The 142315-nt window shown below is 47.3% G+C and overlaps 2 protein-coding genes across 2 annotated transcripts; both read left to right on the forward strand.

Annotated features, from left to right (window-relative positions):
* Nucleotides 1-10318: 10318 nt before the first annotated feature.
* On the forward strand, nucleotides 10319-77635 carry PTGFRN (prostaglandin F2 receptor inhibitor; the record flags this gene model as incomplete). The annotated part of the gene is made up of 9 exons (XM_081999599.1): nucleotides 10319-10379; nucleotides 40417-40782; nucleotides 41629-42048; nucleotides 45498-45881; nucleotides 50276-50701; nucleotides 57726-58145; nucleotides 68926-69033; nucleotides 75901-76206; nucleotides 77469-77635. The coding sequence occupies 9 exons, from the start codon at nucleotides 10319-10321 to the stop codon at nucleotides 77633-77635; spliced, it is 2658 nt and encodes an 885-aa protein (XP_081855725.1).
* Nucleotides 77636-92581: 14946 nt separating this feature from the next.
* On the forward strand, nucleotides 92582-108759 carry CD101 (CD101 molecule; the record flags this gene model as incomplete). The annotated part of the gene is made up of 9 exons (XM_082014066.1): nucleotides 92582-92633; nucleotides 93881-94261; nucleotides 95306-95726; nucleotides 98492-98868; nucleotides 99652-100035; nucleotides 100951-101355; nucleotides 104263-104670; nucleotides 105529-105924; nucleotides 108563-108759. 9 exons carry the CDS (start codon nucleotides 92582-92584, stop codon nucleotides 108757-108759), a joined length of 3021 nt encoding a protein of 1006 aa, XP_081870192.1.
* Nucleotides 108760-142315: the final 33556 nt, after the last annotated feature.

Below are 142315 nucleotides of genomic sequence, written 5' to 3' on the forward strand. Positions count from 1 at the left end.
CTGTTGCTGCCATGGATTTCTCAGTCTCCAGATATATGAAATTTGCTAGGAGTCCCCATCTGAGACAGCACCAGAAAACTAGCTCTGCATGAAAGCAACTTCACGGGGAGTGCCCCTCAGCTGCTAAACATGGCTGGCTTTCAAATGTTCTTGAGAATGAACATTGTTGCTTTTAATCTAGAAATGGATGCATGGTTTTATAGAGGCTTAGTGCCTGAATGGCTTGCAGTCTTGTTCGATCAGCTGTTGGGTTGTAAGCAGAGGCAAGATGGAATCACAGAAGAGATATCCATTTGCAAACCTTGTAAAACAGTGTTTTCTAGGGGGGAAAAAATGTAAATTCCAAGTAAGTGAGAATGAAAAACAAACAGATGTGAGAATGGGGAAAGGAGATTTAACATTTAGAAGTGGACCCCTCCATCCAGGCATTGCGTCTGTCGTGCTGTTGCTGGCCCATTGCTCTAGGTAGTAGGAGCAAGGCTTCTAGCTGCCAGTCAACCATTTTCTTTTTGATAATTATTCACATTGCTGTAGAAATGGAAATTATCTCTATTTTCTCACTTCCCAGTTGAAAACTGTAATTGCAGCTGCTCCCTCCTCCTTGTTTGGAAGTTTAACATGCAGAGAGTCATCAGCCAGGCTTGCCTTAAATCAAATCTTCCCATGCAGCCTGGGTTATAATCTAGCGAGCACAGCAGCTGCCTAGGCTCAGCAAAGAGAAAAGCAACACATTTCTCCAGCCACTGGCTAGGGAATTCCTGCTAAAAGAAAGGGGCTATGCCTTGTCTGATACCTTTATAAAAGCGTAAAGGAGTCAGTTTCCTGAGGGCTTTCACAGATACAGCTAATCATCTTAAATTGAAACAGGGTTTCCAAAACCAGCATGTAAATCCCCATAACACACCTTCGATTTCTGTCTCCAAGGCTACCCAGCTGCCCTGATCCTCTGTGACAAGCTCTGGAAATGCCATGATACGTCCTTTCATACTAGTTCTTCCTTGCTCTTCAAGCCCCCTCGCTTTTGGGTCGTCTTGCTCGCAGGAGACACCGCTCTACAGGATTGCTGCCATGGTGGTAGGTGAAGAGCTGGTCTGAAAGCCTGTGGGAAGTCTGCATGGCGGGGAATGCACAGACTCCCATCCCTCCCACCAACAGAGAAATGCTGATTTCCTCAGGGATACAGGAAAATAGCCAGAGCCCCCATGCAGACCTGCCCTGCCCAGCTTTGCTCACTCGTCTGTGCAAAGGCTGGGTTGGAGGTCCCTTTATAGCAATGCTAATAGTATTTATTCATGCTGTTTTTACTAAACCTTCTTATTCTGCTGTAAGACATGCATTTCGTGAATAATAGCAACTACTCCCCGGTCACAAAAGTGTATTTTCGGGGACACAATATATGTAGCCTTACTGGACATTTTCCAGTGACGTTATATGGGGACACTGTTTTCTCACAGTGAGCCAAAATCTGCCCTCTTCTGAAGTCTCTTGGGTCTAAATTAGTAAGACTTTTATATATCATCATTTGAATCTGAATGTGTTTCCTTGCTTGTAGTCTCTGTGGTCACAGAGTAGGCAAGGAGACTTTGTGCTGTAGTTTACCTTGTGGTGGTTTTTTTCTGCTGTCCTGGTGAACCGCATGATCAGCAGGCACATTCCCTGTGTTACCAATACAGGAGCACCTTCTAAAAGTGAACATCCTCAAAGATGCAAGATTTGCACAGCCACAGCTGTATGGAGCCGTGTTCTAGAAGACTGCAGGAGCCCCCAGCTGATGGTTCATCTGAAGGTCTGGGGTGAGATACAGCTTCTCTGAGAAGTTAGCATCCGAGTTGCTTCCTTGACCATTATCCAAGACTCACAGAAGTGCTGGATGAGCCGATGAGCCTTTTGTACTGCAGGTACCCCCAAAATGCTGCAGGGTCAAGAGCAAAGTACCAAACTAGAATCAATGAGGTTTTATGTAGACACTCAAGAATAACAAACCAACCAGTGGATTTGTAGACAGACTGTAACAGCTTGTTATCTGATGTCCCCTGGGCACAAACACCGAGACATCTGCAGTTTTTGACCCTTTTTTTTTTTTTTTTTTTTGCTGGTTCAATAGCTAGTCAGCTGGTCATCCAATGTGAAAACAAAACAGAGGGAAGAAAACAGCACATTGCAATAGGCAGGAGATTCTGGACTATTAGGATGCCAGAAGGACTGGAAATAATATAAGTACACATGTTGCTTTGCTCTCCTTTATTATTTGTGCATCAAGCCCTCAGAGTTTGTTTCTGGAACTCTGTTAAAAGCAGAGGTTTCACTTTGCCAGTTGTCATTGGACTTCTATGTTGGTTTTATTTTGCATGTATTTTGCAACTCTCTGTTTGGAACTGCAAGTTAGTAATGAACCTGGAAAACACACATTGAGACTTCACTGACTTTCCCTGATTCTTGTCTGAGAACACAAAGCTCTCTTCATACCATCTCCTCCAGTCCCATCAAGGGGAGGGAAGAGCCCCAGAAGACTGACTTCTGGATCGTCCTTTGGACCAAGATCTCTGCTCCTTGGGATGCAGGGACTGCACTAGCTCATATCATGCCTCTTTCCTGTTTCTAGGCTCTCGTTAATAAAGAGTGTGCCCAGATTGTCAGACGGGGTCATGATCACCAGCCCCAGCCTAATCTCTTAATTAACTCCTGTTAATGTAAATGCACTTAAAAAGACTCTTTTAGCCGCAGTGTTCAAGCAATTAGAAGTCCTCTCTTGAAGAGACAGTGTGTTTCTTCTTTCGTGGTTCAGTATAGTGACAACACTGTCTTGCTGTATGAGAAGGATTTGCCACATCCTATGATGCTCACTTCTCATCCCTGGATTATAGATTATTTTAAAGCAACTCAGGATAATAGGTGACAGTTCAGTGTATCTTACGTGTAGCATTTCAGTCTTGCATAGGCACAGACCTCCTGGCTTCTTGCTTCTGTAATTTCCGTGTCTCAGAATAGCCTAAAGTCAAGGTTGGGTTAGGCACCTTGGGTAGTAGAAGGTAACAATATGTGAGGTTCTGTGACCTGCCAGAGAAAGGCACTGTTAACTGCTTCTCATTTAATCTGATTTATCCTCATTGCATGGATGTCCTATTCATTGCAATCAAGGTCAGGAAAGGATTTGAGCCTGTTTCTGATGTGGGAAGACAGCAGTCCCACAGGTAAAAAACAAAAAGAAGTGCTAAGCTCAGATTGACCTTAGTGAAAAAAAGCAAGCTCCCAAAATGGAGTGTAACTGGACTGTATGAAGAGAGTGAATTTGGAGCAGGGCGAGAATTGTACCTGCTCATGTTAAAAGCAGAGACTCTCCTCTCCCTCATGACTTCAGTTTTGCCTAGGAGAATCCATATAAAAACAAACAAATGCCAAGAGAAATGTTTCTATTGTTTTCCTTCTCTGTTTCTAATGAAAACTGTTCCTTTAAAACAGAGCAATATCCTCCGCTATGATTTTTGCAGTCACAACGCAGAAAGAGAGAAAACCTGAAAGCAAAATTGACTCCTTTTGATTTTTCCTAGTTCAAGAGAGGAGACATGCCAGTGGGAAAGAGAACAAAAATCATGCCAAGTAAATCTGGATTTTAAACTGCCTCTGATGATCCACAGCAATCATACAAATGTTTATTTCCAGTTTTATAGTTTATTCGTGTTTAAGCTAACAGCAGATCTTTAATTTGATATTCCGTCTTCCTTACATAAAAATATGTATCTTTCAGATCAGTTCTTTAATTATTCATTTCTGTAGGAGTTCAGCCAGCAAGTTGGTGGGGGATAATTTTGTCATATACTGCCTTAGTATGTACTTTCTGTTCGCTAATTCTTTGGTTACTGATGCTTGATTTGGTACTAGAGGTCAAATTCTGATTGCACTGAAGTTGACAAGAAAATGTCCAATAGTTTGAATAGGGTGTCGATTTATCCTCACCATTCATGCCATAGTGGGAGTTGCCATAACATCTAATGCCAAATCTTTAATACTTATCTAGTGCTCTGAAGTGCAGCCCCCCCGTATTGGATAGCAAGCATTCACAATTCCAACCAAAAAGCAAGGGAGGGACTGCAGCCCTGCTGTTGGAAGTGCAGAAGAGGCATGAAGTAGGAGTATGTCTCATTTATTGCATAACAGGTTGGATAACTTTTTTGCATGTGGTTTGCTCATGTGGTGTCGGTGACATGGATGCACAACCCACAGCCATGGACAGGTCTCTGCAACCTACCTGTTTCCTAGTTATTATGGCTCCAGCCTGTAGACCGTCATGCAGGCAAGCATCTAGAGCTATGCTGCTAAATCTATACATATGCACGGAAATATCACGATACATGGGGTTTTCTCCTCACGTGTTTAGTGCTCAAAAATTTGATCAAATTCAACAAGAGCTCAGCATGTAATATAAAGCAGCTGTTTATGAGCGCGTAAGTCGTTACGAACCAAACTTCAGGCAGCCAGATTTGAAAAATGTAGTCATTCTTTAAATGATGTGCTCTATTGAAAGGAGTCTAGTCTAAAAATGCCAATGAAGTCTGAAAGTTTATGATGTAAAGAAACCTGTAGCATGCAGCGTGTGCTTCCTACTTTTCCTGGATTTCATTATGCCTTCCTGCCTCACAGAACAGCTGTAACATTAAACCCATTGAAATTTGTAAAGTGCTTAGAGATTCACTGAAGGGAGGCAGTAGAGGAGTAAAAGGTACTCAATTTTCATTTCTCTTGTATCAGGCAAGATAGTTTCCGGAGTGTCTTCATAATAAATAAGAATAAATAACTGCAAATGTAGAATATGTTCTGTGCTCATTAATAGGTATCTTTTGGGCTGTGATTGAGGAAAAACTCTTTCAAGGAGAAGGTGAGTGTAGATTTGGAGATCTGAATTGCTATTTCAGTACCTTTCTTAGGGCTATGGCTTGAAGCGTCAGGGTGCACTTTACTAGTGCATGAACACTATCCAGGTCTACTGGCATTTGAATAATAGTGGCAAATAGTTTGTTTGACCATTCTCTCCTGTCAAATTTCAACTAGATTTTCAAATAAATAATTCACCAATATTTTTTCCTCGTGATTTGGTTAGCTCAATAGCCAGCTGAACAATATTCATCAAATAAATTACTCACTTTTTCCCCATCAATCTGCAAATAATTTATTCACAAATACTTTTTACATGAGGCAGCCAGCTCTAGCCAGGACAAATCAAGGTAATTTCCCACTCTTTTGATCAAATGCCAGTAGGACTTTATCTTGGACAGCTCAATAGAGACAGGTTTTAATGCATAATACATAATGGGTAAGCTGAGTTTTTCACAGTTCTTTGTGAGTTCTCTGCTATTGCCCATATTTCTGTTCAACTACTGAGAGAAGAATGACAGGGGGGCATATATTTTCCACCCAGGTGTGCTCAGAAGCATTTCACAAAACTGACCGTACAGCTTCGAGGGCACAGGGCTCATGTCAGCCACAACCGTGACGGGGTAGCCCCTTGGCTGGAACATGCAAGCTGTTTAATAGAGCAAGGCGAAATTTAACAAGAGTCGAGGAGAGGAAATGAAGACGAGTATTGTGCCCGCTCCGAAACACAAAGGGAACCTAGAAGCAGAATGAAATCAGGCAATGTGGAATTTGGCCAGCGCGCTGCGGATAACATCCCTAGCTCTTAAGAAAAGGGTCTTTAATGAGCAGCCAAGACACAAGACAGCACATCCCCATGTAGATGTCTCCAGGACAACATCCACTCTGTGGTTCCCTTTCCCCAGGATTCTCATGCAAGCAGTTTGGAAGCAGCTGAGAGTCCCCTTCCTGCCTTTAGTGGCTGTCATATTGCTGACGGAGCAGTTGAGCATGGTCTTATCTGCCTGTCTGCCTATCCCTCCCTTTTGTTGTGGAGAGCTTATGGCTGCCACACACCAGCAGCAAGGGGCCTCACATAGCTAAGGCAATGGGACCGAAAGATTTCTCCCCTGCTTAGGGTTTGCAGCCTGCAAGCTGCACGGCACTGGAGCAGCACTTTTGCAGCCCCTGCCACTAAACAGGGTGTTGGGTTCTTGTCAGGGTGGGTCCTTCTGCTGTTGGTTGGTGACGTACAGGATTTTGAATCCTGTTTACGCTTGCACGCTCCATGCTGTATGTGGACCTGCTATGCAGTTGTCTCACCTTTGTCCTCTGCTGCTCAGGCAACAAGGTGGGCAGAACATGAGTTTTTTATCCATGTTTGTCAAGACAGAGACTTTGCAAAAGCTAACAAGTATATGTTGGGGGATTTGCGCAAGTTGGGAGTGGTTGGATGTGGGTTTCTTTAGGATCAGGGTGCGTTCATGGTCATGCACATATGTACATACATGTTGTTTAATATACCCCTTCAATCTCGATCCCTTTCTGAGATTCTCTTGGCTAATCTAGTTACCCCAAAATGAGATGCCTTTCAGCCTATGCATTATGCAGAAATCTAGGTACGAAGGAATGTAGGCAAACGTTTCTGCAGTGTCATCAATAAATGAATTATATGTGGTATCTACCCAACAACAGCATGCTGAACACTGAAAGTCAAATGGGAGAGAAACAAATGACTGACCACATATTTACTCTGCATCTCATAAATAAACATGGAGAAAGCACAAAAACAGAGGAAGATATTTGTCTTGACTTTATACTCGGAGAAAGCTTTTGACTCAGTCTGGCTCTCACAGCTGAACTATACAAAATGGAATTGGCAAGGGGAAAAAATGACATAATCACCTATATGTAACAATCCATTGAAAGTAGGACACACAAAAAAGAGAAGAAAACAGTCGTTGAAGGAAAAGGTAGACTAACACAGCGGTCAGCTTCAGGCCTGCTCTTTCTGTCACCTATGCTGGCGATTTATCAGCCTCAGAGAAACGGTTCTCAGATTGAATGAGGGATTTCAAACACCTGCTTAAATTGTCACAACATTACAAACAGTATTTTAACACACCCTGCTGCAAGGCCATGCAGTGAAGAAGGAAGAACATTGGTGATGAATGGCAGGATAAAGATGCTCTCTTGGAAAACAGATGCAGAAAGAGACTTGGGGATTCAACATGGGTAGTGGCCTCCACAAGATTTTTGTGCAGCATAGGCAGTTAATGGTCTAATTCCATTTTTAGGTAAGCGAGAAGGGGAAAACCAAACAACAACTGAGAATTTTTTTTCACACTGTGCACAACATGTGTGTATAAAGCAAAATGACACTGTATCCAGGGTGGGTGCCTGTGAGTCAAAAAGCACTCAGAAACATTGGAGAGTCCAAAAAATGCTGCAGTGGCTGAAACTGAATCTTACCATGTGAGGCTTCAAAGAAAACAATCTATTCAGTTTAGCAAAGGAGAGGTGACAGAAGCAGCACATATAGTTACTTATCCATGAAAATGGGATGGGTGTGCTATTTTGTAGACAAAGGCATAACAAGTTCTGATGTCTCGAAGTTGAAGTTAGACAAATCCAACCTTGAAAGAAGCAATTTCCTAGCAGCAAGGATAATTAAACATTGGAATAAATTAGCAGGTAGAGTAAGGCGCTTGCCATTACTTGGAGTCTTTAAGACAAGATGTGTTGTCTTTCAAACGCACTTCAATCCAGCTGCTGGGAAAAAAATCCATGGCTTGTGTATGGGGGTCAGATTAACAGGTTACAGTGGAAGTCTGACTATATGGGAGGGAAAGCGGTTCTTACCAAATATGAAGTAAAAGAGTGAGATGACACTTGTTGAGAATACCACAACCACAGCTCAGGATAGCAGGGGTTTACCTATTCTTTTCACCAGTGTAACTAACAGTGCGTCGCAGTGGTGAGGTAGATGCTGGTATCTGGCCGTTACAGTAAGGTCAACGGGGAGGTCCCAATTGGGCAGTCATAAGGAAAATCTTTCCAAGGACATAAGGAAAATCACCAAGTCACTACTGTAACTTTTCAGCACTGTAACTCAGTTCCCGGATCAGTGATCCACAACTAGCAACTGAGCACGGGAAATATGAAGCACAGAGCAAATGGGGACTGGGGCTCCTCCAAAATCAGTGGCCTTATGGATACAGTGAACTTTGCATCCAGGACTACGCCATGTGTATGTATTAGGATCGCTCCTGCAAGGCTTAAGAGGCACAAGGGGATATATTTTCAGGACTAGAGTTTGATGAGGCGCCAGCAGTTGAGTCAGCATGATGGAAGCTGACTAGTAAGAGTGAGAGATCTTCTAACCTGTTTTCTGAATTTGATGTAAGGGACATACCTTGGTATAGAGAAGCGATGTTTTCCAGTGAAGAAAAAACGTGTTTGAATGCCGGCCAAAGGAGCAGGTAGAGCAGAATGATCGGAAACAGGCAGCAAGAAGAAACAGGCATATGAGGATATTGTAAACATAGATGAAGGCAGTATTGTTTTGTTTGGGCAGCCCTTTCTCAGTCACGCTTGTGGATTCAGCCTCATTTGCGGTTTGGGAGCTTGGAGAACTTCAGCATGGACAGGACTCAGAGTCACCCAGGTGCCTCACGGCTGCAGCTCTGCAATGAGATCTGCTGTGTGCAGGAGCTCAGATAATTGTGGTTGGAGGGTGAAAGTTCTCCTCATCAATTTTAGGAGGGTCTTTCTTCATTCCTGTTAGGCAACACCTTCTCTCCTGTAAAGCATTACAGAATGAATTACAAAGCCCAAGCTAAAATCCAGTCTGATAATCATGCTCGGCTTACAGACACGGCACGCACTTCCTGCTAGTGGGAGCAAACAACCTCACCCAAGCCAAGGCATGCTCAAGACCAAGGTGCGCTTGGAGACGCTAGAATAAAGCCTAAACCAGCCATTTTGTGTGGGAGCAGCAGCCTGAAACCGTGCATAGGCCCCAGGAGATTCCCCACAGAGAGAAACACAGAACATGGATCTGGCTCCACCAAACAGCAGAAAATTGAGTAGCCTGAAGGGAGCCCGGGCAGCAAACCGCAGAACGCACATGCGGAGAGCACCAGTTCTGCAGTTAATGTGGCAAGGGGATTGAAAGAGCAGGTAACTGTCCAAGTTACTAGGGAGCAGGCCAGCGCCTCAGTTCTTTGGTTTTTTTACAAAAAGGAAATTAAATCCCCCAGCAAACAAAAATCCCAGGGAGCAGGCCAGGAGGAAAGGTGGCGAGCGGTGGCATGAATGCCGTGCGCCAGCAGCCCCGTACCCGGTTAAGCAAGAATGCGGGCAGGGGGAAAGAATCCCAGTCCCAAAAACGCAGCAGCACTGCTGCCCCTGGGGCGGCTGCCTGGCGCCGGTGGGGAGGAGCGGCCCACCCGGAGCAGCGAGCACCCGTGCTGCCCCACGGCTCCTGCCCTCCCTCTCTTGTCCCAGGCCGTGAGGCCGGCGGGACTGCGGCGGAGAGCGGGCAGGAGCCTGGGCAGGCCCACAGGCAGGCCCACTGCCGGCATATGTGTCCGGGGGGCGGTGAGGGGGCGGGGACACGAGTGGGCCCACTGGGCTGTTGTTTTTGCGGCTGTGCTGTGCGTGGACAGGGGACGTGAGCGGACCCTGTGTTTCGGGCTGTGTGACTGAGTGTGCGGGAGCCTCTCTGCTTGGGGCGGAGGGGCGAGCGCGGACCGGCTGGCAGCCCTTGGCTGGGGTTTGTGTGAGGGGACAGGGCTGTGGAGTATTTCTCTACATGGGTGCAGAGGCAGAGGCGGCCAGAGGGGACCCCACGCTGGGGGCGTGTCTGTGAGGAAAGGAGGCAGCAGCCGATCCGCACACTGGAAACATACGCGTATGCGAGGGGCGCGGGCACAAGCGGACCGCACCCCAGGCTGCAAGGGCCGGCCCCACAGACGGGGCAGGAGCGGCGCCGTGGCGGCCCCACGCTCCCGCAGGGCCCAACGGCCGCTCCCCAGGGACCGGCCGCTGCCGGCAGCGGGGCTGTCCCGGGCCACGTGTGCGCGGCGGCCCGGCAGGCCGGGGGCAGCACGGCCCTCCACACAGCCCCGCCCGCCTCTAGGCTGCCCGCCCCACGGCCAGCGGCGGCCGGGCCGGCTCTCCTCCCCTTTAAGCGGGTGGGGGCCGGGCCGGACCCCCGCGCCGCCCCCGCTACCTGCGGGCGGGAGCGCGCGGGGGCGGGCGCTGGGGAAAGTTTGTCTCTGTGGTTGGCTGCGCCGCGCGGCGCGGCCGGTCGGGGCGGGCGGGCGGCTCCGTGCGCTCGCAGGGCAGTGAGAAGCGAGCGGCCGGCAGAGGAGCGCGCTGCTGTCGGTGCCCGGGCGAAGGAGAGTGCGTGCGCCGGCTGTCCCCCCTCGCGTAGGGCGAGGCATCCGCGCAGCTCCTCGCCAGCATGGGGCACCGCGGGGAGAGGGTGTCCTGCCTGCCTCTCCTCCTCCTGCTGCTGCTGCTCGGTGAGCCCGCGGGGTGCGCGACCGGGAGGGCGGCCCGGAGGGGCCGGGCCAGGCTGTGTTCGGCCGCCTCGCCCGCAGGTAGCGAGGGAGGGCCGGGCCCTTGGGCGCGGGCCCCTCGGCCGGGAGGAACCGCCCGCCGTGCTGTGCCGTGCCCGCCTGAGGCGCGGCGGAACCCTGCTGGGGCGCTACCCTCCCAGGGGCGGCGGGGGCCGGGCAAGCGCCTTGCCCCGGCCGGCCGGGCGGTAGTCGCCGCCGCCTTCGCCCTCTCCCGGCCCCCCCAGCGGGCGTTAACGGCCGGCGCAGCCCTAACGGCTCCGCAGCTCCCCCCCGCCCCCCGCCACTCCGAGGGTCGGAGCGCGGATTGCTGCCGGGTATCTCCCCGAAACTTTAAGGGGCCTTCCTCCAGAGTAGAGATGGGGCGCGTGGGGTGCTGCTTGGCGTGGCCCCTCGGTGAGAGGGGCTTCCACAGGCGGCCGGGGTAACGTGACGGCGTAGCGGCAGTTGCTCCCGCACAGCGGGAGCTGTGGCTGCTGTAAGGTAAGGGCAGTGAAATTTCACCTCTCAGAGCGTGAAGTGGCTCGTTGCAGGGCGGAAGGGGGGCATCTTCTGCCTGTTCCACGAGGGAAACCGCAGGGGGGACCCCACATGCCGGTCGCAGAGACCCCGGCTCTCCGGGCACACGGGTGTTGCGAGGGTAGCAATTACGTCCCCTGCGCTCTTGGGGCTTGCTGTTTCTGCCGTTAAGTTCTCCTGCTAAGAGATAACGGATAATCGCGTAGTTGATCTTTTATGCCTTGTTCACGTAATTGTGTAGCTGTCGCTGGCTTAACATGTGGCATTGTTCCTTACTGGTGTCGGTGCCAGGCGGGCAGCGTGCAGAAGTAAAGGCTGTTTGCTCTTCAGAGCAAAAACTACACAAAAGGGTGGGTGGTGGGGTTTTTGTGTGTTTTTGGGTTTGTTTTTTCTTTTTTGTAAAGGAACTTTGTACATGTAGCATTGCTGCGAACAGTGTTACTGAAGTTTATCTAGAGAACAAGAAGATTGTTCAGGTAGGATAGTTATCCGTATTATTTAAGCGGTTCTGTGTCAGCTCTGTGCAGTCAGAAGCACTTCAGGTGCTGGTGAACAAGCGTGCCCCACAAATGCAGTTCTTGACTCGGACCACTTGGCTAATTACAGCCTTTTCCCGATTTGGGGTGGAAGGAGTGAGTAATTAAACAGTGCCCCAACCCTATGCTGCAACAGCTCTCCTTTAAACAAAACTCTTAATTTGCTGACTTAGTTTGTGTTTGTACTTTTGACATTGCTATGACTAATTCTTTTTTTAAAGTCTGCCAGAGTACTTTCCTCATTGTTTGGCCGTTGAATCTTTCATAGTCAGGTCTGCAGAGTAGATACAGTTTAAACTCAGCTTCCTAAACCCGGCTTCTTCCTAGTCTCTTCCTGAGGTGGCTTTCAGGCAGTGAGGCAATCGGGGCAGAGGGGTGTCTGTCTACAAGTCAAGATTCTATCACAGAAAGATGTCCACTCTGCTTTTTCTTACTTTCAGCTGAGGTTAGTCATCTCGTTTATCTTCACAATATAGGCATTCTGCCAGCTGGGGAAACAGTGAAGAACTGGAGAGAACACCTTCAGTGTTTTTGTTTAGAAACAGAGTGGGAATAAAATTTTTCAAGAGAGTGGTTTAGTAGGACAAGAGGAAAATCGGGACTCCCACATAAAGTACTCAAGGTCATGCAGCTATTAAGGATGATGTGCAGCAGAAAAGCTGCTTCCTTCTTAATTCCAGATGAAATAATTACAAGAACTTAAAATGTGCATGCACAGATACCAGGTCACTGTTCATGATAGGTTTGTCTGAATGTTCTGAGTAGCCTTTTTGGGGATTTTTCTGTTTGTGTTTTGTGGGTGTGGGGGGTTTTTTTGTTTGTTTTTTTTTGTTTTTTTTTTGTTTTTTTTTATTGGAATGGTGCTGTTAAAATTGAAAGTACTTTTATGTGCAGGGAAAAAAACCCCTGAACTTTTCAGTATTACTTGTGGCGTATGCTGTGGTGCAGCTATCTTCTGATACCGTTACTTGGTAGCTTCTATGAGATATTACAAATGTTAAAAGGTTGTGAAGGTGCTCATCCTGTCACTCTGGATGGGAAAAGTGTGCTTTTTGTGAACATGCGTTTTCTAGCAGCTCTTTAATTGAGAGACAGGTTGGGCTTTTTGGTTAACTAATGTGCTGCAGGTGTTCAGGAATTCTTGTATCAGTGAGGTGGGAGGGAAGGAGTTGAAACATGGAAGAGTTCTTCCCTTGCATGTACTTAGACTTGATTGTTTTGTTCAGATCTTTACGAAATAACCCGGTGAATAATACAAATGGCTGAAGTATTTGTAGGTAACACGTAATGTTTCCTCATCATTTCTCCTGAGTCTAGTACTGTTGTAATCACTTGTCAGTGTTAGTAAGCAGATTGTGGATCCTAAGATTAAGGCCTGATCTAGTCTCTCTCTTCCCTCCTCTGGTGTGGCTGGATTCTAAGGGAGGGCAGCATGAGGGCATTTTGCACTGCTTTTGCCTGTTTTCTGTGTGATTTCATTCTGCAGTCAATCTGCCTAATCAACTTGTGAAATGCTCTGGGAACCAAAACATCCCTCCTATGACAAAGGGTCCAAAAAACCAAAACAGGTATCTGGTGCTTCCCAGGGCTTAAACTGTAGTTTAAACAGTAAGACTTGCAGCTCCTGGATTCCCCCTGCCCTGGTTCTTGTTTGAGATTCAAGGTAAGAATGTCAGTCTATCTGAAAAAGATGTTTTTTTGTTTAAGTGCTATGGGGCTTGAGGAGAGCAGGCACTCAGTAGATCCTGGGGGAAAACTATTGATGATGAGTTTCCCAGAGATAGCCTTTTTCTTACTACCATTTAGACCTGTGTGATGCTTGCTGTCCACTACGATGAAAGTCAGTTCCAGCATGCTAGATCCCCAGGAGCCTTGTGTATGTATGAGTAGTTGTTTCCTACAGCTCATATCGGAAATTCTTTATTGTTTTTTTTTTGTTCTTTTTCCTCAGAAGCTACAACAGTTAGTCATTTGAATTGAGGTTTAATTCAAGCTCTGCAATAGAAAGCTTTTGGTAATTAGTATAAGTTATTGTGATCATGAACTTCAAGGAAAAGCATGCTTTAATCTTTCCCTGCATTTGCAGCTAAAGTGAAAGCACTAGAAAATGGGAGAGCCTCAAGGTTTAGGGCAGAGAGATGATGCAAGGATGATTGCCCATGGAGGGTTCAAGGTGTGTTAGAGTGGAATCTGCTTCCTGTTCCCTTGCTGCTGCCTGCTCACCTACCGGTGAGCCCAGGGCTGGTGCTGGTGACCTTTCCCTGCCTGCTGTTGGAAGAAGGCAGGCTCAGATCCTCACTAGTACTCGGAGAAGGAGCTGCCAACTAGGCCTGCCTATCTCTGTTGTAGTTTTCGAGGTGGTTAAAAAGGCTCCCAAAGGGAAAATATTGACAAGCCTGTCCTGATCTTAATGGCTGCAGACTGCTAAAGCAGTAGAAGCACGTAGGGAGCATTGGAACTGGGTTGGTGAGGCACTGAAGGGCAGGTGGTGTTGCTAAGGAGAAGGTGCTTTCCATGTGGCTTTGCCATGCTGATGTGTTTTCGTAGCATGTAGGCTGTGGGAAGATGTGGGAATCAGAGTGAGCAGTGAGTGTTTTTTCCTTTACGTCCTGTGTTCTTTTGGGTTGGCAAATGATAGCTTAGTCACCTTTTCTGGCTCTTGTGCATCTTTGTAGGTTCCTGTCCAGGGCTACTTTTTTAGGGAGTCCAGGTGCTTTTTCTGAAATCCTTCAACGTTGTTCTCCAGGTTTCTCGATTACTACATTTCCACATAGCAACAGCTTGCTCTCTTTAGGTAGCCTCTGTTGTATTTGGCTCTAATCCCTGAACTGAGGTATAAACCTGCCTGAACAAGATTTGAAGTAAGCAGTAGGGGTCATTTAAAAATGCAGCCACATGCTTGATTAGAGGGGAATGTACTTAAGAAATAATATATATCCACCCATCTAGCTGTATAAACAAACATTCAGGGACATTTGAGATTTTAGCTTTCACATCTAATAAATTTATGGGTTGATTTGGTATTGTGTGGTGGGTTTTTGTGTTTGGTTTTTTGTTTGTTTGTTTTCTCAGTCTCCATAATTCTTGTCAAACACTTACCTGCAAAACAGACCTGTATGTTTTCTTAGTAGGGAAATGGTTACATATCTCAGTAAGATACTTTTAGAAAGCGAACATTTCAGTTATTTGTTTTTAAATGCCTTTCACTGCTATATTTTTGTGTGTGAAGTTTTGTGTTTCAGAAAGAAGGGAAATAGACACGTTATCTGAAAATGTGAATTCTTTCTGGTTATGTATAGAAATCAATCGCTTGACGTTGAAAAGAACTTGAGGAAAACATTGCTAATATGAGGTGGGTCTAAGTAGGGGTTATGTCAGTGTATTCAAGGTCTCTAGTAGTTTTGAAATAAAGATATTAGTTGGAGTGTAAAGTAAGAATCTAGATCAGAATGCAAATAAAAGTATTTTTAATACTTTGCTTTTAACTTTCACTGGAGATGTTGCAGTTTTCTCCCTGCTAGATGTCCTGCTTTCTCAGAGCTGCAGTAATAAGTGATAAAGTCTGTTTTCTAGAGACCTGTAAGGTGGAATTGTCTAGGGATACCAATGTTTCAATTTCTGTCCAAGAATAATAAGCAGTTTCCTGCATGACCTTATTTCCTTACCTGAGCAAGTTACCCCAAAACTGGATTGAACAAGACCGGGAGAGGCTGTAACATAAGCAGTTTTTGTCTGGGTTGTTAATATCTCCTGCCCTAAAGAAGGAATGAGCTTGTTTCAATGAGATACTAAGTTCTCCAATTGTCTGGGTTTTTTTGTCAGTCGATTCTTTAGAAAACCTCAAATTGTAGCTTTCTTCCAAGCCTTGAATATCTGCTGAGAAATACTTTAAAAATAATGAGATAAACTTTTAGTACACCTTATGCATTAGGTTTTGCAAGGTGTAGAGGTATAAATTCAGTTTCAGACCAAACTGCTTTTGGGATCAGATGATCTGAATAATAGCTGCTCAGATGTCAAAACCCTTGAATAATGTCTTTCCAGATCATCAGCATATCTCAAATAAGATAAGCAAGACAGAAATTATGAAACTTAAAAATGTTTCTTAGTTTTTGGAGTTTCCTATCAGAAACTGGCTTTTTCATTTGCATGTAAGCTTTCATAATGGTACAGCATAACTTATTTCTTCTAACTGAAGTCTGAGATGGAAAAAAGGATGGCCTTTTTTTTTTTTTTACCTCTGGAGTTAGAAGAGGTTTCAAAGCTGAGTTTCCAGTAGAAACAGTTATCAACTTTAACTATGGAATTTTGACTATGTTTAAAAGCACGCTAGCTAGGAGGTAGAACCAGTGTTGCTAAATGCCTTTGAGTCTTGTATAGTTTTGAAGCCATATGGTAACGCTGGTAGATTTGAATTGATGTAATTGCCATGGGGATTGCTTGAAACCTGTGGTAGTGTCGCAGTCGATGTTCCTTTTCATTACACTAGATGAGGCAAGTTTCAGGGAAAGCCTTATATGACAGGGTCTGAAGAAGCAGCCTGGAGAACTGTTTGTATGCAGCAATGGCAAAATAGTGCTGCAGAAATATGAAGAATTGCTGAAGCAAGCTGAAGTATTTAACTAGCGATAATCTGTATGGCCAGATGGAATTTGCATGGATGCTTTAAGGGATCTGAACTGTTAGAGCTATGGGAAGAATAGGCAAGTGAGTAAGGTGCTGAGTCCTGGAGAGGATTTCCTTTAAAAGAGTATCTGAGGATGGTTTTTGGAATTAATTGACTTGTGAACTTCAGGAATGAGAACTAATTAAAGACTGGATCTCACAGGCAAGCTGTCACATCTGCTGATAGGCAGGGCTGCCAGCAATGCCTGTAGTATATCTGCTTGATACTTTTTGTTATGAGGTGTTATGAGGATCATCTCTTAAATTGTTTATTATTCTGCAAGACTTCAGGCATTCACACTGAAATTTCCTGGGCTGCGTCTCTACCACAGGTTGACTTTTTCTGTAGGAAGTACAGCCCCCCCCCCCAATATCCAGTATTTCCAACCATTACACTTGGGAAGGGAGCAGGGAGAAGCAGCTTTTTTTTTTTTCCTCGCATGTTCTGGCCAATTCCCCTTCCCTGCTCTTAAACCAATAATAATCTCAGCTGCTAAGCTCAGAAGTTCTAGCACCTCCATGCTTTAGAGCAAGAGCTGGAAAATTTGGCTGGAGAGTTAACTTTGCATCAAGAATGTGGCTTTTGCTGTTCTTATGAAAAATGTCCAAATTTGGCCACATTGTAAGACTTGGAAAAGTGTCCGTTTGTAAATGCTTGGTAGGGAATTAGTCTCAGGTCCCTAGAGAAAGCGCTCTGACATTGCTTTTAAGGTGTCAAAGAATTACAGCTGCAATTGGGGGTGGAGAAGTGGAAGCCTCCTTTTTATTCCAGTTTCAGACTTCTGTAAATGTGTTGTGAAGTCCCTTTTTTTTTTCTTTTGTCTCTCTCACCCTTCTGCCAAATTGGCCAACGCTGGAGCAATGTGCTGGTCTGTGTGGATCACTGATCATATCTGCTGTGAGAGCCTGCTACTTGGAGCACACGAAGTATATATATCATCTTTCTTATATGTGTCTTTAAAAAAAAAATCAATGTAAACTTTATGTGCGGTTTTTAAGTTCTGTTCTCTGGCTTCAATTCTTCTCTCAAGCTTTTTCCCAGGTGTACCTCACTGTCCTCTACTTCATGCTGACTGTAAAACAACTCCTGCTGTAAGTTGCTCTCTCAAAAAAAAAAGTAAAGAACTTAACACCACTCTTTCTGTTTAACAGGCTTGATTAGTCTGGACTTGCCTTTCTGCCCACTTTCTTAAAGATGTGGTTTAGCTATGCTGCTTAGTGCTTCATGACTGCAATTTGCATGCTTTCATGCTTTTTGAGTCACCCTTTTCTTGCCATATCAGTAGCCATTAAAAAGAGTTTGGTGGAATTATTACTGGGGGTCCTGTTGGTTAGCAAGAGTCCAGTTGTGACAAAAGTTAGTTCTGCTTAGGTTTGCCAGTCTTAAAAAGAATAATTGCCAATGTAAAGGACTTTGTTTCCATGCATGTTCCACTGTTAGCTCCAACTGCAGAGATTTAGCATCGTGTTTCAGTCAGTCTTTGATGCGGTGTGGCTGTGGGGAATCTTTGAGCAGGCTATAACAGCATTGTTCTCCTACACGCAGTAAAATGATTGTTGCAAGAGAGGCATCCACGGGGACCTCTGCCAGCTTCTTATTGATGTGTTCAGTTTCATCTATTGACACACTAGCCTTCATTATTACACAGTGAATCTTGTGGCAGTGGAATTTGCTATTAAATCTGCCCTGCAAAAGAGAATTGGCAGGAGCTGCTTTAAAAGCAGCATGACCCCTGCATTTGCAAAGAATGGCTTCTAATATGAAACAGATACTGAACTAATAGAGGATGCTTCCTAAATTTTCAGGGTACCAAACATAATAATTCTGTGAAAAATTCAGAATTAGCATAATTTGTGAATAATCATTTAAGTTTCAATACCCTTTTTTCCAGAAACGTGTCTAATCAGTACACGTATTCATTTGTGCTTGAATAGGCAAGTAATACTGAGGTGAAAATAGGCAATTATTTGTTAATGGAAACGGTTAGAATAAGCAGGGAGGTGTTAGTCTTTCTCTGTGCTCTGATCCTCTTCTGAGTACTAGAGGGTTTGAGAGGTGATGCATCTTCGTTTGCCTTTTGCCATTGCCACAAACTATTTTGTGCTTTCAGAGCACCACCCATAATATTTACCCAGATGTTACAACCTCCACCATCTCCCAAAAGAAGTATTATGTTCTTTAGAAGCCCAGTGACATACTGTGTATGGGAGGTGGTGTCAGTGAATGGAATGTGTCTATGTAAAGAGTCTTTATATTGTATGTAGAGTGTACTTGTTCTATTCAGTTCGTATGGAGATTTAAATTAATGCTGACTAATAAGTCTATTGCATCAACCTTGTTTCTCTTTGATCTCAGGGTTAGGTTTTAGACAAGGCATGCTGTACCTTTTGGCTTAGAGAGCTTAAGTGCTTGGAGCAGGCTTCATCAGTGAGGGAAAAAAAAAACCATGACAGCTTATCAGAGACAACATCACTCTGTGATTGTCTGGAGGTGGGAGATAGCAAGGTAAGCCCTGTCTTTCATGTCTGTCACAAAGCAGGGTTGAATGGACATTAAAGGTATTGACTAGGCCCTGGTTGCTGGTAACTGTATTGATGGCCACCTGTCAATAGTTGCAAAACTGATGACATCCCTAGGTTTGTCAGGTTTTTTTATCTAAAAACAAACAAAAAGGTTGAGAAAATAGCACACATAGCCAGGAGTCAATGGGCACAGAAGTGTGGCTGTTGCTAGAAATTAGAGGTGGGGGAAGGAAGGTGAAGAGAGAGTACTGGAGCAGGACACGCTTCCCAGAGAGAAAGGGAAGTGGGGGGGAATAGCTTTTTTAAAATGGAAGAATGAGTTAAAGGTGTGTCTGCATGAGATGGTGGACAGTTATCACCAAAAACTAGTCTTGGTAAAAAGTCTTGGCTGCAGGGTATGCTGTGGCATTTGAATTGATGCTGGTGTCTGCATTTTGAGTTTGAAAGGGAGGGGTGAGGGGGAGTCTGCAGTACTGTGAATAGAGTTGCTGGGTGGGGATGTCCTTCCAAAACGGCTGAAGAATAAATGAGAGTTCAGATGGTATCCTTGTTCCTGCTCATCACCAGAGGGTATAGGGAATGTGCACTGTTCCAGACTTTGTCTCATAAACCTTTAAGGACCTTTAAGGATCAATGGAGATGGGCCAAAGCTACTTTTGAAAGGAGCTGTTAACAGAGATTTAAAGTATTTCTCACTGACCCTCCTCTTGGTGTGAGCAGTCAGCTTTTGTTTTGCATGTATATAGAGAGATCTTTCTCCCTGTCTGAAGCTGCAGAGAGACAGTTATCTCTTCGGGCATCTGGGCAAAGGCTAGTAACCTACAGATGGATGCAGGGCAGATGCACTGGGCACTTCTGTACCCAGACTTGTAAGGTGGGTCCTCTCCTTGCTTTAACAATTCCTACCCAGGATAAGAAACTAGTCCCCTTACAGTGATCTCATGGAACATGCATATGCCATCAAAGTAACTTGCTGGCTTCTTTCTTCTGTATTTTCTTCTTTTGTCACACTTCTGGTATTGGTGCATTGGGGTGAGAACTCGCTTTGCATATGTGGATTTGGCCAAAGTCCAGCGTAAATACTGTTCTCACATGAGTGACAGTCTGGGGTCAGCGGTAATCCTCCAGTCTCAGGATTGCCTTGCTGCTGTAGGATCTTGCTTGCAGTCCAAAGTGGGACTTTCATCAAGTGACTGTCATAAGTACACAGGTGTTTCTTGGAATTAAAGCCTTGCAACTGAGGTTTGCACCTCAGAGGAGGCTGCTAACAGGAGCATCCTGTGACTGCCACTTGGGCTGAAACAATGTGTTCAGAGAAACTGATCAGTCACAGAGCCTTGAAGAAGAGCAGGCTGTGCATGGGTGTGGGAAGATGTTTGGAGGTTTTGGTAGGGAGGAAGCAAGGACCCAAGCTGCGGATTCTATGAGTGGCATAGCGATGAAGAGCACTTCATGCTGATGATTTTTTTCATCTTGGCCTGGTAGTGTAAGGTCTTTATTGACCTTGGGTGCACAGGACGGGGGGGAGTAAAAAGAAAAAAGTTACCTGGGGTACCTGGGTGTGAGGAGAGGGGACCATGGGCCCTCTTCTACATAGAAGATCTAGTAATGACACATGCTGGACCTCCTTAGGACCCTTTCCTTAGGACTTGTGTGCATTAAATGTATTTAAGGCCTGTTGAGAAGACTGATTGTAGGTTAGGTAACCTTTCTTTCCCCCTACCTCCTTGCTTAGATGTCAAACTGTCATGTTGACAGGGTTAATGTGATGAACAGCTTTGGGCTCAAAGCATTGTACCGATTGTTGGAGGACAAAGATACCTGATATAAGGGTCTGTGTTGTGAGTTGGTGGTGGAGGACAGCTGGTCTCAAGGAGTTTGGTAATGTGCTGCTAGAGCTTTCCGCTTTTGAGTGTGCGGGTATGAATTCAGCCTTGTGTCTACCTTTTGTTGGGCCTATGTAAAATGAATTACTGGTTTTGCTTCATTTGAGTAAACATATGTCTGCTGGCCTGAGCAAAATAGCAGGAGGTACTGAGTGGCAGTTCTAGTCAACAAGGTCGTTCCCTGAGCAAGGGTGGGTGAGCTTGGTACAAAACAGCCAGATGCACGTTGGCTGTGTCTGACACATGCACGTGGAGGCTGTTGAGCGGGCAGCCCTGTTTGCCCTGTTCTTGACTGTTTTGTTTGTACGGGTGAGGGAAGAAGTTTGGCCTTCAAAGTTATTTGAGTGCTTCACGTACTGTTTAACATCACCACATCCCTCTGCACCTCCCCATCAATTGTTTTTACATGCATTATAAATTCGAAAGGTTCATGAATTGACAATTGCTTTCAATACAAACAGCCATGGAGATTTTTAACTTGAGGTAACTAATGCTCTACCTTTAAGACCTTAGTGTAGTCCTGGATGTATGCCACCAGATTATGACAGGGAATATCCTGACGATTGTTCCTGTCTAAGCAAGACCCCTGAATTCCTCACAGGCAATTGCATGTACCTACTTTCTTATAATTTGATACAAAATTTGCTCCTGAGTGTTACATTTACCCTGTTTAAAACCGATCTCTAGTACTTCCTCAGAGGCCGTAGTGTGTATGGAGGGGTAAGTCGTGCTGGGTTTGAACACTTAGTCTCTAAAGATGTGCAAAATGGAGCAGTATGACTACCTGTGTTCCTGTTCTGCTGTGGCATTCTTTGGAGATGGCAGATTCATACATTGAGACATTGAGCGTAGCTTGGATGCTTGGTGGGAGCTTGCAGGGATCTGTGGCTCTGCTTCAGTAACCTCTGCTGCAGGAGCCTGAGACTGTCTCTGAGTTAGCTTGCCTGTACTGAGGTGGTTTTCCTTTTTCTTGATAAAGATGGCATGCATGCTTTGTATGGAAGTAGGTAAAGGGCAGTGGATGCCTGATGAAAAACCGGAATAGCACTTCTTTTGAGAGAATTCTGCTGATCTAGTGGTGTATATTGTTGGTGTTTTTAGGAAAGTGGAATCTCTCTCTTGCCCTCTTTCAGAACATCTATTTCTATACATGAAGTCACATTTGCCTCACTTTTTTGCATTTGAATCCACTCCTCCTACCTAAACAGTCTTCTCTGTAGCTTCAGAAGTATGAATACCAGCAAGGATTTTTGCCGGGTCATCCTGAGTGTTTTGTTCTGCAGGAAAGTCACTATGGGTAGAAGCACTGGAGTGCCTACTTCTGACAGGCGAGAACTCTAAGAAGCTGTAGAACTTGAGCTGAGTTTGAACTCGTTGATGTGGGATAATAGCAAATGTATAACTGTGCATGTTTAGAGGTTCCTCGCTGCATCTGTTTCAGAAGAAGGACCTGTATGCCATCTCTTCTGACTGTATCAGCTGGTCTAATGAAAGCTTTAAAGAATATTGCCTTAGACCACTGTGATTACATAAATACTGCTGCTAGATTTTACAGTTATTCTGTGACTTGAAGTTACAATTCTGATGATGATTTCTGCCACATGCATGCTAAATTATGCATTGCATGGAAGTGCCTGTCACAAGTCCAAAGTAATAATAAAACAGGAGTTTAAAACCAAGTAAGCTCTAAAAAATGAAATAGTTGGCAGAACATTCTTTGAATTTGTGGTGATAGTCATATAGAAATTCTAGTGTCCACTTCTGGATTCCCCCCTCCCCCCCAATTTAGCATCTTCTAACTCTCAGATTGTTGCACAAGATTTTTTTATGTTGAGATAGAAACTAATTGGAATGAGTTAGTGTTTTCTTTCCCTTCCTTTGACATTTCTGGCATTTAAGGAGGAAACAGGCACAAACATTTCGCAGAGTGAAATCCAGGCTTAGCAGGATCTTGTGAAGCTAGGCTGAGGAAATCTGGTTTTTTTTCTTCCTTTTCACAGACAGAGGTTAAGGAGCCTCATTTTAAACTTCTCCTGCAGGATGTTTCTTGTAACTCCAGTGCTGTCTCATGGTCTTAGTCTGTCTTCGTCTGCAATTCAGCATTCATCTGTTGCGCATTTCCACAAAAAAATATATAGGTGCTGAAACAGTCCACAATAGCAATGCTAAATTTCTTATTAGCTTCTAGTGTTGACATTCAAGGATGCAGCTTTTACCTCTGCTGTTCTTTCAGGCTCTCTGCAGATAATTTACAGCCTTGGCTTACAGTACATCTGGTTGGTTGGGTTTCACTCGAGGTTTGGGCTAAACAGTGTATAAATGTGTATCCTTCCTGTAGAAAATAGGGTTCTGATTATAATCTCAGTTGTGTTCTGCTGCTTAACAGATGACTCTTTCAGTGATAACCAGGTGACTGACCATGCTTGTGACTCTTCCCTGGCAGTCAGCTATGTACATACCCTTTCTTAAAATGCCTATCAGCTAGGAATGAGGAAGAGGTTTTGATGGTTTACAGCACTATGCCTGAGAGCGTTCTTTTTCCAGAGGTTTTTGTAATCTCAATAGCGTGATGTGAGCACAGCTTTATTAATTGTAAACTCCCATAATTATTAGAAGGGAAGAATATATCCACCAGCCAGACTAATGAAGATGCTTCTTTTCATCAGTAGAGATTTTTTTTTTCATTGGATCTTGGAGAATTCTGGAATATCTCACTGATTGTGCTGAGCAACTGTAGATGATGGACAGGTAGTGAATTTCTTGCATTGAACTGCTAATAGATGAAAGTACAGTAGCATGAACGGGGTAGGCAAAAAATACAAATACCTTAAATAAAACTGCTTGGGGAAGATTAGTTACTCAAGTGTCAAGCTGATTTTTTTTTTTTTTTTTAAAGCAGCAGTTCTCTTTGGCAAAGAGGATCTCCTTCTATGATAAAGGCAAAGAGTGCTGCTTTTCAATCTAGAGACTGGCTGGACTTCCGTACTTGAAGGCTTCCTAGCAATCCCTTGTCCAAGGCTTATTTATTCCTTGTGAAAAGGACAAAGATCTTGAAATAATCTGTGTTTTGACTGGGGAGAGGCAAAACCTTATCCAGTTGTGCGCTTTGTACCCTGCATTTTGAGTCTTGGTAGGCTTAGGCTATAAAACTACAAACAGTGGAGGCATTTGTAGGCTGCTCTTGCATTGCATTATGGCTGGTGCTCTTCTGCCTCAGTTCTTTGAAATGTCTTAATTTGAGGTTGTGGATTTTAACTGGTTTAAGCTCCTGGGAAATGCTCCTCGGATCATTAATCTCTAAAAACCTGTTCTTATTTCTGAAAAAGTAACTGGGGAGGCAGGGGGTGAAGTGAGAGGAAAGTTGTATAGTTAACTAGAGATCTGCAAATGCTGTATGTACCAGCTTCTATTTAGGTCTTCACTAGCAGCAGGAGTGCCTCCTAAGTACTTTGTTGCTTTCTTATAACAGTAATAATTCTGATCGTGCTCTAGTAATAAACAAACTCTGTTATAGGATAGTGCTGTTAACATGATTTATGACTGCCATACCAACCAGAGAGCTAAACCCAGCTGATTTTGTGGTGCAATAAAATAAAAGTCAAGTGAGCAGGGATTATAAATAGTACTGTGATGCTTTAAAGTACGAATTTACAAACAATTAAGAAATTACAAGAGAAATAAACATTTTTGTTGTATTTATGTGTGAAGAGGTTGTCAGTCTTTTTGTTATGGTTTTTAAATTGTTGTGTATTGCTGACATTGGACACAGCTAGATGCAGAGCTGTGAGGAAGATCCTTTATTTTTAAACCGTTCATTGAGAAGTCTGACTACATGTATACTGCATCTCTTTCTGAGTGTTAATGAAGGCATAACTCCTTTTCTTCTGCCCACTGGGGCTTAGATAGAACACTGACTTTTTCAAGCAATGCTATCTTTTCAGATGTTACCGTTAAGCATGAGCGCAAGGGGAATTTCCTGATACTGCACAGCATTCAGTGCCTTTCTTGCTTATCCTTTTTTTTGCTAATGTTTGTGAGATCAGGCTTTCAGTTCAGTTTTTTTGCGGCCTAAGTTCAAGGCCTAAGTGACAAATGCAAACCTCTTGGCTATAAGTTGGTGTGGTACAAATGTATTTCACATTTCTATTTTCTTCCTGTTTTTTTTATGTATGGATCTGTGTTTTGTGTTTGAGTTCTGAAGGGTATGTCAGTTCATACTGTCTTCGGTGCTAAAGCTGGGTGAATAGGTCTCCTTGGCTTGACGTGGCTTCCAGGCTACGTGCTGATAAAGGGGGCAGAGCTTGCTCTACACATTGGACAGCAGCGTTCCACGCTTTGGCTTTCTGGGCCTAATCAGAAGTACCTCTGGGGAATATTAGCTCTTCCTGTACATTGAGTACATTTCCGTTGTTACCTGAGGGCTGTTTGCTCTCGAGTGAAGGAGGCAGTTCAGGGAGATGCCTATTAGCTAGAAATCTCAAAGGTGCTTGAAAGGTACTACTAAGAACCTTCTTTCACTGTTTAAAAGTGTGTGGGCTGCTAATACGAGTGTCTGTGGCTCAGTCCTGTTAATTTTAACACCCTTGACTTTCGAAATTGGTGGTGTACTTTCCCCTTGTGTTCTTATGCTGCTCTATATCGTATGCTGTTAGACAGCTGCTGCATTTGCGCAGACATCATTTCGTTTCAGTCAATGCTAAAATTGTTCCTTTGTGTTAATACAGTGGCTGGGAGAGACTACTGAGACTTAGTCTGCAGTGCACAATTGCTTTTGCAATGGGTATTTGGAATTTGCAATGACTTCTTTAGTTCTTATGCTATGTACATGTACCAGTTCAGGATCCAGAAAATGGCTGGCATGCTCTCTGTTGGCGTGAAGTCTGGCTGTAGACTCTTTTGTTCGGTTGAACAATGTACTCTGGGACATAACCATTCTTCCCAATGTAGCAAATGTGAGGATGCCTACGGTGAATGCAATCCACTGTCTGTTTCAATGTAAGCTGATTATAAGTGTTAGTTACTAAATAATTTCAGGATATGCCAAGTTTCACCCAAATATTAACAGCTACTCATTTTGTATGTAGGTTGTCTTATTAGATAGTGTGACCTAGAACAGCTCTGCAAGGACACTGGAGCAGAAAAGAAATAAGTAAGCATTTTCCCTTTGGGCATCTTTCAAAAAACATTCTCTTCCTCCTGCTATTTTAATGTCATGTTGGTTCTCTACTCACTGTTCGTTCTTCTTTCAAGCTCAAAAAGGTTCCCTCTCTTCTGATTTTTAAGTTACTTGAAAATTCTGTGTTCTTTCGTGCCTTTTTTTGTCTGTCGTCTTACTCCTGGGCACAGACTAGTTACCTGCTTGGGTGCTAGTGAGGAGCAGCAGTGGTAAAAGGGTATTTCCTTCAAGCTCCTACTTCCTAAAGCTGGAGAGAGAAAAAGGCGGCTGACACCAAAGATCCTGTCAGCCTTGTGTCTTGCCTCTGACAGTGGCCAAGACCAAATGCCCAGGAAAGAGTGAGCATACCCTGTTACTGTCCTAGTGTCTTCTTATGACCATCTGTAGCTTGGAGACTTAAGAATTTGGAGGTGGTATCTTCATGTTTAACCTTGGAGTCTTCCTCCAAGATTTTGCTGACTCACAGGTGTTGCATTTGGCTACCTCTGAGGCTTCATTTCCTGGAATGTTGTGGGTGATGGTGCATATTAGCAGATCTCTGACAGTGTGTTAACTTTCCCTTTCGCTTTCATCACCTGTGGTGTTGACCTTCCTGTACGCAGCATGCCAATGGCAGCAACAAAGTAAATACTTCTGAGATACATTTATTAAAGGTGGAAATAACAGGAAACATTTTAAGATGTGTCTTTAGGCATTCTTATCTGAAAATTAGTACCTAACGGCTGAATGCCAAACTTTAGTAAGACTCCAAGCAGTAATATGTTGTGATGCAGTCTTTTATTATATGGCTACATGTGGATTTTCTCAAATGTCTAATGGCATAAAATTCTCCCTAAAAACCTAAATGTGTGTGAAATTCTGTAATGCTATATATTACAGTGTATACTGGGGAGGCTGTTCAGTATTAGTTGTAGAGGTAAGAGTAGATACTACTGCAAATGCTGTGAGTTAATCAGATAGCTAACAAGTGAAAACCTGCTGACATATAATCTAAAAGGAGAAAAGACTTTCAATTTGTGATAGGGAACATGAGAAGACTGCCGGACTTCTTCATCCAGGTACTGAATTGATGAACCTTGGTATTCCGCTGCTGGAGATGACAAAATACCTGCACTGAATGCAGGGCAAGGTTTTCAGAGGTGATGAAAGGCTTGAGGCTGCAAGCCTGAAATTTTAAGAAGATTTTTTTTTTTTAAATTGAACCTCTGCATTTCTTAAACTAGCTAACTTTGGTCACAAGAGTGGAGTGTTTCTTTTTTTCCTGCTTGCTCTAGAAGGCAGAAGTACAAAGGAGTTTGTTTCTCTCCAGGACTGGGGCAATTGGGAGCAGAGTTGTACCAGGTGTCTCTCTTGCAGCTCTCTGCAGGTTTCTGAATCCCTTGCATGTTGCCCACATGCACATACCTGCCCACCCATTCCAGAAAGTCTCTTTTGTCCAGAAAAATTAAACTTCTAGTACATTAAACAGCAGCCGCATACAATACCATTTCCTTTCATGTGTAAGAACAGCTTTTTAGAGGTAGAATTCAGGGGCAAAGACAGCTAATTATGCAGCTAATTTGCCTTCAAGCTCCCGGGGTTGGTGAATGCCAGTGAAGTTTGACTCTTGCATGCTTTTCTGAAAATTTTGGCTGTTGAATTTATTGAGCAACACTGCAAAATTTGGATGGATTTCATATCTTAGCCATACATTTGTTCATGGCTTAGCTCACATTTGTGTTTAGGGAAGAGTTCCCATTTCCACACTGAAGTTAAATGTGAACAGCCCTTTAAGTATCCTTTAGGAGCATGCAGGCTGCATCTTCATTACCATTTCAGTTGGGGCAAGGATGGAATTTCTGAGATGAATGTCCTCACTGTCCCACTTTCTACACATTGCTTTTTACTGGGAAACAATCCGAGTGTGCAATTAGGATTGCTTTGGATGTAACTGAACCAGAAGTGTCACTTTAGGAGCATTATCTGCTGCGCTTCAGGTGCCCTTGGGCCTTTGGCCTATGACACTGAGCCTGGTCCTATGCAAACCCCCAGACATGTGTAGTGTGATTCTTAGGGCCTCAGCACCAGCTGCCCTCTACAGCCTTTCCTCCTTTTGGACTGTGCCAGGTGCTAAGGTAGACAGTTGTGCTAGTCTTAAATTTCTATGTGATGCGGGATAAGCTTTTTTGATTTTTAAGTAGTAGTGAAGTAAATAAGCAGGCCTTCTTGAGTTCCATCTACTGATCTAATTAACCTTATTCTCAATTTTCAGGAGGCTTAATGCAACCAACCTGATTGAAATCAATGTTGTTTGTGAAGCGTTTTCCTGTGTTTCCAGAACTGTGTTGGTATTTGTCCTTTCAAATAACAGAGAGTGCTGTGGCATGCCTGTTTTAAAAACTAGCTGTTTTGCAGACCCACCTGGGGGTAATTTTATCTGACGGGCTGTGTGGGGGTTATGCAGAGCCTCTTAAAGGCCTTGACCGGAATCCCTCTGTGCCTTCTAGATGTTGTTTTATGTCCCTGACCTCTCATCTTTTTCTTATCTGGACCTCTTTCTTCCTCTTGCCCCCTCCAAACTTCTGACCCTCTCCTTTGCAAGAGGGAAACAGTACTGTAATGAAAAAGTCTCTTCCTGAAACGGGTAATTTCATTTGTCCACTTTTTTTAATGCCAGAGACCAGACTAGCTGCCTTTTCTGGGGCAAGAGAGTGTCTCATCGTCAGTGCCATACCAAATGATAAAAGCTCAGCAGCAAGAAGTGCTGTAAATACCTTGCAGTCATGTTCTCAATTACAGAATTAGTTATGTAAATCTTGTATTAAAGGAGGAAGAGCCCTGATGTCTCTTAAATCATACTATGTGCGTGCACACATGCGTACAGTTTCTTCTCGTCTAGAAGAAAAGTACCTGTGCTCCTAACATGCAGGCTCCATAGAATTAGCATACTAAGCAGTGTTGCTCTGCATGACCTGAAACTGGCTTTCGAGTGGTAATTGGATCTATGGGCTTTGAGTGAAAGGGTTGGAAAACATTGGTCTCTGTTTTTTCAGGTTGGATATGGTGGTGGTGTAGGTACCCAAATGAAGTCCTCGGCGGCGCTCCTGATCAATGGGGGCACCAGCTGATAGAGCACAAGCTAACTGGCTGCTTTGCATTTGCTTATGTGTTCTTTGAGGAGCTGTACATATCTTTGTTTTCATCTTTACATAAAGAAACATTGTGATACAGTGAAATGACCACTAAGCCTGAAAACAGGAATGCTATGATCTATTCCTAACCGCTCCTCTTCTACTGCATGAGTTTGGTCTAGTTGGTTAATCTGTCCAAGTACATCTTCTGCAGCAAAAGAGCTGGCAACAGCTGTGCTACTGCACTTACTTGCATGTGTTGGTGAGGCACAGGCACTCGTTCCCATGTTGTAACACCCATTCCATGTGCATCTGTTGTTGGCATTTATCATGGCTGCTTGCTTGGAGATCTATGGTGAAGATGGGACCTTTTAGATAATTAAATTACAGATTAAAAGGAATACTCTGTAAACATTGAGATCCATCCCTCCACTGGCTCCTATGGCTGCAAATCAATTGTCAAGCATGGAGCCAAGGTGGGCCAGTGCCATATGCTGCCTTGTTCAGCAGTTCCAGCCTTGCTGCCCAGCCACCTTCTTCTATAATGTCTCACAAGAGCAGATGCAAACAGAGTGAAGTTGCCCTTCAGGATCCCAACCAGAGAGTCTGAGAGCCTGACGTGTGTGGTGGGTTGTATGGTGTTGTGGCTGCTGACTTCTGTAATCAGGCTTTGCTCTGTTGCTGCTTTTGCTGAAGCCTACATGATGCCTTCACTCGTCCAGTAGAATGTTTGCTGGGAAACTAGTCTCTGTGTGCTGAAATTTGAAATGATCATCTAAAACTATTTTTGGGGATGTGGAGGTTAAGATTAATAGTATCTGGATTATGAAAGCATGTGGCTTTTTTAATCTCATCTTCCGATCCCCCTTAGACTTAACTTGGCTTTAGACAGGACTGTCTAGTATGGATGGGGTGTTGGGTTAAATTGCAGTGGACAAGTGCCACCAGGTAAATTTAAGCAAGTAAAAAAAAAAACAAACCCCAAAACCGCCAGCAGCCCCCCCAACCCCCTAAAGCCTCCCTGTAAACCCAAACACCAGAAAAACCCAATAACCCCAACCCCAAAAAACCCACCTAAAACCCAAGCAAAACAATCACCCAAAAAAACACCACCACACAACCCCCCCCAAATAGCTGTTGGTGGTTTGTTCTTTTTTTTGTTTGTTTTGCTTTGTCAATGAAAAAGTAAAAGACTTTATGTTGGATTCAGCACTTCTTATATTTGAAAGTATTTTGAGTGTTTTTTGGGTATTACGTAGCATTAAAGATAGCTTGGAAAACAAATTATTACTTCACACCAATAAAAATCAGTATCTTCTGCTCTGGGAGGAAAAGGGGATGATAATAATGGAAATTATTTTGGGGAGAGGGGAGGAAGGAGCATTCCAGGATTTTGTTTTTTAAATGTATAATTTGTGAAATTATAGAACTGTGAAACACGTGGATATTGCTATATGTGCATCTTGTTTTAAAAAGTTTTGACAAAAATACTTCTTCCTAGTTTTCCAGCTTTCTCACTCTGCTAGGTCCTGCTTAAAATCATGCTGGTTGAAAAATGTATTAGCTTTTATATTTTTATCTTGTCTGGGATTTGGATTTTTTGTCTTGTCTTGGATTTTCACACTCAGTGTATGATTTTAGTTAATGTAGAGGCAGATTTAGAAATGATCTATTCTAGTCTGATTGTTTTCTCCAGTTGAATCCAAAGAAAGTTCACTTTAATCCTAGTGATGCATTGCATTCCACATAGAGCAAAGAAAATACTTGGTCTCTGCCCAAAGGAAATTGCGATATAAAGCAAATGGATTTGGATTGCTCTGCTCAGTTCCAACTGCTTTGGGAAAGATTTAAGATAACAGATAAGTGCAAGTTAATGATGTTGCAGAACAGCACTGATTTATATTCTGTATATTCCAGTTTGAGGACTTTTTTTTAAATATTGGTAAATGCACTCCTCTTGAGCTTGAACTAGTATTACAGTTTTTAACCTGTGTCCTTCCTCCCCACTAAGGAAAATGGAAAGATACGTCATATACAGCATTTCTGCAGGTATTTGCAGCCCAACTTCCAACTGTGCTTCAGCTTTGAGTTGTGGGCTTTACTGCTTTGTCAACTGTTTTCCTTAGATGTAACATTTGAACCTCTTCTGGCAACACAAATTGCTTTTGAGGCAGAACAGCGAAAATCGCCTGTCTTGTGTGGCAGTCTAAATACCACTTGCGGAGTCCCTGGACTTTTTGGGTCAGATGTCATCAGGTAACCAAAATGGGCTGCTCTGGCAGAGCAGAGTAAAAATGGAGTTTTGTGAGACTATTTGGAGGAAAGTAAATGAAGGTCATTAGCAGGGACAGGTATTTCAGGTGAGACCTAGGAAGAAGCAGCATGTTGACTCTTGCATTTCGTTGTTTCTTTCTTTCCCCTTTTGTTCCCAGCTGCATTTTGGAGATTTACCAAAAGTAGTTCTTTAGACACAACTTTTTATCTTCAACTGTCAGTCAGTGGTAGGGAAAGGAAATAGAGATCATATGTGATGGAGTTGTTTGACATCCAGGGGAATCTAAAACATGATCTTTAGCATTATCTCTGCCTGTTAGACATTTGTTCTGTTTGGACCAATGGTGCTGCAGTTCTCTGCCTGCCAAGGGCTGCTCTGTTTGACAAACTCGCCTTCTGCTTTGCACATCTGGGAAAGGTTTACATGGCTTCTCCTTTCCCCTCTACCTTCCAGTAGCATACCTCTCCCCATGACTGGGAAGCAGTGGTGCACAGTGGCATCTGCTGTAAGATGTGTTTTAAGCTCTAATTAGTACTGCATATGCAACCCGGTTTCTGCCTTACAAGATTCTGCTCTAATTTACTGGTCTCTTCTTCTATTGTAGCAGGAATAATCCACAGAAGCACTTATGGCAAATTCCCGTGGCTCATTTTGGCAAAGAATTGAAATGGGTTGTGTGCTTGGGCAAAAGAGATGCCAGTCAGCTGATTTTCAAAAGGGTGCAGCTGTACAGGTGAATCATGCTTTATTCCTGATAGCCCAAGAGATACAAGAGAGGCAATTCTGCCTGTTGCAGTTACCTTAGCAGAGACGTGGCAGAAGAATGAGGCTTTCCTTCTTGCGAGACAGTTCAGTGAAGTTTTTCCAGAATAGATCTTTTTGGGCAGTGATCAGACAATCTGCTGACTATCTGCAGTGATACAGTGGATTTTATATGATGAAAAAACTTAATCAACAGTTCTCTTACTGTCCTTGTTGTCTTTGATAACAAGGCCTTCTGACTGCTGTTTCCAGATCTGAACTTGCCAATTACTATGTATGTATCCCAAGTAACATCATCCAGACATTTCTGTTGGGGAAAACAGGTTGGGTCTGACTCGCTAGATGTTCATCTGGCCCGTTGTGCTGGTGTGGTTTGTGTATTTAGAGTAAGAATGGTGGGGGGGGTTTGTTGATTTTTTTGTTTGTTTGTTTGGGGTTTTCTTTTTTTTTTTTTAAAGGCGTGGGCAAGAAATGTGGAAAATCTGTTTAGTTTTTCTGCTGAGTTCAGGTTGTTTTCTTCCTAGGCTCTAACTATAAACAGCAGTGGGAGAGAAGTTTCTCAGAGAGCTACTCACCACTGATGACAGGTAGAGCTTAGGTAACTAGCCATACAGGGCAGCAAACACCTAACAGCTATACAGGAGGACTCCTGGAAATGGAAAGATGCACCATAGCATAACTTAACTGCTTGAGTAATCTGGTGGCCTTCTATGATAGAGTGACTGCGTTGGTGGATAAGGAAAGAGCAACTGATGTAGTCTACCTTGACTTCTGTAAAGCCTTTGACACAGTCCCACACAACATCCTTGTCGCTGTATTGGAGAGAGATGGGTTTGATGGATGGACTATTTGATTGATAAAGAGTTGGTTGGATGGCTGCATCTAAAGAGTTGCAGTCAACAGCTCAGTGTTCAAATGGAGATGAGTAAAAGTGATGTCCTTCAAGGGTCTGTATTAAGACTGATCCTGTTCAGTACTTTCATTAATGACATAGACAGTGGAACTGAGTGCACCCTCACCAGGTTTGTGGGCAACACCAAGCTGAGTCTTGCAGTTGATTTACTAGAGGGATGGGATGCCATCCAGAGGAACCCTGACAGGCTTGAGGAATGGGCCCTTGTGAATCTTATGAAGTTCAACAAGGCCAAATGCAGGGTCCTCCACCTGGCTTGGGGTAATCCCCAATATCAGTACAGGCTGGAGGATGAAGGGATTGAGAGTAGCTCTGAAGAGGAGGACTTGGTTGTACTGGTGGATGAAAAACTGGACATGAGCCAGCAATGTGTGCTTACAGCCCAGAAGGCCAACCAGGCTGCATCCAAAGCAGTGTGGTCAGCAGGTCGAGGGAGGTAATTCTACCCCTCTGCTTGTGCTGGTGCGACCCCACCTGGAGTACTGCATCCAGCTCTGGAGCCCTCAGCAGAGGAGAGACATGGACCTGTTGGATCAGGTCCAGAGGAGGGCCACAAAAATGATCAGAGAAATGGAACACCTCTCCTGTGAGGACAGGCTGAGAGGGTTGGAGTTGTTGAGCTTGGAGAAGAGAAGGCTCCAGGGAAACCGTATTGTGGGCTTTCAATACTTAAAGGGGGCCTGTAGTGACAGGACAAGGATAACTTTTAAAGTGAAGGAGGGTAGGTTTAGGTTTGACATAAGGAAGAAACTCTTGATGATGAGGGTAGTGAGACACTGGAACAGGTTGCCCGGAGAATTTGTGGATGCCCCATCATTGGAAATTTTCAAAGCCAAATTGGCTGGAGCTTTGAGCAACCTGATCTAGTGGAAGATGTCCCTGCCTACAGCAGGGGGTTGGAACTAGATAATCTTTAAAAGTTGGTTCCAAACCAAACCATTCCATGGTTCTATGATAACTAAGGACTGTGTCCTAGTGAAAGCCTTGTGGTTTGTTTCCGTGCATTTGAGATCCCTTTTCTTGGGGATGGTGAGTGAGGGGGGTGAATGGGGAAGCCAGCAGGTCATTACTGTGCTGCAAAATATGTTGTTTTAATTCTTTTGTGTGAATCTTGATCCACATGGTATAGATGAAGTCCAGCTGGGAAGGTGCTTGCTTTTTCACACAGTGCTGGAGATGTGGCTTTTCTGAGATATCTCAGATGGCACAGAGATTAGAGCAATCCAGCAGCCTTGCAGTTTGATAGCATTTCTGAGGTTTCACTTAAGATGCAGTATGTGTTTCTTCATCCTGATAGAGATAATGGGTTTTAAGCAATTACACCCAGGCTAATTCCTTTTGATAAGAGCTCTACATTATCTAAAAAAAGAATCCTAGCTGCCTGGGAAAGAACAATGTAAATGTCTCTCTCTTGGACTCTTTCATTTGCTCTTCTCTGATATCTTCAGATGATGTGATGCAGATCTTTCAAGCCATAAAAGTCTATCAGTCTCTTTTAGGTAGGGAGTGTAGCAGTCAGGGAGGTGTGACAGTACTGTTGGCTTACAAGGTATGGAGGAGCCTTGCATGCTTCAGATGATTCTGGGCTACTGTGGTGGTTACAGCTTTGACATAAGGAATGACATTTGGTCTCTTTTTAAAGGAGCCCCTTGTTCCCTCCCTGTGCAGGCTGTCTGGTTGTGAGGTGCAGGTTGCTTCTGCTGATTAGGGCAATCTAAATTTTGTAATTTGGAAAGAGTAGCAAGAACCTACCACTTTATTTAGCATAGATCCCAACCCCTACTGTATGTTTGTCTGCATTGGAAAGAAGAGTATGACATTATTGTGTATTAAGCAGGAATGGTAAGAGGTCTCACTTACTTAGATATTTTTTTTCTTTTTATTTTTGAGACCAGTGAAGAAACTTCAGTGGTTAGCTGCATTTCTGGTATTTAATGAAATTCCTTTTATTCTGCTTAATCTCTCTGATTTTCCTCTCATACGTATACAGTGTAGGATAGAGTATTTAATTGCTTGTATTTAAAAAGGAGAGGAAATCCCAAAGCAACATGCTGTTTGTGTAAATGCGCCACTTCTAGGAAAAGCATGTTATATATTTAAAAAAAAAAGTTGTGTTAATAGTATTGAAAGGTTTTTAAACATTGTAGGCATGTTTGTTATAACTTGTTCTTTCTCTCCCAGATAGTTGCAGATGACATTCTTGATGTGTAGCTGCCTGATGATAATTGGAGCTGGGAGGAGAAGCAAGGGGAAAAGGGGAAGATTAGAGATAAGTAGTATAATCTCCCATGCTTTGGTGGTTCTTCCCTAGAGAAGAGCCTGTGAATGTGTGGCATGCTGTCTGTCCTTTCACCTGCCTGCTCGCTAGGGAAAATCGCTGAATGCCTCCCAGTAGGAGCCTGATCAGTCTTCTTTCAAAATGGAGGAAGAGGATTTGTGTGGACGTGTCTCTTTGGTAGGACAAAAAAAGATACAAAAATAAAATCCTTTTTTTCCCCTCTCTCCATTTTGTAAAATAGCTTCATGCATCACAAACACTGTAGTTAAGCAGTGCAGTACAGAAGTGGGAGATTTGGGATTTTGCTAGAAATAGGAGGCAGAGTGCACAGCTTTAATGGTGGGAATCCATTTCTTATTCTCCAGTGGGGCACAAGGAGGGTTGTCCTTGCTCAACCCTCTCATTTACACAGTGCTGCATCAAAGTGGTGCCCAGATTTACATGGAGGAGTTCAGGGAGGGAAAATTGCTACCACTGTTTGCAAAGTTGGTTGCAGTATTTTTTTCCTGTCATAAACTGCTGTGAATTTGAAAGGGCTGCTATATTTCCTTCATGGACATGGTGATGTTTAATTGGCAAACAAAACAACCTTTTGTTTGGAAAGCTCTTTTGAGATGAAAGGCATCAGCAAGGTTGTTGCTATCTCCCATGACTGCCTTGGTTGAGGAGCTGGACTGTATGTTCCAAGTCTTTCTCATGCAGAGGGCCGAGTGCTTAGTCTGAGCCAATTTACTCATTCTTCAGCTCTTACTTTTTTGCCTTTAATTGACTTGCTACTGTGTGTCACATTGCATTTCCTTTGGTTGGTGGATGTAGAGTGTTGACCACACTCTCTGGGCTGCTAAGAGAACGTGTTTTCTTATCAGATAGAGCTGTCTAGTGCAGGCTGGAGGAAGCACCTTGTGAAAGAGAGTGCTGAACCAGAAGTGTGTTCTTTGCAATGATAATACCATCTCAGCCTTGTGGGCGACTCCACAGATTACTTCTCATCTTGTTCTTTCATAAATGATACGGAGATGCAAAGCTGTGTGAAGATGAAGGTCTTAAAATACTTTCCTCATGTATAGCAATGTCCCTAATGCAAGAGGAAGTCCTCACCAGCCCTTTCCTGGAGGAGTTGTGTAGCTTGTTGAGAATTTAAACAGACCGCCATTCTGTAGATCCTGCACAATTTTGCTGCCTTGTTTTCTTGGTTATCCTAAAAATGACAGGTTGCTATTTAAAGTACTCGGATAGGTTGTGAAGTCAATCTATTCATTCATCTGCTTTCCTTGTTCTTCTCTTTGAAAGGATTTCATTTAATGACAGCAATGAGATGGTGCATTTAGGTGATGGGACAAATTAATTTTAGTACTTCATGGACCATTTCTAGGGAACAAACACTAGCTAAAAACTGCCTAGGCTATGTCTGGATTATATTCCCTCTGTATTATTAGTATGGCAGGCCCCAGTTTATTATTCTACCTTGAGCCACACTTTGCCTGTGTTCCTGGTGGAGTGTTCTGTTGGGAGAATCCTCTAATCAAGAGCTTGACGACAGCCATGAAGGCTCTGTGATTGCCCTCCTTCTTGTGTGTTGCTGGCCCAGCCCTGCAAAAGCACCAGTGTTGCCTAGTAGTACTGTCACCTAAGGAGCCCAAGGAACAAGTCCCATCCATTGTCTTCGTGTGTTGGCCTCCTTGCGTGGGGTTCCATTACCTTTTGTTTTGGAAAATAGTTCCTTGCAATTCTGTCTGGTAACTCTGTAAAAAAAAAAAAAAAAACAAAAAAAAACCAAAAAAAAACCCCAAAAAAAACCCCAAAGTTTTGTGTTTAGGCAATTAATCTTGTGCTCAGGCAAGTTTGGTGTCCAGCATTGCAGTTTACGATACAGAGCCAGTTATTGAGTTCCTACTAAATACACATCTTTGGCGGTCTTGGTGATACTGAAAAATACTGAATTGTCAAAGTTCTGTTTTCTGTCACTAGTGTATACCCTGTTCTGTCCTGCTCCATCTGTTTCTACAGTTAAATGGGATTCAAGTGAATTCATTAAGAACATGTCACCTTGTATTAACAGTGAAATGTATTAGGTGTCATGAAAAAGAAATGTTTCCAACAAATTTACAGAGTTTGAAGCTCTCGTGGTGAAAGCTGAACTTCAGTTGCTCTGGGAAGATGGAGGGGGTATACGCAAGTAACACAGGGCACTGCAAGAATAAAATATTTGTAGAAGCTACTCATTTATCTGCCAGAGTAAAATGGAGCTCTTGCCAAGATCAGTATCTGTAGCTCTGCCTTTTGCTACAGCTACATGAAACATTAATCCCTAATGCACAGCAAAGAACACACCATCTTGTTTAGTAGCTAGGAATACTCTTGCTGTTGACCACTGCAGGACAAAAGGCAGAACGCTGAACTCACAGCTTGCTATATACTGAGCCTCCTGGGTCACCTAGAAATGCAGCTCACCCTTGGAGTGTTCGCCCTATGCACGTTCCTCCTTACCTGTAGGCAGGGCACAGCAGATGCTCTGCAGTAAGTTCTCCTCTTATCTTGTGATGTTCTCTCTGTGTGCTCCTGCCTTACGAGAATCCTAACTTATCTTAGCAGTAATAAATGTTATTATTTGTAAAGGACAAAACAAACTGTTACAGGCTGTGCCTCTTCTCTCCTGCAGCCTCTTCCATTGCCCTCCTTCCAACTTTGTGTTAAATTGGAATTGCCTGTGGGTCTGTGCTGTGAGGAGGGGGATAGTCATTGCTGTACAGCAATGGGGTATGGACTCGGAACAGATCCGTTGAGGAGTCCCTGTGCCCCTATCTTTCCCTTTGGCCTGTCATCTTTTATGAAGGTGCTAATCACCCTCTACCTTCATTTAGTGTCAAAGAGTCTCTAGTGACCTTGGAAGAAGAGAAACTGAGCTGTCGGTGCTAATCTCAAACACAAATGTGCAGCTCTTGCCACATTAGTCATGCCTTTGTCACCTCTAGATTGGATTAGTGCAGTGCACGGCATGTGGGTCTACAGCTGAAGACACATGCAGAATAGTGTTGTCTGCCTGTTTTAGTGTCACAGGAGAGTATTTTCTGGAGAGATGTCAGCGTCTGAGTGCCCTCAGTCAGGATCCTGAGCTGACTTCTCACAGTGGTTTGCTGAAAGCTGGTTTGGCTGTCAGGCAGTGCTTTAAAGCTTACCTGCTGCTGTTACCACTTTTTCTGTAAGAAGATAAGTTGAAGGATTGAGGGGACTGCAACTTAAGACCTAGTGAGGAAATGTATCGGAGCCCTGCAGCTTGCTTTATTTTTATGTTGGTTATTTTTCTGTATAAAAGATTTTATTACATGGTGCTTGTGTCTAGAGAGATGTCCTTAAAGACATCTGGCTGTGGAACGATACATTAGCAGCGGAAGTTTTTCTCTCCAATTCACACGTGAATGGTGCAGAGAAGTCCAGCTTCCTTATTAGGACTAGTCAGTCACTTGATCAGGTACATAACAACTGTCTTCTGGGAGGGATATAAGGGGTAAGAGATTAACCCCAGTCTGCATTACAAATAAGTTTAATGAAGTACTAATGTTGAATACAGAAGGTCATGGCAGTGAGGAAATTGGACTGTTATGACTGAGCCTGTACGTGCGAGCAGCTTGCAAAGCAAAGGGCATGCTGGGAGTTATGAACCGGGGAGGTAAAGACACTTAGTCCTTGGTTCAGCTGTTTGCTGAACTGTAACTGGGGATGAAAATATGCTTTTTCTCTTGTACTTATGCTCAGTGTGTACAGCTGCTTGTGTAGGTTTTGAAATGGCCACAGAAATCTTGATTCTTTAACACATCCTTCTCCATGCTGCTCTGGAGGGGACAAGCTGCACTATAGAACAGGATCCCCAGTGGGTGGTTTCTTTCCACCAGAATAACTTCTTTACCCATACCTGAATACCTGTTGGCACGATGGTTCTGAGCAAGTGGGGTCTTAATCTACAGCAAGAAGACAGAGTGATAGGAGGGGAAGGCTCAGCAAGTATATTGGTGTTTATGTCACTAGGTGGTGGCTTTCCCATTGTAGCTGCTGAATTAGAGCAGTTGTGGGTTGCCGGACTTTGTGTGTCGGTGGGTTATTTATTTAAATTGGCTTTACCTCTGTGGTATCTCAAATCAACCTTTTAGTCCAACTGCTTTTAATGTTGTTACGGCCACCTATTTGGTTTTAGCAAGATCTGTCCTTCAGTGTTCTGGCTTCTCCTGTTCTACCTGTCTGCCAAAATATTTTGCTATGGATATAGAGCTGGTGGGATGCAGTAGACTGTTTATGTTTGGAGACTGAGTTTAGGTAGTACCCCTCTCTTTCTGAAAAGATTTCTCTGGTTGGATCTATGAATCAAAGCAGTTTGCTCTTTTGAGAAGCAAGAACCTGCCAAAATCCATGCACAGCTGCTGGGGTTATTCTTTGGGCTACACAGCCAAATCAACCAGAAAAGTCTCCTGCTGCGTCTTTGCCAGGTCCTCTGGCTAGTTTAAGTGGTTCCCACTTTTGCCTGGAGCGTAACATACTGCATTGCCAGCCTTTTGCAGAAAGCTGCCCTTGTCGTTCTGTCCTTCTAGCGAGAGAGTCCCAGAAAACACCATCTGAACACTGTGTGCCTGCTCTGCTCATGCTCCCATGTTCTGTGACTTCTACCAAAGAGGAAATGTATGCTAGAAACAGGTGTGGTTGCAGAAATCTGTTCAAGCAAACTTGAACTGTGTCTGTTGAAATCAGTTCTTCCTTTTAAATCAATTAGGAAGGCAAGGAAGCTCACCTGTGTCAGAAGCCACTTCAGGGCAGAAGTGACTATGTTCATTTTTGGAGAATGTCAGATTACCATTCTTATGGCCCTCAAGCTAGGGGAGAGTTAGTTTCCTACTTCGAACCCTCTACTGATGTCAGCAGAAGACTTACACAAATGCCTGATAAGATTATGCCCTTACTGTAGCAAGGAAAACCACTTATTAATGTTGGTTGGGTATCTTACATAGCACTTGGCTGGTAGTAGAGAATCTGCTACCCCTTGGATCTATGGCTAGTTCTCTCGTTTTTCTTTTTCCTCCTTGCAATTGTTTCTCCCTCAGTATTTTGTTACCTAATATATTACTAAATAGTCAATGAAACAAAGATCGCCCACACTAAAAATGGTGTGTTTAGGGGCTTCTGCTCTGGTGAGATTAAATGTTGATGGGAAATACTGCTTTTACTAGTTCTAGCTTTCTGCAGAGTGGGGTGCCCAACCTTACTCTATTTTTTTTTTTTTTTTTTTAGTCAATGCCTATCCTGGTAATTGCTTTGTTAACTGTGTGTTCTCTCTTTCTTTATTCTCCTGCCTAGCATTCTGCAGAGGGCGTGTTGTGAGGGTGCCCAAAGGTCCTCTTATTCGAGTCGTGGGCACGGAGGTAGCAATCCCTTGCAGTGTTAGTGACTACGATGGACCCAGTGAACAGAACTTTGATTGGGAGTTCTCACGGGAGACTGACTTCGTGCGGATAGTGAGTACCTGGGACTCTACATTCACCTCTGAGGAGTACCAAAAACGTGTGGGCCACGGGGATATCAAACTGAGACGGAGCAGCAACGATGCTGTGGAACTTGTGATTAGAAACATCCAGCCAACTGACCAAGGGAGATACAAATGCTCCACGCCCAGCACTGATGCCACCGTTCAGGGAAATTATGATGCAGAGGTCCAAGTGAAAGGTATTTCTGAAGAGTGAGGTGTGCTCTAAATTTGTTTTTGATACTGATTATATATATACCCTTAAGATTGTTGAATTTCTCTTGCTTATGAGCATTGTGATTACTTTTTTTTCTTCTCCCTGTTCCTGTTTAATTCTCCTAAACCCAAAATTGAAAATTTGGAAGTATGATAGCAAAAGCAAGTGAGGAGAAGTGAAGAGAGGCTGTTTACTATAAACACCACTTTCCTTTTTTTCTGTCCAGTAAAAATGTAAATAAAAATGGGAAAACTGAGCAGTGGGTTTTCTGAAGATGTCTGCAAATATTTAATATCCCTAAGCCTCTGGGTAGAGGGGCTAACTTCAGGTAAAAAACACATCCTGTCTTATCTCTTATTTACAGCGGCATTTAAGGATCTTTCTACATGAAGGAGTTAATCTTCCTTTTCCACTTTAGCAAGTTGATACTGCAGCCATGCCCTAGCTTTGCACTCTCATTTAGGGTTCTTCAGTAATAACTTGAGAGACTATTTTTTTCAAGTGTCTTAACTTTTACTTGTATGAAAATCAAGATGGTTCGGGATGAGAGTAGCCAGAATGATGATGTTTGGATGAGAAACTAAAGCAAGGGGAAGGATAAATGAATTTGAATGCTTGTCTTAGCTTGTTTGAAGTGGAGCCCTTCCTTTAATGGATTTTCAGCTGAATTTCCTTGTTCCTGGAATGTATTTATGTGTGGAAGAAGGAATGATTGGCCAGGTATTGCTCTGTTGTAGTTTTACTGCCTCATATCTGAACATGTCAGTGTAGGTGTTCTCTTCTTGCTTCTGTTCTATGATGCTTGTGTCTTTTGGTCTTTTTTTAATAGTGATTTCTGATGGCTTATCGGTGAGTGGTTCAAAAGCACGTTCCTCAATGTCTCTCAGGCTGTCTGAGGGCGACTCCTTCAAGTTGCGCTGCTCAGCAATTACCACCTCACCAGAGCACACTCACCTGCATGTGACTTGGCAGATCAAAAGTGGATCGACTTGGCGGGACATCCTGTCTTTGACTCATGAGGGCAAATTCCAGCCGGGTCCTGGCTATGAAGAGCGCTACCGTAATGGAGATATCCGCTTGGACATGGGCGCGAATGACACGTATCAGTTATCGGTATCCCAGGCCTCATCGGTGGATGGGGGTGCTTACAGGTGTCTCGTGAGCGAGTGGGTGAGAGGGGCAGATAGCTTGTGGCAGAAGATTCAAGAGAAGAGCGTGGAGATAGCAAGTGTGGCAATCCAACGGACTGGTGAGTATTACTCATGGGCTGGGGTCACATCTCATAGCTACAGCAGTGCTGTGTCCAGACCGCTACTTTGAGAGCAGAAATTGGGTAAGCTAAACTAAATGAGGATACATGCCAGGAGAACCTACAGTGCTGTTTCAATAGCTGGCCTGTTTACATCTGAGTTTATAGAAAATGCTTGGCATAATTTTTCTAGCTTTTATTTTGGGGGGAAGGGGAATGATGGCGTGGAAGCATTGACTGGAACCTCTTAGATGCCTAAACCTAGATTTTCTCATTTGTGGTTCACTTCAGATTGCTTCTGGTTTTTATATTTCTTAGACATTGTATTTAACCCCTGAGCACCCCAAACCTTCCCCCTTCTCTCTCATTAACACAGGGTTGTCCCATAGCACTAAACAGCTGCACTTTCCCTGTAAAAGTGGCTTGCCATTCAGTGACAGATGTGAAGCTTTTCTGTATGTTGTTTATTAAAATAGAGTAGAAAGATCAAGAGAAAGGAGAAAGGCAGTGATAATTTAACAGGACAGATTATCCAGTGATTTTTATCACTGACACTGGATCACTGGTCTGATTGCTCCACCATGTTGACAAGTGTCTAGGGCACTAATGGTCTGTTACACACATCATTGCGTGCTTGACTAAGGAGACAAAAATACATGTAGTGCTGTGCTGAGGATATGCAGATATCCCTGCCCAGATAGGAGTTCAGGAGTACATGCACTGAACACTTAATTGCATTAGCATCACCTCTGCTTTCCCTCCTCCAACTAGCAGTGGTAATGCATCTTGTCATTCAATAGGTGGAAAAACAGGCAATGATGGTCTCTCAGAAATGTGAGATTATGATATTTTAGAAGTGTTCAGACAGTAAGAGTATCTTTTAATTTTTGTAATCTTTTAATTACTATAGGGAGAACCCAGAACTGCTGGGGTGTGTTTTTGGGTAGCTCATTTGGGTGTAGTGTTAGGATCCTGGGGGTACTTAGCCTGTGAAATTTGACAGGATCAATCTTCTCCCTCTTTTTTCAGGGTGTCTGCTACACAGTGAAACTTGCAGGTGCTCTCTGCTGAGGCAGGGCTTGCTTAATTAAGAGCTGTAATTCTCTATTTTGTCTCATTTTTGGAGGGTTTGGTTTAAATAGGTGGGATTTAATCAGTGGCTGAAAACAGGGTGAGGATGGCCAGGAGCAGTAGTAGTGCAGTTTTTTATATATGGTTTGGATGTGCAGTTTTGTTATTTTGGTGTGGTTGTGTGTGTGTGTGGTGTTTTTTTTGTTGTTGTTGTTTAGGGTGGTTTTTTTGCCTTAATTTTTAGCTTAGTCATTGGCAGCATCAGTACTTTGTCAGGGGCATGAAGGCTTTTTTTTAAAGTTATGCTGAATGGGATAGGTTATTCTCCAGCAAAACATTGTGGAAATTTTTACACGTACAACCTGTAGTAGGACCTGAAGAGCATCTTGTGCTGACATCTGAAACCTCTGCACTTGCATGCTAAAATGACCTTGAGTTGTAAATGGTATGCCTGGTTGCTGCACTTCCTTCATTCTCACCTGCTGGAAACTATGGGGTTGAATTTGTAGAAACAAAATTAAAAAAAAAAAAATTAATGTATCTAATGAAAAAAGTCATGCACAGGTTACTTGTGTAACTTTTTTCTGTTGTTGCTCCTCTTGCCTATCACTTTCATCTCCTAAAATCATAACATCTTTGGGTCCGACTTTGTTCTTGTATGTCCTTTTTTTTAATGGTGCCTTGCACAACAGGCATATAATCCTAAGTGAGGCCTTCAGACATGTCTTTAACCAAAAAAGGAGCATTAAGGTATACATATGGGTAAACTCTTTGGGTCCCTCTGTATGCATGTACTGCCAGATTTTGAATGCCTGTCACTATTTCATGAAGACAGAAGTGTTCCTTAGAGAAATGCTGCTCTTAACCTTGCAGATGAGCCTTATTTTGTGCTCTGGCATTAGTCTGTTAAATTAACTAGGTTTTCCTACTGACTCCAATCCCATGATAGGACAGTGAGGGAAGTCCTGATGAGATGCCCATCAGACAGTGGACTTTGCTTTACCATGCAGGTGGGGTGTGCTACCTTCTGTTTGGTTTGACTGCTCTGTGCTATCAGGTGGTGAGCGGCGAGATGAGTATTGCTTGGTTTTACTGTCAATAGTTGTGGCTGCTTAGTTTGGCTCTGGCCTTTATAGGTTGTCTCTTGTTCCTGTTGATAATCCTAGAAGCCTTTTACAGATGGGTACCTATTATGTAGTAGAACATGGTTCTACATAGAAGTCGCTAATCTGCACCAGAGGCGCAGCTGCCTGTTTGGGGCAGGAATCTGTATTCTTGCTTGTGGTCTTGGCTGTACATCTGAGAAGAGGCACTGCTGTAGCAGCCCTATCTACTGGCCTCATCTGAGACTTTAAGAGCAGCTGCATTACAGAATGTGGGAACAATGCTGCACTGAGATCCAAATCTAATGTTTAGGCAATGTAGAATGAGGGAATGAGCAAGTGAAGACATGTGGTGTCCAGGTAACTTGGTGATTGATTTGTACTGAGGTTTACAAACAACACACCCAGCACCCATGGTTCACCTCTCACCAGTAACTGAGGCCAGCTTTTCTACTGCCTGTCTTGACTCTTTTGTCCCATGGCTTTCTTTTAGCAAAGCTATGGCCAGCCTGGTAACCTACAGAATGGAGAAGGTCCAGTTTGAATGCTGGGTGTGACCATATGTGCTGTGTATATTAAAAATATTCACTGGCCAGTGGAGGAGCTTGAATGTGTTTTAAGTGGCTATTGGCATTGCTTTAAAGTTCCTTGTGTGTGTTGGTCACAGCAATAAGTGGAGGAGTTGGCAGTATAAGTAGTTATTGCTACCTTCTGTTTGCTTCCATTTCATGTTTCTGCAACACACCTCAGGTCAGTCAGGACTCCAATATGTGGTCGTGGCTGCTTCTTATCTAAATCTGTTCTGTTAGAGGAGCTCAAAACCATTTCAGGCAGAAACCAAGTTGAGTTCTAATGTAGTTCCTAGTGATTTCAGTGGACACTTTCTCTTCTGACACATAGTCCCAAAATACCTTGACCCTCCTGTGAGAATGGAAAATCCTGTACACATTTTCCTGCTGTGCAAAGGTGTTGTGAATTGGTTTGTGATTGGAACAGAACCATCATGGACCAGTTGCTGTTGAGTTATAAAAACCCGGTTCTCCCTCCCTTCTTCCCCCTGCCCACATCATGCATCCCTTGCTTGACTGATAACATGTACTTCCTTTGTAATAGATCATGAAGCTCAATATCCAAGAGGCATTTGAAGGTAGAGCTGCTGAGCTACTTCAGAAGCTTCTGTAATAGAATGTGAAGTCCTGGCTAACTTACAGTGGGGTCTTTTTAAAAAAAAAAAAAAGTATTTTTTGTTTGAATTTTTGTCTCTTCATTTCTAAGTTCTAGATGTGGTCATCTCAACAAGCAATGTGTCTGTGACCGAAAGAGACTCCCTGGATCTTACATGCAACATCACAACAGACAGGAGTGGTATTTTCCAAGCGGAGGTGATGTGGTATTTTTCTGCATCACCTGATGATACCTTGTCAGATGCTCAGATTTTGCTGAGCATGGACCGGGATTCTGTTGTCAGTGATTCAACTCTCATCAGCCTGAGCCATGTAGATAGGAACTCCTATCGCCTGTTGGTACGTGATGTGGAAGTGGAAGACTCTGGCTACTATTTCTGCCAAGCAGCTATCTGGGTACCACTGCACAATGGGAGCTGGCATAAGGTGGTGGAGAGGACATCTGCACCAGTCAGTGTGGTGGTGACAGCATTAGGTGAGTGATTCTGCTTTCAGACTGTGGGTAACGTACCGCTCATTCCTTGGACGTGTCAGAAAAGGGAGAGGACCTTGCAGAATCTCCTCTGTGCAAGTTTCGCTCTTGTTTGCATCTATCATTTATATGTAAGGTATCTCTCTCTCACATCTAAAAATACTGATCTGTCCTATGGGGTTTTGGGTTCTCTTCCAACATGTCCCACCCAGACATTCCACTTTCTGGTGTCATTGAACAGTCTGCAACTGGGAAATAGAACATAAATGCTTGCCTTGACAACAGGGCCAGCTTCAGCCCCTGGAAAACATGTTGTCCCTTTCCACCTCCATCATACTGTTAGCAGGGCTCTGATCCAGAAGTAGGCATTCTGTCTGAGCTCTGAACACAGTGATCAGATGCTTCTCCTGATTTTTATGAGTCATATGCCATAAAAATTATTTCTAATGGAAACTTAATAATGAATTCTAATATCTTTAAAAGTTTTTGAGTTTTTGTTTTGTTGTTTTAATCACTAGAGAGACACCACATCCTACTGATGTATTTAGAATGGAACATGACTTTATAATGCTTTAGTCTCTTCCCTCAACACACAAGTCTATTTTATGAGACCATGTCACATAGCTGTTCAGTAGTGTGACTGCGTAAGAGAGACCTGGCTTGTGACTGACTTAACGCTAGCAATGTTGATTAACATAGTGGCCACTAGAACAGATTTTCCTGCAGTATTTAACACCCCACTCAGTGTAATGCATTTTTCATCATTCAGTGCTAGAGATGAGTATATTTTTAGCCTTTTGGACAAGCAAAAGATTATTCATGCACTTGAAGTTACAGCTTCCATAAGTTACATCAGTATTTCTGCAGCAAGTTCTTTTAATTCACCAGTGTGTGTGTGTAAATCTACTTAAATAGAAGCTTGATGATCTCTTTATTATCTCCTTCTGTTATCCCCCAGTTGTTCTTAGTGGTTTTCCCTTCTTACAGCTCTAATACTGTCAATGTCCACAGTTTTTTGCAAGGGGCTAGTTAGATGCAGCTGTGTTTAACAGTTGCTCATTTAAGACTTGTTGGCTGAAGGAGGAACAGAAGCTGTAGGTAAGAGATTCAGCAGGCTTATCTGATCTACCTGGCCTACAGGAACAGGCTGACAGTATCTTTCCCTACACCCCTTTCCCAAGACAAATCCGTTTTGGAGGTCCACTGTCTCATATGTATGCTGCACATTGTAAAGCTTTTGCTTTGCATTATCCCAGCTGAACTGTTAAGTTTTGGAGATCTCTCTTTATGCCAGTATCCTTAAAAATAAAGTTACTTGGGAGAAATACTAAAAATGAAAGTCTAGCAAAACTTCTAAAAAGCCTGTCTTTTTAGGGGTAGCTCTAGATATGTCAGTCTACCCATCCTGTCTCCTGGTATAATCTTGGGGAGAGAATAGCTTGAATTTAGGAGCAGTGAAATTCAGATGGTGTTGCAGGGTACTGTAGGTATAAGGTATCTGCACCTGCTAAAATTCACAAAGTGTTGGCTGTGTTGGAAGCATTAATGAACCCAGATGTGAGCTGGGGGAGAACTGGTAGAGCTGTAGTACTGGATGTTTGTTCCCAGTTTTGACTGGATGCAATTACGTGGGCTTAAAACCTCTCAATGCACCCATTCTGAACCTCTTGTCATCAGAAACTGGTGGTGCTGTCCACTTACAAAGGCAGAGCTCCTCCAACATAAAAGTACCAAATGAGGCCAGTCTACAGAGAGCCTGCTCTGAAGCGTCGTTTTCAGAAATAAACGGTTGTGTCACAAGGTTAAATCCCAGTGACGATGACTTTAAATTTTGCATTTTAGGATTGTACAGACTAGTGGAGCCGTAGCTGTTTCCAGGTATACTTGTAACGTGTGCTGAAGTGTGCAAGTGATGACTGTCTTAATTTCCTGTCCTCATTCAACCATCAAATTGTACATTCAACTTGTGAGTGTTCCCTCCTTCCTCCACTTGTGTGCACGCGCATGCATGCACACATGTTCATGTGTGCCCAGGTGCACTGCATGCTCCTGTACTCTCTTGTAGTACCCGTACGTACAGGACTATTCTTTACTCTTTCCATTCCCATTTGGCATTATTTGGGAACAGGAGAGAATAAAATCTGCTCTTCAGCAGATGCTTCGTTGCTAGGTCAAGGGAAAGTAGAATAAATTTTCAACATTTGAGATTTTCAACTGCATCCAGAATTTACCAACTATTCCTCCTTAATGGAAGCTAAGAGCTGCTGGAGTATTAAGTCATTGAACTGTCAGTGAGGCTGTTCTTTGACAGCTGACAGAGGAATGAGGTTTATCTCAGCCAGCCTTTTATTCTTTCTAAATCCTCTGTTTGAGTGTCTGTAAGGGTGAAGCAGCTACCTGGATTGGTGCTGTCAAAGCCAAAACTCTCTTTTAAGTGGTCCTTCCCCTGCCCACAAATAAAACAAACCTGAAGTGATTTTTGAAGAACTCGAGTTTCTTGCAGCTTTTTCCTTCTTGTGTTCCTGTCTAGAGAACAGTTTCTACTTTCATAGTCTCTGTTGCTGTGAAAATATTAATTGGTCTTGAATGCTGCCTTTTTTGTGGAGGGAAGGGGAGGCGAGGGGGAATGATAAGAAAATTGCAGAGCATGAGCAATCTATCATGAGGCCCTGGAGAAGACTAGACTTTTGTGAATGAGACAGGAAGAGTAGTGTAGCTGTAGGATCTATGGGGACTTACACCAAAAGTGGGTTTTAGCCACCATTAATAATCTATGCCTTGGTTGCAACAGAGGAATTCTCTGCCATTTTCTTTTTATTTTGCCTTACTTACACTGAAAACGTGCAGAAACCTGTACTTATATTCACGTAAGTACTTAAGTATGTAAGGTACTATGGACTTATGTAAACAGTACTTTTACACCTGTGTGTTACCTAACACTGCAGAAACTCACCATCAGTATCACTATATACTCTAGTGTCTGGTGTGTATCAATGCCCTTGTCCTTGCTAGGTGCAAGGACACTGCATGCATAACGCTTAATGGTAAGAGATTTTTTTTCCACAAGCTGACATAGCAGCAGCCAGCTTGTGTGATGCAATTGTTTTTATCCTTTGCATCTGAAGTCCAAAAGTGCATGTGCACACACAGTTTGCTCAGCAGTTCTATTAAGATGCTTTATTATCTTGGCTCATTCGTGAGCTAAGCCTAAGTTTTAGCCTTGGGTTGCCTTCTCTGTCCCAATTATAGCTTTGGTTAATTGTTTCTAGGAGGGCAAAATGCCAAATAAAACATAAAACAAGAAATAAATATAGAGTGCTGAATACACTGACGATGTAAAAGCCATGTGATGAGTATTGGCCAAACAGTTGGAAAGCTAGTCTTTTTTCTGAATTATAGTAGACAGCAAGGCAGAGAAATAGTCTTAACACTAGTAAATAAATACGTATTTCCTTTGTGGTGTGAGGTTCTTGCTGTAATCTTCCTTTACTATCTCTGTAGTCTGAGAGAAAATAGTCACGCGGCTGCCTTATCGCTTTTAGGCTTTGGACAGCCCGCTATTTCAGATTTCAGTACAACAGCACCATTCTTAACCCATGAATTTCAGGCACTCCTTTTCAAGCTTGATGTATTCCAGCCTCATAGCTGTGCTTCCCTGTTCAGACTGTGAAGCTCTTCTGATCTATGCATCTTCAACTCTAAGTATTTATTATGCTGCCTGATGAAATGTACTGTGCACTGCTGTTGGTGCTGCTGTGGCCAGTGCTGATGGTGGTACCCATGCCTCCTGGATTTGGTGTCTGGGTGGGTTAGGTGTTTGGTTTTTGGGTTGTTTTTTACTGTTTTAAACCATATTGTAGGGACACAGTGGGATGGTTAAGCGTGGGGAAAAAAAGGCATTTCAGGATGGGAGACAGCCTTTTATTCTTGAGAGAAATTGGGGAAATGGGATGTCTCTGGTCAGTCCAAAGCTAGAGAATAACCAGGCTCCTGTTGCTGCAGTCTGCCCCTGGCATGTGAACAGGTGCAAAAGGTGACTGGCTGGGCTGAAACTGAACCCACATGGTGGGTTCTTGGGGCCAGGCCTGAAGAAGGGAACAATTTTGCTCAACAAGATTGCTTAGTCCTGATTTTTTCTGAAATGGTCTGACTAGACATATGAAATGAAAGCTCTTGTTTGGAAATGCAGGCCTAGGGGTACTTGTGTCAGACTGGTGCAAGTCAGAGAGCTGGAATCCAAGTTCCCAGTCCCCAGGTCTTCTAAGAAAAATGCATATTCTGGCATTTGGCCACAGGCTGGGTGTTACAAGTTAGCAGTATCTTTTAATAAGCTCTGGCACTTTCTCCCTGCTGCTTGTAGCTTCTAACCTCTTTCTTCTGGGTTTCCTCTCCTTCAGAGCCAGACTATGAGGTGTTTCTGAATGCCTCCAGAACACCCAAGTTTTCAGATGACCCCACAGAGCTCAATTGCAGGATCACAAATGCACAAGACACCAAAGCAAACATCCGCTTCACAGTTTCCTGGTACTACAGGCAGCGCCTGCGCAGTGATGATGTTGTGACAGAGGAACTCCTGGCCACGATGGATGCAGACTGGACTCTGCTGCTTGGGGACAGGAGCAGAGAGCGGACTCAGAACGGGGAAATCATCTTCTTTAAAAAGGCTGTTGACACCTTCAGTTTTCGAATCCAGTGGACTTCAGAAAGTGACAGAGGGGATTATTTCTGTGTCATCTCTGCATGGAGTAGGCACCGCAACAACAGCTGGGTAAAGAGCAAAGATGTGACTTCTGCATCTGTCAGCATTTTCTGGGCTACACAAGGTAGGAACCTTGCACCTATTCACTGAAAGATCTGGATAGCTGGGGTAGTTTTCTCTTGAGTAGGCCGGTCAGCCAGAAGGCTTGCTAATGGGCTTTGGAAGTGGGGTTCTGTGTTATGAAGAGGAAAAAACACTATTACCTTGTGTAAAGGCTTCTTATTTGTGGAGGGAAGTAATTACGTAACAGAACTCACCAGTTTTATGCAACAGTTTGGAGTGGAAGTGCAAAGCAAAGATATGTTAGTCAAGCTCTTCTGAGACTTCCAGGAGCCGGGCTGTCATTGTTGCAGGGGTGGCATCCAGCAGTGATGCTGGGGTCATTGCCCCCTCTCTTAACTTGGAGTATTTCAGTCTCTCTAGGATGCATCTTGCTGCTAGCAGCAAGGCTGTCTTGAGGTGAAAAGAGGAATGTCCCTCACTTTAGGTATTATCTGTTTGCCAGTTGGAGAGGTGTGGTTTTTTTTCCCTCTCCTACAAGCCCATGTTTAGAAGGCACTTCTGAGGAAGCTCCTAGGCATAAGTGGTATTAGAGTGTCAAAAATAAGTAAGTGGCAGAGCAAAGTCATTCAGTGATTTGCTTGGATATGGGCCCTTTTTAGGCACAAGTGAACTAGCTCTGGTCAGTATTTAAATCAACTCTGGGAGTGTTTCTTAGAAATTAGAGTCACCTGAATCACTTAATACTGGTTTAAAATGGGTATATGTATCCTGGGTGTCCTATAGAGTTGATACTGTTTTGGCTTAGGTGTCAGGTCATGCAAGAGGGTCTGTTGGACAGGGACAGAAGGAATAGGATAACCTAGGATGTAACATCTTTGGCAAAAATCCCTGTTTAGCTACGCTGCATTTGTCCTGGTAGATTTGTTTAACAGTCTAGCTCAGGCAGCCACAGGCAGAGAACTATATTTCAGCGACAAGTAGTTTGAAGTCAGTTTAAAGTTGTTTAGGGATAATCCCTAAACAGAAAATTGGAGAGCTTGTGGTGTGATTCTGCTTCAGTGGAGAGAGAAACGGTGGGCTGCTTGCTCACTACTCCCTTCATCCCCAGACCAAGCGTGGTCCATGAAACGCATGTGGGTTTTTTTTTTTTTCCTGAAACTGGCTCTCCAGCAGAAATGAGATCTCTCATTAATGCTGAATGGTGGTCACGATTAGTTCAGGTGTTATGCCACAACACAGAGTGTGTGTGTGTGTGTGTATGTGCATGCATGCGTAATGGCTCATTGCCTTCGGAGCAGCTAGAGAAACCAGCTGGAGTTGAAAAGTCTCAGCCTGTGTTGACATTTCTGAGGGAAAACAAACAGTGACAGGTGTGAACATTCCCTTGTTTCTGGTTTTATTCCAAAAACTCTGCTAATTTTGCAACACAAATGTAAATGTTATAGTCCCCATGCTGAAAAGTACATTTTGTTGGCAAAACTTGGAGTTGGGGGATTTATGATGTGAAAGTGACCTCCCCTACAAACACCTTCTCCTCCTGAAAAATCATAAGTATATAAGGGGGGGGGTGGGCAATATATGGGTTTGATTTCCCCTTCTTCCCTTCCACCCCTCACGCACAGCCCCCTACGCTCTTGCAGCAGTCCAGCCCCTGGTGCCTTTCTCTGTGTGCCCTGTCCCCTGCCATATCCTGTTTGTGTGAGCTCCATACTCGGCTGTGAGCCCAGTGCTGTAGCCAGCAACTATGAAGGAGTTAATCTGCTGCTGCCTCTGCTCTCCGACTGTTGTTTTGACGAGTATCTCTGGTGATTTGAGTCTGTAACTGCTCTCAGTGCTTATAAAAGTGGGCAGCCAGGCTCCCATGTGTTTGTTTAAGGAGAGAACAGGAATTTGCCTCTTCCTTGGATAGCTTGTGCCTACGTAGAGGCTTTTCTTCCAACTGTTTCACTACTTGCATCATCTGCATTAACTTTAGAGCATTGCTCGGGGTGGGACGACTTCAGAGAAATCCCACTTTGGAAAAGGTTGTTCTGAGTTTGAGAAAGGAGAAATGGTTTTATGTTGTGTCTGTGGGTCAGTCAGCATGGAGGGATGTTCAGGAAGCCTTTGCTTGAAATGTAAACATCATGTGGAGATGTCAAAGTCCTTTTTATGTGTGTTGTATAAGAAGTTGTATGTTTGCCCCTTTTAACTTGAGGTTTTTTACCTTCTTTTTTCTATTTTGTTCTGTTGGGACCAATAATGCTCATGTCTTTCTGCTTACTCAACTTTGAAAATGCAGCCAATTGCTACCATAGAACACTGTTGGTTTTGCTATGGTCTGCCTGATTTGTTTCTTCCCCTCTGCCTTCTACTCTCTCCCCTGATAAGGTGACAAACGAAGCATCTTTTATCTCACCTCAAAAGTGAAAAGCATCAATTATATTGTTATTTTTTGCTTATTTAGAGTACAAATACCAATCAGTAAAAAGGGGTAAAGGAAGGGAGGAGGCCTTTTTTGACTGACTCTGTGAAAATATGATTTTCAACCCAGAAAAAAGTTTGATGGTTTAAAGGGTAATTTTATTTATTAATTTGAGTGTGAGTACTGCCTGTATTTAAAACACAGTTGCTATTTGCAGTGAAATGCAGAATTGATGCTTGTTTCCTAAACCAGTGTTGTCAACTTTGGATCTGTATGGAATTCTTTCCAAAAGAGAACACTATGTTTCAACTGAAATTCCAAATCCCAAAGGTACTACTATTTGGCTTTTTAAAATACTTCTGTCTTTAATTTACAAAATAATTGTATTTAACATAGTGTTACTTGTCCTAAAATCTTGCCCAGGCCCTCCCATAACATTTAATCAGGAGCAAGGTCATCTTAATCTTTCAGAAAGTCCTGCAAATAGAGAACAAGTGACGTTCCTGCCACCCACTTGTCTTTACCATTGCCGGTGTATAATAGACACTGCATGCTTCTCCTGAGCAGAGAAATCCTCATACCCATGGCACCGAGCTGCCAGGTGTACGTGCCGGTTTGGGGTTACAAACAAGAAAGTGCATTAAGTTAGGTGTACAAGTCCCACTCAGGGCTGGCTGGGCTCCTCATGCCCATGGCTGCGTGAGGGTGAAGCATTCATGCTCTTTGCTTGGCAGGGGAGCAGGCCAGTGAGCGTGGTCTAGTTGGGTGTGTGCAGCAGTGGGGAGAGCCATTGCGTTGTATATACTTTTATCAGGCTGTGGTGCGGGCCTTTGCGTGCCTGCTGTATTTTCAGAGCTCATGGTATCAGAGCTGCTGGGGCTACAGTCATACCTCAGGGTGTTCTATAGTCTCCTTCTCCTATGAAGGCAAAGCTGTCATTACCTTAATGTCTGTTGCCTTCCCTGTACTTGCAATCTAGCTAGTGCATTGGGGGATGAAGAAGCCTTTATGAATATTGAGATGGCATTACTTGAGGCTGCTGATGAGATGTTAGGATCTGAGGTTACTGTTAGCTGTGGCCATTGTGCTGCTTTTCTGACCCGAGTCAGTGGAGTGCAGGGAAGGTGTTTGCTGTTGCCTAAGGTCTCCTTGCCCTTGTAGCTTTTAGGCTTCTCTAGCAATTTGACTGCCTTAGGTTAGGTGAAAACTCCTTTTGGTCACTAACCAGGAAGTTACTCTGAATCTGAGCATGTACTTTGTGGTAGGGAGCAGGAGAATTACAGTGTGGCTTAACCACTTGGAGGGGCCAGTGATGGAAGGCAGAGGCATCTACTGCCAGGCTCCAAAGTACAGTTTATTACTCAAATTTTATCTGAGTCATTTGGCTAGGATTTCTTCTGTTGCTAGCCCTCTGTCTTGGAATAGCCCCCAAACTGGTTATAAGCTTTGGGTACGGTTTAGTTAGGATCTCTTCCCCTACTGCTTTCCAACATACACAGGAGGCTGCAACCGGCAGAGTTTATAACCAGCCAGGGTGTGTTTTATTGTGCTTTTTATTCATGAAAGCTTTACAAGGAGGAGGTGAGACTCTGCATGGGATTGCAGATGTGTGTGTAGAGGGGCAAGCATGTAGGGTAGTGGTCAAGACACAGGCGTTGCTGCCTTGGCAATTCTTGGAAGATGAGAGATGAGATCTTAGGATGCAGTTCTTGGAAGAAGATGTTGTTTGACCCCTCTTATGCTGTAAGATCTGATGAATAGTTTCTGTTAACATAGGAAACTGAAGAAACTTTCCTTTCCCACTTAACTTTTCTTGCCGGTTACTGTTATTTCTAACCAAAGTGCCAAATCTTTGCTTTCTCCTCTTTCCCATAATGTGCACTGTTACACACAGAGAAAACTACATGCTCTTCTAGGTGGGAGTGATGGAGTGCTAATTACATTTTGTCTGCTCCTACTGAAGGAGAAGAATTTTGGAACAGAACCGTACTGTTAAGAATGGCAATCCAGGCTTTTCTAGTTGATAGGATATGGAACTTTGTTTGTTTTACTTGACTACATATGCATGTCTAATATTTTTGCGGATCCAGTTATGTTCATTTGATCATCTTTGACTATCTTGCAACAAGAAACATTCAGTACCGTATGTGGTGTTTTTTGTGCCCCCTTCTCTATTCTGGTCGGCATTTCTTATGGTCTTATATAAGAGGAGGTGCCTCTGCCTCCTGTATTCATTCAACCGAAGGAATTTTGGGCTTTTAAAAGGTAGAAAAATCCTTTGAAAGGACTTCCATAAGAATATATCTCCCTGTTCTCTGTTCAGCGTCCTAATTTCTAACCCTTTTGAATTCTAGCACTGTTCTCCAGCTGCATCTCTGGGCCTCAGATGTTCTCTTCCACAAACTCTACAGATGTCATTTCCACTGCTGTCCCATGCTGCCATCACTCCTTTCTGCTTTTCTTTAGCAAAAATAATTGGTAAAAGCAGCATTTTCTGCTGCCCTCAAATGGAAAGTCAAGAAAGTATGTCTAGGAATAAAGTTTGATCTGTCCGTTTACTGGGGTCAAGACACTCCCCTGAGTACTGCTGCCTGACTTGTAGCTCAGGGAATAGTTGAAGGTAAGGCATTTGGAACCCAGATAGTAGGGAGAGTTGTCACTTCTCAGCTATGTCTGTACTGTTCTGATTATGAGAAGGTATTTGTCTTAAGTACCTGTATGAGAGACCAAATGCAACATTTCTTTTTTCGGCATCTAGGACTCAGTGCTCTGACATGAAGATCAACAGCACAAAGAATGTTTGCATCAGGAGGATTTTTGCCCAGAGCCTCCTCACAAGGCGTAGAAAGCAGCAAAATGTGGCAGAGAAGTATGGCTAGCTGTTTGTGCTTCTGCTTTTGGGGCAAAATATAATTGTCTACTAGATTCCTAAAATATGTGGCAAGCTGGCCTGTGCTGGGCTCCTAAATGCTACAACCTTATGAAGAAAGTGGTATCAGAATGTCATGGACACAGAATGAGGAAAAAATGCATTTGAGGTCTTGAATCAGATGCATGATGAGCTCTCGTGCAAGGGAGCAGAGAATGACTCTGTGCAACTTCAGTTGTGATTGTACCCTGAGTGCCTAAATGTGCAGCTCTTGTATTCCCACTTGCTTAGTGGGTGGAAGTGTGTGTGGTGTAGAGTATAAAGTAATTCTGTGCTCAGCTAGACCACTAGAAGCAGCTCAGCCTTCCACACTCCTGCTGTTTCTTTATATAGCTTTGTACTGTGATCTGCTTTATACAGTACTGATTTGAAGTTGTCATACCGGGTTTCTCATCTTGTAGGCTATGTTTACTTATTGTGAAAACTGCTGCTTCAAGGCAAAACACTGCAAAATGTAATCTGGACAAGTATCTTGTTGCTCTTCTGGGGAGGGCATAAATATTACTGCATTTATTTCGGTTTTGGGAAATGTGTAACAATCTCACCCTTGCTTATTTCCCTTTTCCTGAGAAGTTTGACCTTGCATAAAGGTGATCTGTGTAGTTTGGTTTTTTTAATGTGTCCACCCATTTTTTTTTGTAAGGGAGGAAGGGAGAATATGCTGCAGCAATGTAAGTCCAGAAAGTCGGACTGTCTGAATTTTTGCAATACTGCTACTTTGGGAAGTAGCCGTGAGCTGTGTTTTGCCCCAGCACCCTTTCCTCTGCAAGAACCTGAGTGTGTGGAGTGTCTCTTCATCACGGTGCTGGGAAACTGGCAACTTCCTTTCTTTTCATCTGGCTCTGATTTCAGTCACTCCTCATTTTTCTCAATTTCTTATTGAGAGCTTGTATTTTTTGTGTCTTGAGGCTGTGCTCCTAGATGTATAATTTTCCCCAACCCTGTAATTAAGGGATTCTTGGGATTGAGGAGCCCCAGGACTTGGAGAATGCTGAAGAAAGGGAAGGAAACTGAGAAGTAACTGTTGTTGGCATTCTTGATGCCAGATGGGCTGTTGGGAAATGTCAGGGCTTCTGATAGGCTTGTGCTCAGGTGAATACATGAGAAGCAGGGGAAGAGAACACACGTGGAGGCAGAGGTATACCAAACTCTTTCAATACAGAGGTGTGTGTATGGGGGTACTGGGGATGGAGACTTCTTGTGTTACCACACACTTTGTTGGCATGCAATTTCAACCGATCTTGAGAGTTCAGCTGAATGTATCTGGATTGCTGTTAGGGTGGATTTTCAAGGGAAATAAAAGAAGCTACACTAAGTGCCGCTGATTCAGTTGGTGGCAGCTTTTGTCACTAGCCATGCTTACTTCAGCAGTGTCCTTCTATCCTGTTGCTGAGAGTCCAGATGCAGTGTAAAACTGGGACTCAGTCTTGTCTGACTAATATCTTTAGTCCTGAATAAAAACTCCTGGAGGTCCTGTCATGGTATGACCTGTGTATTTATTATCTGTTCAGTATTTGGTGTTCGTTTGAATCCTTGCATCATGACCCAAACTGTTGTGTACTGGTGTGTGTGTGCGCACTGTTGAGTAGCATTCTGGGATGTTCATATGTGTTTAGATAAAAGTGCTGGGATTTGTCTCTCCAAAAAAAAGTGCTTTGCTTATTTGTAATCTTCTAGACTGAAAGGTGCTGCAGAAACAACTGCACCTATTTATTAACCCCTCTCTTGCTGCTTATTTCCTTCCCTCTTCAGATTACAAGCTTACAGTGGAGGCAGTGAAATTGAAGCCATTCTTTGTAGCAGGCCATACCTTTGAGATGACATGCAAAGTATCTTCAAAAAACATCAAGACGCCACGCTATTCTGTCCTCATTACAGCTGAGAAGCCACTAACGGATCAGTCAAATCCCAATGGAACCACTCGTATAATCTCCTTGAACCAGGATTCAGTAGTGCGGCTGGAAGACTGGACGGACCAGACTCGTGTGGACGGCGTGGTTCTGGAGAAGGTCCAGGAGAATGAGTTCCGCTACAGGATGTATCAGACCCAGATTTCTGATGCTGGTCTGTACCGCTGTGTGGTGACTGCCTGGTCTCCAGGTGGTGGTGGCATGTGGCGTGAAGCAGTGAATGGCTTATCCAACCCTATCCAGATAGACTTCCAGACATCAGGTTGGTATAGAATCTGGCAGCTTTGTGTCTTAAGCCAGAAAGGAAGACAGTTCTTTGACGGTCTCCCAATTGTTTTCCCGTCCCTGGGAGATACCTACTCTTTGGAACATGGAAGGGGTCTCCAAATGATATGATGGCTGAGAGCTTTGCTTGTCTCCTTCGGTGGTACTTGTCCGTTGTGCTATTGATTATTTACAGAAAGATGTTTAATGAATTGGCTGTAATTGTAACCCCTGGGTTTTTCTTTACTAATGCAGCTTTTATGGTCCTGCAGGCTCAGCGCTGCTTCTCAGTATGGAAAAACTGTTGCCACATTTGCCAGCTTTATTACTAGATTGCTTTCAGGTAGTGGCTGCTCTGGAAGAACATTAATATAAGCTAGATTTCTGTTCCAAAACAGATGCAATTAGCATAGCATTAAATTGCCTGATCACACCTTCCTGTTGATGTAATTGCAGAAAATGGTTGGGTCAAGGCAATGGTAACATTTCAGCCATCTCAGCAAGTGTATCCTGTTGCTGGAAGACCTTAGAGGCCCCTTGTGGCTGGACTACAAAGCTCCACAAATTGGGATGAATTTCAGTATCAAAAGTGCATCCTGTTGCTCACATCCTTGCTGAAACCCTCACCTTCATCTGTAACATACTCTACGTGTTGATGTTTTTCTACAGAAACATGCCTGTCCTGGTATATTGTTGGGCGGGGGAGACGGGGAAGAGGGTTGGTTTGGATTATCAGAAATACATGTTAACACTGACTTCCTATCATGCCATGTGGGCGGGAAGTACTGCAGAGTTGTTAGTGTAATGGTGGTATGCTTAGGAGTGAGAGGCTCATCTCATGATTTGATAAACCAATGAGTGAGGGGCTTATATCATTATTTGATAAACCAAGCGGGTGACTTCCTGAGCAGTTTTGAAAAGCTCTCAGTGTAGCTCAAAGGTGCGTCCTATGTTGGAGCTCTCCAGTTAGCTGCTTTATCTGAAACCGTCTGCATTTCCCCCATTCCTATTCACAAGCACAGCTGGGGAGAAAGTCTTTCCTCACATCCCTTGTTCTTCTGGGGTTATTCTATTAACTTCTTCTGAGTTATTCCACTTATAATAGTGGGGCTGAACAGTTTTTAGAAGATGTGTCTATGGCTAGGCAAGAGCATTCTGACTTCTGGTTGCATCCATAACAAAGATGATAATTTTCTACAAGGTGTTTTCTAAAAACTGAACTTCCGTATACTAGGGAAACTGCGAAAAGGATAAGGGCTGAGTGTAGGGGGATAGCCTGGCAATGAGCACATAACTTTGTAAGAAGCTTTGAAATGTAGCATTCTGATATAAACCCTAATGAAGATGCAACCTGACGTAAGCTGGCCAGAGAGAGGATATTGACTTAGCTCAATGCTTCTGTCAGTTCTAGGTAATTTCTGGTTGACTTTTTATTTAGTTTTATGGTAAGTTAGTGTTCTGAAAATCTGGTAGTTGCCTGTGTTCCAAATGCATTTTAGAGCAGCACTGTCACAGCTGAATATCGCTGTAGATTTGTTGTCTTCTCAAGATGATTTAATGGGCTATAGTTTTAACCTTATTATTCTTGATACCTGCGTCAGACACAGTGGGAGATCAGCATTTGCAAAGGGGTGAGGCAAGAAACAAGCAAGAATTAAGTCTGTCTGAAACCCCTCTCAGCTCTTATGCAGAGACTTTCCTGCACAAAAGTGGTGGTTGGTGACTCTCCCAACATTGCTTGCATTATGTCACTTTGAACTCTCATTCAAAAAGTTTGGTGGCATGCTATTAATATCCATGGTTCAGAGGGAAACCTGTGAGCTATGCAAGAGAGGAAAGTGTGCATGTTGCAGTCTTGACTTCTTTTTGCTGTCACTTTCTACTCCCAGCCTCTTCACCCAGATAGGATTTCTGGTGCATAGAGCGAAGAAAGGGAGGCAGCCTGTAGCACTGCCCTGGGAATGTGTGAATTCCAGTAGCAAGGCTGGAGCAGGGGGAGGGATGGTCCTGAAGCCCTGTCAGCCTTTCATTCTTACAAAAGAATGAAGATAGAAATGAGATCCCAGCCACAATTTACTGGAGAGCTATTTCCCAAAATAATCTTGGCACGTAGCAAAATCTGGCTTGAAATACCTTCCTTTCTTCAATTGGTGGATGAACTTTGTGTCCTTCAGTTGTTACTCGGGTGTCCTTGCATGATGAAGATGTGTGATGAGCACAGTTTAGAATGGCCTAACTGTGGAGTTATTATTTGGAAAGTTACTTGGAATCAGATATACAAGACAGAAGATGTTTTGTGGATGTGTTACTTTGGTTTTCTTTGCTGAGGTGTACAGTCTTTGATGCAAACTGCGACTGAGTCAGGAAGCTGGAGGTAAATGGCAAAGTTGTGGAGCAGCTATAAAAGCACAGCTCCGATATCATGCCCTTGTCTTGCATCCTGTGGTACAGGCAGCTGTCAAAGTTTTTCTGAAGAACAAGAAGCTGGTGCCAGATTTTCCCTAATGGGAGTGGTGAAAGGCAGAACTGCTGAGGTAACTAGTGGTTTCTAGGGAGAAGAAGAGGCTCCCCAAAACTGGAAGGACAATACTAACAGGAAAGTGTCCGAAAAAGCAGAGGGGCATGTAGCTCTCCAGGTAACTGTAAAAGCTGGGGAGCACTGCTTTGCTAAATCCTGAGTTAGGTAGGTGATGAGTAGCTTATGAGTGAGTTTGTCCCTAATAGTGCTCTTGACTTGTTAAGTTTTCCTGACTTTTGGGTTTCTCAAAGTGTAAGAGAAAGGCATTCTAACAGTGACTTGAGGGGGGGGGGCGGTGCGCAGGATATAATAAGGCAGTAGCTTTGAAAAACGGAAGATATTCCAGGCTCCTCCCTACTTTGAAGGCTTGGATTTGACAGCATTTTTCAGCTTGCAGCATGAGGGATGAAGTGGGGAGACGATCAATATGTAAGCAGCATTTTCAGCAGAAGGAAGCCCTTAAAGGGTTTTATGTGAAGCTTTTAGTCACAGGGGGAATTTCTCTCTTGGTTGTTTTTTATTGATTCCTCTTTGATAGGGGGTGGGGAGGCTTGCTAGGATTGGAAGTCCTTTCTTCCAGTTTAACTCCCTCCCAGATCTGAGTTGAGTGATGTTTCAAGGAGGGGTTTTTAGTGTGCACATGCATCGTGCAATGTGATCTCTCTGCACGGCAGGAGGCCTGTGAGCTTTTTATATATGAGCTGGGGACTGCACACATGAAACTTCAGTGTTTCCTGCCACAATAGGCTTGAAATGTGGCAGTGCTCTGAAATGTTTTTCCATGAACATCTGTGGAAAATGTCTTGCTCAGATTCTTTCCATTCAAGGCAGAACTTGCTGGCTGCAAGCAGAGACCTCCTCTCTTCTTTCTCCACTTGCTGTTGCAGAGGGATGTATTTATTGCATTTGGTTAACGATCTGAAATGTTAATGTAAAGGCATTTGTTTGAAGCTGCCTGAACTAAAAAATTAAATTTGGATTTTGTCTGCTGAATGGAAGTTGGGGGAGGGTGGTGGTGAGGAGGAGCCTAGTAGGTCATCAGTTTTCAAATACTCAATCAATGGCAGATTGTTCTCTGCTGGATATATTTTAAGACCAGTGAGGATCTTGCGAATCCTCTGGTCTGGCCTTATGAATAACACGGATCACTAGACTAATTTAATAAAGTGGATGCTTGCTGCACATCCAGTAGCTGTAAGCAAACGAAGCTTATTTGGGGGACAGGGGGAACCTGTCCTATATGAAGACTTTAATATTCTTCAGTGCTTCTTTTTGGTTTTCACAGTCTAGAAGTTCTGCCATCTTTTTCAAAGGTTGCCCAGCATTGCAACAGCAGCTGCCAGTGCTTGTCTCGAAATTTTCTCTTAATTTCATTGCATCATTTCTGCTGAAACTCAAATGCATCCTCTCTCCTCCTGAGCTAGTGGATGATGTATGTGTACATAGCCTTTCTTTCAGCCTGGAACACACCTGTCTTCTGTTCCTTGCTGGTTTCTGAAGCCAGTGTATCAAGACAGCTTCTTGTAAGACCTGTGATTCTACCCACCCAACCTGAAATTTCTTGCTCGTCTTCTGGTAACTTGAAGGTGTGGCTCCAGTGGCAATGCCTTTGCACTGCAAAGGCTGAGCAGTGAATGAGAGAGGCTGTCTTTTTTTGCTCCCCTTTGCCCACAGCCTTAGCCAAGCTGGCCAGCAAAGGTGAGAGTCAGAAAGCTGGGAACTTGCTTGAGATCTGAGTGCTTATCTGATACAGGTCTTATGTACTGATCTGACTCAAATGGCTTCAGCTGGCCTGCAGCTGTGTTTTTTAATGCTGAGGCACCTGGTCTCTGTGAAATCCACCTGGTTTATCCTAGTGTCTTAAATTCTTCTTTGGCATTCATCCTTTAATTTTTTTATCCCCTTTATCCTGAACCCAGCAAACCAGGGTAGGGTTTAGAGTGTCTGCCTACTGTACACTCACAGGGATTTCCACAGAAGTGACTTCTTTTCACTGCCCTTGAGGGAAGTATGGAGAAGGAAGCTTTTAATCTTGTATTGAGAAGTATGAGAGAACCATTTGGAGCTTGGCTGTGCTCTGAGCTGGTTTCCCCCTGTGCCATTCAGCAGAGGACAGAAAACTCTGGAGAGGCAAAAATAAAAGAGAACTTTAAGGGAAGCATTTCGATGAAATCTTCAACTCTGGATTACATCTGCATGTGAGCTCATTGCACAGCAATGTATTACCATTAGCTTTGGAAGAAGCTGAGATAAACCAAGAGCTGCTGAAATATGAGCTGAGTATTGATGCTGAACTTGCAATTAAAATGAAATGATGCCCTGCAATGACCCTGAGAGATGCTCAGTTTCAAGAAAGGAGAATAGGAGGATTCTTAAAGGAAAGAAACCTTAATCATGGAAATGAATGAAGAGCAATACAGCAGAAACTCTTTGGCAGGAAAGGCTGGTATTTTCCAGCCACTGTTAATGGGCAGGAATATGCTTTGTCATTTTGTGCCTTTGTGCCTGTGTACATTAATTTGTAGCTGGAAGTAGAAACCACAGACTAAACTTCTTCCAGTAACAGCTATTATGAGGCTTGGGGTAAAACTTGTTAAGGAACTGCTCCATGAAGAAGCAGGGAGAGGGCAGAAGGCTGAAATAGTGTGGGTGAAAGAGCTCATTATCTGGAGAGAGGCAGGTCATGGGATTCTCAAGTCACGAGTGGGTGATTTGGTGCCAGGGCAGATGTGAGTAATATTTTGGAAGATGGAGAACTTGTAGGTTGCATCAGATTTTTTCCCCATTGTGGTCCGTGGTGCTGGCTGATTGAAAGTAGGGAAGCTGCATGCAGTGATTGTGACCTCCCTGCTGGGTAATGGTCTGGGTGCCGGTTTCTTGGGTAGAATGGCCTGTTCTGGATCTCTGTTGTCAGTCAGGTTACTTGACCTTTCTCTGCTCTACTTTATTTGTCTGGAAAATAAAGGTAACTTGTGTCTGTGGGGAAACTATAACTTATTTTTGCAGAGAAGTACTGGCTAAAATGATACAGAAAAGGCCAGAACGTCACCTAGGTAATTATGATCTCTTTTGTTGTAAATCTAGATGCTAACTGGATTTTGGTTACTCCTTCCTTTTCACCTTTTTTCTTGCAGATTTAAGGTGTTTGGATTACTGAGCAGGGAAGGAAAGCAGGGAGAATGGGGTAACATCAGGTAAATAGGGCTCAGGATTTTTTATTTTTCTCTGATATGTAAATCCTTAAGGTGAGTAAATTAACTCAATAAACTTGAACTCCTCCTTTCCACCCTGCAGCATATTCAGTGTGATTGAGCACAAAGTAATAAACCAAATTTGGTGCAGCTTATAAACACTTCTTTCCTTTCATTTACATATGTGGAAGAATTTGCCATACACTTTTTAGCTGAAAACTCTTATCACTATAGGATTTGGATCCTGAAGTTGCCTTCCTGGCTTGCATGAAGTCAATGGTTTGAGCAGTGAGATCTGCCATAAAAGGGGACATTCAGAAGAAATTACACCAAACAGGTCCTGATCCTGGAACCTGGTTTCTCTTTAAGCACTTCTAGATTTGTACTAGTAAACTTCTAACCTCAGTTTCTTCACTTTCTGTTTAAGATTATAGAATGTTTTCCAAGCATTCAGAAATCAATAAATGCTTTGAAAACTCTTTATTCTGATCTTGACTGCAGATGCTTTTTTAATATAAAATTATTACTACGTTAATAAAGAAGAAAACTTCTTTTACGGTTTATATGTAAGCTTACATATGGCTTTACTATAGTAAGGAACAAAGACTTTTGCTTAGTTTAAATCAAAGGTCTCAGCAGAAGATGGCTATTTAGAGGAAGGTTGATGCTTAGCTCTTAGAATTGGGAATTCTGGTTTGTTTTGTAAATCTGTGTTCTTTTAGTTTCCAAATTAGCTGAGGGCATGACACTTACCTTCAAAGCGGAAGTTATTAAAATCCCATTATTTCTCAGCTTTCAAACTCCTGAGCAGCTTTCCTACACTTAACTTTGTTTTGTCCTTGATGAGCTTTGCAGGTCATGCTTGATCTGTCAACCCTGCAATTGAAACTAAATTATGTTTTGTTTATTCTCCCAAGTGACCAGCAGGTGCCAATAACAGTATTTCAAACTGTTAAATAGAGGTGGCAAGGTGAGCAAAGCCACATCATCTGTTATCTGTAGAGTTCTATTTTTCTTGGTGTTAATGTAGCATGAACTCGGATCTCATCGAAGAAGAGTTCATGTCATCTCCCCAACGCTTCCTGTGACGCTGCAAGTACTTGAGCACAGCGATGCTGAGACCCTGATAGTCAGCATCATCAGTGTCTCCTGGGAGTTGCCTGTTACCGTATGCCTGCATCTGTAAGCTTGGGATTGAGTGGGGTTTTTTTCATCTCTGAGGGTAAAAACTTAAGAAAAGCACTTGGGTTTTGTGTGCTAAGCTGTGCTTGGTGGAGTCTAGATCCAGGGCCTCTTGAATACATCATAGATATGATGGTAATGGGGGGATGGGGAACTCAACAGGATCCACATGTTGCAGAAGATTTTTGTGGGACATTTGTGACCTCTTGGGAGGTCCTCAGGAGCCTGAAAATGTGTCTGGAAGCATCCCATGTTTGCTCTGGTCCTCTTTTTTTGCCCAGGTGCTTTTCTTGAGCCTGCAGTAAAGCAGATGTCCTGTTAGATAAAGTGATGGTTTTGCTTGTAACACACTAACAAACATTGGTTTGCTGCTGCTTTTGTTTGAGATTGGCATCCAGATAGTTCCTGGTTCTCTCATCCTGTTACTGAACAGGTTCAGCTGAAGCCAGAGTAGATTGTTTAAGCTGGGGACATAAATCAGGCAAGTTATAATCATGTTAAAAGCACTAGTCAGTTGGGTTTTTTAGAATAAAACCAAACAAAAACAAGACCAGAACCCTTCTATAGAGAAGAGCGGCATGCAGATGACTTTTAATGAAGGATTAGAGCCATGTTGGCAGCTTCTGTGAATCTTTACCAAGCTGTGTAGTACAGCTCTGACTCAAGTCTATATTATGGTGGAGGGTAGGAGTTTAAATGGTCTTTGTGGTCCAGGTCAGGGCTAACAGGTCTCTGTTGAAAACAGCCTCCTGCCTTTTCAGGTTTTGTAGCGTGTGGGAAGGGGAAATCTATGAAGATGCTTTATTCTGTCCTTCCATGCCTGAGGGCAGCCTGAGGCCCAGGGCACGGAGCATGTGGGCAGAAGGCCTGAGATACTTCCAAAGAAGAAAGATGCTCCTCCTAGGCAGTTGCAACCACACAGTTTTCAAGACTGCACTAAGAAGCTTTCACTGTAATGAAGCTTGCTTAAGTTTAAAAAAAAAAAAAAGTAATTGTCATCCCTCTTCAGCTGCAGAGGGAAGAGCACAATCCCTGGCACATCTCTCGACTCTCTGTTGAAATTCAGTTCTTCTAACACAGGACAGTGATTTCTCCCTGGAGGTGCGGATGGTAATTTGCAGGAGATGTACCCTAGTAGGGAAATAACCAAAGGGAAATAACTGTTTGTGGCTTACCCGGGGGAAGTACGATCATGAAATGACAGAGCAGCTGCTGCCTAGCAGCCTTCTTACTTGCCCAGGAAGCTTTGACTCTTCATGTGTGAGGCAGGGTAGGGTGGTGCTTGGTGACCCAGACTGAAGAGTATGTAGGGAGTGCTTCATTACCATGATACATGGCCTTTCCTGGCTGAGTGACCAGACAAGCTTAGCTTTTACCCTCATGACGTTCCATGGCCAGGAGTGCTCAGACTCCTCTCTGCATTACTGGTTGGCATGCCAGGGTTTGAAGCCAATGTCTTGTTGAATGCAGTTGGTGCCTGGACTTTCAACCTTAGAAATAAGGCCTGAACAGTCCTTTCTATAGGTACCCTTTGTCTTTCCTTGTTTACCCGGCTAGGCCAGGGGTAAGGCAGCCCATCTGTAGCTGACAAAATTTGGATCTTGCAGTTCATCTCCCTTGCTTAATCTTTGCCAGCATCTAGCCAGGACAGAGCCCGTTTGCTGGAATAGCGTGTGTCCCCTATTTCTGACATCATGTCACCTCACTTGCTGCTGGGACTTAGGATAGACCCTGAGCTATAGACCGTACAAGGATTATTATGGTGCTGTTTTGCCTTCGAACAGTGCAGCAGAGGGTATGTGCTGGAAATGCAGGGATGTTCCTGGTAGATTTTGACAGTCTCTTTGTTACTGTTGTTGTGACAGTTCACACACAGCTTGAGACAGTCTGGTTGCAATTGGCTGGAGTGCCCTGGTCCATGCTGCCTTTAGTCCCCTAGGACCTTGAACTTCTGTCTGCACAACTCTAAAGAAATGATGGAAAATGTCTTGTTTTATCTAAAGACAAATAATCAAATAGGCTGCAAGAGGAATGTGGTTGGAGGGGGGGTGTGTGTGAATGTCAAGAAACAAATTGAATTCACACAGAAAGAGTTTGGATAGAGGCTGAGGAAGCAATCGGATTATAACTCTCTCCATTTCCCCAGAAAAGGATCCCAGTATGCTGAGTTTAAGGGCTGCAGCCTGCTGGTGAAGTCACTGCCTGAACAGCTGAACTTCAGTGTTCTGGGTCTCTTATTTCCTTAAATATGTTCTAGCTTAAGCATGTAGGAGTCTTGGCTAGTAGTCCACGTGTAACCTCTATTGCATCTCTACCACCCTTTTATCCTTGCTTGGTGGGGTAACTTGCAATCTTGATTATTAATAAAGAGGACTTCTAGTGTCAAAATGGGTACAAACCTCTGGGATTATGTGTCTACATACTGTCTTTGTGTACAGAGTACAACTGCTTCTGGGGCAGAGAAGAGGGCTGTAATAAATTTATGGTATAACAAAGAGCAGCACATTGTGCCCACTGGAAATTGTGGGGGGAATTTTGGAAGCCCCAGAAGTAATTATTGCATTGTAATTGGAATTCATTTCTCAGGGTGCTGTGTAATGTCTGCTGACCAAAACAAGCCAGGCCCTTGTAGTCTAGAATAGTTTCAGCAAAAATGACAGCTCTAGCTTCATGGCACATCCAAGTTTCTTTCCAGAACCTATCCATAGAACCCTATTGGGAGGGCAAGGAACAAGTAGGTTGTCTTGGATGATTTCCTTAAATGTTCTCCATTAAAAGCGTTGTTTGCTACTGATCTTCAGTGGATTTGAAATCTACAGTTCCTGTACTAAAACAGTAGCATGTGAGTGGAGGAGGGCAAATCTTCCAACAGCTTTTCTTTCCTCCCAAACCACCTTTCTACGCTTGTTGCTGCTGCTGCTGTCCCACACGTAGCTGAGCCAGGTAATGATTGCAGCTAATGGACTCCAGGGAGGGTAAAAAGGGTTACTTCTTAATCTGAGTGTCAAGTTCCTTCTTGGGTTCCCTGTCCCCTTCCCTCGAAGCCATCCTGGAGGCCACCATTACCGTCAGCTTTCTCTCTACTCATCTCCTTGTTTAATAGAGAAATCACTAAGGGTATTTTGACATATTCTTCAGTTTCTGCCCTGCGAGATAGAGGATACTAGCAATATTGGTATATCTGAGGAGTTGTGGTTTTGTTAATTTTGCACCAGAGATGCAGTTGTCAAAATTTGGGGAAGTTTTGTTTTTTAACTTATGTACTTCAGAAGTCAAACACCACATGTTGTCATGGTGTCTGAGCATTTCGTAACAGCCTAATGGTTTTCATCAGTATCACCACTTTGCAACTGAAGGAATTACTGCTGGGGTTTTGAGACATGTTCTATAGAAGCAGCTATCTGTGGCAGAGCCTGAAAGAAAACCCACAGAAAAGTGTTATCAGATGCACTTCTTGTATTGTCTGTGTTTCAGTTCCGTAGCAGAACCACCTGTATTGTTAAAATACTGGTTTGCTCTAACTTGAATTCCTATTGACAGCCTTAGCCAAAAAATCGATGCTGGATTAGCTTGAAGACTGGAACTCTCATGCTCTTAGAGGAGTCATCAGTGGAAGACCAGCTCCTTTTGTGCAGGACAGTAGAAGACAGACTTGTGCAGCAGCCTCTGTGTTGGGTGACAGGTCTGGCAGTTTGGATACTTTGTCTTAGTGTAGGAATTAATGGCTAAATATTGGTAACTATTTTGTGACAACCTACATGATCGCTTATCCCTACTTCAGAGCTCTGTCTCCACAAACTAGCAGAGAATACTTCAAAAACATGCAAGAAAGGTTTTGGACAGTGAAGAAAAGCCTGTCATGAATAATTGTGGTTACTCTTTTCTAGGTCCTGTGTTTAATGTCTCGGTGCATTCTGACAACCCGACAATTTACCAGGGTGAACTGGCAGATTTGCTGTGTATCGTCACAATGGAAGGAATGGCACTTGAGCCAGGTATTTTAGCAAAATTGTTTTACTTGTAGCTCATTTGCCTTCACCAGGCAGAATAATACTAGCAGTTACTATGTCCTTTGAGCAAGGCTGGAGAACTGAGAACCAGCATTAAAAATCCTATAGACTACATAAATACAGGAGAGCACGTTTGCTTTATACAGCCCAATTTAAAACATGGTTTTTTTGCCTCACATTCTGAGGGGAGGGGAAAAAAGTGTTCTTACTGCTAAACCCCTCTGTGCTGTCTGTACCAACTAACCCCACTGCTGGCAATCTCAGCCTACAACCACTAGATGGGCCATGAAAACTACTCCTGTTTCTTTTAATTGGAAAGGAGGCCCATTGGCAAGACCTGTTAGGAGAAAATGGTCACCTGTAACCAAATCTTAGCCACCTGGTCAGTCAGCTTCATGCTTTAGAGTGAATTCAAGGCTTAATGGAAATCTAACAATCACAATAATTGACTACTGCTGGGTTTTTTTGGGGGGGGGGGGGGGTTGGTTTTGGTTTTTTTTGGTATGAAAGAAGAAAGAAACACAGTACCTAATTGCTGTGAAAAGGATAGCAGACACTTTAAGGGCAAATTTTTATGAAGAGCTGAAAAGTTCAGAGAATTGCTCAAAACCTGTCTGCTTGCCACGCATTGCCTGAGCTGCTTTTTGTCAAAATTCTATGAGAATAACTCTGGTTATTACACCCAAAATTTGGGTTTGGAGTGAGTTTAGGGGTTTTTTTTAAGTCATTCTGTATATATGAATATAAAAATGTATTTAAAATAGATTTATAAATATGTATGTAAATATAAATATATAAATGTATATACCTAAATATAAAGATATCGTGATTCATGCGAAACTTGGAAATCTACGCATAAGCCACTACAAAAGCGGTGCTGTGTGGAAAATATTACTTATAATGTAGTAGCTGATGAGATGAAGTACCAAACTTAGTAAAGGCCCATCACTTTGAAATTCCAAGATATCTGTTCTACATTAAATTTGAGTGTAGCAGGGAAGCAATTTGCTAGATTACAGTTATGTGCTGTCTGTGAAAAATGATAGAAGTCTGTACATTGTATTACTGAAATGCTTGGTAGGGAGGAAAAGCTGAGTAAACTTTATTGCTGTCAAAAGATTCATAGCCTGGGATATTGCACACAATAAGCAGTGACGTATGCCTGTATGTATACCTCAGTCTGTCCTGTGGTTTCTGCTCAGCAGGGAGCCTCTTCTAAGTGGAGATGTGCCCAAGCTCTTAGAGGTATTGTTGCAAGGGAGTACCCAAAGCAGCTGGCTTCCTTTGCAATGCAGTAATTGCTGGTAGGGAGCAGCTGCTGCTTCTGCTGGTGTTTGACAGCTAAAATCAGCTTGGTGTTGCCTTGTGAAAGAGGCCTCAGCATCCCTGACTCACTAAAAACTTGAGAAGAGGCCGGTTAGTAAGTGGGGCTCTCCTGTCAGTGCTCTGCTGTGGCTGGGTTTGTGATGGTTTTTTGTGTTTTTGGTAGCTTGACTGGCAAGAGGGGTCGAAGTAAAAAGGTGTCCTCTTGGAGGAGCTGCTCATCAGCACAATTAAGTTTTAACTGGGCAAGTTCATAAGGGTTCATGGATGTCTGTTGAATTGATAGATGATGCCTGGAGCTGGAAATGACGCTGTTTCCAGTGGTCATGAGCAGCCAGTGCAGAGTTTTAAATGCCAGCACTGTAATGTGTTCCATAGTTGGATAATGTCATCTTGAACATGGCAGATCTCTGGGTCTCTGTTGGGTGGCTTTTTTTTTGTTTTCAGTTGTTTTTTGTGTGTTTTGGGGTTTGATTTTTTTTTTGAGATGGGGCAGATGAGGCACAGGCAACAGATATGCCTAGAATGCAGTGAAGTGTGGCATTTTGGCAGGTTTTCAGGGAAACTTTCAGTCCAGGCTCTGAGCCTCCAGTTGCTGAATGGGCAGGATTTGGGGCCTAACCAGGCATGCTGTGTGGAGAAACCCCATCTGGGCCTTTCATATGGGCCTGAGAAGCTGGCCCCTCTCCAGCCCTTGCTGGTCTTCTGGATGAGACTGATATAAGAGCTGCAGGGAACAGCTGGAATCTGTGCAACAGCTGTAGGGTGTGTGGACTTCCCTTCTCAGTCTGCCGCCTTGGCTTTGAGAGATGGAGCGGACTAGAGCCGTGGGATAACAGAGCAAGTTAGGTGAAGGGGGGCCTTAAGGGCTCATATAATAACAGATGTAGTTCCTCAGTCGTAACCTTATTCCCCTGTATCCCATCTTTGATCTGTCTCTATGCTGTGTCAGTATCACAATTTAATTCACAACTGGAATGGAGAACTTGCTTTTTAAATGAGTGCCAAACATTAGACAGACTGTGAAGATCACAGGACTGTCTCATCCCAGTAAGAAATGAGGCACGTTGTTAGGGAAAGCCTACACCAGGTAATCAGATAAACAGAGGAAGAGTCTCCAGCATCTCCTAGAAGAAAACAGATGACAGCAGTACAGACATGATCTTTCCATTTGGGAATGTGCTGAGAAAGGAGAGCAGAGCAATTGCATTTGACTGTCTTCTGAGGGGCATGTTGACTTTCAAAGGGCATCTACTCTGCTGGTGTGCAATCTGCTGCAGGGCTGTGTTTTGGGCTTCCTTGTGAGCAAAGAAGGATGAGGGAATTTCATAAGGATGTCTTGTTAAACATGCGTCCAAAACGCTTTGAACACACTCAGTATGCCAGCCAGCTCTGCTCTTGTACACATAGGCACTTACCTTTGCAAGCATCCACGTGGATTAGTATGTATGCTTCCTGTAATAAGTTGAGGTGTCAGATGCCACCTCTTCTCCTTCTTTGTATGCACAGTCAGAAAAATAAAGTACTTCTAAGGAGCTGACTAAAAGTTAAATGACCAGTGATCTTTGTCGGTGGCCTTCTTTGTTCCAGTTAGATTGATCCATTTGTTTCCAGAGGCGTTTACTTATGGGTTGGACCAGTTGTCTGGTAGAGGCAATTCACAATACTCTGTGTGTATGTGTGTGCCTGTGTGTACCCACCCTGTGGGAAATTTTCAAAAGGATGGGAAAGGTTTTGGCATTACTGCTGCATGCTTTAATTTCCTCTGCTTCTTTGAGACCCTGATGAAGTGGAGTGTATATTACTAAGCTCAGTACATGGCAGTAACTGCTCCATCTAAAGAAGTGCTCCTTTGGTTTGGCAGCTGTGGTTGGTGTTTTGAATTGATATGAGGGGAGTGTGTGTATGTCAGGGGGGAATGGTAGTTCTTCTGTGCCCTGAAGATATAAAAGCTGCTTCTGATATTTCTGTTGAATACACATTTTCACAAACGATCTCTCTAGACTTCCCAGATCAGCCCTTCTTGGGCTATGTGCTTAGGGATTTAAAAGTATTACTGTGCCTGAAAGGAGATGTTTTTTTTATCTGCTCCAGACAGACCCAGTGGGCACTTCGGAGAATTTAACAAAACCATCTTGTTTACCCCTTGTATGGCTTGAAGTGGTTTGCTCAGCTCTCTAGGAAGCCCTATTCAACCTCATTTAAATGTAGTAAACAAAAAGGGTCTCAAAATTGTGATTCAGGACTGCAACAAGATGCCGAGAGAGCTCCATTCTAAGCAGTGGAAGTGCATGATTCCTAAGAGCTGGTCTAGAAATAGGATTCCCTGTTTTGAGGAGTGATTGGCCAGGGAAGCAGCTAAGACCCAGACAGCTTAGTCCTGTGTGTCAAATTGAAATGTGCATAAAGATGTGCTTTACATGTTGATGATGCTCACTAACTGAGGAGAGGGGAAAACATAGCACCACTACGATTCTGCTCACAGAGCTCTGAAGCGTCCAGCTCCCAAGTGTTTTGTGTTCCTTTATGAAAGCAGCTGAGTTGTATGACCTGGGGGCACTGAGGTCCTTGATGGCCTTCTGAGCTTGGCACTCGGACGTTATGCTTTCCTCTAATGTGGGGCACCTTGTCCAGGTGTCCCACACTACTTATAACATTGCAGAGCACAGAAGGAACCAATGAAAGAAACCTTTGTAGTGTTAAGTGTGAGTCCAGTTCTCGTGATGGGGTTTGTTTTTTGTTGACTGGGGACAAAAACTGGGAGAGTGACTTGTCAACATTGGTGCAAGGTGTGAGTGGAATGGTACAGATGCTTTTGGGAAAGCCTAGTGTGCGACCTGTTTTATGTCAGTAAAACTACATGTTTATTAGCACTTGAGAGCTGCTTCTAGGCATGTTCATCACTGATCTTTAGAGAGCACCTGATTTATGTCCTGGTTTTGCTAAATTTGCCTGTGGTTTTATTGCATGAAAACCAGAGATATATAGAAATGAATCAGATGTCTTTGCTGTATTAAGCTATTTCAAGGAGGATAGTGACAAAGAGTACTCAGAGCCAAATCCTCCCTCTGACTGTCTGTAGTGAGTCACTAATTGCACACTGTGTATACTGACTAATAAAATATGTTGGCATAATACTCTTGTCCTATGTTGTAATTATAGAAGATATATTTGGCTATTTCAAAATGACAGCAAGTGCCTGCACTCATCCTTGTATGTGGAGGAAAGGGAACCTCAACTTAACTGAGACTGAAAAGAAGGAATTCTACAAAGGTAGCAAGTTGCCTGGGAATCTGAAGGCTAGATTATTTCTTTTTTTATCTAAATTTATTGTTTAAACCTTTTTTAGCAAGTACAATGGTGTGTTCAGTGTAGTTGGAGTTAGCCTGGAAGGTGTCCATGTGCTGCTATGGTACCTGGAAACACAAGAGCTAATGGCAGTCTTGATGATCTCTGGAAGGACTTGGTCGTTCCCGACGTGACTGCCTGTGGACCGGTGCTTTTACCGTATTTGGCATAAACAGGCAGCAGAGATGAAGAGTAGTTTATGGAAACGGAGCGCTCTCCAGTAGAGGCCCTGTTTCCCACAGACAGTTGGATGAGTACACAAAGAGGTCAGAGTTTGGTCCTGTTAACTGAACATGTGTTTATGGTAATTTATATTAACTTTGCTTTCAAGGGAAGTGGTCCAAGTGCTATGCCAAATAACTAATAGTAGTATTTGTAGTATGATAGGTAAGAGTGATTGTTGAGGGCTGCTGATCCATATGACCTATCTGACCCCATGTAGGATGGGGAAACCTACTCCTGTTGTAGGCCTGCAAAACAGGCAAGGTGGTCTCTTGATGTTCTGTGCTGTCACCTGGAGCAGCTGGCCGTGGCAGGCAGGGCAGGGAACTGGCTGCTGTCTCAGAACAGTTTGATCAGCCAGCATCTCTGGTGGTAACATCTGCTTTCTCATCTTTTTGTTTCATTTTTGAAGATGTGTGTAAAACCAGTGTACCTTACAGGGGAGTTAATTATACCCCAAGCAGTGGGTGGTTTTTGTCTGCAGTAAGGGGGAATGTTCCGCCAGGCCAGCTGACGCTATACATCAAGTAGCAGAGCTGAGGATGTCCCTTTACTTCACATTACCTTAAAATATTATTTTAATATTATTTTAAGGTTCCCTTCCTTCCTGAAGTGTTACCTTGCTTGATAGAGGCTTAAAAAAATGTCTTCACTTAGATCTGCAATGAATTTGAGTACAGCAGCAGGTTTAGGGCTTTAATTTTTACGTTAGCCTGGAGATCAAATGTGGAAGTTTAGAGAAGATCAAACTCAGTTAGACGAAAGATCAGTTTTAAATTTCAGGTTGCTAACACTGTATATTTCAGAGATCTCAATACTAGTAAATGGAGGTTTGATACATCGCCAAAGTCACTGGGACTGTCTTGGGTGTGAAAAGGTTAAGCTCTGTGCACACATTCCACCAGTACCCAAAACTCAGGACAGAAATAGTAACCTCTGTTTCCAGTTTGGGCCCATCAGTGCCAGGAAGGAAGACCTGTTGATGAAACAAGTGGACAGGCTTTCCTGTCTATGCTCTAGGTCATGCCAGGTTGCAGTCTGACAGGTGGTGCTGGCCTCACTTTAGCAAAGAATAGCAATGATTTTTAAAGTAGTTACTCAGCTACATCAGCCTAATAGGGTTAAGAGTGAGATCTGCTAATGGGATCAATAGGATCTTGCATGAACATAGAAAGAGGTAGATGTATTGATGAACTCTGACTGTCTGTCGGCTATGTTAAATGTTAAAGCTGTTGTAAATGTGTTTTATAGACTGTCTCCTTGGGGGGTAAAACTTGTACAAGGTGTGATGCCTGATGATGCATGACAGTAACCCACAACTCTGGGGAGGAAAAAAAAAAGTATAAAAGCATCGTGGTCAGGCTTTGCTCCTGAATGATCTGTATTTTTGTAGGTAATTTTTTGTGCTCTGTGTAGAATCTCTGTATTCATTTAGGCAGATGAAATGTAAGGAAGAAGTCTTCAGGAAAGAGCCTTCTGACTTTGTGGTTGTGTAGGCACTGCATGAAGACAGTGATTGCAAATGCTCTCTGCTAGCAAATACCTAGCACTTCCAATCCCTTTTCAATGTATATTCAGCATAGTTATAGAACTTATTATGACACTAAGCCAGCTTGGTGAAAACTTAGATCAGAGATGAAATACAAATTTTAGAATGGCAGGCAGAAAAGCAAGAAATCTCTTCTTTGTTGTCCCTGTAGTAAGTCACCCTTTCTTCTGCAGCTACATTCTTCATGCTAGTGTTTTTCATTGCAGTTCACTGCTTGAATCCTCCTAGAAAGGGTGTGTTCAGGGCAATCTTTTTTTTCCTTTTTTCTTTTTTTCTTTCTTTTTTCTTCCACTGTCAGACCAGTGTTGGCTATGCTGCTTGCAGATTAACCTTTCCGCTAAGAATTGGCACTATGAATACTCTTTGGAGCTCACCAACATGTCTAAATTCTTCTTTGTCCACAAATACAGATGATATGTCCTTTGATATCTCCTGGTTTGCTGTGCGCTCCTTTGCGTTGGACAGAGAGCCCATCTTGCTGGCCTCGCTGGACCGGAGAGGGATTGTCACGCAGAGCAGGAGAAATGGGAGCAGTGATCTTAGCCTGGAGAGAATCAGCCCACTGGAATTCCGACTCCGTGTGCATGGCTGTGAGGACCATGACTTTGGGAACCACTATTGCGTAGTGACTCCGTGGGTGCGATCTGCCACTGGTGTATGGCAGCGGGAACCTGACATCAAAGCCAAACCCATCTTTCTATCTGTGAAAATGGATGGTAAGTGATTACAGTGAGTTATGCAATTTTTTTTTTAACACCTTGTTATGTCTTTCTGTGACACATATTCTCCATGGCTATTACTAAAGGTGCCTGTGATAATCTCATTAGATTTTGTTACTTTTTTCTATTGTTTGCAACTTCTGATTCCAGATTCTGTAGACTAAGTAGGCCTGAACAGATCATACTCGATGAGACTGGTGTGTTCTCTTTCTTGATCATCTCTTGGTGATGTTTTGCATAGCTGGGGTGACTTTCAATCAAGGCATAGTATTCTCTCCAAGTGTTAACCCTTCTGCTACCTGCAGGAGGAAGGCTCTGTTTGCAGATGGGGCGTGCTGAAGTAGAGTCATGCTGTGGTTAATATCAAAGCTGAGAACAGAAAGTCAGAGCTCTGACTTCTTCCTCCTTCTCCTAACCACAAGACATGCTGCTCCCTGCACTTAATGCCTTATCTGCTTTCCAACCTTGCAAGTGTTGCTAGATTTCATGAGAAGCAGGTTGCACGCTACATGCTGCATTCAGCACTTAGCTAAGGAGGAAAATTAATGCAGGAGGCGTTTTGAACTAGTTGCTTTCTTCTCAATATTTTCAGGAAAAGTCATATTGGGAAGTTCCATGAACATGAAAGGAATCAGAAGTTTTTGTTGTTCCTACTTTGCAGATAACTATTATAACTGTACTTTCCAAACTCTGTACAGTTCTTGACCCTGCCTTTTAACTGAGCAGTAGGTGCCCACAAATCAAATTTCTTGTTTAGGTACCAACTTTGGAGGTTGATTAGACAAGGTTGCTGAGTGGCAGTGAATATACTGTACGAGTAGTTCTAATCAAGCAAAGCATAAAGGAGTCCACTCCTTGCCATTTGGAAACATATGACAAAGAATGCAGCCACAGTCTGCCTCTGATAGGGAAACTTTGCAAGGCTTTTGTTTAGAGGAACAGGTAATAGAATACCTCTTGGAACTAGCTGTGCTTTGCTGTCTCACTGCAAGGTTCCTCTGGTTCCTGATTTCCTTCCTCCCTGAGGCTTTGAAATGGTGGAGGAAGAATTAGAGTGAGAAGATAAGGGAATCCAGTAAGAGACTAATTTTCCTCAAAACACAGAAATCAAGAAGAAAAATTAATGTAATTTCCTTCAGAAATATTGAATCTGCCCATGACTGAATAATGTGGCATTTTCTTCTCTTCTAGGCAAGAATAAATAAAGGGGATCTCTGAATTTCTCAGAAATATCTAATGACTTTGCCTTCCTCTTTCAGTTCTGAATGCTTTCAAGTATCCCCTGTTGATTGGCATTGGTCTGGCCACTGTCATTGGACTTTTATCCTGCCTCATTGGCTACTGCAGCTCCCGTTGGTGCTGCAAGAAGGAAGTGCAGGAAACAAGACGAGAGCGTCGCCGACTAATGTCAATGGAGATGGACTGAGCGTGGGAGCCAGACACACTTGCATTTTGGGAGAGACTCATGGGTCTCTTGGACTGTGCCAAGACACTCACTCACAGGCCCAGACAAGACAGTGTGTTTCCTCTCTGATTTCAGCCTGGACCTCAAGCTTCTCCTTGTTACACATCATGTCCTGAGAGCATTCAGGCCATATTTAGCGACTTGGAGTTCTCCTTTTCCAGCAGCACTTTCTGCATAGGGATCATGTCCTTCTAATGTGCAAACTGTTGAGCCTTGTTTCAGCGGGGCCCTGTGAAAAAATTTACTAAGGGTTTTTTTTTTTGTTTGGTGGGTTCCCCACCCACCCTCTTTTGGTTTTGAAAAGATGTCCCTGTATGAAAGCATGATGGGCAGGGTGATGGGTGGGAAAGGGACTGGTAGAAGTGTTAGGCTTTCATGTTAACCAATCTACTTTTCTACCCCCATCACACCATCCTGTTCCGTTTCTCTGTCCACGTTGGTATCTCGGACTTCTCTGTGCTGGATTGAAGGCTGGAGAAGGTTCCTCTGCTGGTGCCTCATGAGACTGTTCCAGCAAAGAACTGGCTTATGGTTGTTAGCATGCCTTCTCTTCCCTGGCTTTCAAAGAGTTTGCAGGTAACCCCAAGACGTAACTTGCCTGGAGGTCTTTGAGACTACTTTTTTGAAACTTTTTTTATTTTATTTTCAGTGCTCAAAGCTCTTGGCTGTGGTGAATAGGGGTTAACTGGGCAACCCTGAAGAGTCAATCCTCAGACAAACATTAGTTGGATGTCTGCTTATGGCCACCTTCTCCCCCACCCTTCCACCTTCTATTCTCTCCACTACAGCTGCTCACATTGTGCCTGAGACCCTGTTCAGCTTCTGGCAGGGGGGCATGTGGTGTCTAAGTTCAAGGCCTAGCCTTCTGCTGGCCTCGGCAGAGAGGTGGTAGACCTTGCTCCACTGGTGATGGTGTGGCTTACGAAAAAAATAATAAAAATGAGACGGATCTTTGTCTGCAGTTGGCCAGCTGATCATGTTTAGAGAAGACTTGTAAACTATGTATTACCAAATGCCCATACGAGACTCCAGTGCTGCTTTTGCCAGTCACTCAGTGGTAACCCTTGAACCTGTTAGCAGAGTCTGAGATCTGCAGTAGCTGAGGTGCAGCTCAGGATAGGAATAGGAGCAAGCCCAAGAGGGCAGCAAGAATCCTTCAGGTTCCAAAGAACTTGGTCTTGTGCATGGGCCTGCAGCAGGGCTTTCCCCATGGGTTTGAGACCTATTCCTAGGTGCTATAGTATAGAAGCCCTGCTTTGGTCTTCCACATACACTGACCTGGCTCCTGAGTGGGAGCAGCTCCTTTACCAGGCAATTCTGTCTTTCCAGCACAGCTGGTGTTCTAAGCAATAAAAGTCAGAATAAAGATACTGTGTATAAACAAACAAGGAAGTGGGACTGTACTGCAACATGATGTTGCAGCCAGGGTTTGGCTTGTGTCAAGAAGGGTGAGAAACATAAGAGTTGAGGCCAGGGCTCAATCCTTTCCAGATTATTTTTTTTTAAGATAAAAGATGCTTCCACGGAGAGCATCCACGGAAGGTTAGCGGCTGTGGTGTGCTGTTGCCAATCTAGACATTCATTATGTATTCAGTCTGCTTCACTAATAGCTCATCTCACTGCACATTCCAGGGGAGCTGCAGTTCTAGTATCTGTGCTATGAAGGCTTCATTTCTCATTAGGGTTTGTGGAACTTTGCACTCAACACTGTTGCTATTCCAAAATTAATTTTTTTTTCAGTAAGTTTTCTGTGTGGGTTTTTTTTTCCTGTCTTGCATTGTGACCTTTGTTCTGAGGCTGACATGAGGGTTTTTTCTAGAAGGCTGTTCTGCTTCCTCTATGAGAACACACATGCAGTCGCTTGTGTATACATATGTATGCATAGAGATGTCCAGTCATTTTTGGAAGCTGAATGTGAGATGTCTTCAAAATGGACTTGATTTGCAGAATTGGGGCTTGCAACTTGTTATTTGAATCTCTAAGATATTTCATGTAGTGTTCCAAAACTGGGACCCCCAAAACCTATAAACCTCTGTAAGACTTTTGGCCTGAACATTCATAGCAACTTTTCTTTCTGGCCTGTTGTTTTCCTTTCTGGAAGAGCTCTGAAAAGGCCTGTTATTGCAGGCAGACGTAGTTGCCTCTGCTGAGGAATGGGGCAGAGCAGTCTCTAGTTTCCACTGTGAAAGCTCAGAAATCTGTAGTGCTGCTTTCCAAAGGGAGTGAGTTGAGGAAGGGATTCACTCAGATATTACTTTGACAGCAAGCATTTTTCTTCCCTTCCTATCAGTCTGCTCTAGTGAAATCTTGCTTTTTTCCCCTGGATGTTATGAAACACCATTCTGATGTTTGGGATGCTGGCTGTCCTTCCCAGACTGATCTAGCAGCTTCTTTCCTGCATTAACATCTGCTTTCTTCACAGAAGGCCTGTGGTATTGGAGCATCTTGGGAGGGGTGGTAGTGGTGATGAAGTTCAAAGCACAGCATCAGTCATTTTCTGTTCTTGCAGACTGACTCCTTGTTTATGTGCTCTTGGTTAAGTTTTAGGGAGAGGAGATCATGACTGTCATGCAATAATTATGGAATGAATGAGCAGGGAACTGTCAGCTCTTCCCAAGCACACAACATAGCACACTTTCTCCCTGCTGAAAAAACTCAGGGTTATTCTGGTCAGAGCTCCCTGTTCTAGCAAAAGGTCCCCATGTCTTAGCTAATGCTGACCTCCTTTCATGGCCCATAACAAACTATCTTTGTCATTCCAAGTGAAGCAAGTTTGCTGCTAGCTCATACTGCTGCCAGCCCCTTGGAAGGCAATGCTGCATCCCCTTCCACCCCGAATTTGCTGTAGTAGGAAGGCTAGAAGCTGTGGGGCTAGACTTACCCCCAGGTTTCCTTCTACTTGTGCCAATTTTGTATTATCCCCTTTTTTAAAAGTAGAATGGGAATCTTATCTCTAATGAAAAAAAAAAATTAGGTCACTTTTCATGGTTTTTATTATTAGTAGTAGTATTATTTCCTGTGTGACCAGGGTTTGTGTGAGTGGAGGTGTGTGTGCATCTGGTTGTGTATTAAACCTGCAGAGTATCAGGAGAGTAATCTGCCTGAGACTCAGTGCAAACATTCATATCCTCCCTGCTGCAACCTGTGGTATTGTCAAAGTATCCTAAGGGCTCATGTTGATCGTTGATCTTCCTCTGTTTGCATTGCCACATCTCCTGATTAAGCTGGTAAATTCCTCCATGCACTTGGGATTTCTATCCAGGACAAGCTTGAACATCAAATAGCAGAAGGGCAAGATATTTTCTTATTTTTGTTTTAATGTCAAAGTTATAAAACAAAGCATTTGGCACAATTATGGAATGCAGGTACCGAATACTTCTAACAATGCTGTGTAAAATGTTTCTTTTTATGTTTAAAATAAAGAGCGAGCCTTTTTGATTATGTCTGTGCTGTGGGTGTGGATGTTTGAGCTACAGAAAGTTCTTTCCTTGCACCTTGCATGTATGCAGACACTATTGTTGAGGCAAGGGTATCAAATGTAAACCTTACAGTCCCGTTTCCAAGCACTGCTTACCCAGTAAAATAAGAATGAGCCCCGTTTTAAATATTTTCCTACATTTATGTGATGAGCTGGGGAATGTAATTGTTTTCTGAATCTATCCTGTTTTTACCCCACTGTAAGTCAATCTTGTTGGGGGAGTTTCCTTTTGATTACCTAGGGCCAGGAGTCACAGTTAGGAGTGTGTTCAATATCTGCTGTAAAACTTGGGCATTCGATGTTGAATTTTCTTTGAAACCTTCCTGAGGCTTTTCACTACCAAGGTACCAGGAGGAAAATCAGTAGTGTTGGAAGTAAACTTCCTGCTTACCTTTGACAATGGCTGAATTTAGGATTTTTTTCCCCCTGGCAACCATGTAAGGACACCATGGTAATACAGCAAGCATACTTGCTTTCCAACAAGAAGTTGCTTGAGGCAGAAGTAGTTGTGGGAGGCCAAGACAGGAATTCGCAGTGTTGGTTTGTGTTCAGAGTGGTCCATGCTCAGTCCAAGATGGCTGCAGTGCAGGCCAGTTTGACGGCAAAGTGCATACCTTTGACTTCTTTCCAGATGGTGGTGGTGCAGCTGGCAGGGAAAGATACCCTCTGTAGGATGTGCTTGCAGGAAGCTGGGAGGTGGCACCAAGCATTAAGTTCTTAGGGGGTGACTGAGACCATCAGCTGGCATAGAGAAATACCATAAATGGTCTCTGATCCCTCAGCAGAGCCTTTGGCAGCTGCAGATGTTTAACACATACGTGCCCACAGGTAATGAGTGGCATGCTCGTGGGACAGCAGCTCTTGGCCGCTAGCTGTGCAGGTTACAGTGTACTGGTAAGTTTGGATTAGCTTTATGAAATCCTCTTGCCTCCCCCACCCCCTGGGATGACATGTATCTTAGCACACTTTCAAGAACTGTACTAGGATTTTATCCTAAAAAAAGAAAATAAAGCCAAAACTTGAAGTCTGGAGGTGAAGGGGCATACTTGCAAGTAACTGCCTGAGTGTTGCAGTAAATGATGGGGATTGCTAAGTCTCCAGCATCACTTTGTGTCTGACATGGGTTCAACGCAGCTACCTGCCTATAGAGGTATCTAGCTGCCTAGTGTCATAACTGACAGCCTGAAAAGCACTTTTGTGCCAGAGCCTGGGTGTTCAGTTGCTTCTATAGCACCAGGCTCAGACAACGTGCTTGGCTGTGCTCGTTCCATGGCAGAACCCAAGGCAGTCCTAAAACCTCCACTGGAATGACGCGGACTAGAGTAGGATGCATGAGAATACCTGCCTCCTATTTGTCATGTGAAGGTGAAGCTGGTCCTGCAAATCTTCCAAGGAAATGTATGGCTTTTGCCTTTTCAGTGGGACTGTCTACATTTCCATGATTGCAGGAATCTGAGGTCTGCACAGCAGGTATCAGGAGAGGTGGTGTTTCAAGAAAGAGAGTTTAGCAGCTGATCCAAGCTGTGGGACATGCTCACTGAAGAAAAAGCCACTGATCATTCTTGTCTGAGGTAGATACACCTTAAACACAGCATATAGCCTTGTATTAGATAGCCCTTTGCCAGGGATCTCCTTCCGTTACTGAGGAAGATGGCATTAGGGCATAGCCAGCAAATACTGAGAGCTCCAGGGGAATGCCTGGGTTATTGAGGAAGCCAGGTTCTGTGGATTTCCAGGTCCCTCAGAAGATCTGCCACAAAGACAAGCTGTTCTTCTCTCCCTGGCAGCTGAGTTGCATTCCACAGAGTAGCAGAAGTATAAGGGCATGTGTACTTTCACCTCTGCCAAGGGGGTAGAAAGGCAGGACTTTCCAAAGCAGACTTTGTGAAAGCAAGTTAGTATTGTATCATACTTTGTTCATGTGTGATTTTATAAACTCCACCAGATACTGGACCTTAGACTAAACCACAGACTTAGTCTGAGTGCATCTCTGCTAGCTTTAAAAGTGAATAATAAAGCTTCAGATAGATGGACATGAACTTCTATTTCTTGTTGGCAACTTACCCTGGCTCATGCCCTCTGGTTCCGTGTTTGTATGATCCTGCCAATGATTTGGCATATTCAACAGATGGCAAAAAGTCTCAGATACTAAGTTCCCAAAAGTTTCTTACAGGGTGGGGGTAGAGAGAAGGGGGGATGCTTCCAGAGCTGCTCCAGCAGAGCTAGCAATATGAACATACCAGTTACTGGGCATTCAAGAACCACAAAGATGTCCAAGAGGACAGGACTGGTGTTGCCTTTGTGGCTCTACTTGTCCCTGTGCTGACTTCAGCTCTGCAAAGGTCCTGGGCACGGTGTGCAGCAGCTGGGATGTTAGGGCTATGGTAAACAGGGAGAATGTTGCTTAGTGTCTGCCTGGATATATGAAAGTTGTAAGTGGCTACAACCAAATGCAGGTTCTGAATGCAAGTACAATAGTACTAACCTCCCCTTTGGTGTTCAGTTACATCCTCTTTCTTTGTCTCCAACCTTGTTTGCTCATTTCCTCCATGTTTTGTTCCCTCTGCCTCCCCTCTTTCATTTTCCATTCTTTCGTTCGGGAGTCTCTTTTTGCCTTTGCTATCTAGACCAATGTTCGTCTCTGCATCTCTAAAGGACCATGCTCTGTTGTGCTCGTCTCTCTGAGGGAGAGCAGGGGTATGTTGTTGTGGTGCATCCTGGAATGATCTGAGAACTCAAGCTGCAGAACTCCAGCCCAGTGCCCACTACAGATCATCTGCAAGGCTGGCATCAGACACACCATGCGCACGAATGTTTTGTAGTCTCTTTCCTCATGAGGACCCTAGACAATATGTAAGGAAACTAAGCATTTCTGATGGGGAAATGAGGCCAAAGAGACATTCAGATTCCCTTTGCCAAAGCAGAAGGGACAGATTTTCTCTCTAAGATGGTTTTGGCCTGCTTCCTCCTGAGCGGCTGCTTGCTATCATAACACAATTGTTGCTCAAGTGTTATGAGTTCCAAACAAGCAACCACTGTGCTGAACACTGTACCTAGTATGAAGCAAAGTAATTTCTCAAGGTAGCTATGATGGGATTCATCTTTAAAACCCAGGCTAGCCACCCTGGACTTGAGAAACGGATACCTAAAGAATGAAATTTATCTGACCTACTTGAGACATGCATTTTAGAATAAGGAGAACCTGGAGGTACCCAGTTCTCGCCATTAGCTGTAAAGGAAAGCACAGTTCACCTAAGATATGAGAATTAGGCAAGATAAATGTATAAAAGTATTGGCAAGGCAGGTAGGGGCTGAGAGAAATGAGGCAATGGCAGCTCTCTCTAGTGATGGGCTAGGGAAGGAGGGAGGAAGCCACAGCGGGTTATCTGTAGTCATTATTGTGCAGGCTCCTGGTTTTCAGCCATGCAGCTTTTCTGCTGTATGACTACTGGGGTCAATCAAGTCTCATACTGAGGTCCCTGGTGTGTTATCCACAGTATCCAGTCCCTCTGAAGCTGTCTCTTCTAGTAGCTGTACCAATAGTGAGTGACCAGGCTTCCTGAAGTATTTTTTTACAGCAAAATCATTGCCATAAAGTGAGTCTTCCAGCAATGAAAAGGATAATATGTCTTTCTACTTTATTGGCTATTTGGTGGTCTTCCACAGGGACAGACCTTACCAGCTGTTTTCTGACACTGCCCACTCTCTTCTCCCTCAGCACCCCATCACTGTGGGCTGACAGGCAATAGCTTCTTCCTCTAGCTCAGGAATGTCCATCTCTGATGTTTCAGGGAGAGCCCCTTCAGAAGCTGAGCTCTGAGGGCCCAGCCTGGCAGAAGTACACGTTTTCTTTAGAGATAAGAAGTTGATGGCTTTTCCTGTACCCTCTCATGTGCATGCTGAGGTGTTCTTGCCTGAAGCCATTATCTTTTTCTTTCTCTCTTCCTTTGCCTCCCACAGTCCCCTGCAGTCATCCAGAAAGGTCTGTTGTAAGTTGCTGTTCATTAACTTCCCCTTCTTCAACCTGATTGTAGACAGTGTTAACAAGATGGCTCTCAGAACCCTTGGGCATGGCATTGCTGTGTTTAAACTGTCCCTTACCTTATGTCAGTGGTGGCAGCAGCATGTCATCTGAGTGTCACCTCTTCCCAACTTGACTGAGACCTGCATTTCAATGGTGAGAGGTGTTCTCCAAGTCTCTGGGAGTAGCAGGGGAGGTGCTGCAGGCTCTCTTAGGTGGAAGGTATCAGGCAAAACTACTGCTATGTTGCAGGACTGGGTGCATCCTTTATCAAGCCCTTCAGTGGCTACAGTGAAGGAGGAGTTGCTTTCACACTGAGGCTGACAATCCGAGCAGAGAAGTGAGTTCTAGTTGTACGTTTGCAGCTCTTCCTGACGTCTCTGTTTAATCCAAGCTGTGTACCCTGCAGGCTTTCCCTGGAGTTTGCTGCAGCTCCTGCCTTTTGTTCGAAGGAAATTTGTTTGGCTTACCGTAAATACAACTTAGCCTTTCTGTGACTGTAGCCAAGACATTCTCCTTTAGTGCAAATGGAGGATACCAGCAGCAACAGCATCAATATTGCCTACACCATATTCTGCTGTTCCACTTTTGGGATGCGTGGCAATGAGGGCAGCATGGGGTGGTGTTGCCTAGAGTGCTCCACCTAAACCAATGCTGAGGAGGGTGAAAAGGTGGCCTATAGGAACAGAACACCTACTGCATGGCCAGGTACAGCTGTCTGGTAGCTGATCACATCGAGACCACTAGACAGCATGTTAATACTACATTTTGAGTCAAGGTTCCACTATGGCAATCCCTCAAGCTGACTTTCTTTGGACACCTGTGTATGTGTACTTGGAGAGAAGCTCTCTTCACTGATGAAGGGTGCTTTAGCTGCTTCATGAGGAACTGAAGTTGGGATTTTAAAAAAGGTTGCTCTGGCTCTGCTATTGAACCTTGTGAAACTGGTATTTTTCCCATGATCTCAGAGGAACGGGAAAGAGGGAATTGTTCTGGTAGGTGAGCAAAGGCTTTGAGGCTAGGTGAGCTGTAAGTGTAGTTCTACTATTGCTACCTTGCTTTGTCACTTCAGGAGCATAGCTGTGTGTCACTCCCATGTTCTTCTTAGTGCCGGACTGGCCATGCTCTGCCTGTGCCTTAGTGTTCTGGCTGGTAAAGATGGGACATTCTGCTGCGTAGGTGGTGGGGTTTCCCCGGCTAGCCCTTGTGTTGCTCTGTGGGACCTACAGCCTCTCCCTCTTCAGCCCAGTTGTCTGCTTACAATGCCCAGATGCTCTGCTCACTGCAGTGGGTTCAGGGCAGGGAAGAATCCATGTGCTTTCAGATCCACGTGCTGCTGTCAGAGGGAGGCACGTGCTTCCTGAAAAGGGTCTTGGAGACCCTCTAGACCTACCTCTAGTACTGGGAAACATATTTTGTGCATCTTCTGCTCAGGCCTTTTAGGAGAATAGCTCCCTACTGTAGCCACTGGTGCAGTGGGTTTTGGCAGCTGGAGTTGTCATTTTTCCCAGCTTAGATGTATTTAACAATTGGCTGCAGCAATGGCTGTTTAATTCCCTTGCTAACATTTCCAGGGCAGCTATTTAATATTTTTTTAAACCTTCTTGCTTCTGGAAATCCTATAATGAAATCCAAGCTCTGTCAATCTAATTAGTTTTGAAGTGCAGCATCTCCATAACTTAGAGACCTAAATAAGCAGCTTAATATTAAAACCTAGCTTCTTTCCCAACATGTAATACTGTTCTGTATTCCCCCACAGAAGTTCCTACTGAACAACAGCCTGCTGTGATTGCTCTCCCTCTCATAACCTCCCTCCTTTCCTCCCCGGCTTCTGCCCTTGCTGTGTCCATTGGGAACTGAAAGGACCAGGCGCAACCCTCTGCTGCTCTGCTTCAAACAGTCTTCCATGATGCTGCTTGCTTAAAAGATGCTCCTGCTTCGAATGCCAGCGTGGAGAGGTCCGGGGGCAGAATGTAGCAGCTCCTAGTGCTGTGCAGGAGCCGAGCCAGGCAGGGGAGCTGCACTTGCTGACTGCTTGGTGACGTGATCGAGCTCTGCATGTGCTGCGGCAGGGGATCGCTGGGATTTACAGAGGACAGGCTGTACTGCCTTGGAGCCAAGCCCTGCAGCCAGAGGAGCGTGGCCTGATGCGGCGCAGGAAAGGGCAGCGGCTGAGCAATGCTGCCACGCATGCTGGCTCCTTCCTGGGAGAGCTGTGGCGAGCTGGCAGGGAGGAGATGAATTAGCTCCCTTGGTGCAGCATCCCTCCTGGTCCCCAGTGGCATGTTGTGCCCCTCCCTGAACTTTCTGCCACCTGCAGCGAAGGCGAGATGTCCAGGAGATTTGTCAGAAATGCACTGTTGGCCCAAACTATGAAGACTGATGGAGCTATGGTTGTAGAGAAGTGAGGTTTTTCAGCCCATTTGTGTGGGTAAAATATTTAAAAACAAAAAAAAACCCAAATGGATGGGGGGGCTGAAGAGTTAAGAGTGATCTTATTGGGATAAGATATGAGGTATGTGCTTCAGGCTGTGCTTATGTCTTACTGGCAGAGCAGATTCAGAACAAGTGTGTTTGCCTGCTGCTGCAGTACTGAAGCAGGAATAACTCATACCACGTTCCTGAAGGACTTTGGTGTCTCTGCAGTGCCCTGGCCAATTTTATTCTTGTTTGACTTTTTGCAGTAGAAATGGTGCAAAAGTGAGCAAATGCTGGCTCACCAAAAAAGAGCTGTGGGCATTCTCTTCCTAGGCTAGCCCTAGCCTCTTACTGCTAAGAGTGGCCAGAGTCCTAGAAAGCTGCAGTTGCATAGGATGGGTTTTTCTCTGCTTCCCAGCCTGTTCTGTGCTTAGATTTCAATTGCCTTTTTTTTAAATCATTTGTTTCAGTTCCTGTACCGATAACTGTCTTTTTCAAGTGCAAAACAATTGCAACATCCTTTCTGTGCTGCTGTGTGTTTTGCTTATGAAGACTCTTGTCCTTGAAGCCTTGTCCCACAAGGGCTCAGGACACACAGGATTTGACTAACAGGGTCACTGCCATGAGAAAAAGTTGCTATTTTCATCACCTTTGCTAGATTTCCCCCTGTTTTTGTGGCTATCTCGTTTCCCTGGAACTTGCGGGTGGTTTGTTCAGCAGCATGTCAGATCTTCATCCACTGAGATCTCGCTTGGCTCCAACAGTCCAAGGTGAAAGCCCACGTAGCTGCTACGTGAGCTCTCAGCAAAGCGAGCCTGGCTCCGGCAGGAGCTGGAGGATTTGGGCATTTCTGCTCTGTCAGGAGGCTTCTGCCCATGAGAGTGTGCCCGGGGAATCGCAGCTGAGCTGGCCAGCCTTGGGGAAGCCAGGCAGCCGGCTGACTCCTGCTCTGTAATTGGGGGAAGTAACCAGCTGCCTTTGATGTCTGAGCTGGGCTGAGAAAACCTGATGGCAGACTTCAAAGTCTGTTGCGCCAGCTCCCCTGATTATCTGTAGGCTTCTGGCACGTCCCCCAAGACTGCCAGATTATCCCAGCTAATGCTGCTCTCTTCTCCGCATCCCCTACCCTGCCTGGTGCCAGGCCCTTGCTTTCAAGGCTCCCTCCCTCCCTCTCCTCCTGCCCCTCCCCGGTCACCGTGGGGATGTGGCAATGGCATTTCTGGGCCCAGGACTTGTCTCCTGAGATCTGTGAAGCAAAGGCAGGGGAGGTGTTTGTGGAGACCTTTCCTATAGCCTGCATCCCTGGGCTCTATTCCCCCTCCCCATTTGGTTGCAAGAGCAGCTTGAACTGTAGGAAGCTCTCTGCGGCTGCCCTTTGCAAGGCACTGCGGTGTTTACAGCCAAGCAGGCACCATGTGCCTTCCCCCCCAAAAAAGCCTTTGGGGAGTAGGACTCCCACCCACACTGATTGAGGGCAGGTTGCACAAGTTGAAGGGTGAGGAGGGGCTGGGAGGAAAGGACTGTGGTGTCTTTGCCCCTTCAGCCTCTCTGCTGGGACCTTGCTGCCTCAAATTTGTCCCCAGCTGCCTCTCCACCTGCACCTCAGTGCTTCGGGACCCCCAGGGTGCTTGTCTGTGTGAGTAGAGATGTGGAGGGCAGGTCACTGCTGAGGGCTGCCTTGGACAGGGGTGAGGAGCAGGCAGAGCTGCGGGGCTGAGCAGAGGCCCCAGAGCTCACACTCTTCCCAGAGCAGCTTGCTTTCACCTGGGGTGTTGTACAGCAATGCCCAAAAGCTCATGCGGGGAACTCTCCCTTTTAAGAGCTGGGTTGTTGGGGTTTTTTTGTCCTAGAGGAAGCAACCTCAGCAGTGGCTGAAAACCCTTCCTATGCAAAGCCAGATTTGCCCAAGACATGGTTTGAGGTTTTAATTTCTGTGGAAGTTGTGGTTTGTTGCTACTTTGCAGGAGGCATGGTAGGCTCTGTCCTCTGCTGCAATGGGTGGAAGCCAGCAAAGAGAGTCATGGCTGTGGGCAGGGGAGACAGGCGTCATCTGCTGCTCGGGAGCCTTGCTGCCTAACCCCAGGCACCCAAATGGGGCGAGGGAGCTCATGGGGCCCGTATAGCTGGGTGGTGTGCAAGCGGAGTGTCTGGTCAGTGGTTGTCCAGGAGGTTTCAAAGTCCCCATGGATGTTCCAGGTTGCTGCTGTGCTCTTAGGTAGAGTCTAAGTGTACCTTGGCTGCACTGGGCTAGGTAAAGCTTTCCATGCTTTATTTTTGGTGGTGTTTTTATGGAAAGCTTTGGCCCACAGTGGCTGAGCAGCATCCAAAAAAAAGGGTGCCCACAAAGGGATCTAGAGAGGCACAGAAAGAGGGAATGGGTATGGAGGCATGCAATTAAAGATGGTCATCACCCGCATGAAAGCTGAAGCCAGTGCTGTGGGCAACCAGACCTCTGGCCTTGTGCTCTGAAGCAAGAGATAGTGGTACCCTGCCAGGCTGTGCTGAGGGCTGGGGGACAGTAGGGCTTAATCCCCACTGCCCTGGTGCAGCCCTTCAGCTCACCAGGTGAGGTGCACAGGCACATGCACTGCCTAGCTTGGAGGAGGCAAGTCCTCTGCTCCTTGTGGGTATGGGCAGGGATCCTCTGTGCTATCCAAGAGGTGTATTTCCCCCTTGCTTCCTGTCCTGTGTCTTCCCCAGGAAAATGGAGTGAGGGAATCTTTCTCCCCATGGATCCGGCTTCCCTGTTGTGGTTTCTAACAGCAATGCTCTTTGTAAAGGATTCTACTTTATCCTGCCTTGCGTGGTTAATAGCCCCGCCATATGTCTGGTTGCCTTCCCAGGGAGGAAGAGAGTAAGTTTTAGACTGTGCAGTCCCAGGAAGAAGGACCTGCTGTTGTTGTCCACAGAGGAGCATCACTGTCAGTGATAGGCCTGGGCCAGGCAATCCTATTCTTCCCGGCTTCTCTATTGCAAATGGAAGCAGTGACTCATGCATCATTAGAGTTGCAAGCTTGGAGTTAAACTGTCCCTGTGTGTGTATTTATCTGCACACTGACTGTAGGAAGCTCACTGAGGTTGAACTCCATGTTTCTTTTCCATTTACTCTGTTGCTGTAGCAGAGATGCTTTTCCCTCCTCTGCAGTGGTAAGCGGGTTGGCTTACAGTCAGCAGGATCATCTCCGGGGTACTGCTGGCAGTGAGTTGCTCTTGGAAAGCAAACCCTTCCATCCCTTGCCTCCAAGATGGGAGGGTTTCATCCTGCAGCAGGGAACAGAAGCCTACTACGCAGTTATGGCTATGTGCATGGCTGTGTCCTACTGCCATGGGACAGTGGGCCCTCCTCACCAACAGGTGTGCTGGGGCACTCCACAGCTTGCCAGCCTCTGCCCTATCTGCTCACCTCCTCTGTGGAAGCCGCACATGGGTTTCAGCCCTGCATTACACCATCTTTCCTCAAAACAGGTGCTGCTCCTCTGCTCAATTTCATTGCAGTGAGGGTGGGTGGCAGGGAACAGGTGAGATTCTGGAGGGACCTCTCTGCCTGCTACCACAGCCTGTCCCCCTGGCCTGGATTTGGCTTTCTGGAGAGCTGTGTGGTGCTATGGGACCTGTGCACGCAGGCTGATGAGGAGCCAGCTAATGGAGGCGTGAGCCTTGCAGCGAGGATTCTCAGCCTCCTGGCCCCGAAGGCTGTCATATGAATGAGTTTATTAAATGGGGAAAGGAAGGACCTCGTGTTTGTTTTGGTTCGTTACATGAATTTTGTTCCCTCTAGGAGTCCCATGGGATCAAGCAAAAGGACTTGTTTTACAGTTGGTTTTTGCTTGTGAATCCCTGAGCTAATTTAGTCATCCAGTCAATGCCCTGGCAGTACGGTTAGAGCAGCATGGCTCAGGGGTAAATGCCTTGTGCTGCCATCTCTTCTGCAAAAAAACCCACCCAAACCAAAATACCACCCCCCACCACCCCCACCCAAAAAACAAACACCCAAACCCTAAACAAATCCTTTCAGAGAGTGTCTTTGAGCCCCTTGCTAGTGTTCGGCTGCACACCCCAGAGGCTAGGTTTCCCTTGCACAGGGTGCGTGCCTGTCAGCCTCCCACCATGTCTGTGGCACCTGCCGGCAGGAGCAGCAGCGTGCCCTGGGCCATGCAGAGCCGATGGCGCGATGCCATGTGGCAGCCCATGGCCTCAGCCCTCCCAAGTGCAGCTCCCCGTGGTCTCACTGCCCTATGAGCGGTGCTGGTCCAGGATCTCCTGCATCCAGGTGCCTGCCCATGGGCTGTGCTTACAGGAGAGCATTCCTGGATGATTTCTAGCTGTGTGGTGATCCTCTGAGAGCCGACAAGCTGGCTGGGCTGGGCAGGGCTAGGCTAACTGTTATGGCAGAGGGCCTCCTGCCTGTGTAGCCGATGGGCTCGTAGGAGTGGGAGAGACATCCCACTTGGGGTGCCCCACTGCACCCCATGCTAGAGCTTGGTCAGCCATCCTCGAGGAGCACTGTGCCAGCCCAGCCTGTACCTGAGGCATCATCCTGTTGTCTGCAGCTGCAGAAAATAAATAACGGGGGGAGCTTCATCCCTAGAAGTCTGGCCCCTTGCCCCCTCTGTTAACAGGGAGCAAGCTATTCCATGCACCGAAGTGGGAATTGTGAGGCAGGGGGTTAGTCTGTGAGCTGCTGTGGGACAGCAAAGCCACAGCCGGCAGCACCGGGCACCTCACAGACCCTCAGTGGCAGGAGGGGCCTGAGGCATCGTGCTCACCCAGGCGGCATGGGGCCAGGGTGCTGGCTGTCACCTCCCAGAGGCGTGTTACTTTGCAACCCACTCCCCAACCTCTCCCTGACGTTTCTAAGCAGAGGAAACCACCACCGCCAGGCAGCTTCCTCCCAGCCACTTTCAAAATAGTGGGGTGGCTGTCGCCATCGCCCATGAGAGCCTTCTGCCGCCCCTCTGGGAGAGGACCCAGGCAGAGTTTGCTGTTTCCCATGGGGCTGCTGCGATGCCTGGTGGCTGCCTTCCTCCTCCTCCTCTTCACAGGTGAGTGCCCTGCCTCGTGGCAGGGGCTTTCCTGGGGCAAGCAAGGGGGAAGTAAAGTACCTGGGGCTGGGAGCAGCACCCGCATGGATCAGAGGTGCGGGCTGTCTCCCCGGCCACTTTGCCTTCCTAAAGTGGGCAGATGGGACCTTTGCGAGTGGGTGGCTCAGCAGGGTGCTTTGCTGCGGCTGCAGGGCCAGGACGGCTCTGCTGTGGCTAGGACTGCTCTGGCTCAGTGGCCATGGTGGAAGGTGCAGCAGTACATTCTCTTTTTGGTACTGTGGTTTCACTCCAAAGGATAGCCCAGACCCTGGCAGCATTTTGGTGAGGGGACATGCATGCCCCTGTTGCGCAGCTGCTGGGAGTGTGGAGGGGGTTACCTGACCCCCATTTATCTTGGGATGGGGATTCTGAGGGTTTCTTAGGGTGTGCTGCTACCAGCTCCCTTCCCTGGCCTGGTCTTCATGGTTGGGTTTTGACTCGGTGCCCACGTCCTGTGGTCATTTTGCTTGGTGTGCACACTGGGCACCAGAATAGAGTGAGGCATCACTGTGAGCTCTGCAGGAGGGGAGGGTGAATAGGTGGCCATCACCTCCCTAAACACGCTGCAGGCAGAAATGGAGGAAGTCTTTGATGCCTTTCGGTGCCCCCTCCTTCTGGAGGAGCTCTTGCTGGTCTCTCTCCCATGCCCTCCCTGTTTCTGTTCATGCAGCACCTCTGCGTCACCCAGCCTGCCTGTTCCCTCTGCTGTCCCATGTCCCTTGGCTTCTGTGTTGCATCTTCTTCTCTGGCCATGGTCAGCTCTTGGCACCTGCTCTATTCCCCCCCCACTCCTCAGCTTGTGCAGGACCTGAGTGCTTCGTCCTCTTAATTTCAACACACCACAAGCTTCCTGCAATGATCTCAGCCTGGTTGCTGGTTGCTCTGAACAGCTGGCTGAGAGATGCTCTCCAGCCATGAACAGGCTTGACAGCCCTCTGGCCATGATGCTCTGGTCTCTGTCTTGTGACCCAGTGTGCTAGGAGACAAAGTTTGGAGGTCTGTTGTTACAGGACTTGTTCTTAAAATTGCAAGGGGTGTGAAGTCCTTTGGACTTCATGCTTCAAAGAATAAGACTGCACAGCAATTCTTTTCAGTATTACACTGCAGCCCTGTGCACATCCACACCCAACTGCCGTCTTGGGTGTGCAAGCGTATACATCTTGTAGCGTATACACCTGCAGACACCGCATGTGGCCACTGTTTGCCAGCAGGTTTGGGCACTGGCCAACGAGTGGTGACTGTTCAGAAGGGGCCCCTGTACCGTGTGAGGGGCTCCCACGTCACGCTGTGGTGCAAGGTGAGCGGCTACCAGGGCCCGGCGGAGCAGAACTTCCAGTGGTCCATCTACCTTCCCTCGGCCCCCGAGCGGGAGGTGCAGATCGTCAGCACCGTCGACCCCTCCTTCCCCTACGCCATCTACACCCAGCGGGTGCACAGCCGGGGGATCTATGTGGAGCGGGTGCAGGGGGACGCCGTCCTGCTGCACATCACCGAGCTGCAGGACCGGGACGCTGGGGAGTACGAGTGCCACACGCCCAACACCGATGAGAGGTACTTTGGGAGTTACAGCGCCAAGACGAACCTCTCAGGTGGGTCCCGAAAGAGAGCTTTGCTCCCTCCCAGGCAGGGGTGCAGGCAGGTTTCGACTGTCCCCACCTTTGCTCTGGGGGGAGATGCTTGTCTCTAGGTCTCTGACAGAGAGGCAGCTGGGGAAAGGGGTGATTAATGGGACTGGTGGGCACAAATTTTCCTTCTCTCTCCACTGTGGGATTGCTATACTGCCCCGAGGGGCCAAGATAGGGATGCCCAGATCATAGAATCATAAAATCCTTGGGAGGACCTTTAAAGGTCTCCCCACAGCCTTCTCTTCTTCAGGCTGAACAACTCCAACTCTCTCAGTCTTTCTTCATAGCAGAGGTGCTCCATCCCTCAGATATCCCCTTGTAGGTTGCTCTGGCCATTCCTCCCAGCCAGGGCAAGGGAAGGGAGACGAAGCCTCTGCTGTCCAATAGCCCAGCTTTAACTTCAGTTCCTGATGCAGCCACAGGATTTCACAGCTAAGCACTTAAGAGGGAGGGAGTTTTCAGGCTCTGTGTGTTAGCTGTTGGTGTCCTCTCAGGTCAGGGTATGGGACTTCACCCAAGCTGGATACCCACAGATAGAGGGAGGTAGCAGCTCCTGCAGAGCACTGGGGAGAGGGAACGCCACGGGGTGGAGAGGCAAAGGCCCTACTGTAATCTGCCAAGTCTACATGGTGGTATGGAACTTCCACTTGGTATTCACCCATTTCCTCCTTTATCCTGATGTTGTACCAGCCTGCACTTGGGGTCGTGAGGGGCTGGATGTTCATCTCCTTGGGGTTGCCTAATTAATACTGCCCACAGTTTGGCTGAAGAGGGTACTGCAGACAGATCCACTGTGCTTTCTTCCCTGCTGAGGTTTTAACCACTTCACACCTTGTCATAGGCTGATGGAAGCCATGTCAATCAGCTACAAAAGATATTTCTCCTATGCTGTCAGATCCCTTAGGGCCTGGCTGCAGTTTTGCAGTGGCTGACAGGTTGCCCATCAAGGCCGAGAGACAATCTTTCCCATGACGTGCTGCTCTCTGTGTTTTTCCCCCCCATGCTCAGTGATCGCAGACACCCTCTCGGCTTCCATGGCACGCCAGGTCCTCACCCGTGCTGAAGGAGACCCAGTGGAGCTCACCTGCGAGGTGTCCAAGTCCACTGTCCAGCACACGCATCTCTCTGTTGGCTGGTACCATCTTCAGGGAACCGGAGAAAGCCATGCTGAGGAGGTCCTCGCCCTCTCCAAAGACTTCATCTTGAGGCCAGGGCCCTCTTACATGCAGAGGTTTCTGGCAGGGGTTGTGCAGCTGAACAAGGTGGGGAACACGACGTACAAGCTCTCTATCGGGGGAGTGGAGCCGTCCGACCAGGGGCAGCTGTACTGTGAGGCGGCCGAGTGGATTCAGGATCCTGATGAAACGTGGAAAGACATCTCCCACAAGCAAACGGGGAGGACGTCGCTGGCTGTCATAAGCCCAGGTAAGACCCTTGCAAACTCACACGTTGGCTCCAACTCCTTTGTGCATTCTAGGCTCTATAGCAGCAGCCTTCAGTGGCCTTCGCCTGCCTCCGCCACAGCCCGGGGACCCACTGGTGGGTCTGGCTGCATCTGCCAGGCACTGAAGCGGGTGGGCTGGGCTCAGGGCCATGGCAGCCCCTGTTTTGGGAGCTGTTAGTGCATCTTGCTTTGGAGGTTTACATAGCTGAGTCTCTGACGCCGGCAGCGATCATGCAACCTCACAGGCTCACGCAAGGTGTTAGCAGAGAGAGAGCAGCCTGTGACCACAGCAGCCTGGCTCCTTGGCAGCATTACATTCCAGTGTGCAGAAAACCATGTTGTTAGACTGCCTTGAGGGTGTCTCAGCCTCAAAAACTGAAGTACGTAAGTCAAGTGCCCGTCATGGTGTCTTGGCCATGGGCACAGAGGGACATGGGGATGCACTGCATATGCTGCATGGCTCTGGTGTCTGCTGGAGGTGGCTTGTCTGTCTGTGCTGTCATGAGTCTGCTGGCCTGGGCTTTGTGTTTGCTGCCACTCCTCCGAGTGCCCTGCCTGCCATCCCCCCTGCTGCAAGCCCTTTGCTGGCTGCGGACCCTCACCCTGCTCTTTCTCCAGCTGCATGGGTAGCTGTGCCCAGAGGAAGGGAAAAATGTCTCTTTCCCCCACCCTTTGAGTTTCACCTCAAAGGAGCCAAGGCAAGGCTGTGTCTAGTTGATGCCCTTTAAGATAGGCAGTAGATGGGAGCAAGTCTCTCTCAGAAAAGATGCCTGGGGAGGTGGTGTACCCTGTCCCCATACCTCGGGGCAGATGGAGGAGGCTGCAGAGCTGGGGTGGTGAGGGGAACCACTGTCTCGTGGGAGGGTGGTGAGTCACAGCAGGAAGCCAAAGAAACGGATGGTTAAGGACCAAAAACCCTGTGTGCAGCTCAGGGGGGCAAGGTACCATGGGGAGGGGAGGGAAGTGCAGTCTCCCACTGTCAGAGCCTGGTTCCCAAAACCTGGCTGACTGGTAAAGCTTTTTCCCCCTTATTATGCACTGTTTGCAACAATGCCTTTCCATACCTGCTGCTGCCTGGCAAGCAATAGCAGTCAGTGTGCTTTCCTGCATCTGCTTGTTTAAGAGGGTTCACCATGACCAGTAGTGTGTGGTTTTGTGTACTGGTGCCACATGATTGCTTAGAAATAGAAAAACCTTGTCAGAGTTTAATATTTGCATGGTGGTAGCCATCAAGGGTAGAAGGGAGGCAATGGTGATAAGAGGACAACATGGTGGTTGTATTAGAGCTGCTGATATTGCCAGAGGGAAAGTGTGGCAGGCGTATGAGCCCTCCATCACATTTGTGGGGCTGGGGGCTCCCTCCAGAGACCTGTGGTAAAGCCTGGGCTGTGGGGCTGAGCACCCCATTTCACCGGGAGCCAGTGACCACTCTGACTGTGGCCAACTGCTCCAGTGTTTTCTATAAACTCTCCAGCAAATATTTGGGAATGCCAAACATATCTGCAGCAGCTGGGATTCCTGTTCACAAACTGTTTATGAACGAGTGTTTAAATTCACAGGGTACTCTACTTTCAATAAATTATTTGAGCCCTTCCAGTGGCAGTCTGGGAGTTGCTCTGTTTTACCTCCAAACCACAGTTCATAGCCTTGCTCTTGTTGTTAGACACGGTAGGCAGCACAGCGACCCAGCGGTGTGAGCCAGGCTGCCTGCCCCAGGAGTCGGGGCTCAGCCCTACCTCCTGTTTTTCAGCTGTGTCGCTGCTGTGTGGGGTCATGGCGCAGGGTTTCAGGGTACCCTGTGAGTCTCTGCCTGCAGCCACTCTCCAGCTGGGCTGAAGCTGGGAACCAGGGTGCATTAGTGACAGAGGCTTTGAATGCCCCATGAGGAAGGTGAATCCTATCATAGGACCCAGATACAGGGTCCTTATCTCAGGTGCAGCTGACTGCCCAAGAGGGTCTTCCAAGGAGAAGACGGCTTTGTGTTCCCCCTCTTTGCTCGGCACCTAATGCTGGTTGGTATGGGGGGCAGGACAGGGGCTAGGACGTGACCTCCACCTCCTCTTGCTTCTCTCCAGCCACCCCATGCTGTGATAAGTTTTGACATTTCTGCTTTCTGTAGGAACTAACCCAAAACCTCTCCAACTTGGAGAGCATCTCTTGCCCACATCCTGCAGCAGTCAGTGAGGGCTGCAGCAGCATGTGGGACCAGCAGCATCAGATTTAGACAAGCAGCTTGTATGCCAGTCCTCCACGTGCCTTCTCCCACCACAGACAGCAGAGTTAAAAACACCGCTGAGTGATAAAGCCCCTTTTGTGCCCCTTTCTGGTTTAAAGGGATATTTGTTACATGAAGCAGAACAGCTCCAGGAGGCAAGATGGAGCAGCCCCCTGCAAAAGCTGATGCCCCTGGGTTAGGGCAGCCCTCTGTTCGGATGCCTGAGCTGAGATGGGGTGGCTATGTCCCCAGGCCATCTGGGTGGGTGCTCTGCTTTGGAAGGGTTAGCTTCTCCAAAGGGGGGATCTTCAGGGCTCTGGTGCTTCCTCCACCTGTGACTGCTGGTTAGTGCCTGGAGCTGGCAACTGTCCCCCCACAGGCAAAATTTTCCATCCTGATCACTTTTCTAATGAAAGAAAATGTTTCAATAGTGAATTCCCTCCCATTTCTCTCTGCATGGCCATTGGTGCTGCCAGGCAGGAGGGAAGTGTGGACAGGGTCACCCAACATCCTCTTTGCTTTTGATTGCCCACAGACACCTCTCCGTGGACATCACTGCTGCTGAAAGCTCCCTTTCTGAAGGAGATACCTTGCAGTTAAATTGCATGGTGGGAGCCCAGAAGAGCAGCAGGCATTTCCAAGTGCTTTGGCTCCTCAACAGTGTGGAAGTGGCCAGGGTTGACCCCCATGGGGTATTGATTTGGGAGGAAGAATATGAGGAGAGAGCCAAGCTAGGGCAGCTCCGAGCATTCAAGCAAAGCAACACGGTTTATGTCCTCACCATCTATGAGGTGGGGCTGAAGGACAGCGGTACGTACCACTGCTCTGTTTCGGAGGTGAAGACTCCTGGAGACTTTCACAGCATCCAAACCAATATGTCATCAGACATCCAAGTCGATGTAAAGCCAATAGGTTAGTAAATCCGAATGGCTACTCCTCTAGGTAAAGCCTGCAGTGATCCCTGACTGGGGAACACTTCAAGTTTGGCCTCATCTTGGCAGGGGCAACATACCTGCTGTTTGCTGCAAGAATGCCAATGTGCCATAGATTTTGGTAGATGATCATGGGAAAAGCATTTGCTCTGGCAAATGGTAGCATGATGGATGCAGCAGCTATCAACAAAGTGTAAACTCAGTCTTTTTGCAATGAGTTTTGGGGAAAACAGGTAGAGTTCTGCAGAGGTTGGGTCCTCCTTTGTCTTTGGCACAGAAAATTGTAAGCAATGCCTGTTGCTACTCCTGAGGATCACAGGATGACCCAGCAGAACAGGTACTTCTGGATGGAGGGGGTCATTGCAGTTTCCATGAGTGTTCTCCCCATGTTTTGGAGGGATGACTTGAGAAATCACTCTAAGAAAGATGTGTAGGAGACTCTTGGTTTCCTTGTCATAGCTAGACAATGACTATCCTGATGTAGCAGGAGCTGCCTGTTTAAGGCAGAGCTGCCTACTCTATTTCTTAAGTATGTCTTTATGTATCCACATCCCAGGAAAGACATTAAAGAAGGAAGAAAAAAACCCAAACCACAAAGCCCTCTCCAAAGTTATGAGAAAAGGCTGGTTGAAAATTTCAGACAATTCCTTTCCTTTTCCAATGTCAAGATTTATCTAGTCTATCTGTTTAATGCCACAGTATCTCTGGTTTTCTCTGAGGAGCACAACAACGTCCCCTCCCACGCAGTAACTGTTTTTTGCAGTGAGCCGCATGCGCCTGTCTGTGTCCACCAGCACGCCACGGGTCATGGTGGGAGATGCCTTGATTCTCTTCTGCAAGGTGCAAGGAGCAATCAGCCCTGTGTCTGTGCAATGGTGGCACCTGCCACCACAGCACCCGGGTCCTCGGGTGCTGGTGGCCACCATGGAGCAGGATGGGACCATGAGCCTGGGCAGCACCTACCAGGACAGCAGGACTTGGGGGAGCCTCCGGCTAGAGAAGCTGAGCGCTGGTGCTTTCACCCTGGTGATCCCCAACACGTTGGATGAGGGTGACGGTGGGCAGTACTGGTGTGAAGCAACAGAGTGGTCCCGAAGCCAGAGCCGGACAGAGGAGGGGGAGACAGCGGTGACAGTCAGCTCCATGGGTGAGTTGGACCACCTCTATTTCTAGGCTTTCAAGCTGGACGCGCTGGAGGCAAGGCTTGGAGAAGCGACTGGACACATGTGGGTAGGACAGAGGTCTGCTGTGCCCTGAGCTCTGCTGCTGCAGGGTGACCTAAGGCTGATCACTTGGCCCTGGAGTGCCTCATTTTCCCCATTTCTAGCAGAAGTCCTCCCTGAGATGTTTTGGGAGAGACAAGTGGGACACAACAGTTAAAGTGCCCAGAGACCTAAAAGGCAACGGCTTGCTCAGCAGGTCTTTCTGACTGTCTCCTTAACTTGAAATACAAAATATCTGTTCTAGCAGCATAATTACTTACAGTAATTAAGCTCAACAAAGGCACTTGCTGACTTGTATGGTGGCCTTTCAGAGATACATCCTGGTGCTGGCATCGGATCGCTTCTCCTGCCCTCCTGTCTGAGCACAGAGCCGCTAACCCTCCCCGGCGTGCAACCCCCACACCGTTTCTTCTTTTGATAGCTGGAATGGGTGCCTTTATGGAGAGGCAGCTTTTGGTTGTGATTTAGAGCGGTTTTCCTTTCTTATTGCTGGGCCTGGGTGCCTGAGAGCACTGGTTGGGCCACAGGAGGCTTTTGTGGAGGGTGGACAGAAGCAGCAAACAGGGAAGCAGCATTAGCAGAGGATCCTCGGCTCCCTGCCATGGGGTGGGACTGGGGAGCCTGGAAGAGAGGGTTGCCCAGGGCGGGCTGGGGAGTGGGAGAGCAGGGACGAGGTAGGAGAGCTCTCGGGGAGAGCAGCACTGGCAGAGGAGCGGCAGGACTGCTGGCTGCCATGGGGTTGCAGTGGCTGGGGCGGCGGGGATGGCGCTGCATGGAGAGGGTGGTGGCATGGGGCAGGGTTCCTGTCCTGGCGCCAAGGGCTCTCTCCTCCCAAGCAGGTCTCGGTCTGCACGCCACACTGAGGAGCCGAATTGCCACCGTCAGATACGGGCAGAGTTTTGAACTCGTCTGCCAAGTGAACGCCAACTATACCCTCGAGGAGGTGCCGGTGTCTGTGGGGTGGCTCTTCCAGCCCAGCCCGCCTGCCGGCCACTACCAGAAGCTGGTCCAGGTCCTTCCCAGTGGCACCATGGCCTGGGGGGAAGCGCAGCCACACTTCCAGGGGAAAGCCCAGCTGACGAAGGCTGCCACCTCCTTCAGGCTGCACATCCACCGTGCTGTGGCTGCCGACGAGGGGACATACCAGTGTGAGGTGGAGGTCTGGAGGAGGCATGCTCTGCCTCAGGGGCAGCCGGCAGCCACCGCCAGGTCCAACGCTGTGGGGATAAAGGTGGTGCTGCCAGGTAAGCAGTGCCATGAACGCTTTTTCAGCAGAGATCTCTCCTTCTGCAACTTTAAATCCATCAAATGTGACCAGGGGCAACCAGAACCACTGATGGCTCAGGTGTGCCCAGCCGGGTCACCCCCTGCGGCCGCATGAGGCGGTGCTGCCTGTCCTGTTTCTTCCTCAGCACCCATGGCTCCTGACAACGCTCTTGGAGGCAAATTTGGTGGTGGGGAGTGGCTATTTGTTTGCAAATGATGCCAAGCATATAGGGATCAGCCTTGCCACTAGGATTTTAAGCCTTGTTTCTGGGAAGAAGTATTCCCCCCCGCAAGGAGCCTGCTTGAATGCTAGGGGTGTAAGGTATCTCCCATGGTGTGGGCTTCTGCGGGGCTGTGGGGTGGTAGGGAGAGACTAGTCCCCAAAGCTGCTGCTAGGGAGATGTCCACATCCCCCTGAGCTTCCCCCCGTGTATTTGAGGTGCGCTGAGAAAGCACCAGGGCTCACTGCTGGGCTGGGAGCCATCACTGAGCCGCAAGGTGCCGGGGGCTCTGGGTGGAGGTATCTCCCCCCAGGCTGGGCTGTGCAGCCAGGGACCGTGCTCAGGGTTGCCTTTTACGGCCACCTCTGCAGGCAGGGTCTGCGCCGCTGCTGCGCCTGCCGGCATTGCACAGGGAGCCTTATCCTCTTATGGAAGAGAGATGTTTGCAAATGCACCGCAGCTCCCTGGCCGTCCTGCCATGAGCCTGCTCCCTGCCACCCCCGGCAGCAGCACGGTGTTGGCTTGCCCCGCTTGGCTGTGGCTGCTGCAGGAATTTAAAGGGCTGTCCCAGCCAAAACCTGTGGAGGCAGGCATGAGGATATGTTGGGGTTTGGTTTCTTTTTTCCTCATGTCTGTTCTGCCAGCAAAGGAGAGTTTTTGCTCTTTTTTCATGCATTAAGTGCTCCTTCCTCTAAACCCTGGGTTTTTGGGATCACAATCCAGTGAACTGAAATTATGTATTTTCTGTGTGGTTTTTTTTTTTTTAACTGATGGGTTTGCTGTAGTGTAAGCTGATGCATTCCTTTCCCTGTTCAGGCTTGTTTCCATGGTGCTCTCCCTCCTGCTCCACTCCTGCTCTTCCCTCGCCTCTGCGGAGCTGGGTGCTGGGATGCTCCGTGTTACACCTGAGCTACAGCTGGCCTGGGGCAGGGGGTCTGTGCGGTGGTACTGAGGCTGAGGGGTGACAGCAGACAGTGGCTGTGAGCGTCTGTCAGTGGTGTACATGGCATTAAGACAAGCAGGTGTCATTGTAGATCATCTACACAGAGGAGACAGCAGCAGTGGAGCAGCAAGATACTGTGACGTTTGGCTCCAAATGTATTGCAGCCATTACTGGATACTGCGATGCTGTAAAGATGGTGGGAACTGGGAGGGGGGCTATGCGCAGTGGGAGGTGGCTGCTAGCTCTGGTACCGTCTGTCTGAGAAAGGCAGCGTGAGCCAGTGAAGGATATTTAAGAAGGTAGAGAAGTAAGTCTGGGACCGAAGCTGGCTCTAGCAGCAATGGGATGAGGTGAAGCTGCAGAAAAATGAAGCTGCAAATCACAAAAATCAGCAGCCTGTTTCTTTATGTGTAAAATCTCATGGTTAGAGCCTGCACAGATACTGGAGTTCTTGACTTTTGCTTTGGCACTTTATTTACCACTCGGTGTCAGTCGGTGCTTTAGGAGTTTAAATGTCACTGTGGATCTGGCCTGTAGCTTCAGACGGGAGGGACATGAGTGAAAAGCTGTAACAGGAGGGGAAGGAGGACAGGTCCTTTCCACCTCCAACCTCTCAGGTAGTTCTGCATCTGACCCTTGGTGGGGTCCCATAGGCAGTGCCCTGGGCAGGCAGGTGGACATCCAGACATAATGTGCCTTGCTGTTCAACCCTAGTGGGGATGCTCCCCCCAGCCTCTCAGTGCAGCCGCCCATGGTGGCTTCCCCCGGCTCCAGAGCAAGCTGTGGGGGGCTTTGCACTAGCCAGCCCTCCGGCCAGCCGGCCAGGCCGCATGGGTCGCTGCAGCAGCTGTGCCTCTCTGTGTGCTCCGCTGCTCCCGGGCCGGGCAGAAAGTGTGGCGTCAGCGGTCAGGGCTCATAGCAAGGTGGGCAGCGAGAGGCTCGGCTTGGTTGATTAAATTGAAATTGGAAGGGAAAATGGCACCACGTCTTTTGGTGCCAAAGGAAAAGGCAAGCAGCTGCCCTGTCCTTTTTGGTAGTTGATCTTTAGTGGGAATGAAGAGGAGCGAGAAGAGACTCGGGATGCAAAGAAAGGGGCTTTACAGCAAGTGCTCCACTTCCTCTCGGAGAAGATCACCTCGAGAGCGTTAACAGCAATTTTCCTCATCAAAATTGAGTGCTCACAGCAGCGGTTCCTGTGGCTCCTCTCTGAGCTCTAGTAGCTTTTGCTTCTCTGGAGTATTTTCTGCCCTGGTGGGTGTCAGGCCAGGCCATGCTCAAGCGAGAGGCCACCCTGGGCAGTTTGCTGTCTCCTGTGCTGGCAGCCTCTCTGGGTTTGGGGAAAGGTCCTGGCTTTTACCTGCTGACTCTGACTGCAGCAGCGCTGCCCAGAGCAGCTCGCTTGGAGGGAGGTGCCATTATGCTCACTTGTGTGCGAGCCTGCCGACAGGAGCGGTGGCACACGGACGTTTTGGCTTCAGACAGAGGCCTTGCCTCCGAGCTCCAGCACGGCGGCTGCCTCCATCTCCCCATTCCTGCCCTCTGCCTCCTCCGCTACTCCCCTGCCCAGTAGCAGCCAGTGATTCCCCGCCACAGTTCACGTAAAGGTGTGTGGACTGGCTCTTTCCCCCCTTCCTCACCAGGACAGCCTTATTCCCCTCCATGCCAGCATCCCTGTATTGACAGCGGCAGCTGGCATGATTGTTTCGTTTCTCCATTTTTAGAAAGCAACCTTCAGGTGTCTACGAAAGAGAGCTCTGTGGAGATTGCTGGCGGTGCTGACACAGCCATTGAGTGCAGGATCATGTTTGCCCAGAATAATTCTCAGTTTGCCGTTACCTGGTACCTCCTACCTCCTTCTCCAGCCGATGCAACGCCCTTGCGAATCGTAAGGGCCAACTACAGCAACATACTGGAGTACGGGGCTGAGTTCAGCTCTCCTGCACAAAAGTCCCGGTTCCTGAGCCAGAGGCTGTCCAGCAATGTCTTCTGGCTGCGGATACTCTCTGCAAACCCCAGGGACCAGGGCAGGTACTACTGTGTGGTAGAGGAATGGCTCTGGCTGGTGGACGGCTGGTACAACCTCGGAGAGAGAGCATCGGGAAGGACCACGCTGGAGTTCAAGCTCCCAGGTGAGCGGCGGTTGTCTCTTGTGTAGCTGCTTCTGGAGAAGGTTGGATCAATTTACGATGGGGCCCCCGCCAGGCCTCTCCTAAGCAGGCGGAGTTTAAGGGGAAGCAGCAGCTCCGGCGCTGGGTCTGAGACTTAGGGATGCAGGAGGTGTCAGTGCCTCTCAGATGGAAATAGGCCAGTAAGAGGATTTACTACATCTTCCCAAACAAGTCAAGCTGTTGTTTTTGCCATGGGCAGATGATGTCTAATGCTTCGTAACAAAGTGAACCGTGGTGTTTTCTTTTTCCTCCCTCCAACACGTGGTGCACTTGGTTGTTGTACAGTGCTGTGAATAAAAGAAGCAGCCCTTTCCTGGTACTCCCAAGCATCTTGAAGTAAGATGCAAAGTTTTCCCTACCCTTCTGCGCATAGCCACAGAGAACAAGGCTGAACGCTTAGCTGCGCTCACCTTGGGCACTGCACCACTGGGGTGCACGGTGGGTCTCCCTGGCTCAGTCCTTCCCCCTCTCAGCATGACATGGCTTATGGCTGCAGCCCTAAATAAAGTGGATCAGAGAATTCCAGCTCCCTAAATAGCTTTCAGTCCAATGGATGCCTTATCGCTTATTTGGAAGGGGTGGGAAATACTACAGCAGGGGGTCTCAAGATGATGGCAGGGGGAAGAACACACCCCAAGGGAGAGAATGATTCACAGGAGCGCGGGGGCCGGGGGTGTCCTGCAGAAGCTCTTCCAAGAACCCATCCCAATCCCCTACGCTCGCTCCGGAAAATTTTCCGTCAGCCTGCGGGTGCAGATGGGAAGATTTCTACAGCAGTGCAATGCTGCAACGTCTCTTTCTGCTTGCACCCTGCCCCAGAGCACGAACTGCACCTGGAGAAAACCAACCACAGCATCTTGGCGAGGCAGGGCGAGGAGGTGACGCTGCACTGCCTGCTGCGGGGCGCACGCACGCCCGCCACCCGCCTCTCAGCCACCTGGTTTCGGAGGGAGGAAAGCGGCTACGCCAGGCCCCTGCTCACCCTCCACTGCGACGGTGCCATCGAGTACCCCTGGGAGAGCCTGGCCGGGAGGCTGCACCTCCGCCGCCCTGCCGCCGGTGACTTCAGCCTGACGCTGCACAGCGTGGAGGAGAGCGATGCCGGCGTGTACCACTGCCAGGTGCAGGAGTGGCAGCAGCAGAGCGAGGGGAAGGGCTGGGCTCTGCAAGCCTCGGCGTGCTCGGGGTACACCCAGCTCGCGACCATCCCACCAGGTAACGCTGCCAGGCGTGAGGGGCGGCTCGCCCCACACCGGTTCCCCCTTAGCTGTGCTGGGGGGCGGGGGCTGGGTAACGGCAGCTCTCTGCTGGCGGTGCCGGCTGCAATGGCAAGGATGCAGCGGGGATGGGAGGACTTGCAAAGGGATTGCAGTGGGGTCGGTGCTGGGGAGATTGCCAGAGTTGTGTTGGAAGCCAGGGGAGGGAGGGGAGCTCTTCGAAGAATGCATGCTATGGGCCTGGTGAGGGAGGCAATGAGATCCCATTCCCAGTCCCATCCATCTGCCAAGGCTGAATCGCGGGTGCTTGGCATTGTAAACACTGGAGGTGGTGGTCAGATGAGATACCAAGAGCTCTGACCATGGGGCACATGGTCCAAAGGGTCCCATTGAGTGTGCTTGTGTCTGCTGTGCTTTGCTGGCTTGCAGGGTCTCTGCAGGACCATGGGTACAAACCTTTATTCTCAGTGATGCCATTTGGACCAGAATGCTAATGGTTTGGGGGGAAAAAAAATCTTGTGGTGTGATTTTTCTGGCAAGTCTGTCTCCAGTGAGGTCTCTAAAAACAGCCTTTGTCCTCTTGGGGTGAGTTGGGGTGCATGTTAGATTCAAAAATAGAGCTGGATTCTGCATACAGAATTTTAAATTAAAAAAAAATAAAATAAAAAAAGCAAAGGTTTCATTCAGGCACACACAGGTTTTTTTAGGGAGGTAACAAGAAGGATAAAAGTATGCTTTTGTTGCCTCTTTGGGAAATGGGTCATCTGGGTCTCCTATGTGGAGGAAGAAATATGAACAGTGAAATCAGTTGTGTTTGCACCCAGCTGAGAGGATCTGGCAGTTCTTCTCGTGCCTTCAGCCCTGGAGCTGCCATGCCCGAAGCCAGCCTGGGTGCCCACATGTGGTTATAGCTTCTGCAGCAATTACCGATGCCGGCCGACATGGAAGAGCTCGGGGGGCCCTGTAGAGCCCTCCCTCCCGCTACTGGCAGAGGCACGCACAGAGCCTACTCACATGACTGCACCTACAGCAAAGCTAATCTGGATTTAATTGCACAAGGAGGGACTGACAGTGCTTCATCCCCCTGCTGTTATGTTCCTGCTGTTGTCCATCACGGCTCCCTCTAGCAGTCGCATTTCCCCTTCATCAGCTCCCTCTGCCTCTTGTTACCTGGTACTGGTGGAGTAACCATTGCTAAAATTGCTCAGTAACTGCTGGAAAATTCTCCTCCAATTTTTGCATATGTGTTTGGGCCAAACAGCTTTCATGGTTTTCAGAAAACCCAAGAGACTAGTGGGGTGTTCTTTCTTTCTTTTTCTCTCTCTCCTTTTTTTTTTTTTTCCTTGGGGGTGTGTGTGTTTCTTCAGTGATGCAGGTAATCTCAGAATGCCCCTCTGGCTCACAGATTTCAATGTTGCAGAGTTTTCTGAGAGCTAAGGACACAGCCGTGTGCAAGTATAACTGTAACCAAGAGTAACTTCATCTCTAATCCCTGATGCTGATGCCTCCCTAGTACTACAGAGGCATTCACGTAGTGGAGACTTCACCCTGTTTTCCTACAGGAGAGTAAATGCTGCTCCCGTCTATATGGATGGGACACAGAGCTTCAGAGGTAGAGAGGTAAAAGCCAGTTTCACAGCCAGGAGTAGCCCCCAGGCTGGTTCATCCCTGGGGACACACCTGGCCCACCAGGCTGTGTAGGTCCCTCGGTCCCTCGTGGACAGCTTCAAATCATCAGACCTGCGTGATCAGCATGGTTCTGCAGAGCAAGCGTAAAGCATCTGCGCATGGGTATTGGGTAAGGAGGAGAATTGAGGAACAACACTTTGAGATGGATAAAACGGACCCAAAGGAATTGGCGTGACCCTTCGTGGTGGGCCAGGTGCATCTGAGGTCAGTCTGTGGTGTTGAAGCTGTGTGCCAAGCGAGGAGACTTTGATGGCCAGCATTAGTCAGTGGCTGTAAGGAGCCTGGGACAAAAATGGAGAGGCTGCAAATGAGAGCTTTTCAGGTAGTGTGGGGCTGACCCGACTCAGCCTTTCGCAGTACCTGGAGGGTCCGCCAGCTGTACAGGCAGCCCGCACCCCAAGCGGGGAGCTGTTCTGCAGGAGCTGCCGGGAATGGGGTCTGCAGCTGCCTGCGGCTCGGCGTGGCTGAAACAGAATAGCAGAAGCAAGGAGGGGCAGGTGTCTGGGGGAGACAGGGACCTCCTTGATCTCCTTTCCTTTGCTTTCCTCTGGTCCCTCCTTGTTCTGTGCTGTCAGCCTCTGACAGACCTCTGCCTCACCCCACTGTCACTGGTGTCGGGCAGGGACCCAGGGGTGAAGGGTTACATGGCTTTTCGTTACTGAGTCCAGACTGGAACGAGTTAGCTGAAAAGCCATGCTGTTTCTGTTGGGATGTTTCAGCTGAACAAGCTGGGGCCCTATCTGATGTCCCAAAACAAGAAATGGAGGAAAATTACCTGGTTTCTCTCCCCCCTCTCCTCAGGTAGCCTGTGTGAATTCTTAAAAATTGGTAGCTGTTGAAGATTGAGGAAAAAGTGTTAAGAAGTTAACCTGTAGAAACAGTACGAGAGAGAAACTCAAACTAGCTTGGGGCCTCACTTACTTGTTTTTCTTTCTTTTTTCCTCCAGAGTCAACTGTTTTGTCTAGGATCTGCTCATCACCACCACTGCTGAACTTCATCCTATACTTACCACTGGTTCTGATCCTCCTCCTGGCCCTTGCTGTCTTCTGCTGGTACTTCAAATTTGGAAAAAGCAAGAAGGGCAACATTGCAGGAGACGAGCTGATGGAACTGCAAGGGGCTGGAGGGGTTAAGAAAACTTAGCTGATCTATAATGGCAGATGTAACTCGAAGGAGTGGAGCTCACCAGCTGAGGAGGACTGAGTATTTGCAGAGTGGCTTTTTATTGTTTTGTAGAAGCTCTTGCAATGAATCCTTGAAATTGCGTGTTTACTTTCAGTGGAATGAAGTGGCTTTGAATTACTAAGCAAACAGGGTTTTCATAACAGGTGTTCCTGTCTCTTAGGTTACGTACCTGCCCGTTTCACGTGCTGTTCATTGTGGTATATTTGAGGTCCTTGCAGTATGTGTCTCCCACTGTGGTTGGAAGTGGTGTTATTCCTCTACAGGTGTAAGGGAAAAAACAGATCTTTTTGCACTGCGACACGAAAGTATCAAATTGCTATGCATTTTAGATGATTTGACAAAGTCTATGTGGTGTGCAGGCTAAAAACCAGTGGCAGAGCTGGAAATGGAATATTGGTGTCCCATTTAAGACACTGCACTTGCCTTTGCCCACCCTTTGCTGGGGAAGCTCTCAGACAATGCTGTCTCCTCATTCTGAGAGCGCTTGTGTGCAAAGAGCATCTTCTCTGAAAGGAAATGGGTCTTCATCAGAAGACCCGTCACAGGATGATGAGGACTGAGCAAGGCTGGCTGGGGCTGAAGAAAGTCCATGCCAGGGGTACCCCAGCCATCCACAAAAAAACGAATCCTGTTGATCCAATAAGGGACTCACATGGAGTCTTGAATCCCAGAAGGAAGCAGTGGACACCAAGTCATCTTGGAGATGAGTGTACAAAGACTTTCCAGCTCCTTCCTTTGCTGGGACTGCTGTAGGAGAAGACAGCATCCAGCCCCTCGTGCTTGGGCTATCTGTGGGTCGGGAAGCTGCACAGCTTCTGGAGCTGCCAGGTTGTACCACATAATAAAAACGCCATGTGTGTGCCTGCAGAGCAGCTCCTCTGTGCTCTGGGATCCAGCTCAGGCTCGCCTTTTCAAGGCTGAGGGAGCTCTGCTACCTGAAGGCTGTCTGGCTGATGCATTAGAGGAAAGGAGATTTCAATCCAGTCCCTATAGGTCAAGGGATACTCTATCCCTGGTGGTGCAAAGTGGGATGTGGTCCCAGCGAGTTGTAAGGTCAGGCGTCAGGGTGACACTCAAAGCACCATCCTCAAACAAAAGCAGCCGTATGGAAATCATGGCAGATGTTTATGAACCTGCTTCCTTTGACCAGGGGGAGGGTTGGAGACACCACAGCACCTCTAGGTTCAAGTCCTTCACTTTCCTTACAATTAGAAAAGCTGCCTGCCCTGTATCCCGAGGAACTGGGAGATGCTTCAGTCCCTTTCTCCTTGAAAAAGCACTTTTTGCATAAGTTTGAAGACTACTGCTCCTGTTCCCCTGTTCAGCCACCTCGTGTCTGTACTGGCTGGCTCCAGCTTGCTCAGCCTTTCCCTGCGGGTTACGTTTTCTGGACCTCGCGCAGCTTTTCCCTTTGCCGCCCTGACCCCAGCTGCCTCTCCCGTGGCGTGAGTGCTCAGAGCCGCACATGGGGCTCTCTGCAGAGAGGTTTCCCCCCTGCCTTCTGGGTTACGTCCTGTTTACACATCCCAGTGGGATGTTTGATTTTCTGTGTGCGTGTGACAGCACGCACCATTCGTGCTTGGCTCGTAATCGGCAGGCTCCCCTCCTGCAGGTTTGCCGTCTAGCAAGTCGTTTCTCCACTGTGTGTTCAGGCTGTTGACTTTTCCCGTCTAATTGAAGCACCGTTTGCACGGCTCTGTTGAACAGCCTTCTGCACCAGTTTGCGAAAGATCCTGCTGTCTGTTTGTCTTAGTCCTGTCTCGATAATGCTTTAACTCATGGAGCGGTTTCAGTCTGTTTTGACAGAGAAGCAGATGCTCCCAGGACATTAAACTCCTACAGGTTTCATGAAAAGTGGTAGCTGGATGAATGAGAGGAGGCAGGTGAGTTGTCCCACCAAGGGAAGGCTGCAGTGCGAGCTGCCTGACAGCCAGCCCTGAGCCAGCCGTATGCTGACTGCCTGGTGCCCAGCTCGTAACGAGGGGATACAGAAAGGAGGTGTGTTAGGGTGCGGGAAAGGAAAAGAGGAACCATTTTTCACCATAAACTATTAACAATTAATCTGTGGACATAGTTCATCTACCAGTTCTGGTGCTGTCCCTCTGTGTCTTCACTTGGATCGTTTCCTTAGCTTGCCTGTAAGAGCACCTTGGCAGCATACTTCACAAGCCTTGGTAAAGTCAAGAATACCTGATGCCTACTGCTTACACCTTCTCAGAAGGCTTGCAGCCTTCTTGCAGGGGAGATTCGGTAGGTCTGACATGCTCTGTTCTTGTTTAAAACAAACCGTAAAAGTTTCTTTTCTTTTTTTCTTGCATTCTCCTAGGTGTTTCTAAGTACTTTGTCCCTTTATCTCCCTAAGGATTGCAGGTAAGAAGATGCGAGTGTTCAGTTTCCCCTTCCTTTAAAAAATAATTTTGCCCTTTTCTTGTCACTTGGTGTCTCACACCTCCTCAGATTTTACCACAGCAAACCACTGACAGCTTGACAGCCCATTCTTTACGTGTCTTAGGATGAACCTCATCAAGAGCAGCCTTCTGCTCAAAAAAATCTAACTTATTTAGGTTGCTAACCATTACCAGGGTGCTGGGGTGGTGGCGTGGGACAACCCCTACCCTGCTGCAGTGGTCACTTGTACGGGTCAGTCTCCATAAGCTGCGCAAGCCCTATGGGTGACCTGGCTGGGTTTGGTGCATCCCCCAAGCCCACACTGGCCCCTCACTCAGCCACCTCAGCACGCTGTTGCAGGTCTGTGGAGGCATCTTTGCTGCCACTTGATCTTCATGTAAAAAGCTGCAAACTCTACTGCAACATGAGTTTTTTGCATCTGGTGGACTGGGAGAAGAGAGGGAGGTTTCTCCATCAAGGGGACACTTCTGTGCCGTTTGTGCTTAGTTAACTGAGGCCTAGGTAGTAGCTTTCTATTCATGCAGGTTTAGAGGCTTTAATTTAAGTAAAGTGTGCCGATGGCCTTGATGGCCATCTTCTGGGATGGCCCCTCTCGAGCAGCATCTCTTCATTCTTTCCTATTAGCTTTGAGCTGTTTTTGAAATTTGACGCTCCATTTTCTTCCTGTGATAAAATATTTTAAAACTGGAAATAAAAGATGCGGTTTTGATACATGCTTTAGTCTCACTTGATGCCATTTTGCATTCCAGATAGTTCCTGCAGCCCCTGCTTGTTTCATGTGTCCTTCAGCCTTGGTCTTTGTCACTAAGACAAAGCAGAACCACTCTCAGGACTTTTAACCTTCCTTAACCACTAAGAAACTGCTGCGTCGTATCTGCCTCCTGCTGTTCTTTGGGTCCTTCTCCTCCAGTCCTCCGCTGCCTCCCTCTTTTCTGCCAGCAGATAATATGGGACTACAGTCCTGTTGCACAGAGCAGGAAAAGGCAGCCCTTGCCCTAAAGCGATGCTTTCCAGGGCGGCAGAAGCAGTACAAACCGTGGGGCTCGAGGTGGGAAGCGTGTGTGAGAGGTAATGCAGTAACTGGCTCGCTTTGCTACCTCAGCAAGCAGGAGGGACCAGCTCAGCATCCTTTCAGCCAGCTGCACTCACCAGCAAAGAGGCTGGTTGTGGTGGTGTGGGACTGACAAGATTAATGCTCCCCTACCTGCTTAAGCATTTAAAAAAAAGAAAACAAAACCCTTTTATGGATACCGCTTAAACCAAACACAAGCATTTTTCCCCAGCAGCTCCTATTTAGAAATGCAAACTGGAAAGCAAGGTCCAGACACTACTTGCTTCTGCAAGCCGAACAGGAAACAGAATACCACAAGCAACAACTTCGAGCATGCGCTTATCTGGGCTTTCTTGCTTTCATTCATTCATTGCATTTTTTTCCTGTATGTTTCTAAGGAGTTACATGTCTATGAGTGACTCTGGCAGGGAGCTGAGCCCTCCTCTACAGCCAGTGCCAGCGAGCCCTCTGGGGACGTGTGGGCACAAGCTCGCTACTGCCGTTGCAAACCACTCGCCTCCATCAGCAGCTTTATTTAAAAGGAATAATCCAAGCAGGGGATATTTTGTCTTTTAATTGGCGCTGTGCTCATGCCCCCTGCAGGCACCTGGTGCAGGTCGTGTGCCTAGGCTACTGGGCAAGGCGAGGGGAGAGGAATGGGAGCTGCTCCTCGGGCATCCCCGGTGCCTGCCCCCATGGTGGGTGCTGCCCTCAGCCCCCTCCTTGGGGACCATCATGAAGGCAAAGCACGGGGGCGGCGGGGGGGCTGCGAAGCAGGGGGTGACCTGATCTCTGGCCTTGTGCCTGCTGTTACCTGCTCCTTGCAGGGGTGGGAGGAGGGTTCGTTTCAGGGACTAAGCATGAAGATTTACCGGTGAGGGGTGAAACCGTTGGTTTTGTTGTTATTTTAAGGGTGAGGCAATGAATGGGCGAATGCTGGGAGCAGTGTGGCAAACCACGAGGGGCTGTGACTCCTCGCAGCCCCCTCATGGGATGCTAATGGGGAGGAGAGGCTCACTGTCCCATTTGAAAGAGAAGGGCCACGACCAGTCGCTGTTAAATGTGGCAGTGATGCCTCACGCGGCGGCTGTGGGATAAAAGGCAGAGGCAGCCTGAACTGCAAAGACGTTTCATTTCCCTGGTAATGAGGGAGACACACTGTGGCAATGAAACCGGGGAGAGAGAGACCGTGAGATGCTAATTTCTGTTCCTGCTGCCACTTTGATCTGAAGCAAATGCCCGTTTTAAATTGCAAGCGGATGCAAGTCAGATATCATCCAGCCAGTGGCTTACAGGCTTAATGAAGTGGGACGTACGCTGCTGCCTGATAATGTTGAGAGAGACAGGCAATTCAGAGAGGAATTACTGAAGGTCTAAAGAGACGGGGAGGAAGGATGCAGATGTCACGGGGTAACGCTCACCACCATCGGCATGGCACAGGGTCCCCTGTTTTCTGTCCTTGGGAAGCTATGCCTGTGGCTAAGCCCCTAGCCCCTCTGTGCCTAGAGAGATGGGTATGAACATGCTGTCCTGCTGTTACATGTCTATGTTTTGGGGCACGCATCCCATACGGGCAATGCGAGGTCATCTTGCTCTTTGGTCTCAGAGCGTGAACATCAATTTGGTGCGTTCCCCAGGTGAGGCAAACGTATGGGAGGCTAAGTAGCTCATTTTGTGCTATCATGTGGGCATTTAATTGGACTTGAGCAACACAAAACTTGCTGTAACTGAACTTGACAAGTCCATTCTGGGAAAGACCCAGAGGTTCCTGGGAATGGGGTCATCAAGCCAGAAGCTGTGATCTGGGAGCCTGGTAGCTCACACTGGACAACCACATCTTCCTGTGGTTTTGGGAGACGCTGTTTTGGACAAAGATCTAACCTGTTTTGAAGAATGAATGTCTAAAGAGATATTTATTATGCTCTTCACTAACACAAGGCTCTTGGGTCCTAGGATCAGCCCAGAGTTTTTTGTGTATCTTGCATTGGGTATTCAGAGGCTTGGATGGCTCTGCACGCTGCTACACTAGAGCAGCCAGACATGGGAAGGCTAAGGAACCTGCAGGCAGCTGGAACGATTGGTCTCTGCACCAAGCAAGGAAGAAGTGGTCTGGCTGTTGAAAAAGGCCGGTGTGGATCACAAATCTATCAGGTTCTTTGAAGGAGTCAGTGAGCATCTGGATGAGAAAAATCTCATGGATGTAGTCTGTGCAGAGCCAAAAGAGTCTCCACCAATGTCCTTCATCAAAGGATCTTAGGGAAACTAAGTAACGATGGGATAAAACTGGCAGGTCTGTGCATGGGTAAACAGTTTGTTAAAAATACAAGGCAGAAAAGAAAGTAAATAGTTCTGACAGAAAAGGGAGGTCACCAACTATGAGACCTGTGCTGCTCAACTGTTGTGGTTTAACCCCAACCAGCAACTGAGCTCCACGCAGCTGCTCGCTCAATCCCCGCCGGTGGGACAGGGGAGGGAATTGGAAGGGTAAAAGTGATAAAACTTGTGGGTTGAGATAAAGACAGTTTAATAGGTAAAGCAAAAGCCGCGCACGCAAGCAAAGCAAAACGAGGAATTCATTCACCACTCCCCATGGGCAGGCAGGTGTTCAGCCATCTCTGGGACAGTAGGGCTCCATCACATGTGATGGTTACTTGGGAAGACAGATGCCATCGCTCTGAATGTCCCCCTTTCCTCCTTCTTCCCCCAGCTCTATATGCTGAGCATCGTGTCGTATGGTATGGAATACTCCTTTGGTCAGTTGGGGTCAGCTCTCCCAGCTGTGTCCCCTCCCAGCTTCTTGTGCACCCCCAGCCTCCTCACTGGTGGCGCAGGGTGAGAAGCAGAAAGGGCCTTGACTCTGTGTAAGCACTGCTCAGCGGTAACGAAAACATCCCTGTGTTATCAACATTGTTTCCAGCACGACTCCAAAACACAGCCCCATACTAGCTGGGGAGAAAATTAACTCTATCCCAGGCAAAACCAGCACACCAACGAATGTACACATGGTCTGGAAAAGAGGATGACTACTAAGCAATGAAAGATATTATTAAGTTAGTCAAGGCTTAGGAACAACAGCTAGGTCTGACAAAATGTGGAGGGGCATTATGAGACTGAGTGACTGGGTAACGAAAGAGCAGATGACATTCTGTGTAGGTGACTGTGAAGTGAGACATGGTGGCAAAAAAGTCAGTCTTAGCTTCACATATAAAATGATGGTCTCTGAGCTGACCGTTATCATTCAGAAGCAAGATTGTGATGTGAGAAGAGCCAGGTGTATGCAAAACCTGCGTTGGTGTTCAGAGCAGCCCAGAGAGCAAACAAGTTGTGAGTTATCAGAAAATACAGACCAAAGCAGGCAGCATCATTTTGCCACTGTCTACACCTGCGGTGCACCCACACCTTCTGTGCAGGGCCCTTCCTCCCCCCCCAGAGAGGACAGCAGACCCGACAAGGGTGCAGGGAGGGCTGGCAGTGACTGATGAGAGCCATGGCACAGCTTTCGGGTGGGGAATGGCTGAACCACCGGGGCCTGTCAGCCTGGGGGAGATGACCCCAGGCTGTGAGAGAGGTCTCGGATGTTAAGGGAAGGACTGATGGGGCTGGGGCTGGGCTTTCCTTCTCTCCCTGCATGAGAGCAGTGGGACATGGAAGAAGCTGGCTGGCAGCAGCCTCAAAACAAAAGGAATGCAAAGGGGCAGGGTTTTCACACAGCATGAAGTCAAGTTGGAAAGCTCCCTGTTAGGGGATGTTGTGCTAGAAGTTTGTGTTTTCCAGGAGAAAATGATCAAGAAGGGAACGTACTGAGCATTGCTAACGGTGAAGTAGCCATCCTGGTAAGTCCTTGAGCTGTGGATTGGTAGGTGTTTCTGCTCTGCTTTTGTCTTCTGCTTTAGGCCTGTGCTTTGGCCATTGCTCAGGCAAGGTGAGGAGGTAGACAGTCTAACCATGTAGGCTTTTTTTATGTTCTTGTTCCATGTTCACTTTCTAGATGTACATGTAACTGTATAAGATGCAAAAAAAGGTGCATACCCACTCAAATTTTCACATTTTCTTTTATACCCCCCACCAGGGCTGCTTTTTTTTTTTTTTTAAATGCTTCTAAAAGCATTAGAATCCTCTTTCAGTAGAGTAAGCAATGTTAATTTCTAGGCCACTAGGCAAGATGAAGTTTTTAGATTATCTTTTCTTGTTCTCCAGCCTCTTCCATTCAAGGTCGTCACACCGTCACAATAGCACAGTTGAGAATTCTCTCTCCTCAACAAATGAGGGAACTTAGACACAGCAGTTTGCTGTGAAACAGGCAAGGAAATAAGAAATCTGCTTTTTTAGAACATCTCTAGAGAAGAAGACAGGAGGAAAGACTGTTTCTAAAAGTGAGAATCAAAGGGAAAAATTTCTCTGCTGGACCTAAGATAAGTTTCCATAGAAACAGATTTTTCTCAAAATGAATTACCACAGTATGAAATGAAGACTGTGGATCTAATTCTGCAAAATATTTAAGCATGTTCTTTGCTTATCTCTATTCAGCTCAGGATGCAAACGTGTGATTTCCATGGGGGCTTATGTGCTTTATTTGATGGAGGTAGAAGTAAGGATAAGCTGTATTGAATGGGGATCTGGGCTTTCTTGTGCTTCCTCACCACTGACCAACTTGGAACTTACTTTTTGTGAGAGCACGTGTTGCTTTGCTGCTGGAAGTCTAGATTCCAGTGCTTCAGTCTGGGAGTTCAGCGCAAAGTTCCAGAAGACTCTTCCCGCGAATGGGGAGTGGAGTCAGCAGAGTGTTTACATTGCTGGGTACTTTATTGTTTTGTTAATTAACTCTTTTTCTATTTACATACAGATTTAAATTTACATGGGATATTTATTCTGTAAATGAATGCCATGGTGATTATCACGTAATTAACTTGAGAATTGATGGCATAAGAGGTTGAGATTTGTTCCTAATCTATCTTTTGTGCACCTCTATTTGTGGCCCATAGACATTTTCAAGATGGGATAGGTTCTTAATATCTTGCGTGCTAATTGCTTTTATTGTGACTGTGTGCTGGTAAATGATTGGTTTTAGTTTAAGCTATTTAAGGCTGTTTTGTGTATCTTTTTTTTTTCCCCCCCCCTCGGTTGTGACTTTATGCTCAGCCAAATTAATAGGACAAATAAGGTCTGACTCAGAGTTTTATTCCCATTTGCTATACTTGGCATAGATGAAGCTTTTGTGTAGCCAAGCTGTGGCTACTTTTCTTCACACAAACTTTCCACGTTTTTATTCCCTCTTTATTTCATATCGGCTTTCAACTTTTTATCTGGGGAGGTGTCTGTTTGTAGACCCACCAAGCATTTCCCCACAGCACTACGGAGCCCCACGTCATGAATTTAGGCCTACTCATGATAGCACTTTGGGACTTTCTTCAGACGCTGAAGAACAAATAATCCTCATGGAAATCATATTTAGTTTTCTTGTACCCTCCCCTGAGCCCCTGTGCCTGTCCCAGCCAAAATAAACTCTCCAGGCATTTGAACAATCCATCGTAATGTCATGTTCGACGTGGAAGCTGTTGACTCGCTGTTGAGTCCATATGAGCAACCTCCACCGCTTGTCACCCATCAGGTGGCCAATGCTGTCGCTGCACTGGGCTCTTGCATGCGCTGGGGTGGCGGCGGTGGTCACGGGTGGTGAAGCTGGTGCTGGAGCCCGGGTCCTCAGCAGAGCAGCCCCCGAAAGTCCCCTGGCGCTGCTGGGCTTTGGTTTTCCCTTACAGCTGGAAACTGCTCTTTCTCAAAATTTCCTCTGACAGGGAGATGGAAGAGATGCTTCATCTCCCAGAGGTTCAGTTCTTTCTTAGTCTTGCCAAGAGCCCCGCTTGCTTTGCAGGCATGCTGCCCTCCTCCTCCCCGCTTTGGGACAGATTTTGTGTTTTGTCAGTGCTTGCCATGCTGTCACCCTCAAAAGCACATGCTAGAGATGGCAGCAGTTATGTCTCTCCTTTGGTGGTGGTTTTCAGCTCCAAGCTTTTCAAGCTGTGAGGAAAGGATGCTGTCAAAGGAAGCTACGTCATTCCAGCAAGACACACGAGGGGAGCTGCAGCTTTCTTTCTCCTTTTTTTTCTCCTTTCCTTTCGGAAAGCATCCATCCTCCTTGGATGCTTTCAGATCCCTGAGGCAGCCCGTCACCTATGTCAGCGTACAAAGTGTTGAGCACATTTTCAGGGGAAGAGCAAATTGTGTCGTCCTTTGGCTGCCTCTGATCCCACAGCCCAGCAGTGACAGCCACCCAGCCCTGGTCCCCACCCACCCACTCCCCAGCCGGTCATGCCCAGGTCCCCCCGGAGGCATCCCAGGCCCCCGAAACAAGCCACGGCGCCGCGCACACCCTTCCTCCACGCTGCAGGCGTGAGCCGGGGAGGTACATCCCCACGCAGGCCATCTCTGCTGGCCTCCTAGCCAGGAACATTCCTCTTCCGAGCTTGCAAAGCCTGCTGTTTGCATGCCAAATTGAAGTCGTGAGAATGAATAAAAACAATCTATTTTTAATCCAGCGTGAGATCTCTTACTCTTGGATAGTTTTTTCATAATTGGTTCTGTTTTCCGCTAATGATCTGAAACTTAGCATCTATTCCTGCCTTGGAGTGTTACTTTGATAACCAGTGTTAAGGAAGAAGGTTAAGGCGGCTATTAGCAGTGAAGGCTGCAGGACATGTGGGGGCTGCAGACCTGTTAGTGATAGACAGAAAGTTGTTTTGAGGCAGTGGGACAGATTGTCTGGGAATCCTGGCATAGTAGCAATAAAAGGCTGATGAGGTAAGTAGTGCTGGGAAAATCCTGTTAGGGAAGGAAAAGAGCAGACTGGAACTGAGTGATCACAGGAGGCCCGGTATTGAACATGCAGTTTCTCTACAAAATTGAATTCACTTTTGGCACAGAAATGGGATTCGTATTTCTCTCCCTATTGCACTTGCTTCATTAGCAGGCTTGTAAGGCAATCTGAACTTTCCAGCATTTAGTAGTGGATTAGGACCAAAAACTCCTTCTGAACCTTTGAGGCAGTTGGTCAAGGTTTGGATCAGACATTTCCATCTCCACCTCATTTGCAGATGCTGTGGAATGAAGGATCCAGAACAGCATCCCCAGGTCTGGTCCCTGTTGATGTGACAGAGGTTAGAAGCTCCGGTGTAGAAATGTTCCTTGCTGAGGAAGGAACTGCTTCAGGCAGGGTAGCATGGGCTATAGAGATGTGTACGCACATGTATGGTGAAATCTTTGGGTAACCACCAGCCCCACCGCTCCAATTCTGGGAGCTGCCCCGTAGCCAGAGTCTATGTTTCCATGTCAAGCGTGTTTTGCAGCGCTTTTTTAAAAGCACTTCCCTGGCTCTGTTTGGTCAGTGAGTGATTTGTCGCCTCTTACTCTGCAAGAGGTCGGTTAGCCGTGATTTATTTGGGTCGAGGTTGGGACTGGTGATTTGTGTGCTGCTGTGGGTGTCGGAGTTACATGATCTCCTGGTGAAGGGCGATTGCTGTGCAGTGCAAGGGGACAGATAAACAACACAGAGGAGTCTGGATCCACCAGCTGAATGGGCATGTGAGTGGGATACCCAAAACCTTTCAGGTATGTTCCTAAATACAGCCTCTCCCACTCCCTCCACCCTTCTGAGGAGCAACGAAGTGGCAGGCTTGTGTCCCTTTGTATTCTCTGCTTTTTCAGGAGGAGATGAGCGGATGAGCAAGGGAACAAATCCTTCTGTGAAGAAAAGCAGCAGCAAGTGGTCTGCAAGCAGAGACAACGCTTCTCCTGCCAAGGGCATGTGCTGTCCGGGGATGGCATGGTCGTGGTCCCCCCAGTCAGAGGCAGGGGAGAGGACCCTGGGAAGGATGGCCGGAGGCAGTGTCCCTGGGTACAGGGGAAGTGCCCGGGACGGGGGGCTGCACAGGGGCCAGGAGGTGCAAACACCTGGAGGGAGGCTGGGGTCTGGAGAGGGGATGAGTCTCGTAGAAGCATGGAACAGCCCAGATTGGAAGGGACCTTGAAAGATCACAGAATCACAGAATCACAGAATCACTAGGTTGGAAAGGACCTTTAAGATCATCAAGTCCAACCATTAATCCAAAACCACCATGTCCCCTAAACCATGTCCTGAATGTCCCAGATCAGCTGGTCCAACCTTTCATGGGAAGGGGAGGCTAGATGAGATTATCTGGCACCCTGTCCAGTCATGTCTTGAAAACCTCCAGCAATGAGGACTCTGCCACACCCCTGGGGAGGTTGTTCCAGTGGTTGATTGTTCCCACTGTAAAAAATTTATTGCTTATATGAAGATGACATCTCTCCTGGTACAACTTGTACCCATTGCCCCTTGTCCTCTCCATGTGGCTCCTTGTGAACAGAAAGCATCTGTCTAATTTGTAGCCACTCTTTAGGTACTGGAAAACTGTGATGAGGTCCCCCTGAGCCTTCTCCAGGGAGAAAAGACCTAAATCCTTCAGTGTTTCCTCATAGGGCAGGCTCTCTAGCCCTTGGATCATATTTGTGGCCCTCCTTTGGACCCTCTCCAGTCTGTCTGCATCTACTTTGAACTGTAGGGACCGGAACTGGACACCGTACACTAGATGTGACCTGACAAGCACTGAGTAGACTCGGATGATCGTGTCTCTATCTCTGCTAGTAATGTCCCTGTGGATGCAGCCCAGGATCCGGTTTGCCTTTGCTGCCGCAGCGGTGCACTGCCGACTTGTGTTCAGCTTGTCCATCGGGACCCCTTGGTTCTTGAGTCCCTCCATCCAACCAAAGTCAGGAGAGCCCTAAGGGGCAGATGTGGTTTGCCTGCGGGGTTCGTGTTTCTGCAAGGGGTACTGCTCAGCCTGGCTGCCTGCCATACTGCAGTGCCTCGCCATCCCCCTGGGGAGAGAGGGGAGCCGGCCACCAGGCATGGGTGGCAGGGGTTGTTTGCACGCTGAGGGTGGACAAAGTAATTGCAATGTTGGTCAGGAAGTCTTTGGTGCAACAGGAACCCCAAGGTGCCGTGACACGTGGCCTCCCCACCCCTGCGGAGCAGCAGCTTCTCCTTTCTTGTGGGAAGTGCTGAGGGCTGGGGGAGGACACCAGTGCCCATGCTGCGGCTCCTGCCTTGCAGATCTGCTGCCCGGCTCTGTCCGTACGCAGCTTCCAGGCGAGGTTCTGTCCAGCTGGCACAGGCATTTGGAAAGTGTTTTCCTGATGCTTGTGTGGAAACTGCCTGCGTCTATTTTTGTGAAATGCCATTTTTCTTTTCAAAATGCCCATCTGCCACATCTCCGAGTCGGCGAGCCGACTCTCAGCATCCCGAGTCTCCTCATGGAGCCATCGCTCCATAGAAGTACTTTGCTGGCCTTGTGAGGGGCTCTGCCTGGGCCTGGCAGAACCTCTGCTCGGCTTTGAACTCAGCGAAGGTGGCGCCAGGTCGGGAGGGCCGCGCCGCGAGACGCAGGCTCCCTCCCTCCCGCAGCGCAGCCCCTGGCTCTCGCCGCGGCTCGGTTCACAAAACACATGGTCATTCCGCACACCCCCCCCAAGATGGAGGTCCCATGCCCCGCCGGCTCGCGTCCCAGACCTCGTCCCCACGAGCGTGTCTGGGCGCCGGCAGGGCAGCGGGGGACAGCGCTCCCGGGGGGGCTTGTGGGCCCCCCGCCGGGCACGGCCGCCTCGGCATGCGCCGGCAGGCGAAGCACAGCTAACCACTTCCACGCGGAGCCGCTGGCCACCGCCAGCTGGGGTCTCTGGTGGCGTGACTTGCGGCCGCCGCCTGACAGACAGACAGCTCAGCCCTGCGGCTGTTTTCCCACCCCATTACCGGGCCGTGCGTCACGTCTCCCTTAGTCACCTCTTAAAAGCTTCTACGGAGGGGCCGACGGCTTGTGGGTCTCCGTTAGCCCCGCCTGCACGTCATCTGGCTCCCACCTGAGGATGGGGACCCATGAGGGACCCCTTGCGCTGGGATGGTTGCAGGGGATGGTGGCCCCTCTTCAGCTCCTTCCGAGGTGCCATAGAGGACGGAGCGGCCCCGGGCAGGCGCTGCGTGGCCATCAGTGCCATGGCTGATGCCTCGGGAGGAGCGGGGGCCGAGCGCGGCGGTGATGTGCGTCAGGGGGCTACGCGTGGGACTTCGGACTCCCGACCGGAGTCAGGAAGGCCGCCAAGAGCGTTTTGGCTGTCCTCGGTTGGGACAGAGGTTTTTCACCCAGGTAACTCATCTGAATATATATATATTACCTGGGTCTGAATAATGTTGCTGTGACGAAGGCGTTAAGACAGAGAGACTCCAGCCCTCTGCTTGGCGTGAACTACAGGGTGTAATTATCCTCCCAGCTACGAGCACATGCCTGTTTTTCCTGATGGCGGTTGTCTGGCTCTAAATTTCAGCCACCGACTCTTCTGTTACCTTTCTCCACTGAATTATTAAAGACTCTTGTGAAGGTACTTGCTTAAAGCATCTCACAAGTGGTTTTGGATAACCCAGACTAAGCCCTTCATGCCCTTCACTGGACAGCATTTTTCCCAGTCTTAGAAGTTCAAAATGGGTTTAAGCAGGCAGAAGCCTAGAAGTGCAAAAGCACGATTTCCCAAGTAACCCGCATTGGGAGGTCTGCTTAAATATTTGAGGATCGTTTGATTCCCCTGTACTTAAAAGAAAGCAATTAAGGAAACTGAAGATGTTCTTGAAGGGCTGAATAATTCCTTCACATTAGTTTCCACTACATAAGTGGCTCTGAAGGTGGTTACGCAGACCTTGCTCTTTTTTTCTGGACCAAGATGAGATAGCATCAGAGACTGAGAGAGGAGGAGCTGGAACAACCAGACTGTGTAAGTATAAGTAAGCTGCCAGGTCATGATGGCGTACAGCCAAGAGGTCTTGGTGAACACGAAGATGAAAGGGCTGCATCTTGAAAAGAAGTATTTCTTCTCTCCTTGAAGAAAAAAAAAAACAACAAACCACAAAAAAAAAAAAACCACCCAGAAGAAAAAGCAGTGTTTGATAAGGATGGAGAATGTACTCACATTTTTAACAGCTCTCAGGATGATCTGGAGAATTACAGGCCTGTTCGACATGCATGCAAATTAATGCGATACCTAGCAAATTAGGAGAATTGGCTGTGCGGCTTACATGGGTAACATTGCTCGGAGGTGCAACCTGCAGAGATTCTGCAAAAGGAAACTGCGTTTCCTGAACTCTTGCAAGTCTTTGAACAAACCAGTGAATTAGGTGAGAAAGAAGAACTGTCTGACAGATTTTTTGCAAGGGCATGTTCAAGACATGGCTGCAGACATCCAGCCAACAGTGCTGGAAGCAGCTTATCGCTATGGCTCCAACATCAGCTGGGAGGTGGGCGAGCGGGTGGTCGACGGTGGTGTGGGGCATGAGGTGCCAGTGAAGCACCTTGATCAGCTGTGGCACGATAACCTATGGGGACAGGGAGAAACGCACCAAAGCTGCCGCGAAGTTTGGGTCACTCAAGAAGGAGGAGGAGAAGTGGGTGGAAGACCTGAAGGGGGAAACAATGAATTCACTTGGAGGGTAGAAGGAAAAGCGGTTGGCGGGAAGGGAGTACCTGTGTCAAGAATGGTGCCAGGATGAGGTACTGAGTGGTGAAAGTCATTGTCTCCTCAGCACTGCATATTTATGTCCCTGATACTGAAGATTTGGGTGTGTAGGACACTAGTGGGGGCAAAGCTGCTTTGCTGGGCAATTTCAGGGGTCTGTGTTAGACCTGTGTCCCAGGGGAAGAAATCCAGAACAGGTGACAATCCAAAAAGGAAGTAAGTAGGGAGAAGAGAGGACCCCCTTCTTGGTAATATCTGAGTGGATAATCTCCAGGCACGGAGAACTGGGCTCTTGCTGAGCCACTGAAGCACATCCGATCAATAACTCAAAGTCCCGACTTGCACATTAGCAGAGTCAATTATCAGCTCTGCTCTCTGCTTCCTTGATTATTATTTCAGCATGTAGCAGCTGCTTCGCAAGCGTTATAGCCCATCACACTCTGAAGGGAACTGAGTTAAATGCAGATTATTGACCGATGAGGCCATAAGTATGTACTGTAAAATATACAGTCATGTTCGCCCATAAATCCCCAGCGAGAGTTTTTTTTAAAGAAACTCCTCTTGCGGTGGGAGTGCTCTGGGTCACTGTCAAGGCCCTGAAAAATGTGTTTTCCATCTGATACCTGCCATCTCCTCTGTGGTGTTGCTGTCTCTTGGCATTGCATCTTCACGTGAATGAGCGGTTCTCCCTCCCTCCCTCTCTCGAGCTGCTCATCGGGACCCTGGGCTTCAGTGGGGACGCTTGGGTTACGGCTTATTCTGCACGTGGGCAAGATTAACTGTATTTAATGTTTCTGCTCTGGCCCTGGATTTTCTGCTGCTCCTGAGTTTCTCAAGTTGCTTCAAGTTCTCAGTTTTGGCTGAGGTTGTGGGCTTACTGATCGAGGCAGTCTAAATTCTGGTGAACACAAGCCCGCTAAATTGTGAGCTGTTTGAACACCAGGTAATGACAGCTTTCCCTCCTCTGCCAGTCTGACACACTGCTGGCTGTCAGCTGCATGGTTCGTGGAGGAGGCAAGCAGAAGTGCCCGCATTGTTTTGCTTTGCAAATCTCCTTGGCTTCAGGATTCAAACCTATTTCAAGGGAAGGGGTACATGTCTTTATGGCTATGGATTGGGAATGCTGTGCATCTACACTGAAAAACTCCCTCTATTTAAGACGCTGGTGGCTAGGCCAACAGTGCTGCAGTGCTCAGCAGCTCATTAGCTCGGTGGTCCCCTGTGTCCGAAACCTTGGAGGAGCCTGAGCTCCTCCCGAGCAGGTTATTGGTAGTTGGCCATTGCAAGCATAGCGCACGCTAAGGGCTTGTGTACACATGCATGTGTCCCTCTTCCGCTCTAGTGGCTCTGCATCGGAGGAGATCACGGCCCCCAAGCTGAAAGACCCGGTGTTTTAGCCCAGGTGGTAAAGTTCCGTGCCCTGGAAGTGAGGTCCCTGCTGCTGGCAGCCCACTGCGGCTTCCTCGGTGCTGCTAAGGATCTCTTGATCTGCTTCTCCCCGGGGTGCTCCCCTTCCAAGGACAGGGAGAGGACTTCACATACTTGAGTGGGAGCCCTAGGAGATGGCTAATTTAGAGCTTGACATATTATGGAAGTTGTTGGGGCTTTTTAAATATAGTTTTGGCATCACTCTAGGACAGTTTTTTTCCCAAGCTTTCTCAAGCGCAGCATCCTGGCCACAGTTCTGGTTGCAAGCATTTACACTATCCCAGCAATGTTTTTAAAACCTTTCACTGTTGGAGCAACTGAGATCCTCAGGGCCAGGCCCTGATGGGTTCCTGGGGAGGCTGGCCAAAGCTGCCAGGCTGGTGCCAGCAGGTGCAGGGGGTCCTGCTGGCCACAACTCCTGGGATCCGGCACCAAGTCCCAGCTACCGCAGTGTCTTCGTGGTTCACGCGGGTAAAACACTACAAGAAGCAGGGGGGCAGAGAGCACTCCCCACTGGCGCAGGGACACCACGGCACCTTTGCAGACATTTCTTGGGGGTGAAGAATAAGCTTTCGGTGTTCACTGCTGTGAGAGCTGCCTGTCCTTCAGAAAGGACCGCAGCAGGTCGCTGATGTGAGCTCGGGAGCAGAGCTGGCCAGAGGAGTAACCAGAGTTGCTTCATGTCACGGGGGGTGGAAGAGGAAAGGACGTGCTGGCCTGCGGGGTGACGGTGCCATGAGAGCCCAGGCAGAATGGCCAGGAACCAGGGAAGTGCGAACCCAGTTTCCAGCCTTGCTTCCCACCTTGGGGAGGCTGCTCCGTGCCCAGCAGTGCCCATGTCCAGGTCTGGTCTTTTTATTTTCATGGGGGAAAGAGGCGAATGTCGCGAGGGCAGCCGACAAGGGTGACAAGGTGGCCGAGTGCGAGACCACCCTGGGAGCGGCAGCACAAGGGGAGGAGGCACTGCCCCAGAGCTTGTGACTTTTTCAAGGATATCTCATATTAGAGGTAATGCCAGGTGGTCTTTCCCTGCTGTGGGCAAGGAGACCCAGCACAAGCACATAGATACTCCACGGTGTGTTTGTGCTGTTGGTCCGGTGCTCCCTCAGCTTGCCTTTCCCATCACAGGGAAAATTTCTACCTGTACCTCAAACATACACTGAGCCTACACCGATGCAGTGGTGTCATCTGCGACCTACTGACACTTTCTCTCTGTGTCTCAGGCTGGGGAGTGAAGAAAGAGGTGGCCAGGACCAGGGCAGCAAAAATTCAAGTCAGGAATCTTGGAGTTATCATAGGCCCTTTTGCAGGCCACCACAGTAAACCCACTGGATGGCTTGCTGGCCCATCCATAATTTGGACTGGGCTTGGCAGCTGCCACCACATTTTGTTTCTCTCCCTCCTGGGTGGCCTGTGGAGCGATGTCTCATGCTGCTCACCTGCTCTCGCTGAGGTTGCCTACCCCTGGACACGTGGTTTTAACCTCGAAGGCTAAATGCAGAGGTTGGGGGCATCACACGTGGCCGAGAGGCTGATGCATTCATGCTGTGTGTTCGCGTCCCCAGCTCCCTGTAAAGAAGTTAACACAGCTGTACAGCTTGGTCCGTGTCCTGTCCCTTGTCCCACCCACACCCCACAGCATGTTGTCCCCCACCGTACACTCTGTCCCCGGAAGGGCTGTGCACAGCAGCACCCGGCATGGCCACAGATACGCAGCTGGCGGAGCGACTGCAATAGGATCACACCATGTCTTTGAGTGGTGTGAATTCCTTGGTGTTTGCTTTCTTAGCTCCCTTTTCATCTCGTTTTTTTGTTCCTGGGGGTATTTGTTGACACACATGCTCTCCTTCAGCTGTGTCATGCACATTTAATTTCACTGTCAGGGTAAATCTCTCATATCTTCTCTGGCAGGGTAAAGCTCTCGTATCAGCCCTGCATAAACTCCTCTCCTTTCCCCCGCTCTTCCACACCATGCATATGCTTGAAACAACTTTGTTTAAATATCAGCCTGGAAAGAGAGGTTTGCTGGTGATGGAGTTGGCCTCCTTATCAAGGACATCATTGCAGCAGGGCTGAACTCATCAAGAAGGAACAAAAACTTTTGGAAAGCATCCAGGAAAGGATCATTGTGAAGTGACCTCTGTCCTTTCAAAGGCCTGAGGTATGTGGACAAGCCAATGAGCTACTGAAATTTTTTTCTTACTTGTCATTGTTGTAGAAGTCTAGCCAGCTTGGAGCCTTGTAACTGCCTCACGCAACTCGTCTGGAGATCCAGATAATATCTCCAGCACTTGTTATGTGTATGCACTGATGTTCATTGCTGCCTTTGCCTGCTCTAGAAATGCCAGGCTACACATGATGAGAGTTCCATGGTGTGATAGGAAACCTCTACACAAACTGTAAGCAACTGAAACCACACAAGCGACTGCACCGGCACAAACTGTTCATGTGACACTTCCAGTCCCGCAGGAGTTTTCAGAATGGCTTTCTCTCACTTCTCATAAAACCTTCCAGGTCCCCACAGTCAAAGACTCATGGGCTAGACCTACAGTTGTCACCTGGTTGAAGTTCATGGGTGCATGCCAGGTCTATACCTATAAACACCAGTTTATACACTGGTCTTCAGGTTGAGTCCTCCCACAGTTCCCCAGATGTGTCTCACCAGTCCCCTTGGACATGTCCTTGCCTTCAGCCTGGGGCAACTACCTGAATACCAAGGCAGGTATGGAATTAGATGTGATTGTATTGGCTCTTTCAGGGATGCATTTTAGGCTCCCATAGTCCTAACTGCGTCCTTTGATGTCTGAGGGTTGTGAAAAGACTTCAGTTTTTGGAGGGAAGGAGGCTGGTAAGGAATACAAACGAGGTTTGCTGTACCACAGAGACAGCAAACAGGGAGTTGTTATTCACCCAGCCCTGCAGCATAGCCACTGTGCAATGCTCGCTGAAACTCCTACACCTCTTTGGAAAAGGCTACAGGAGGAAGCACGTCTTCATGCAGCAAGTCCTGGATGCCTGGCCCTCGCTGCCTGCGGGGAGGCAGGCAGCACAGGCGGGCTCAGGCAGGGTGAGAGGTGTTCAAGGACAGCAGGCTCAGGAACGAGGTGCTCGAAGGGATGGGAAGTGCCCTCTCACACCCCTTGGCACCATGATGATGGGCACCGTGGGAGGATGGCGGGGACAGACCCCAGGAGTGGTCGGCCCCATGTGCTCTCTCCCATGGTCACGGTGGGAGGCTGGGCTGGACAGCCCACTGGTATGTCCTGGACAGGCGTCTCCTAGGCGTCTAATCCCAAGAATTAAAGTCTTGAGAGAAATCTCCTTCTCTGTGAGCAAAACTGAGGATTTGGAAGGTGAGAGGGAATACCAACAGAGGGAATTATCAGAAGGTTAAATACGCAAAACCACACCAGTGTCCCCGATTTTTCTGCTCCTGATTTCTCCACTGTGGCAATGTTCAAACTCGAGCGTGTCCCGCTGGGTGATGTCTCATCTTTTCTTGCTGCAACACAGAGGTCGTGGTTTGTGGCTGAGGGCCCCACTGGTGGCAGTGACCCAGCAAGAAGTAAACAAGCTGAAGCCTCTGATTAAAAAATGCCCCCATGGGGAGGACTTACCTAACCGTGCCCTGGAGAGCCATAGCTGCCTGGTGGCATCCGAGCAAAGGCCAGCGTGCTGACAGGCTCTCAATCCTCTATCCGCTCACCTACATTTGTGGAAATATAGGATATAAGTCAAGGAGACCTGAGTATAGCTGAGACTGCTACGCTCTCAAATCAAATTTCATTGCAACTTGAAGGGAGGGCGGTGAGTACACACCCATGGGGATGGGCAAAACGCTCTCTTAGGCCTCTTGACTGCAGAAACCGGCCTGGAAATAAGCTTTGGCTGGGGTGAGGCTCCATCCAGGGGTGCTCTTGAGGGCTGGCAGCTGCAGGGTGGCTGCTAACACCATGCGGTGCTGCTGGGGTGGCACTGCCTGCCTGCTGCCAGATCCCTGCCAGCCAGGCTAGTGACGGCACTGGCACGCACCCATGCGTGTGGGCTGCGAGGAGGGGTGCAGAGAGGATGCTTCAGCTGCCCAGCACTTGGTTAGATGTGGCAGCCGGGGGGTGCTGGAGGGGAAGGAGAAACCCCCGCCGTGGGGCAGAGCGCCCCAGCAGCCAGAGGCACCACTGGCCCAGCCCCAGCAGAGAGACACTTGTTTATAAAGCGAGGCTGCAGCACCTGCAATCCCCGAAGAAGCAGGAAAGAGTTACGCATGCTCACGCCTGTAGGTCGGAAGGCAGGGGCAGGGGAGAGGTAAGGTGGCCGCATCCCGAGGACACGGCTGGGGGGCTGAGGACACAGGGTTGGGCTGCCTGCCGGAGGAGGAAGCTGGGACGGTGCTGCTCGGGGAGCACGCACAGGAAGGAGAGAGGGGCATGGCTCGCATGTGGGAGGGCCGGGGCTGTGTGCTCCCTGGCCGCTCAGGCAGCAGCCTGAGCCTCAGGATCAGACTGGGGAAGGTCTCCAACATGCAAAGCCACCTGGTCCAGCTGACCGGCTTGGGAAAAGCCCTCAGGGTAGAGAGCAGGGTTTGGTGATGCAGTGCCCTGCATGAACACCTGGACTGGAGGGAAGGTGAGGGCACTTGCTGGGGGAAGGCAAAGCTGAGTGGGCAGCTCTCTGCCAGAAATCTCCCGCATTCAGGCTCAAGCAGCAAGGCCCCTCCTGAAGCGCTGGGCTGTTGGTCCCAGCCCTGCTTTCCAGAGGGGCTCTGCTCACTCAGCTCTCCCAGGCTCCAGGTCGCGGTAGCGTGCCTGGAACAGTGGCGTCACAGTTTTAAATAACATGTGGGTGATCTCAGCTGTTGGGCGTAGATGAGAAATGGGTGGGCTCTCTGCTCTGTAATTTAAAAGCTGACTTTTGTTTAGCTGTGACTGCATCACCACCAGCTGGGAACACCAAAGCCCGTGTGGCTGTTTCTAGGTCAGCAGTTTTCTGCCTGCGCTGTGCGGCTCCCTGGGCATGCCTGTCCTGCTCCTTGAGGTCTGAGGTGTGAGCATTGCTGTCTGCTGGAAGTCCTGCTGACACAAGGGCATGTGTGCTCCGCTAGAAAACACTCTGAGCTCCACAAGTTGTTGAAAACCTCTGGTTTAGTGTGGAAATGCCTAGTGCTTGCTGTGTGGCACGGACCCACCCTCAGTGCAGAATGGACCCCACATCACCTTGGGTCACACATTGATGTATTTTGCCTTAGAAGGCCGACCTAGGTCAAGCAGACTCTCTTCTCTTGTGCCTGGTGCACTGCTTTCCCTCAGGGCACTGCTTGCCCTTTGAGCCTCTGCCCAACCCACAAGCCCTGGGAGGAGGAGGAGGGCTGAGTTGCCTGCTCCTCTGCCTGCCTGCCCACCTCTGCACCTCGGGATGCTGCTTTTCCAGGCCAGCCCAGCAGTGCTGGCTCTTGAGTTCCCACCTGTCAGGCTGTCGCTGAAACACCTCAGCATGGCTTCTCAGGCAGCTGGACCTTGAGAAGACACAGCCTCATGCACCTTCACCAGCCTCTGGCACAGTCCTGCTTGGAGAGCGGTTTGAGAGAGGATCACTGCTGTGGGGGTCCCAGGCATCCATGGAGAGCCCAGGGAGCCCTGTGGCCAGCAGAAAGGGCCTGTTGTCTCCGTGCCTGAGTATGGGGGAAAGTCTCCCTGAACTGCCATCAGCACTGAAACTCATCCCCCTGCTCTGGGGCTCCTCTGCTGGCATTTGACATGGAAATGATCCTGATTTATTCTGGAATAATAGGATGAAATGGTGCAAAGGAAAATTTTACATTTACGATTGAGATAAATTGCCCAAAGTCAGCCAAGAGAAGGGAGGGGGGAAACTCCATTGCTCTGGTCAGTCAGAGGACCAAACATCACACTTGGAAAAGAAAATGTTGGAAACAATGCGATGCTGGCCAAGGAGCGTTAGCTGGTTTAAAAGGGGTGAGTGCTGTCCTTCTTACAGCCTCTGGGGTTTTACTAGCAGTAAAACAGGGCCTCCCAAAATCTCCCTCCCCTCCTTGCCCCCCGCTGCCAACCAGGAGGGGGGAGGCAGGTGGCAGCCCCCGGGGCCCCGCGGAGCTTGAGCCAGGGCCGGGCTCCCGGAGGGTTTCTGACAGTCTGGCACCATCTGCTGGGGTTTCCCGGGAAATAAAGCGGGTTTTGGGGAGGTGGCTGTGCCCCAGGACGGCAGTCGGAGGGCTGGGGACAATGAGACAGTAGTGGTTCCCGGGGCTTGTCTCCATGCTGGCTCTGCCGGGGAGGCAGAGATCACCCCTCCTCCTCCTCCGCCTCCTCCTCCTCCTCCGCCTCCTCCTTCTCCTCATCACTGCTTTGTAGTCAACGTGTCCTTGGTAGCACGGTGGCAAAGGTGCCTGATGGCCTGTCTTTACAGACCCAGGGTCAGCTTCCAGCTCGGGCCAGCCCCGTGCCCCATCACTGGTGAGCCTGGTTTAGCCAAGGGGCTGGGGCCCGGCCACAGGCAGCTCCTTTGCTTTGGAGCAGGATGCCTGCCCTTTTCTTGGGCCTGGCAAGGTCAACTGTCTTGCTACTGAGTTTCCCTCGTATCGTTTCCCTTTCTCCTGTCCCTCCTTGCCCACAGGTGGTGGTCACTCCTGTCCCAGTACCTGGTTTGCTGCCCAAGCGCTCCTGATCTGTGCTCCAAGGCTATGCTAGCAATGGGAAGGCATCCCAGGGCCACTGGGAGGAGGGTCCTGGGATAGATGGAGGTGCACCGAGGGAAGCGCTTCCTCTTCCAGATGAGCCCCGGCCGGGGCGTGCCGGGGCTTGGGTTGCTCCCTCGGAGAGGGCTGAGAAGGAGCAGCAGCAAGGAGAGCACGCTTCGAGGCCCCTTGCTGGGTGGCTCCTGGGAGCAGCCCCCTGCCCGCCACTTGCAGGCAGGAGGAACCCATCCCTGCCTGCACGATCTGGCAGCATGGGTCCGGGCATGGCTGTGTTTGCAGAAGCCACCTACCGATGCTAAAAGCATCTCTACTGTTTTTACCCTGAGGGTGCTGGGCAGCAAGAGTGGCTCCCTGTTGCAGCTACGCTGCTCCTTTCTGATTTTGCTCACAGCTCCTGGATGAAGCTGTGCCCGGCACCGGCCTCACACAAGCGATAGGCAAGAGACGTCGCGGATTCACATGTGCCTGTCGTTATTAGGGGCTCCAGCGGAGGAGGGAGGGAGGGAGGGAGATGGAGTAAGGCAGAAGTCTGCCTCCAGCAAGGCAGGCTGCACAAATGGACTGGCTTATAAATGGATTTATAAGTTGAAATTGGCTTATAATGAGAGACTTACTGAGAAAAAAAGGACTGTGCACTGCAAACCACTTAGGAATCTCAGATCTCGGTGCATTGCGCAAAGCCAGAGAGGAAATTCTGGGTCCTGTGAGCAAAGGTATCACAGATTCCTCCCAGCAGTCATGGGCAAGCTAAGGCCAGTTATGTTGCCTACCCCACAGTCCTTTGTTGGCCTGGGTGCCTTCCCCAAAAAGCATTCACCTCCTTTGATAGAACTGCAAGAGCATTGGGATCTTGAAACTGCTGCTAAACGCCATCATTAAAAACGGTTTTATTTCAAGGCAGCTTTTACTAGTAATGGTTCTGGAGTTAGTTCTCCAGAGAAATATGGTAGTTTTGAAGTTTTTCTTTCTATAAATAAAGCAGTCTCCCAAGCCCACTGCTGTGGTTGGGCTTTGTGCTTACAGGTTTCTGTCGACAGCTTGCTTAATGAATGTAGATGTGAGGGAAGAAAAGCTTTTCAGTGAGGAGGCTGTGTGTTTCCCAGGGCTGGAGTGGTAAACAAGACGTAAGCAGTGACTGAAAATATGACATCCTCCTCTCGGTACTCCCTAACACATGCAAAATCAGTTTCACCTTTTGAATTCCTTGAAACCAGGGAAGCTGGTGTGCCTCTGTGGATGTAGCCTGTGGGCTACCTGCTTGGGAAGCACGCAAAGATTCAGGCTTGTCTGTGTTATATAGAGCGGGTACGCGTGGGGTAAGTTCAGCCTACGATCTTCCTTCTCCCAACAATAATCTGACCCTCAAAGCTCCCCAGAAACCTTTTGCCTTTCATTTCAGCCTCCCCCAGCAGCTAACCTCCACCCTAGTGCTGCCTTTCTGAGGTGCAGGGAGTAAGCATTTCTCTCCTTTGAGTCTGAAATTATGCCAAGTCCCATCCCCAGCTGTGAATGCGAGGTGTTCACGCTGTCCTGTCGCCGACTGTGCCTCACTCCGGTGCCTACAGTGGGGGAGATGAGGGATGGAGACCAAGCAAGCTCATCAGGAGGGTCTGTGGTTCCCCGTGTCTCCCCACTGCCTCGTTCCATGGTAAACCCAATCTTTGCATGAGGGAAAGATACGCTTCTCTTGGAAATCTCAGCAAGCCTGGCCCCTTCCTAGCCCAGTGTGCCACCGGCACGGCTGGTGGCCTGCTCTCCTTGCCTGTGCAGAGCCGCTTCTCCCTGCGGGGCTGCTGCCATTCTTGCAGTCTGACCTGGAGTTTCTCTTCCCATGTTGGGAGCGTATTAGCGTATTTTCTTTCCTTACTGTCACAGGCAGCTATAAAATATGCTCTGAAACAATTGGCCTGGGAGCTTCCAGAGACCACTAATAGAGAAAAACAGCATCTATATAAAGAAAATCAGCCTCAACATTCAGCTGGCATTGCTCAAAGTCGAAAGGCTTGCAAACCTCCTGTGCAACAGGGAAGAAAAGCCTTAGGCAATGGGAAGAAATACCGAACAAGGAGTAAGAGCCAGGAGGTACTGCTATAGTGTCTGTGCAAGCCACAGCCCGTGAAGACCCAGGGCAGCTCTGACATGCAAAAGGCACCAAGTGCTCCCGCTCCTCCAGCTCCCCAGCGCTCACTGGCACCGCTCCTGTCCCTCCGCAGCACTGGACTCGCGGGGCAGCCACAAACCTCCTGGGACAACTGCTGGGGCCCGCTTCCCCAGGGGAACGAGAGAGAGATCAGCTTTCTGGAGTCATTTTAAAATGAGTTCTCCCATCAGAAATGGTTCCCTGGCTCATGCAGGATAAAAGGGGACCTGGAGGATGTTGGTGTGCATTGACCCAAAAATGTGCATCAAAGAGGATGCATTTGGTATCAGCCAGAAACCCAACAGAAAGGTCTTTGCAGACACAAACCTTCTGTGGATAGACGTGAACAACCAAATTTCTCTAGCTATTACCTCTTCTAGGAATATCTGAGATAACACAGAGGCATGATTTTTTCTTTTTCCCAGGTTGGATGGGGCTCAAGATGTCGCTGCTCACTGCAGGGGGGGTGGACTAGATGACCTTTAAAGGTCCCTTCCAACCCAAACTATTCTATGATTCTATGAAGTGCAGCACATCTGTGTTTTCTGCAGAGGTCAATTAGAGCTATGGGAGATCAGAGGCTGATGAAAAATGAGTGACTTGCTATTGTCTTGCCTCCCAAAGTAGCGAGTCTTTGATTTCTGTTTTATAGTAAAGCACGCACTTTGGAGTGACATGAAGAGCTCTTGTCTGCTCCTGCCTCTTCCCCAGGGCAGGAGGCAACCAGCTGGCTAGATCCTCTCCTGAAGGAAGACAAAAGGATGGCAGCTGGTTTGGTTGGCCACCTTTCTTCCACCCCATTCTCAATGCAGCACCATGCCCCAGAGGGCATGATCCTGTCAGTTGCTGAGGCTTGCTTGCCCCATGGATGCTTGCCCTTTGCCTCCTGGTTTCTTAGCATCTGCAGATGCAACTGGAGGCCCATGGCCTTGCAGGACACATGGATGCAGGAAGCACTGGTGCTGCACTGGGATTTCCACTGTTTTTTTTGTACAGGAGATAAAGCCCAGGCTGGTTTCAGCAGCTCATTTTCTCATCAAATGGCTTGACCCCCAGGAGCGTTGCCCGCATCTCTCCTGGCTGTTCTCACAAGGGCTGCCTGCCTCTCTGCAAGGCTCGTCAGTGCCGTGGCAGTGGAGAAGGGAGAGATAGGAGTTGCCTAACTGCTGATGTGACCCCGCTCTCAGGGATACAGCTGGGCACAGCTCCGATCTACCTCCCACTCTGGGTTGCACCAGCACCTGGAAGAGCATGGTCCTCCTCACCCCAAACACCAAGGACCAAGCAACACTTGGTGCTCGGCTTATGCCACATCCTCCTGCTCCCTGTGCCAAGGCTGCTGTGTTTCACAGAATCACAGAATGGTAGGGGTTGGAAGGGACCTCTGAAGACCATCTGGTCCAAGCCCCCTGCCAAGGCAGGATCACCTAGTTGCACAGGAACGCGTCCAGTCAGGTTTTGAAGGTCTCCAGAGAAGGAGACTCCACAACCTCTCTGGGCAGCCTGTTCCAGTGCTCCGTCACCCTCCCAGTAAAGAAGTTTTTCCTCATGCTGAGGTGGAACTTCCTGTGCTGCAGTTTGTGCCCATCGCCCCTCGTCCTGTCACTGGGCACTACTGAAAAGGGACTGGCTCCATCCTCCTGACAGCCACCCTTCAGATATTTATAGACATTGACAAGGTCTCCTCTCAGCCTTCTCTTCTCCAGACTAAACAGCCCCAGGTCTCTCAGCCTTTCCTCATATGAGAGACGATCCAGTCCCTTAATCATGCTCATAGCCCTCCATTGGACTCTCTCCAGAAGTCCCTGTCTCTCTTGAACTGGGGAGCCCAGAACTGGACACAATACTCCAGATGAGGCCTCACCAGTGCAGAGTAGAGGGGGAGAATAACCTCTCTCGACCTGCTGGTCACACTCTTCTTAATGCACCCCAGGATACCATTGGCCCTCTTGGCCACCAGGGCACATTGCTGTCCCATGGATAACTTAGTGTCTACCAGGACTCCAAGGTCCTTCTCCATGGAGCTGCTTTCCAGCAGGTCAACCCCTAACCTGTACTGGTGCATGGGGTTGTTCCTCCCCAGGTGCAGAACTCTACACTTGTCTTTGTTAAATTTCATGATGTTCCCCTCCACTCAACTCTCCAGTTTCTGTCACTGGCGGGGAGCCCGCTGGCTGCTTGCTGTATGACAGCGCCTGGCTGACATCCCAAAGTGTTTTGCTGCTTTCTTGCCCCTCCCGACAGACAGATGAGTGGGATTATTTGGCTGAAGGAGGTTTTTCCCAGCACTGGTCTCTCTGGTGGCAGCCTTAGAGGGGTCATCCGTTTGGCCATCAAAAAGAGGCACCACCTTCCCTAGCACTAGTACATCTAACAGGGCAGCCCTTTGGCTGGCATCAGTGTCCTGAATACCACCAAAATCAGAGAGGCCCCTGATGGGGGGATGCCAAGTCGGGAGCTGCCGCCTTTCTGCTCAAGGAGGCATGCGGCACGTGCTGAGGGCTTTGTCACGGTGGTGCAGAGGGCTTTGTGCTCTGCCTCTTTCAGATGGGCAGGAGGTCTCCTGCGGGCAGTGGGGAGCCCCTGGCAGCCAGGGGCAGGGGGGACCCAGAACTTCTGGGGCCCCCAGGAGAGGCAGGTCCCCTCCTGGTGTGCTCTGGCTGTGCCTGGTGTGAGAAAGCAAGTGGCTGGGGGCTCACTCAGACCTCGGTGGAAAAGGAGTCCCCCAGCATGCCAGGGGGGGAACTAAATGCTCACAAAGCATTTCTGAGAAGTTCCTCTGCTCGGTGCCGTGCAAGGAGAAAGTCTGGAGGATGCGTAAGAGGTCTCGCTTTGGCTAGAGCCATGTATGGAAAGCTGGAGCCACGGCTGCTACAGTTAAACCCGAGAGACAGAAGAGAATGTCTCTGTGGTTTGGGGGCATTTTAGGCAGGCTTTGTCCTATTATGTCCGCAAGTTTAGTGGCTGCGGTATCTGCAGGGACGGCAGGAGAGCAAAGACCATTTTCTGCACGTACAGCGCTGGCAGGGGACATGCTCCTCTGCGCTGGCCCCGCAAAGCGTGCCCGCACCCCTCTCCCGGCAGAAAGGGGCCCCTGCAAGTCCAGAAGGAGCTGGCTGCACCCGCAAGCTGCTGCTGGTGCACAGCGGGGGTCTCGGCCGGACCCCCTGCTGCTGCACGGCGTGCCAGCAGGAAACTTAACTAATGACTCTGCCCACGAGCTGGTTTGGGTCGCCGCCGCGTCACGGCACGGGGGGCTGCCAGGGCACCAGGGCTTGGCATCCCCTTCCCACTTTTACTTGTGGTGGCTGGGGAGCAATACCAGCGTGTGACAAGCTGGTCCGACCGGCCACAGATTGGCCAGGTTTCAACACATGTTTTTAATGCCTCTCAAATCCTCCCCGTCGCCGAGCTCTAGCCAGCGCATCGCCGTGCCCCAGCTGCCTGACAGGCTCCCCTTCTGCAGACCCACGGAGACTTGCCCATCTCACGTTCGCCCGAGGATCCCAAGGCGTGTGACTAGAAGCAGCAGCAGACCAGGTTTTTTGCTCTCAAATGCAAATGAAAAGCAGCAGCACTATTAGTCGCAGACAGTCTCTCTGTGGCTTAGCTCCCCCTCGCCACCCTGCAGCTGATGCACGAGATGAGCACCTGGCGAGGGAGGCGAGAGGTTGGGCACCTGCGTGGCCCCGCTGCAGCCAGCTCCTCTGCAACCTTCCCCTCCTGCCACTGCTCCACAGCCAGCGCCCAGAAACGGCCATAAAACCTGATAAAGATGTTGTTGTTCCTATGGTCGGGGCAAGAGGCAGGACCATTTCCAAGGGAGCACGTGGCATGGTCTGCCACACGTTGCTGTCTCCCCGTGCTGTGCTAGCCACATGTCAGCTTGGTTTCCCCCAGAATGACGGTGTTCAGGCAGCAGAAATCCAGAGGAGAGTTTCATCTGCTGGCAAGATCTTTCTGAGGCTTTTTGCACAGGATTTAGGCGTTGTACCTGCTCCTAGCTGGGCAGGGAGCCTCTTAATCCCTGGAGATGTGTCCCTTTTTGCCATCTCCTGGTGGCATGGTGTTGTGGTGCTGCGCAGCACTGCAATGTGGGGTAAGGGGAGTGCTTTGTGTTTGCCTCTGGGGTAAAAGCAGGAGAGAGGGGGAAAGCCCAGCTCCTGTGCAATACTGATGGCTCAAGGTTAGGTAGGTAGTGCAAACTAATTCCTACCTCACCTGTGAGTGCTGGCTGTGGCAGTACCCCAGGCCCTCTCTTCAAAAACCCTGACCTCTCCAGCAGCCTCTAATCAATCTAAAAGGTATGTGGGTTTGTAGCCTGATGGGGGGAAAATCATGTGCCTGCTAATGTGCCTGTGCCCAGAGTAAGCAGCGGCTCCCTCCCAGCAGAAGGCACACCTCTCCCTCAGCAGCCTGGGAGGGCTCCCTGTGTGCCCAGCAATTAAAATAGCACCCCTGAGGTGGTGCAAGGGCTTGCTGGCTGGCTGGCTACCTCCCATGGCATCCACCCCTCTCCCTGGGACAACGCTGGAGCTGGAGCAGAAGTGGGGCCATGACAAGGTAAATTGCATGGGCAGTGCTCTCTTTAGAGGCTGTTTGCATTCAGATGCTGGAGAGAGTGGAGCTGGGGAGAAGACTTGGAGACAGGACTAAGCAACCCTGGCCCCAACTAGTGACAGACTTGCCCCGAGGCAGCTCCCGGTTCAGACTGCCTTGTCTGCCAAACCACAGTAGGGAGCATCCCCCTGGGAAATGGGGCCACGCAGTGGGAAAGGGATATTTGCCAGCTGGAGGTTACACCGTGGTAGAGCCAGAGGACGAAAGGTTTGGGGAAGGGCTGGATGAAGTCAAAGGACAGCAGTGCTGCAGATGCAGCTTTTGGCTCACTGGTTCTTGGTTTTGTTGATAGGCGCTGTGGTTGCTGAATGCTTGCTGTGGGTGCCTGGAAAGGTGCCTTGCCCAGCCCAGCAGGTCTGGAGTGGGAAGATAGATGCTCAAGGGAGAGAAAAAAAGCTTTAGCTGGCCAGGTGAGTCTTCCCTAAAAAAGACCATGTACTCTTCGAATATCCAACAACAGCTATCAACAGGGTGAGGAGGGGAAAAAGCAGTTTTCTTCCATTTGTCACTCACCATGTAACAAATGGTTCTCACTGCCCTGCCGCTCAGGCAAATCACGGGATGCTACTGGCACTCCAAGCAGGGGTGAGAGCAGGGCAGTCGGAGTACAGGGGAATTTCCTCCTTGTGCTAGATGGGTTCTTTGTCAGCCTCCACTCCCAGCTACTTCTTCATCCTTATTGCATTGCTGTTTCTTCGCCACCCCTTTTCTTTTGGAGGAGACCAGAATTAAGGGTAGGGCTTCTCACAGCCTGCCTTTGGGAACGGTAGATTTGTAGGGAGAAGATTCCTTATGTTGTAAGAGGTAACTGCCGTCTAAACAGCAAAAGAAGAAGCTTTAGTTCTTCCCAGCCATGGCTTAGGGTGGGGTCTAGGAGAGCTGACAGCCTGGGGTGAGGAAGGTGTGCAGCGGAAGGGATGGCTTCTGGAGGGAGGAAGAGCCTATGCTCTCATTTTGCCCAGCTCTTACGCTGGTGTAGAAGAGCAGCCCTCAGGCCTCAGAGCCCCAAATTCTGAGCTTGTTATTAAACTCTAATGTACACAGCACTTCACAAAATAAGAGGATGCCCATGCTGTGTTGTCAGGCGTGAGGTTTGGCAGCTCCCATAGCGTTGCTCCCTGGGCAGGAGGGTCTCTGTGCTTCTCTTCGCCCTTGTCCTCTGCTGAGCCCCAGAAAAAAACCCTCCAGATGCTGGGGAAGGCTTTCTTGCAAAGATCCTTATCCACAGGGACCAGGATTAAGCTACAGTGCTCTGCGACTCATTTAACCACACTCCACCAAACAGCCTTTGGTTGGTACTAATTTTCACTTTCTGCAGTTTTGTGTTTGGAGAATTAGTTGCTTTAATAAGGAGCTTAATTAGAGGTGCAAAAGTAGGATAAACAACAGTAATACTGGATAAGCAGCAAAGACCACCGCCATAACGAGAGATGCTGCCCCGCCGCCCTCCCGGTAGGAGGGGGTACTGGGGCAGGAGGATTGTATCGCCATATCCTGCAGCCAGGTTTCAAGCCTCGCTGCTGCTTCTCCTACCGAAAGCCACCCAGCTGAGTGCAACGGGGCTGGGTGCCCAGGGATATTCTGTTTGGAAACACTATGCTTTTGCGTCCCTCATGGCCAAACAGCATTTCCAGGGAGCTCCGGCTCCCAGGGGCTTTCCCTGAGAGGTCTCCATGTGCCATCCCAAATCTTGTAACATCCTGGAAGAGGTGTTGGGGCACCAGAGCAGAAGGAGGGGCTGCAGCCCTCCCCATGCCAGAGCATAGGGCAAGGAGCCGCATGGGGCGATGCACCTTTGTTACCCCTCACCCCCAGGCTGATTTCCCAGCCTGGTCATTCCCCCAGCGAAGATTAACGTTTCTGACTCCAGCAGAGTTAAAGAGCTTCAAGAACAAATGAACTCCAAGGCAGAAACAGGCTATTTTCCCTCCGCCCCCCGAAGCAGCTACTAGCAAGGAAAAAAAAAACCCCTCAATTTTCAGGGCAACTGAATCCATTTGCAAATGCATGTCAAGTTAGACAAATAGTTTGAGATTAAATAATGGAGGGTGGCTTTTTTTCAATAGAAATGTTTTATTTCCATAGTTTGTAAGCAAAACATTTCACTTTTTCATTCTGAAATATTGAAATATTATTTTTTTTAAAAAGCATAAAGCAAAGCACATTTCACTGAAAATGAAGTAAATGGCACTGAATTTTTGTGTGAAAAGCAAGGATTTAACCAGCCCACGGTGTTTATTTTTTCCATGGTAGATGTCAGCAAGAAAACTGGAAAATCTGCATTTCTGGACAACCTGAAATTATTCTTTTTTTCCAACTCTAACAGCAAGCTCAGAAATCAATTTCACAGGTCCATTTTCCGAGCAATCTCATCACTGCTGTCAAAATGATCTCTCTCCTCTTATTTGTACCCAAACCGGACAGATAAAGAGGATTCCTGAAGCAGAGGTGCAATTCTTCTTCCTGCATCAGTCAAGCTCATCAGCATCGCTCTGATCTAAATAAGAAGGATCTTTTTCTGCCCCTTCCCCCTGGGCAGCTCTGGTCGCAGGTGCCAGTGGTCGCAGGATCGGTGCCATTGCTTTTCTCTCCCGTAGCACCTGAACTTCCCAGGGCCCTTATTGATTAATTAAGCCTTGCAATGATGCCGTGAGGTACATGCAGCTCATGCAGCAATTGCTTTCCCCGCTGCCAAAATCCTCATCTGCCAGTGCGCAGTCTTTCCGCCATTCTTTTTCTTGCTCAGCCTTGCCCTGCACTTGGGCTTTTCCAGCCGTCACTGCCTGGCTCCTTTCTGCCTCCGTGGGCAAATCGGCTGACGGCATGTCTACCCCACACAGTCAGACAAGCCACGCTGCTGCAAGTTATTGGGTCCCCTAAGCGTTGCTGGGTTAACTTGGCTGGCCGGCACGATGAGGTTGTCTCACCAGCAGACGGAGCGAGCTGATGACCCCAGTTACTTTAATTTGTTGTAACCCTTGCAGGCCTGGGGTGGTTCCTGCAGAGAACTGCCCAGGAAAAACCCTGGTGACACCCACCCAGCTGCCGTGCAGCTCTTGCTCCGGTGGCTGGCATGGTAGCAGGGCTTTGCTTGCGTTTTAGTCGTAGCACGCAGACTCTTCCAAGCGGGGTGTCAGCCAGTGCCACGGTGCGCTACCTCTGCTTTTCGGGGGCAGCAGCTTATGAAGCCTTTCTCTAGTTTAAGAATGACCTCGAGGGCTCCCGCTTTCTCGACATTCCCCTCCCCGGCCAGCTGCGAGGGTCAAGTCCGCCGCGGAGCGCTGGGCGCACACAGGGCTCCTCTGCCTGCTGCGGAGGGGGTCTGACGCCCTGTACGGGTGCGCAGAGAGGGCCGGGGAAAACGCCGGTCCGTCTCCTCTTCGCTGCTAACGCTTAACCATCAGCGGTCAGAAAAGGCCCCCGCACCTTCCCACCTTCTGGCTGGCCGGCTTCTCTGGTTCTCTCTGGTCCTGGCTGCCTGGTGCCGGCAAGCACCCCCGCCCATCCCTCACAGCGGGAGCCGCTGGTTCCCGCGGGCAGCGCGGCTGGGACGGTGGAAATGCAAACGCAGCTGCCAAAAGAGGGC

This window comes from Phaethon aethereus (genome assembly GCF_964289735.1).
Source record: "Phaethon aethereus genome assembly, chromosome: 1".
NCBI classification, from domain to species: Eukaryota; Metazoa; Chordata; class Aves; order Phaethontiformes; family Phaethontidae; genus Phaethon; species Phaethon aethereus.